Genomic DNA, 144,179 nt, shown 5'->3' with positions numbered 1-144,179 from the left:
AGTAGCAAAACCACTGAAAGCATCTGTGTCTGTGTGGAGATATATACAGCAGGAGGAGATCACCCACCAGATCTAGCACTGCAGACTGTTTCTCATCATGTAGTCCAATATAATAAGCATTTGAGAGTCCCTGTTGCGAGCAAGTATTTAAAGACTAACATTAAAGGAAGCCTAAACCTTCCCAATCAATTGTGAAAGTAAAATCAGCAGTGAGGCAACAACAGAAATTGAAGCACAGCTAGAAGGAAATTAAAACCAGCTACCCCAGAATACCTGCCTTAATTAAACGTTAGCTGGGAATAGGTGAATTAAAATAGGAATATCTGAATTCAAAAAAGAGCAGGAAAATGATTCAGACTTTTTTCTTGGAATTCTAGTATAATTTACTGAGATTCAAGGCATTTTGCTGTCTAGACAGACGAGCTTTACATGGCTACTTTGGGAGAAAGGGTCTGATTGTAGCTGTGGCTGATGCAGCATCATCTGTGAGCTGACTTAAGCAAGGAAGCTCAGGTTAGATCTAAGGCAGAAGCTGTTCCCTGGGAGGGTGCTGAGGCGCTGGCACAGGGTGCCCAGAGAAGCTGTGGCTGCCCCATCCCTGGCAGTGCTCAAGGCCAGGTTGGACACAGGGGCTTGTAGCAGCTGCTCCAGTGGAAGGGGTCCCTGCCCGTGGAAGGGGTTGGAGCTGGAGGAGCTTGAAGGTCCTTTCCAACACAAACCAGGCTGTGTTGCCCAGGGAGGTTGTGAATGCTCCATCCCTGGCAGTGTTCAAGGCCAGGTTGGATGAAGCCTTGGGTGATATGGTTTAGTGTGAGGTGTCCCTACCCATGGCAGGGGGTTGGAACTGGATGATCTTAAGGTCCTTTCCAACCCTAACTATTCTATGATTCTGTGACTTAGCTCATGGATGCAGAGTGTCAACCAAGCTACCAGCCACCTGTATGGTTTGGGTTCTATAAAAGGAATGCATGGGTCTTCTTCTTTTAGGCTGTGAACAAATGTGCAACATTTGCTGTACAACACTGTTGTACATGAACAAATATACCCCATGAATTGTAATAATGTCTCAGTACCTGGAAAGGCAAATGAAGGTGCTGAAGTGTTTGTGGTAGTCAGGAGGAAAGAGAACCTCAAGACTCAGCCACAACATTTCTGTGCTGGGGAATTTTCCTCATGCTTTCTCTGGTTCCAAACATGCACAAATTGAACAGCACAACCCAGCCCCACAAGCCAACAAGATACAGTGAGATTAAACACATGTAAGAGCTATTTAAAATTATTAGAAAAACTAAAAGGGACTTAAAGTCATAGAATCACATTTATGTCAACCATATCTTTTGCTATGAGCTAAAGTTTTCACCAGAGAAGTGCTGTAAAGCACTGATCTGGGCAACAAGTACTGTATCTCACATGCTGTTGCTGGACTGAATCGGTTTCCATTGCCATAGCACCTGAGATCTTTGGCTGCAACGTGATCACACAAACTTGTATTTCTGTCCACATACCTGTCCACAGTTAAGTGCCAATCACTGATATGCCATGTAAGAATAATGTAGCCCTTCTGGAACCACTTATGAGCCGATATTTCTGCCTCTGCCCTCACAACCCCTGCACAAAGCTTCACGACAGGCCCCTCTATGGAGACTCCAGCTCACCAGCTCCAGCATAAACACAGTATTCCCTTTTGAAAGCCTGATTTTCCTGTGCTGTGTCACTGCCAACTCCTTCAGGCTGTTCTCTGAATACACAGTGGGGTTTTTAAGCACTGGTTTTTCCATACTTTGCTCCACTGGTCCCACAGACTTCTTTCTCTAAGTGGCTGTATTGGCTCTTGAGTGTCCCCCTGGGCAAGACCATGTTAGCAGCACTGCAAGAGCAGAAATGCAGCCTGAGCCTCATTAAAAGTCTGTTGATGGTCTCAGGCTCTCCTGGTATTGAAGATTCATCAGTTTCCTTTTCAGTGAGAATGTATTTGAATGCAGGATTGTAAAAGTGGAGCAATATGAACCAATTATATCCCAGTAAAGCCTGTGTCTGCATGCTAAATCTCTGTTGTGCTGGGATGGTATTAGATTTCCTGGTATGTTGCCAGAATTTGCAGGTATTGACTATAAATTCTGACACAGTGACAAAACTATGGTTTTGCAGTGTGATGGAGTTTCAGAAGTGGGTGTTTGCACTCTCTTCTCCTTCACTGGCACAAGGAAAGCACAGCCTGCTCCACAGAGCTGCACTGATGGGGACAGCTTGGGAACCTCAGGAAACAACAAGCAAAACACAGTATATCAAAGAATTCCTCTTTAGGGCTGGCAATCACTATGGCAATGCTGTCCTGAGTTCAGCAGTAGCAGTCATTTTTCTCCTTCTTAGTAGCTGGTACAATGCTGTGGTTTTGACTTTCAGCCTGGAAACATTGGTGTTATCAGTGGTGTTATCAGCTGAACCCAGGACAAATGTGGCACACCAAAACAAGCTGGATACCTTGGACTCCCTCTGCTCTGTTTAGGTGCTTGGACCTGCAGCTTTGTTTCCACTTCCTCAGTTTCTATGCTGTTGATGTGAAAAGCCCTAATCAGGGAATGCATTCAGGTTTATATCAGCTCCTTCAAATGTAGATCATGAGTCTCTGGTCTTGTCTAATTCTAAAGAATAACCAAGTACAAGCAAGAAAGCACATAAATAATATAAACAATTGAAAGAATTGAGGTTCCCAAATACTTCTGAACACAGACATGAACTGGTATATTAACTCACATGGGCACTTTCAGAAAGCTTCTTAGTCATCTTGTTTATGTATAAAGATGCCCTTGGTATTCTTCTGCCTTATATCAACCACCAGTATCCAACTGTTTTCCATGAGGCATGGTTTGCCCTGCACTTGCAACTCAGTCACCATCTGGAGTGTTGAGAAACAGCATACAGAGGTAATAAACCAGCAAGAGAGAAGAGCTGGGGTGGGTGTGCAGTACACCAAAACCTGTCTATCAAAACAATAACAAGACACAAGTCAATAAATGAGCACTGATCTGTAACACAGTCCCCAACTTCCAAGTGTAAAGATGTGTAAAATGAATTGCCTGGAGGTGAAGGTTGTGGGGAGCAGAGGAAAAGGCGAGAGAACTTTCATTCTGTATGAGGCAGCTGGAGCCTGCAGCCAGCAGATCTGAACTCAAAGAGGAGGATTATGGAACTTGGTAAGGTCAGTGCAATGGAGGATGGTGGGTGACATAAAATTACTCTGATAAAGAACAACTAAAGAAAGTACTAATATTAAATGAAGGCTGGAGAAGTTGGAGAGGATAAATACATCCAAAAGAAGTTTGTAAGGAAGAGGCAGTATGGAACATGGCAAGGAGAGCAAGTCCATGCTGGTGCTGTTTCTGCATTCATCATACAGGAAAAAAACTGGAAGCAAGCCTGAAGTAAAGCAAGAAAAAATACTACATACAAGAAACAAAGCAATAAACTCCACATTTAGTTCATTTTAGCATCTTTCGCTCTAAAAAGTAAAATGCCTGTTCCTGTTAAAGCAACACCAGAGGGTAAAGCAATAGCAGCAGCAGGAAATCAAACAATAACTATTACAGCAACGAAAGAGCCCATGTGATTTTGTCCTCTGACCACTGTGGTCTTGGATGCTCTCCTTCACATGCTAAATATTGCATCCCTTTCAGTATCAGCAATGGGACCTTTTTCATCACTTGTAGCACTCCCACCGGATATCCACAAGCTGGAGAATCTGTCCTTGGCTATTCTTCTAAGCAGCTTTGGGGAGAAGGTCATAGCTGGAGAACCAAGTACACTGCCCAGAGAAGAAAAACAAAAGGGCTTAGTTTTGGCATTTCAAAGAGAAATATTCAAAGCTCCTGCATATGAAAAATTAATAAGCTGACCAAATATTTGAAAGCTGAATAAGTAACACTTCCATAGCACAACTAAAGCTGAAGGATCTGAAACAAAACAAGGGCATCCATCCAGCAAGAAGGAAAAGATAAGCTGGTTTCTTCTCTAAACTCCCCCAGCTTTCCTCAGAGGTCACACAGTTCAAAGAGGATTGAGTTCAAACAGTTCTTCAGCATTTGAGTCCAACCTTGATGACAGTGTGTTTTCTTGGGAGCCAGAAAGTAGGAAATGATCAGTTACATTCCAAGATGAGGCAATGCATTAGAAAGCATAGGCCTCACCTGCACCTGGTGGAGAAGCTCTGTGCTATTTCCCTGTCCCCTCTGAAGAGTACCACTCTCCATCCATGGCAGCTGTGCTGGCAGCTTGTCCTTTCCAGCCATCTCCATAACGTTCTGTGTGACAACAAAAATATACATAATCCCCATCCATCAATGGGAAATTTCGCCATTCCTTATGAAATGGGCCTTGCTACTACCTGCACCTAGCAGCAATATCCCATCGTCTTGCTCACTTTTGAGCAAGTTCCATAACTCTCCAAGGGAAGGTCTCCCTCTCCTACCATAAGGTCCCACCTCACCTCTGCTTCAACATGTAGCAAAACAACAGTCTCTCCCATGGTTAAGTTAAACTTATCACATTGCTTTCCATGCAGGAAGGAAGTAGAATGCTCAGAGGAGATGGAAAGACACATCCCACATAGAGAGATTCAGGCAGCTGCAAGTCCTGCCTTAGTGCTTGATAGTGCTTAATCAGGCAGCAACTTTGGAGTTTTTTGTTCAAATTATTCCTTTAATTTGAATTACAGTTGAATCTTTCAGCTGAGCTCAACCTGTGCTTTTAATGCTTGAACATTCAAACTGAGGCAGGTGGGTCTATGAAAACAGTGAACTGAATATTCCCATTAGGTTCTTGGGATGCTTTCTTTCTCCTGAGTTCAAAATGTGGCAGCTTCTTAAGCAGCAGCGTCTCTCCTGAGCCGCTGGAACAGTCAGCCTCTTGTCAGCACGCGGTACCACCAGCACACGTTCATTCCCTACAACACTCCCTGGCTTCAAAACACCAGCTTGACTCACGATTGCAGGCTCGATCTGGAGCTGCTTGTACAGCGAGGGCAACGAGCATCCAATGTGTGCATGGCAGCAAACAGCTGATGAGTCATTCCCAAATTTGTCACACATTAACAGCACAGCCAGGCTCTGCTGGGGAAGGTGGTGCTTTAAAAGGCTTTAAAAGTCAGGGAACACGCTGAACTTTCAGCTTGTTCACCAAAAGGTGTAATTTGGCAGCATCAACAATGTTCAGAAAGCATCAGGTTCATGCATTTCATTGCTTCAGGTTTTCTTTGCCACAAGTCAGAAAACACACAGTGCTACCCAGAATTAGAAATCAAATAATAGCTCAGCTATGGTCATGTAAAGCTGCCTGCAAAATTACCACAGGAAGTGAATAAGCTACAGAAGAGACTTTCTCAGCTTTACTGTGGTATCTGATGGCAATAGCACAAATCAATTCTCTTATCCTTCCACTTAAAACACCCCTTAAGCCTCAGCAAGCTGGCAACATGAGAGTGAAACAACGTGAGCGTCAGTCTCTTCTCCCAAGGAACGAGGGATTGGACAAGCAGAAATGGCCTCAAGCTGCACCAGGGCAGGTTTAGACTGGAAATTAGGGCAAATTTCTTCACTTAGAAGGTGGTCAGGCATTGGAACAGGCTCCCCAGGGCAACACTGGAGTCACCATCCCTGGAGGGACGTGAAAGCTTCCTAGTGATGCTCCTGGGACTGAGCCTGTGCAGGTTCTCTCATGGAATGCCTGTTGAAAACCACACTCACACCTTCTACTACAGCATTTTCACTTTGCAGTTTGGTGTTGGCCAATACAGAATCATAGAATAGTTAGGATACAGACCATTCTTTTCCAAACCTTATTCATACCATGTGGCTTCTACCAGCCAAAGACTGTTGCTCTGTACCACATGAAGAAACAGGCCAGGCACTGCCTCTTGGACAGTACTTTAGGGAACAAGAACAGGTCTCTTAAGCAGGTCCATTTTCAACCAGTGGAGCTGCTGCTATCTCTGTCTCCCTCACAGGCTTTTGTTTGTCTAATGCCCTAGGATTAGAATTGCTTTACAGAAATAAAGGCTTTTCTTCTTGAACAATACAAATTAAGATCTATGTTGGAGCACGTAATTATCCTACATGTGTCTGAAATCAAGGAGAGCCAGTCAGATGCTGATCTGTAATGCTATGTTATTTTCACAGCATATAATTTTCAGATCACGCACATCAATATTGTAATTGGGTTATGGAAGCAGAGGGTATCTTTATTTACATACATTTCTCTTAACCCTGAGAAGTGCTGTAATTTCCCTTCTTGGTAAATGTTTTCCTCTCAAAACCCACATCACCTTATAATGACTGTATGGCTGCAGGTTGGGATGGATGGTCCGTGGCTGGGAAAGCCCTGCTTGCTACAGAGATGATTTCATTCGGGATATTCATTCTAATTGCAGGCATATTTCCTGTAAAGGTTGTTGGAGACTGAAATCAGAAAACATTCCAAACCCAAACATTCACAATTCCCAGAAGTGTAATGAGATTATCTAAAAAAAAAAAGAGGAAAAAAATAGGGAAAAAAGCCACAAGACTGCAAACCAGCCATACAGTTTTGGGACCACACTGTTTCAAGCCCCAGTAAAGTTTTGTTTCATACTGATCTGTGTCTTGTGGCAGTTCTGGTGTCCTCAACATCAGAAGGACATGGAGCTGCTGGAACAAGTCCAGAGGAGGACATGAGGATGCTCAGGGGCTGGAGCACCTCCTGTATGGAGACTGGCTGAGAAAGCTGGAGCTGTTCAGCCTGGAGAAGCTGTATGGAGACCTCAGAGCAGCTTCCAGTATCTGAAGGGGGCTAGAAGGATGCTGGAGAGGGGTTCTTCATCAGGGACTGTAGTGATAGGACAAGGGGTGATGGGTTCAAACTGAAACAGGGGAAGTTCAGGTTGGAGATAAGGAAGAAATTCTTTACTGTGAGGGTGCCCAGAGAAGTTGTGAATGCTCCACCCCTGGCAGTGTTCAAGGCCTAGCTGGGCTTGTGTGAAGGATCCCTGTCCATGGCAGGGGGGTTGGAACTGTATGATCTTAAGGTTCTTTCCAATCCTAACTATTCCATGATTCTGTGATTGACAGAGATACCAGTGGAGCCTTTCCCCCAGTTACACTGATCGAGGTTGCCAGAAGAGGATTGTCATTCCTAGGAAAAATCCTTGCTCAAGTCTTGTATTTGGGTTGGACTTTTCAAGTGGGTTACTTCCATCTGCTTAGTTCCATGAAATTTGTATCAACATAATTCACCTGTGAGACTTCTGCTCTTCTTCCTTCTGAACTTTGGTTGGAATTGAGCAATGAATTTAAAGTTATAAGCCTATAGAGGAGCAGGAGAAATGCAAAAAGTGTTTTCTTTAGAGAAAAGGTGACTAAGATGAACGTGCACTGTGACTTCTTTGTCCTCCCGTTTCAGAGTGGTTGGAAAACACTCAGGTCGTGTTAGCAATTTGCTCTCAACACGAAGACTGGTGATATTCTTTTCCTTGTGAAAAATGCTTTCTCGGATTTAAAAGCCTCTGGAGCACGATTTCAAGTAAAACCCAGAAGCTGCTGCAAAATGTTTGAGCTTATTCTTAACACTAAAACCAGTGTCACATCGGTAGGAGTTGTACACACTTCACCACACGCTCACTTAGCTAAGAGGAATGTTTTAGTTCTGGTGTTGTTCTTGTCTTAGAGGCTGAGATTGTTCGTGTCAGTGTCAGCTGAAGTCATGTGCAGGTTTGGAACAATGAACAGTCATTTACTGGCAATTGGTTTAAAACAAGAAACAAGGAAGCAAAAGTAATACCAAAAAAAAGGACAAAAAGTACAGATGAGCAGAATGGGATTGTGATTTCCTTGGCTAACCAGTTATACTGAGATTTCCATGTGATTACATATGGAGGGGTTTATGGGCTTCTCTGTTTTCATTCCAGCACCTATGAAAACCACATGTGCAAAGAAAACATAAGCACTATGAAGTTGGGGGTTCTTCTCCTGAGTACCAGAATGATGCACCAGTCACAATTCCAGATTAAACCATTATGGAAGATTTCCCAATTCATTATGTTGCTTTTCAGCTGTTCCACTGATGTTTCACTGATGTTTGCCTGTGACTCTTCCGTGACACATTCCTTGCCTAAGGAGCTTTCAGCTCAAAGGGTTTTCTAGCCTGACCTTACTGCTGTTCTTGCTCTAATGTGCATCTCTCTGAGGAGCCCATTGCCCTGATAATGCCATTAAGGAGATCTCTGGGCTCAGCAAATACACGTCCCTTGCGGGTGGGTAATTCTATGGAAACTCTGTCCAAACAAGTCCTTCAGGATTCAACCTATGCACAGCATCTACCTGCTCACAAATGCAACTGTTTCCTTTCAAGGAATAATAACTGTTAGTAAAAAAGTGCATCAGTGATCTCTGTTGGGCTTCAGGAAACATCATCTTTGGGAAACAAAGTATTTGGGATGTTGTCTGGTTTGTAAAGAAGAAAGGAACTTCAAATCATGTCACAGAACTGTGCCCACAGCATCAAGACCCATGCTGAAAATAAAGTAAAAACCTCCTGAGTAATCTAAACACCTCTACCAATGTTCTTAAATAAAGCTTTGGATCTGTCTTTCAATTTTTGTGGCTTTTCACTTAGAAATAGCCATTTTCTTGTATTTTTTAAATGTTCCTGCAATCAAACTGAGACTTTTCCATTCTAGTTTGACTTGAAGCTATTTTTGCCAATTTTTTAAATCATTATTGTGACATTCATAACTGCCAGTGAGCTGAAAAATAAGTTTCCAAGCTCTGATTCACTTACTGTGATTCTGCAAGTCTGGCTATTACAGGTGTTTCAGACTTTTCCACTGGGAGACTCTGATCACCAGAATGAAATGATCAATTGCTCTAATTCAGCTTTTAAAGTGAATTGAATCAGATTCTCTGTGATGTCCTTGTTCACAGGTTTTCAAACCCCAGCCTCTTAGCAGAGGAGGGGAAAGGAACTTCTAATAAGAGGTGGCTGCAACACAGCAGGCCAATTCACTGCCATTTAACACCACAACAGTGGAGTCACTGTTAACAAATTCCATTTATAAAGCCATTAAAACAACAAAACAGCCTGATTTGTTATATAAAAAGTAATGGTTTTGTCCTAGAAGAAAAGATGTTTGTTTCAACAAGACAGGCAAGAAAGCTGTTCTTGTGACTACTGCCCTTTCTGCCCCCTCTGCTTATACAATACGTAAGATTTGTCAATGTTCTTATTTCCAGCAGCTTTCCAGGGCCAGTTTCTGCCCTCAGCTGTTCTCATGAAAACCTGCTTAAAGCAAGAACTGAACCGACATCTAATTGAGGGCAGAAGCTGACCCAGATGTGTTCAAGCAAAAAGACTGAGAGGCTCAGCAGGAATTCAAGCAAAAAATGGGAATAAGTAGCAATGGACGGACCCCAAGTTGCTGTAGGCTTTGTGCTCCCCCCTTGCTTTGCCCAAAATCATAGAATTATAGAATAGTTAGGGTTAGAAAGGACCTTAACATCATCCAATTCCAATCCATCTGCATGGGCAGGGACACCTCACACTAAGCCATGTCAGCAAAAAATCAGTGGGGTTTTGCCCCATATGAGTTGCCAATGCCACAGGCTGCAGACAGCACTGGACACACAGCTCCTGAAGCTATCTCCCCACCAGACTGTGTTTATGGTGCTAACACAGTACTCCACATAGGCAGGGAATGTAAATGTTTCTGTAATGCTGACAGTGGTACTGTTGCAGCTATAGATTTAGACTGCAGAGATTCTGTATTCAAAACATCACAGTAAAGATTTCTGAAGGCAAGGATCAAAACCTTAGCTCACTTTACATGTATTTCAGCAGAAATCTTTCAGCCTAGCAAACCAAGTTACAGGAATGAGTGATGCAGACATCTGATAGTGTAATTAATTAGATTTTGACACAATCTTTGCGAGACAGGCATTCAAGTCATATGAGGAGATATTCTTGGATCACACTTCACAAAAATGGCAATTATTGTGTTGAAAAGCCAAATATAGCAGTGTCGTGCTAAGAGAGATGATTCCATGTAAGAAGCGAGGAGTTCTGAAGCTACCTCACCTCTTTCCATCCTTGGAAGCCTCTCCTGGCCCCCAAAAGGGTGCGTGTCCAGTGCAGCAGCAGTGCTGCCTTGCAGACCTCTCCTTCAATCCCCTCTGCTAAATACCCTATGGATGTTTCAGAGACACATTCCCACTTTTGTCACAATCCCATTTCCTGCTATCTGCCCTTCACATCACAGTTTTCATGTCAGTCTGTACCTTATCCCACCTTAAAACTGGTCACATGTCCTGACACCTGCAATAAACTAATCCAAGCACTCAGTAACAAAGATGGAAAGAAGAAATGAGCTCCCTAGTTATTCCATGTGGGTACCATTTCCTGTGCTGCCTGTCCCACAAGCTGTCTGCTAGAAGGGCAATTTCCACCATTCCTTACAAACACTAGAGAAAAAACACTGTTAGCCTATAACAAAAAGCCAATAGGTACTAATTTCTTAGACATGGACAGGACAGAGACTGGGAAAACCAGAGGAAAAAGGTGGATTTAGTCAGAAAATGAGAGGAGAGAAAGGTCTGAGCTTTCCTTCACCCCTGCCTTATGGTTAAGGAGGACTTTATCACTTTTCCTTCTGCTAAACAGAACCATAATTTTATGGACGCTAAAAATAGATTTGACCTGTTCCTTGCTCTTTACAACTGCAAATTCTCATTTCCAGTTGCCTTTCTGCCTTCTGCTTGAATAAATTCCATAGAGTGCTTGGTGTAATGCATAGCATGGAGATGTTTTCCCTCCTTCATAAAGATCCCTCCTCAGGGAATACAGCCTCCTCATCTATTGCTTTTTCTGCTTTGAATAGCTGAGAGCCACATTAGCATCCCCTTGACTGGAGCGTGGACTGGGGCGTTGCTCTGCTGGTTCTCACTCTCTTTCATCTGCCTCCTGAACAGCCTTTGGTAATCCTCCTATTTGAAACTTCCTTTTCAAGTGGTTGAATTTCCCTTAACTCATTTACAGTATGTGAGGAAGATCAGCATTAAGGAATCATTCTTTTTCTCCTGTCTCTCCTTAGCACACCTAAGCCTTAAATACGTATCACTGATTTGTTTTACTTCTAAGTATCCCAATGATGTCCACCAGCCTCCTTCCACTTTCTGCACTAAGGGTACCTCATAAAACAGCATTTGTGCCATGTATTTTACTCCAGTAAATGTGGTTCAACCAGACCAGAAGCACCAAGTTGTAACCCCATGGTAAAAGCAGCTCTAATTTAAAGTCTCCTTCATGCTGGAGAAGACCTGCAGGCAACACACAAGTCCAAAGCTGGGTTTCCTCCAGATCTGAAAGCAATACAGCTGTATTGTAAGCCAGTTAAGTCATGGTGCAATTGCTTAGCCCTTCATTTAATGCCAACGTATCTATATGTGTGTGTGTGTATATGTATACACACAACACACACAGATTGGTACCTAATAATTCTCTAGTGACTCCTGTGAGGGTCAAGGGCACCAGACACAGAAACAGGAAAGACAAAAGCAGATCCCTTTGCTCAGCACTTGGTGTATAACAGAGCAAGCAAAATAGTTATTTGGAATCTAGACCTTCACCAAACCAGCCCCTCCAAGGCCTCCTCTGTTCCAGACTGGAGATGCTTCCCTGAACCACCTTCAGACCTCTACCATGCTGCAGGGGCAAACATCCAGCTTGCAGGAAGCATCTGTGAAATAAAGTATGACCCATACACATAAACTTAAGCCCTGAAATAAACAAGCCAGACATCGTTACATGTCCTGCAGTGAAACAGGAGAAATTTTATCTCCTGTGATTAAATTAGTCCTTGGGCTGCAAACCAGTTGTGGTGTACAGTTTCCCTGCATTAGTTCTGTGCAAAACATTTCTTATTTTCTCTCCAATTCCTCAGTTGCAACCAGACTCCCACGCTGGGAGATGACCATTTACTCTTACACATTTTGCTCTGCAGATTACATCTTTTTAATTCATTGCAGCTCTTACCTGTATTTATTTTCCCTCATACATTTTGCTGCTGCTTCCCAAATACATCAGGAACCAGATCCAGATGTGTGCATTATCTCATTTCACAGCAGGAGGTCCAATAGATGCACACATACATTTTTCAAGAGATCAATAATCCTATTTTTGTTTGCCTGCATCCTCAGTACAGTATTTCCATCTTATCCCCATAGCATACAAAAGGCTCAAGTCTTACTTGGGTACCAGAGAGCAACAGGTAAATCTATGCACAGGCTTCACGGGAGTTTAAGCACAGGCTTCAAAGGGGTTTAAAATAAGACAAAACAAACTCTTCTCTGACAGTAAACATGGAAACAATAAATTGTCTTAACACAGACCAGTGGTCATGGCCAGTGGAAAATAATGAGCACTCCTGTCTGGTTTTGAGGGATTCCCTAAGGATGCTGTGTAACCAGCAAGTGGTTTTTTGTCTAACCAAGAAAAATCAAGCTGCAACCCTGTCAGCCTTCCTTCTTTGTAGAATAAATGAGACAGAGATACTGAAATGGCAATTATCAGTAGAGCCATGAATTATTAGGAAAGCTGAATGTTGGCAAGTGCCCCACTCATTGATATGGGCTGTTTTGAATGTACTAACTACCATAGATACTCCTGCATGTAACGTACAGGATGAGCACCTTGATAGAATCAGCCTAACCTGCACCCTCCACTGTGGCAAATCCCCCCAATCCACTGTACCTGATGGCAGCAGCAGGAAATCCAGTCTGTTGTATTGAATGGGATTCCACAGCTCTGACTGAGAAGACGCACTGCTATGTTCCAATGCTAGCCAGGAGAAATGGCAAATTTAATGGAGAGCTAGAAAAATCAGACTGATTATTTGGTGTGGTCTTCAAAACTCTGAAACTGCTCAGTTTTGCATGAGCCTGTCAGAAAGGGGCAGGATTTAGCTCTGACCCATGTGTACCTGCTTAAGTCATGGAATCAACTAGGTTGGAAAAGAACTTTAAGCAAATCAAGTCCAGCCTTTTCATACCAGAACTGTCAAGTTGAGCACTAATCCATGTCACTGAGGGCCTCATCTCCACAGTGTGTGAACCCTTGCAGGGCCGGTGCCTGCAGCCCTGCCCTGGGCAGCCTGTTCCAATGCCTGAGCACCCTGTGGGGCAGGAATTGTTCCTCAGCTCCATCTAAACCTGCCCTGGTGCAGCTTGAGGCCGGTTCCTCTTGTCCCATCCCTTGTTCCTTGGGAGCAGAGCCCAGCTCCTCCTGGCTCCATCCTCCTGCAGGCACTTGGAAGGAGCCATCAGGTCCCCCCTGAGCCTTCTCTTCTCCATCTGAACCCCCCAGGTCCCTCAGCCGTTCCCCATCTCTCTTGTGCTCAAGGCCTTGCACCAGCTCCATTGCCCTTCTCTGGACCCAAAGTCAATGCAAGTTCATTAAGAGGAGTTTGAGAGCAGAACAGTATCTTGAGTAAATGGGACTGGGAAGAACCATCCTGCTCCTTATTTACATAGACCATTCCAGAGCCTTTAGCTGAGAGCACCACTGAAGCAGGGGCAATGCAAGCCTGAACAGGATGCTTGCTGAGCCTGCTCCAAAACCAGCTCACTCTTCTTACAAAGCTCAGTCACTGCTTTATTCTGATGAGTTTCATAAACAAAAAACAAACCCAAACTCAGCAACATTTTCCCTCTTTGTCATCATGAAAGGACAGATTCCAAATACAACGAATTCAGACCTAACAAACAGGTACAGGGCTGTCAACATGATATATGGTAAGTGTGGCTGCAACTACGTATTTAGATACAAGCTTTGCCCCATTTCTATGTCCCAAAACTTAGTGCTATGTCTTTCCGACCCTGCTGGTAACCCCCAGCATGGTACATGCTGCCAGCAGCTGCCTTTTTGTTGCATGATTGTCAGTTCAAAGGTGCTGTTTCTGCTCTAACCTGATTTGGGGCTGGGATGAATTCTGTAACGTCTGCAGATAGATATTCATCAGTGCAGGCTGTCAACATGTGATCTAGCAGAATTCCCTAGCAGAAACTAATGAGAAATTTAAGAAAGAAGATGAAAAAGAAGAGGAGATAAAAGAGAAATGTATTGTTCCCTTAAAAAATACCAACAAACAATAAGCAGCAGAACTAGAAAGTAAAAGAATATTCTTCTGAACCCTTTGGCTTTTTTCTTCCTGAGGTGTATGTGCTGGTGTTTGTGTCTCCCCTGAGTTTTCTTACCCTTCTCACTAACTCTCCATTATCAATTCCTCAAACTGCAAAGAGCGAAAAAACCAGAGTGCGTTAAATCTGATTTCTGCTTTTAGTCCATTTTCCCACTGTACCTTTGCAGACTGTATTCCTTACCATTACACAATCTTATATTCAACACGTCAGGAGACACTTTCTTCAATAACAGTTCTGTTTGTCACTCTAAGATGCAGCTGCTGACTTTAAAGCAGAGGGGATTTTAACAGCAGTCAGCAGAAATGTCAGTAGGTGTAAGTAACTCTTCCATAATAAATACAGAAGTCTATTTAGTTGGCATAGCTGTGGTAGAATCGAATAGATGGCAGCTAAGTCCTGTCCTCTGTGTATTAACACAGGGACAGGGGACAAGTGGCAGCCAGTGGGAAGTGAAGGAGGCTGTAAAGTACCTGTCCTGTTAATCTGTTACCCTACAGAACCTGGGTCAGAGATAGGGAGTAAAGGGCTTTACTGAATTGCTTTTCCTGTATGTCCTGAACCCATTGTTGACCAGGGAAGAGAAAGGAGCCATGAGGTTTTTCAGGTATATTTCTTATTGTTAAAGCTCAAGTTAATGATGTCAAATAGCAACACTTCAATAACATCTGCAAACACATCTCCCATACTCCTGGCTCAATCAGTTCTGCCTTCAGTAACCTTCTCTCAGGCTGGCTTTCAGACGCTGCACAGTTTTGGGTCCCAGAGGACCAGAGTGATAACAGTACTGTAGAAAGGAAAGCAGGAAGAGATCCCACAAGGTCAGTTACTCCCTTCTCTTCCGCAAGGCAGGATCAGCTCTGCTAAATTAATCCTGACATTATTTGTCCAAAGAAAAACCAAACAGAACATTAGGACTTACAATTTGCACTCTGTAATTGTCTTCCCACACTTTCAGAATGTTCTTATCATTTCTCTGCAAAACAAGGAAATGCTTAATTCCTGTGTTAACCTTCTTTTGATATTCCAGGATTCTCCTTCATTTTGGTCCTTCACAGCTTCAAGGCAACAGTGAATGAAAGCCCCATAGAATACTCTTAATGAAAGGCTAAGGAATTTAAACCAGCTTCCATCCTACAAACACAACATCAACCACAGAAGTCATTTAAAATACCATCAGGTATTCATACCAACAAACTGGTTTACTTTGTGCAACACTTCCACACTACAGCAAACCATCTTCACACTGCAGAGCTGAAGGCAGGGGCTGGGATTGCAGGTAGTGAGAAGAGCATGCGCCAACTGCTCCCTTTCCCACTTCCTGGTTTTCCCATCATAGCTACTAACTTCATTTGGGTAAAAGGGAAAACCTCATGTATCCACCACACCAGAGCAATGACTGCACACATGGAAGGTTTTCAGAGATCCTTAGATCCCAAGAAGACTTAAAGCTATAGTAAAACCTAAGAAGGGTTCAAGTAAAGTTGTATTTACCATCACTGTGTTATGGCAGTAATAACTACATGTCTTCAAGGCTGCTAAAACACCAGCAATGCTTTTTCTTGAGAAAGTGATGTTGGAATTTCATTTAAAATCACCCAAATCACAGTCAGGGGTGATAAGAACATTAAAAGTTAAGGCAGGAAGAAAAACCTGATGAGAAATGGAAAATCTGACTGATGAAACAAATCAGTCATGGTATACCCATGGGCTGAGGAGGAACGTGTGTGCTTTGAGAGAAATCAGTGTCCCAACATTTGTGGACCATTTCAAGGCTTCCCATTGCCCCTTTTCAAAGTGACTTTGCACTGCTGCCTGTCACAGAACAGGGTCAAACACGCTCCTTTTGCTCAACAGGAGGAAAAAGCAAGCACCAAACAGATTTTCACTCCTAAGTGCTTACACATGAAGCCCTTCAGTCACCTAACATTCACAAATGTGTTATCCCGCTCTTCTGGAACAATATCTGCTACATTATCCTGCCTGTCCCTGTAAAGGAAAACACTTGGCCAGAGGCCAGGCACCAGCTGAGAGCTCTCCTTGCCAAGTCTGTCAAGTAAATTGATTTTTCTCCAAGACCTTTGGGTCCCTTTGAGCAATAAGAAGCCATATTTCATCTCCTTGTTGTTCAAAGGTCTTGGAGCCAAAAATCTCCGATCTGAACAGAAGGACACGAAGTACCACCCAGGGATCACTGGTCACCTACAAAATGTGGCCTAACTTTGGGCTATCTTGACAGTACAAGCCACTTAACCAGACAGTTGCACTGTCCTCTGCAGCTGTGCTATGTTGTCTGGTCACTCAGGGGACCAGAGACATCAATCAAAGCCTTGAACCCAACCCCATTCCTCACAAATATAGTAAAAATCCAAAGGGCAGCATATTACATGGTGGCAAGCCAGGAGCAAGATGAGTTCCCAAGTATACACCTCCTCATGCCGAAGATGAGCTTTGCTATACAGTCCCCATTTCTGTTGTCCCAGATGCTTTTGAGCCCATCACAAGCAGTATTTCAGGAGTGTCCAGGGCACATCTTTGCTCCTGAAGCCAAAAACCTGCAAAGACAGCAATGCTGTTTAGTACCAAAGGCAGCTCATGAAGGATCAGCTGTGAAATATCTCACTTCTAACGTAAGAGGTGAGTGGAGACATCAGAGCAGCTTCCAGTATCTGAAGAGGGCTACAAGGATGCTGGAGAGGGGCTCTTCATTAGGAACTGTAGTGATAGGACAAGGGGTGATGGGTTCAAACTGAAACAGGGGAAGTTCAGGTTAGATATAAAGATGTTCTTTCCTGGGAGGGTGCTAAGGCACTGGCACAGGGTACCCAGAGAAGTGGTGAATGCTCCATCCCTGGCAGTGTTCAAGGCCAGGCTGGATGGAGCCTTGGGTGACACAGTCTAGGTTGAGGCATTCCCTTCCCATGATAGGGGGTTGGAACTGGATGATACTAAGGTCCTTTCCAACCCAAACCATTCTATGATACAAACACAGTGGTCTTTCTGCTTGTTCACTGCAGATATTTTTAAGTTACCATGTTTCGGGGGAGCGTTATTTTCCCTTTCCATCATACAGATGTTCCTCGGTCCATAAACAGTTCTGGAAATCCATAAAAATTAGTAGGCTTGTAAAAAAGTAAACTGAAGATATTTGTTGCACCAGGGTAAGCTATAACATCTGACTCTGGCGCATCATTGCCTCCAGTGAAAATAACCACAGAAGATTTATTGTGTACCCTCAAGAGGAGTGGAGGAAATAAAATCTGAAGCCAAAGGTTTTCCACTGAAAATCCTCACACTTCTGCCTCTGTCCAGGCAGCTCTTATGACTTCTGAGTTCTGCAAGAAGGGAAGCATAATAAACACAACAGCTTTCCTAACACCAGACATAGCACATTCCTGGTTCGAGGACATGCTACACACCAGCACTTCCATAAGGCTGTTGGGGGCTAATTCAGGTAACCTCCTTCCTGCTATGGCATCAGTCCCATGTCTGCAGTCACCCCTTGCCCTGGCCAGGGAGCCACTCAATTCCCCAGCACAATCCTCACCCCAGCTCAGCACCATCAAACAGGTAAATAAACAAACTAGAAGCTCCCTTGTAGCTATCCAATTATTTTACCATTTCAAAAGGTGTTGTGTGCCTACTCCTGGTGTTGCTCAAGCACTGGAATAACCTTTTTAGCCCCAGCATTCCACATACAGCTCTTCTTAGTGATTTATTGCTAGGGGAAAAAAAAAACCCTCCTATAGTCCTAATGCTGTTTTTTCTAATGGAAGTCAATGCTAAACACATAACCTTTCAGCAGAGATATATCTGCAGTGTAAGAAAGGAAGAAAAGGAACGTCTGTGAACTGTGGTCAGACTCTAAATGGTTTTATTTAAAACCTAAATGGTTTTGGTTTAATTAAAATTACTGTCACCAATTTCATTAGGACAATCCCACTGCCTTCCCTGTCATCTACATTGCCACAAATTGAAGGAATAAAGATATATTCCAGTAAACCACAGCATTTCTTCATTGTACTGAGTTCTGTCTGAGAGCTTCACTCACACATTCATGCCAGAATGGAGAGTAAGCTCTGATATCATTTTCTGCACTTTGAACACTGCCAAGCTCTGGATCCAAGACTTTGGTTTAGTTTATGCTAAAAACCAGCTGTGAAATCTAGGTTTGTATCTGGGCTTAAATGTACATCATCTATAGGGAGAGAGAGAGGAAAGTCATACCATCTCAGCATTTTATCTTGGATTTCTTATCCCCTCAGCTGGAACAACAACCTGTTAGGTGTGATCAGAACCCTGTTTGGAAGCTCTCAGATAAGAACAACCCATCACTGTTTATGTTACAGACTTAAAATATGATAAAGTACATTGTACCTTAACTCTCTAAGGCTTACTATAAGCTGTAGTATTTCCTGTAGTGACTGTAAATCTAATCCCTCTGATTCTGCCTTGCCAGGAACAGTTCAGAGTGTGCCAGGTCAGTGTACTCCAGTGTCAATCAGTTACATGGCTGCTGCTGAACTCCACCAAGTCCCTCCAAAGGGACACTGGCAGTGGTCAAGGCAGATACAGGAGGACACACACGTGGCTCTGCCCTTGCACAAGGACTAGGGAGATCTGGTCAAGCTTTGCTCACATGTAATGTAGTGCATCAGCTCCCCAGGATGCACCCTCTAAAAACACAGTTTCCAGCCTTTCTAGTAAGAGCCAGCCCCTTCAAATTTACATGTCTGTCCATGGTGAGCATTGGGGAGAGGAGGAATTGGGAAGGGAGAGGAATGAAGATCTTTTTCTCAACCACAGGAGGGAAGAATTCCACCAGAAAGGACAGACATGAGGCTTCTCACAGGTAGCCAGCAAGAGCTCACACAAACAGCCCTGCTCATCCTTTCCATACAGGCACACAGCTCCACCCAGAAACTCACCAGTGGCCTTGGACAGGGAATGTCCTAACCTTCCTCAAAGCCCTGTTCTGTTTCTTGGCCCAGGACAGACCCTGGCACTGAGCAGAGGAGCCAACAGCTCCAATGGATCCATTCATTGCAATTTTGTATGTTGTACCTCTTCTGTTTTCAAAAGCTTTCAGCAGAAAGGCTTGTTAACAATATGAAAATACAAGGGTGAAGGCAAGGAGGTTGTTGATGCAGAGTAACACTGTCTGCTGCCTGTAGAAGCTCTCCTTGGAGATGATGCAGCAGGATATGAATTTGTGATCCTCAGTCACCACATACAGGCTAAGCACAGCCATGAAAACAAAACTGCATCACGATCACTTGGTGAAGGACATATCTCTGAGGCTTCCTCCCACACTTGGACACAACTGTCACTGTTCCCAGTCATCTGCAGACACTCAGATCATTGAAGACAGTCTAAATCTATTGCAATGTAGGAAAAAAAGGCTGCTAATAAAACCAGCAAAGTGCTTTGAGCTTTGTGTGTCTGCAAGCAAGAGGCACTGCAAGTGCAGTGCATCCAAGAGGAACGAGAAGAAAGAAAACTTATTACAAATGGCCAAAAATGCATGGGCTGGATCTGCAGTTAGCCAATGTGGACAAGGCTTGTTTCCACCTGCCTATTTCAATACACTACTACAACCTAACCATGACACAGGATGCACAACGGGGTCATCTCAGTTTAGGGAAACTAGCTGTGGACATTAAGAAAAGCCATCACAGATGGAGCTCAGTCATGACTGAGTTCTGCAAAAGTGCCTTTGGGCAGAATCATTGTGGCTTTCTGCAATCCAATGGGGCAGGGATTGCACTGGGGGGTTGTGGCTGCTGCTGGCCCCATGTGGTGAGCAGGTCACCTCTATGATGAGCTGGCCAGTGTCCCACGCATTAAGGCAGCCCTGGGGAGCAGCAGTGCAGGTCACACTCCAGCCTCCTGGTTTGGATTTCCTGGCACGAGTCTGCTCTGCTGCTAAAGCCACCCAGAGCTCTGCCTCCAGCGTGTGAGCTGCCAAGTGTGGGGAGATCAAACTGTTTTTGTGATGTGCTTTGTGAAATTAGGCTACCTCATCGAGTGCATTTGATCAGCTCCCACTTGAAAACAGCCTTTCACAAACTGTGAAAGCTGTGGCCTGGGAATCACCAGCTTTCTGTGCTCTTCTCGGGTAGAAAGTGCTATTTCCATAATGACAGGCATGACAGAGCAGCAGGAAAAACAGAGCACTTACACCTAAATTACAACACCTGCAGGAAAAACAAGTATCAATGGGTCTATTGAGTGATTTCAGCCACAAAGGTTATGCTCTTTGCTGTCCTGCATGGCCCTTCCCTCACAGCAGCAAGTGTCTAGTCCCCTCCAAGACAATCACTTCAAAGCCATGTATCTTGTGCAAGCACCACATTATTTCCTAAATCCCACCACATTGCCTGCCAGCAGCTCCAGAGGGTTAAAATCCATGTACAAAAGGTGCTTTTTTGTATGCAGTGCCCTAAAGGACTTACCAGGTCAGACAGCTTGTATGTGGAGAGAGCTGACTCTTCCCACCTGAAGACTGGACAAGTCCCAGAACCACCACTGATCTCATCTTCCTGTTGCACCGACTGTATCTGATTGAGCACATACATTCAGTTAATGCAAGGCTGATGGCATTGGTTTGCCTTAAAGAATGAGAAGTGCTATAACAAGTCTTACAAAAACATTATCTGAACCACAAGTTGGCAGAAAGCTTGGCAGAGCACATTTGCACTTCCCACAGCTGGAACTGGGTGTGCTGCTAGCCCCAAACCCACTGGGAGTGCAGGTCAGAGCACTGCAAATAGATTTCCTTGTGACATCCTCTTTCCACTTGCAAAAGGGGGACATTCCTGCTGAGAAATAGGAGTGAGTAATCCAGCTGGTCAGGAATAAGCAGCATCCCTGTCCCTTTGCCCCTTGCAGACACAGATCCAAGCAGAAAGGTGGTATGCACTTTCAGCAAAGGCCACTTCCTTGACACAGCAATGTGAGCACTGTATATAACTCCAGTACAAAGATCCCCTTACATACACATTGCCCCGGTACCTGCTGTTTGCAGTCCCCAAATCCTGCAAGCTGTGCTGATGACAGCAAGAGTCACAGCAGACAAATGGCGAGAGAACAGGAGCAGAGGATGATCCAAAGGCACAGAAAACTGTGGAAAAAAAACCCTGCTTCCTTCAGGGAATGTTGGGTACTCCAAAGTTACACCCTGGCATAATCCAGCCAGTCCCTCTACAGCACCTTCTCTCTAAAAACACAACTTCTAACAGATACAAATGTGTCTGACATTTTAATAAGCAATCCATAGCAGGAAGCATTGAGGCAGACTGACCTATTTTATGCCTACTTTTGAATAAACATGCACAGTTTTAAAAGCATCCACTTGCTGTTCTTTAGTGCAGATGTTATTTAGCCATTTGGTGGAATATCATACAGATTTCCTTTGCTCTCCGTCTTAAGCAGCACCCTACAGCATACAAAGATGGAGGTATTTATAAATCACCATCAATTTAACACTATCCAACAGGGAATCCATGTTTGATTTGATGCAGTTCATAGTTTACTTCATGCTTATTAAATATGGATACAAAACGTTCTTATTTTCTGTTACATAACAGTCTCTCTAGGGAGAATCTTCATAAATCAAGGTGTAGTTTAATGTGTCTGACACTTCAGTAAAGATTTTGTGGCTGTTCACGTTGATGGCTGTGTTTGCACTGTCAGGAGAGCTGGAGCCAGCCTGTACCCAACACCACCCCACCAACAACCACAGCAGACCCGTGTCTGCCTGGTGCTGGTTTACAAAGCAAAGCAAAACTCCATCCAAGTTCACCAGCATGAAACACCAACACATGGAGAATTCAGACCAGCCAAGAGACAACTCTTCTTTCTCCACAGAACCTCACTGACCTCTGAAAATCAACTCCACAAGACAGCAGAGGTTAGCAGCTGGTGCAAGCAAGAAGTCATTTTATCCAATAGCAGCATTACACCATGGACCAAAGCTGCTGCCCCACAGCACAGCACTTCTCCCCTGAAGATAAATAATGAATGTATTCAACAACTGGCCTCAGCCTGAGGTTCAAGGTGCCTGCTCACTGCTATCCAGAGAGGCTGCTAGCAGCACTTCCACAGCACTTGGAGCCAAAAGGCATATAAGGAATTCCCTCATTGAGCTGTAGAGCAGGATATAGTGATATTTGCCTGTCTACTGTGAACCTGTGGGTTGGCCTCAGGTCTCACACACACCTCCATCTCAATGTTTTTTAGCCTTTTGGGAATTATACAGCCCCATTGGCAGTATGAGGTACAGTACAGAAAAGGATTAAGCCCAGCTACCTGCTACACTGCCTGATGGTACTTCTCATGCTGGCGAGCTGCAACATGAACGTGTACAGCCAAGTTCTACAGAGCTTTCTCTAAAGTGACAGCTATGGCTCCTTCTGGATGGACAGACACACCAGTCTGAAATAGGAGGAGGAAGAGTAGGTGGAAAGCCATTAGGACTGCAGCCCTTCTTACCCATGTTCAGAAACCAGCCCATCCTTTAGGCCACTCACTCGCTAGGAAGAGGCAGCCCAGCTGCAGGCAGCATTGCTTGCAATGCACATTATTCAACTGGACACCACAAAGGGCAGATGTTCAAATCCCAGTGCTCTTTGCCCAGCACCTGTTAACAGAAGGGAATTCAGGCTGGGGTAAAACGAGACAACTCCTGTGCTTCCCAGGCAATGACAAAAATCACATGTAAGTATAGGAGGGGAATGGGAATTGCGGACAGAAGTTAGAGCCCAGGCACTGCAGAGTGAATGTCTAATGAGGAGTAGGGGGGAAGAAGAAGAAGAAATCACTGTACAGTATTTTTCTTTGTGCCTCTTCCAAGTGTCAAGACCTTTCTTCCCCTAAGTATTCTCCAAGAGTCTTTTGTTTCCACAAAACAAGACAATTCCATCTCACCAGCAGAACTGACTGCATATGTAATTAGGATTTTTTCCCTTCTTTAGTGACTGCAAGCTGACTTTCATTCAAGTCTCATACCCTATCCATGGCTGTGCTGACGCCCACAGTCAGCTACTGAGCATATTTTTGGGTGACATGGCTCAGTGTGAGGTGTCCCTGCCCATGGCAGGGGGATTGGAACTGGATGATCTTCAGGTCCTTTCCAACCCTAACTGTTCTATGGTTGTGTGATTCTGTAAGTCCATGAGCAGTCAGGCTTTGTTACTTCCTGGTTCTGGTATCTGCTCCTCATTCAGCTGCCATTACAAAGCCAAGCAGCGCCCAGTCCAGTTGAAGCTGTCTTTTCAAGGTCCCAAAGCTTCCCTGATCTGCCATCCTGACAGCCCAGCATATTGTTCCCACTGGGGCACTCAGTGATGCAGTTTCTGGCATAGGCTGTCATTATAAAGGAAAAATGCTGTGCTGGGTTGACCTTGGTTGGACACCAGGCGCCCACCAAGCTGCTCTGTCAATCCCCTCCCCAGCAGGACATGGGAGGGTGTGGGGAGGAGAAAACAGTATGGACAAAAGCTTGTGGTTCAGGATAAAGGCAGTTTAATAAAGCACAAGCAAAGGCCATAGATGGAAGCAAAGGAAAATGAAAGATTTATTCTTTACATTCCATCAACAGGTAACAACCAGCTCACATTCCCAAATGCAGGGCTTAAGTATGGATAGCAGTTGCACCGGAAGACAAACACTGTAACAACAAATGCCCTTTCCCCATCCTTTCTCTCTGCTTTTATTGCTGAGCAGACATCATAGGGTAGGAATATCCCTTTGGTCTGTTTGTGTCAGCTGTCCTGGCTGTGTCCCCTCCCAACATCTTGCTCACCCCCAGCCAACTGCTGAGGGGCAATGTTGGAGAGACACCCCTAATGCTGTGAGCACTGCTCAGCAGTAGCCAGAATGCTGGTGTGTTATCAACACCTTTTTAGTTACCAGTAAGAACCATAGCACTATGCAGGCTGCTATAGGGAGAATTAACTCCATCTCAGTCAGATCCAAGTGCCAGAAACTCAACAGATTTTGAAAAGGCATATATCTGGCTCAGAATTACTGTTTTATTAATGCATTTAATTTTGCATCTGTGCGTGCCTGATGCATGTAACCTTTTGCTTTGAGCAATGAGAAAATAAAGAGCATAATACCCTGAGCTTTGAGAATGCACTAAAAAAGTCAACTGTCAAAACTCTACTCGTAGAGAAAGGTTTATTTTCATAGTCTGTCACTATAATCGGATCAGTGTCTTCATCTCTCTGCACTATCCCTACATTTCGCCTTGACAGTAACATTAGTCATAATAACACCACCAGTCAAAGACATCAAAGACAACAATACAGCACAGTCCATCCCCAGCACGTGGCTGTGCCCATCTGCTGCAGCTCCAGACAAACTTCCCTTGGAACTCCCTGCGGAGGGTTGTCTGTGCTAGTGAGACACACACATGCATCTTAAAAACCTGAGCTTCATTGCGAAGTCCAAAATCTCTGCCTTGTGTGGGTTTAGGCTACTGATGTTAATGCACTTACTAGCCTTGAAAATGTGTGAGCACCTTCTGAGAGTACACTGCAGCATTGGCATTTGGTGGTTGATAATAAGTTAGTTACTGCCAGGCCTGAAGTACCACAATGCAAGAAAACCAACACAAAGCCAACATGCTGCTTAATGTTTCCATTAATGGCCCTTCAGCAAGGACTACAAGAGAAGGCAATGCAAGAGAACAGGGCACTGACTGCAGCCAAGGCACAAGCAGTACTGAAAGAGACCCCAAAGTGGTGGCTGAGGGCATATTTCAGGGTGTTTGTATATGACAGGGAATGACAAAGTCCCCCTGAGAAGAAGAAAAACCAGAATATGCTCCTTATCCTAAAATGCTTGAGCTCCAGCAAGGATACGAGAAATAAATACATCAAGATTAGTCCCTTAAGAGTGGTGACCTGCAGCTCCTCTTCCCTGCTGAAAGCTTCACCAAGGAAATCGGCTTCCTGAGACCAACACAAACTCATTTTACTGAAAAGGCCCATGCCAGTTAAAGCCTTTGGTCCAAGGCCTGAGTGCTCCTCAGTTGCAGCAGTGCAAAACAGGTCAGCTCAGAACCAGATCCCATCTAACAAATAGCAAATATACTTGAAAAGAGCTAAAAGAGGAGGTCACCTTCAGTTGAGTATTTGGTTTTACTTATGGAAGACTCTTAAAAGAGCCATTTCTGTACACTTTCATCATACTCTGATTATCTTTTGTACTCCAGGACAGCCAGGACACCCAGCTCTTGCTCATACACCCTAGGGCAGTTGCAGCATGTGAGTCAACAACAGTCCATTTCTATGAGGACTTCCTGAGATAAACCCATCCACTCTGTTTTCTTATAACCCCCCCACCATTACAGTAGCTGCTGGCATCCATCTGTTCCTGTAGCATGCCTTCAAGAGGTGAAATCCCTATGGACAAATCTGGGGACACGCTGAGAGTCCAGCCCAGAGGAACAGTGAATTCCCGCAGCACAGGATGACTCTACCTGCCAGCTGTAGGAGCCCATGTATTCCAGCAAGGTTTGTCCTTTGCAGTAGAAGCATTAGGGTTATTGTTCACACTGCACTGCTATTTTTTAGTGCTCTGAGATACGTCTTTCTCTAGAAAGCATCTTCTTTTAACAAAGACAATTCTTTAGCAGAGCATTCCTCCGATTCATCATCTTCACCACCACTTGTGTGTTTATAAAGCTCCTGCCACCCTTTAAACAATCCTTTTGCCACCAGATCCTGAGAGCCTCAATCAATAGTGCTCTCAGACACTTACACAACTCTACTTGTTTTAAGTGCAAACCTCCAAAAAAGATTTTCACTTAATGACAAAATGGCTTGAACCTGCCTCTAGCCTGGAGCCAGCTGATTCCCAGCTGCAGGAAGCTAGGGAGGAGATCTGCTATCCCTGCACTGAAATGAAGCTGCCTAGGTGCAACTCTCCTTTAATCCAGTCTCCTTTCAATCAGGGGTATTAAGGATTCATCTCCAAGCACTTATGCTCTTCCCTTTAATCTTCCCTTATCTCCCAAGTGGTTCTGGAGCATCTCCTTTGAATTAAGAGGCTCACTGCTAATAAGCTCAGGAACAGCTCTGGAGCACAGTGTTCTGTAAAGGCCATACAAGATGCTCCTCAGCTCTCTCTCAGAGCACCTAATGCAATTCCTTCCCTTTGCAAAGCAACATCCAGAGTCACCTGCTACACACTCAATCACACTCCGATAACCAGCTGAAAGCAGAGAACAAACTAGCCTTCAGAGGTTGCAAATCAGGGACCACTTGTCCCATGGCTGGCCACTGCACTCACTGTATGGGAGTGAGGGCAACACAGTCCAGTACCAGAGGCTTGCAGAGTAAAGAGGCTGCGTGATGACCTGAAAGCTGTTGCCTTAAATGACAGTTACTGGACAGACCTGACTGGTGGTTTTACCTCCTTCTGTGGGGGTGGAGATGGGGTTGTTAGGCTGCAATGTTCTCTGCACTCACACTGGGGCTCTGAAGATTTCCTGGAGACAAATCTCTAGTCAAACGAGTAAATCTCATGCAGGTTTCTTGCCTCTGTTATTACAAACTGCCTCTTCCAGCTTGAGCAGGGGATCCTTTCAAAATTACTAAAGCAATAAAGAGATGAAGGACAAAGACAAGAAAGGACAATGTGCATTTTGCAGGAGGAGAGGACAGGAAGGCAGTGCTGCCCTGGCATCCAGTGAGACACAGGAGAGTCTCAGAAGAGCCACTGAGGGACAGTTTGGGTATGTCCGCACCAGGCAGCTAGCCAAGGCTGTGAGCCAGGTTCTGTGCCAGTCCTTCTCCCATCCATCTGGATGCTCCTTGCCGTGGTTTTGGAAGTGCTTAATGAATGTAAAAGATTAGAGCTGGGTCTGAAACTCTCCTTTTGCTCAGGAAGGGTGAGCTCACTGGTTTTGCAAGCTAATGAAGATGAACTGGTCAGGGCACAGGATTTTTCCCCAGTGAGACATCATTGTACCCTCCATCAATACAACTGAACAAAAACCTGTAGATCACAAACAATCATGCTGTATATCACCAAAACTCTCAAATAGCTGCAGAAATAGTGAGCACATGATAATTCAGGAAGGGTCTAAGCACATCTACATTCATACCCAGGCTACTTTCAGCAGTTGATCAGAGTGCATCATATAACTGGAAGAGGACCCTCCCCACAAACAGTACAATACATTTATTCTTAGTTCAGGTTGTACACAGCCTAGCACAAGAGAGTTGTGTTTCATGGTGAGGGCTATTCTATACTATTGCAAAAGAAATACTTTAAAAATAGATTTAAAAAAATCACTACCTGCAAATCAAAGGTGTGTCAAAGGTGCAGAGCTGAGATTCCCAAGCAACATGGCCTCATGCTCTTAGACAGCCCTGTTACTCCCCTGAATGTAAATGATAAAGACATCATGTAACATGGAAAAGAAAGAAAGATTCCCTTCAGAATACAAAATAACTTCCAGTGACTTACTGGCAGGCTCAAAAGGTAAGAAGCAGAAGAGAAGGCAAGCACTCCAATAGTGTTTTCAAGCATCAAATGCTACACCCAGACTCAAAGAAGAAAATCTATTACTCTTCTTAGGAGAAAGTCACAGACTCTCGATTCTCCCCAGGCATGAAAACAATGAACAATCTTCCAAGACAGAGGAGACAGAGAGATGTTTTGTTACTTTTTGTTGAACTTTCCTCAGCAAACTCACTATTTTACCAATAATTCACTTTTTCCCTGGCATTTGTGCTCTGACCTAGTACAGAAAAGGGATCTGTAGACAATGTGAGAACACACGGTTCTTTCAGGAGCAATCACACATCATTTGACTGGACAATGCATCTCTGCAAAGACTGCAGGAATAAAAATGAACATACCCAACGCTTTCTTCAATGCCTTCCAAGTACGTTCCTACCCATAGTCCACATGAACATCCCACTGAAGACAAGGTAGAATTGTTTTAGAAAGCAAAGGTCTAGGTCATTGGGAAGAGTGTCTGAATTCACCGCTAACCTGCACCACTCAGAAGTGGGGCTGTTCCCAAGCCAATCCATCAGGGAAAGGACAGAAAGAGCCATCCAACTCCATGTTTCCAGACAAAAGCAGTAAATCCTGTGGCAGAAATCCACAGGCTGGGGTGGAACAGACTGAACATAAAAAAATACAATTTTACTAAACGAAACCTTCTTTAGAAACATGTTATACTACACAGCATGTTGACTTTCTTAAGTAGAAATTGAAATACACAGTTGGCTAACCCCAGATTTTTTATATCTTTGATGAGGACCCCAAAACAAATGTCAGAAAAGCAATGGAAAAACTCCCATTACACTGGAAGGTCTTTAGATGTGGGCCATCTACCATGCCCTCTTGACAGAGCTATTCATATTTACACCACGAAAATCATCCACAATTTGGGAAATACTCTTTTTGTGCTTGTCATACAGTTACCTTATTCCAGACACACTGCAGTAGCACCCCCCCTTCACCACAAAGCGTGTCACTGAAAAAAGGCATTTAGGCAAGTTATGCCACCCGTAGGACATCTGGAGTCCGGAATAACTTCCTATCTACTCAATGAAGTAATCTACTCTCCACCAAGTCCATTATCACCTGCATTTCCACACGCACTCCTGGGTACTTGAACAGAAACCAGTGGCATTCCATGATTTATTCATCTACCATACTGCTCATAAAATGGTTGTTAATTTTACAAGTACTCAGAATACAAGCACCTAACATGTACTAACAAAGATATTACAGGCAACAAAAGTAAGCCCTACTCTCTCCACACAAACCCTCTGAAAGCTGGTTCCTTTCATTGTTCCCAAATTTCTGACAACCCAATTTTATTACCAAGCCATTAAAACCATTGTCCTTACTTGTATTTATCTTCAAAGGGGAGCCACCAGTTCAGCCCATGGCCAGCTCATGCACTTGGAACTTTACCTGCGGCCAGGAGTAAAAGCTGGTCTCACACTAGTAAATATAAGCAAGGTCTTGAGCTTTGGGAAAGGTATTTTCAAATCTGACTAGGCTGAGGCACTTCTAAATGAGAGGCAACAGTAGAACAGGGAAAGAAATGCAACTGTGCTGAAGGAGGAATTCAAGCAGAGGGTTATGAAAAGCTGCATTTTCAATCTACAAAAGGGAATTTATTTCACAAGCTAGTTGCTAGTTATGGCCAAACTGGCACTTCAAACTTTGAAGAGATGGTGGGAGAGGAAATGGAGCAACAGTTAATTTTTAGTACATTTTACCCCCTTTTTTTGTTAGCTTTCAAAATACTGATGGCAATGTCTATGCATTTGATTGTAAGTATGGGAGTAGCCCAACGTAGTTCAATCTCAGGCAAGTTAAGCACATACATGCAGGATCACTGTACCTTTATTTAGGAACAGTGCAATTGTCCATTTTTCAACCCAACACTAGATCTTCTCAGATGTTTTATGTTCACCGTCAGAAAGCATAATAAAGCTCTTTTTTTTTCCTTTTCCCTAAAGAGATTAAATGCCTTAACAGGTGAAATTTGTCCTACTTCTCTGCCAAACTGTTACAGGAAACAAATAACATTTTCACTAGACTTAATTAAAACACAGTTAACAGCCAAAGTGCAGTGAACCAAATACAGCCAATATTTTACTGTAAGAAAAGATGTTATATAGTGTATTGTACTGGCTATATTATATACTCACTATATATGTTCATATTAAATATGAACAGGAATGTATGGTTATTGAATATGTTAAGAGTATACATACTTTTTTACTTATATATGTTGAAACATAAGGAAATTGAACATCAATACTTTAGCTTCCATTGCTTTCCCTTATGGTAAGTAAAGAAATTACTCACCATGTTACTGTATGGCTAAAACTGATGCGTTCAAACTCTGAGCTTGCACATACGTACTTCTGAAGTCCCTGTGTTACCCCTGCATGTCCAGTGCAGCACTCTGCCCAACCACTGATTATACCTGTAGTCCTTAGAAGGCAATTAGTCCAATTTATTTGAACCTCCTGAAATGAAAGGTCATTAAAAATACAAACTACTAAAAGGACAGCAAATTATTCTTGCCAAGTGATATCCCTGGTTTGATAAAAAGGACATGGAACTGTTGGAACAAGTCCAGAGGAGGCCACAAAGATGATCAGGGGATTGGAGCACTTCCCGTATGAAGACAGGCTGAGAAAGTCGGGGCTGTTCAGCCTGGAGAAGAGAAGCTGCGTGGAGACCTCACAGCAGCTTCCAGTATCTGAAGGGGGCTACAGGGATGCTGGGGAGGGACTCTTCACTAGGGACTGCAGTGATAGGACAAGCGGTAAAGGGTTAAAACTTAAACAGGAGAAGTTTAGATTGGATATAAGGAAGAAGTTCTTTACTGTGAGGGTGCTGAGGCACTGGAATGGGTTGCCCAAGGAAGTTGTCAATACTCCATCCCTGGCACTGTTCAAGCCTGCATTTGACAGAGCCTTGGGTGACATGGTTTAGTGTGAGGTGTCCCTGTCCATGGCAGGGGGGTTGGAAATGGATGATTTTAAGGTCCTTTCCAGCCCAAACTATTCTATGATTCCATACACGGAATCACTGCCTTCTCACAATTTGGACCAGTTTTCATCATGTGTACAGCAAACACATTGACAGCTGGTAAAACTCTGCTCGGGTGGCAAACATGTTGTTTCTGAAGTCCATACTTGATGCACATACCATCTGCTCTGCAGTGACGAGTAAGCAGCACAAAGTAATAAACAGGTCTGGGATAACCAGCCAAGCTCCTTTCTTGTGCCGATTAGCTATGGCTTGAATTACTCCTACAAGCAACATTATTCCTGGCTTTATAACCCAGTTTTAGGAGGTATTGGGGTGGCAGAAGGAGCAATCACTCCTTGGTCTGGTTTGTCAGCTCACCTTTCTCTTCTCACATGGGCAGAGAACTGCACATGACTTTCATTCAACTGCATTCATCCTCTTTGTGTTTCTCCAGTCTTTCTACAATATAAAGCTGCAGTTTCCCCAACAGTAAAGGAAAAAAGGTACAAAACTTCATTTGCAGCATAAATCTATTTTCCTGGTCAAGCACAAGCCACAGGAAGCCAGTTTAGACCTCAGTCCAGTTAAACACCTCAAAACTATGGATTACATGTTTTCTACCATTTTGTTGATGTGGTGTCACTATCCACCAAATTTTTAAACCTCATTCCAACTTCTGCCCATCACACGGACCAGTGAAACAAGCTAAAGGAAAGAGAACCCTGTGGTATCCTGGTTTGAAGGACTATATTTGAGGTATATATTACATGCTATGACAGAGGTGTATTGTCAAGAACGTCTGTATTATTTTATTGGACATAAAGGAGAGAATGTGCTGTAATAAATTGTAGAACTTATGCCTTTTAGCATCTGGATGGCCACTTCAGAAATTTAAGAGCTCACCTTTGAAAAGCAGAACAACTAAGCTATAATTCACATCTATTTCACTCTTCCACTTCCCTATCAAAGATCTGCACTCCACACACAACTTTTTTTTCCCAAAAGCTGTCAAGAATGTAAGAAATTCTGCCCTGAAGGAAAACACACACAACCCATTTCTTGGTGTCCCAAGGTATAAAAGCAAATGCTTCAATCCAGCCAGGCCTGCAGCAATTATATTTATGCAGATTACCTTTCATGGGATTTTATCAAGGTGGAGAATGACTGCTTTCAGAGAAGAAGACTAAAGGATTCTGGAAGCCTACATTCCAGGAAGGACCCAAAGAGCCATCTCACACTTTAGACTCGTCTCTTCCATGAGGCTGAAGCAGCCTTTCCCGAAGTGTAGTTTCACTGTTACAGAGTGCAAACATATCTTGTTTTGCTCAACTAATTTCTGAGCACGCTGCACTTTGGTCCAATGTCATAGTTATTTTGCTGTTTTTACGGTTATGTTTTTGGTTCACTAAGCAGAGGAGCACCTGAATCAGGGACACCTCAAACAGGAAATATCATCTCTTTTAGACCACCCCCAGTGCTTTACATTTCTGCAACAGCCTACTTCCATTGCCAGTTGGATGAAAGGTGTTTTCTCACAACCCCCATTTCTCTACAGGGCTTATACACATATTTTTACTAACACAAAGCAAAATAAAGCAAAGGCAAGAGTACAGGTCCTTCACTCTTCCTTCTTTTAGGAAAGCAGAACATTGCAGCTCCTTCACTTCAGATGCTGCCATGAATGTTTCTCCTGTTCCACCCTGCAGAAGCTTATTGTGGTGTACATCACAAGTTCACTCCTGTGAGCCTGCAAATGCCTGTGAAATGCTGAGTAGGACCTATTTTTCCTGACTTCAAATTAATCCAATGTCATACATATCTTTATAAGGGAATTAAAGGTTTTTAGGACCCCAGCTCTTTGGGTCCAGTTTTGCCTTGGGTAATGCAACTGCCAAAGAGAATATGGGTTTATGCAGTATTTTATGCTCCCTTTACCAATCAATACACTATAAAACACATGCTGAGGTATAAGCTAAGAGCCAAAGTTAACAAGTTACACTTCCACAGCCCCACCAGCCTTGTGGCATCAAAGCAGAGGTTTTCAACAGTACTTCAGCTTCCTTCATGCCTTTTGCCTGCAGAGTCAGTTCCTGTCGTGCCCTCAGCTGGAGGACAAAGCTAAGTCATTGCAGAGGGTTGCAAACAAGCAACTGATTACAGTGCACAATTAAGAGGCAGCGTGCAGGTCCTTGCAGACTGGTGCATCGTATAACTTTCCATACTAAAAGGTCAAAGAAAGGGAACAAGTCGGGAAGTTGGATTCCTTTCACCTGGGAAGCTCTCTGCAAGCAGACTGGTGTCTTATGGGGAATGCATGCATGCAAATTTAGCTTTAATTGCAAATGTCAAACCAGGAAGCCAATGAGGTGACAGCAAGTTAGTCTACTGCAAGTCACCAGCTCAACCCAGAAAATAAACCCCACAAACTTCAAAGCCTGGAAAGATGATAAACTTTTCTACAAGGGTATAAGGATGTTCCTCAGCTGCAAGTGTAACTTGAATTTATTCACTGTCTTTGAGACATCAGTCTCATAAACACAGCCTTTATACCACAAATCTGATGTGCCTTTCAGTTACATTTGCAGCACTTTTCTGCTGAGTTTAATGATACGCCTGTTTGGAGAAGCAAAGCTCTGTGTGAGTTTTCAGATCTATGCAATTTAGGCATGTCCTTCCATACTTTAGATTACTACCTGAAATAGAGGCTTACCAGATTACAGGCCTACCTGAACAAACACAACTGAAGAGAATAAAAGCCAAATGGTGAACACAGTTCTCCCTAACACAAGCCCAAGTGTATTTTCATCCTGCCTGCATCCCCTGGCTCCAGCTGTTACCATAGTTATGAAAACTAAGGCTGATGCTACAAACCTCACAGGCTCTTTTTGTCTCTGTAAATAAAACCAGCAGTATTTTGCTCTGAACAACCTTTAGCAGCTTGATCCTGCCTCTGGGAATGGTACTTCCCTCCCAGAAACCATCTGAAGGATAATTCACAGAGAAGCACTAAATGCTGAGGAAAACTATCGGAGAGAGCAGACCCTCTTGTGCCAAGTCTGCCCCAGGAGGTGAGCACCACTCACTTTGAGCTGCACATCCTTTAGCTACTGGTGAGATTCAGTATAACCTAACATGTTTGCTCCATGTCTGTAAATTTCTCTTGGCAGGATCCAACCTTTGCTAGATTCATTGTATGTTCACACTGACTATTCAATGAATAAAGTTATATACAATTTCTATTCTTCCCTATGTCTTCAAAGGGTGATTTTTCCAGGTTTGGTAGCATCTGTGCTGAGATTTGGATCACCTCTTACCAGATGCTTTAAATTGCAGAGTAACCCACAAATCAACCTAGAAGCAGTGGGTTTGCACAGTGTGACCAGAGAAACAATGACTGACACTCTTAAAAACATTTATTCTCTTTCTTTTCTGTCTAAGAGGAATAAAGCATTTTTCAATGAGGTTGAATCTGCCTTTTCATGATGCTTTCTCTGGTGAAGGAGAAACCTCTCAGGCTTCAGAGACAAAAGATTAAAAAGATCTTTCATGTCTAATTTCAGTTTAACTCCTGTTATAACTCCCTGTCTCTGGCTCTATAGCAGGATTTCCTTTGCCTTCTGAAGCAACAGTGAGGTCAAGTATTAAACAATTGCATTCTGTAAGAATCATAGCAATGCACTCCTGACATGCATTTCAAAAACCTCAAAACTCTCTTATAACACCCAGGACCAGAGGTATATAGGAAGAAGTTTAAGAAGCAGATGATTGGTGAAACCTGCCCTGTTTGCTCTTGCCAGAATGCTCCAAATCCCCCAAGAAATGTATTTCCTTATAAAGCATAAGTGTTATTTTTAAATGAGCTCAGAATTCCACCTGGACTCAGCAGAGTATGCTCACAGCCACAGATCAGGGGAAACTCCAGAAAGATTTCCAGTATAGTTTTCCTCCCAGCATTGTACACAAAGCCTACAGTGCATTTCCAATGGCACTTGTAGAAGTGTGGAACCCCACTCTCACATCCTCATCAACTTAAACGGGGGAAGTTCAGGTTAGATATATGGAAGAAGTGTGAGGGTGGTGAGACACTGGAACAGGTTGCCCAGGGAAGAGGTGAATACTCCACCCCTGGCAGTGCTCAAGGCCAGGTTGGATGGGGCTGGGAGCAACCTGCTCTAGTGGAAGGTATCCCTGCCCATGGCAGGGGATTGAAACTGGATGACATTAATGTCCTTTCCAATCCAAACCATTCTGTGATTCTCATGTGGCAGGTTTGTTTTTAACGAGGTATTTAAGTTACTGCAGAAATAAAAAGTCCAACACCCCTGACACATTTCTTTCCAAGATACAAATCTGGTGTTATTTCATAAACCACCTTATTTGTTTAGGTAACAACAGTCCAGAGTCAAGCCTCTACCACTGCACAGCCCCAAGAGCAAGGGGTGTTTTGGGTTCTCAACACAGGTATATGGCATAAAAAAGCAGTAACTTATGGCTGTGTAATTATAAGCTGCATCATTATGCATGTGCACGACAGAAGGAGAGGACAAACTGAGGTCACCCAGGAAACTTTGATGCTGGCATTCCTTCACCTCCAAGTGTCTGACTTTGCAGCTTTAATAATATTCTTGTCATGAAGGGGTTTTGTTTAATTTATATATAGATTATGGGTTGCTGTCTATTGGCAGGCACCCGCAGCATTGGCTGAACAAGGTTTAAAGCAGCAAACCTTCCCTCTGTTGCAAACACCTACTTTAGCAAGAAGACCATTGCACTGCAGGTGCACACACTGAATAAAACAGGAGCCTAATTTTGATTCAATGAGATGCCCAGGGATGACAGCATCATTTAATGTATCCATCAAAAGTTACTAACTTGATCATAATTGAATGGGGAATGGTGCATCTGACCTTTCTTTCAAATTACCATCACAGACTTTTAATGGGTTTCCCAAAAGTTATTGTTATTAACATGAATATTACAGGAATTAAACCAGCCCTAAACCCAGTAATCACTATGCTTAAACAAAGCCAATAACTGCAAATAGTCTGCTGAGGTATCACAAACTGTCTTGCCCCTAAAGAAAGACTAGATTGATGCAAATATATTGACTGGTAGGGATAATGATAATGGTATCAACTGAGTTAATCAATTTTTTTACTGAAAGTAATAGAGAATTAAATGGGAATATGAAGTTACTTTACAGCATGTGTCCTGTGGTTAACAAGCATATGCTGAACTTCTGCATCTTCCACAGTTGGTTTGTTCATGACTGGTATAAGCTGTATGGTGCAGGGTACTGACCTCTTGCATATGCTGTGAACCTGCAGCTATTACCATGTCAGATTCTGCAGCCACATGTTATTATTTGTAGGCAAGGTTAAGTGAGCAACACAAGGAAACAAATTCCTAAGCCACTGTTAACCTCAATGGCAAACTAAACCTTTCTGAAGATGCCCCTTTTTTTATTCTTATTTCTAAATCAGGATTGAACAAACTGTTCAGTCATTCAGGAGGAAGGCAAGAGACTTCAGTCACAGTTTCGTTCATTTTGTTAGTTATTAAACTCTCCCCTCTATAGTGCTCCTAACCACTAGGATCAGTGCTTCAATGGGTCTTCATCTCTGTTGTTTAACATCACTTTTCCTCACTGAATAAACAACTATAGTAGTGGGTCTGGAAGATGTCTACCTATCCATGGAAGAAGTGCAATATACACAGCAGTGATAAACACTCCCCTAACAACCTTCCCTTGAAGCATGTCTTGGTCCCAGGCTGAAGGGACCATCTCTAGGTTCAAGACAAATGTTTGTGCTAAGAAAGATGCTAGGTTTTATGTGTGCAAATTCTTTTGTAACAGCCTCCTCCCATTTCTCATGGTCCCAATGAAGAGTTACCTCACTCCCAGGAATGCCTAAGTGAGAACAGAATCCTGACTGTCCTGTATGGTCCAACAGCCCTTTGTCCAGTATTCCTCTTTACTTGATTCAATATGCTAAATGCAATCTTGTGAGCTAAAGTACCATTTACAGAAATCAGTGTGTAACTAAGTTACTATGCATGTGAAACTGGCTACAAATAGCAAATGCATTCTTCCAGTGAGGATTCATATTTTTTCTACCATGCCATAGTTTCCAGTTATTGCCATTTCTCCAGTATAATTATATACAGTTGGTGCTAAACTGAGGTTACAACCTTTGTAATTCCCTGTTCTCAGTAGTTTTTCTGCCCCAACAAGCCTAACTGCCTTAACAGGAAATATCCTCCCCATTAACAAAGAGAAAACCATTATACTTAATACCACTGATATATCAACTTAAATACCTTCAATTTTAAAACTTGGCATTGGAAAAGACACCTAGCTACATACTCTGCTATCTAGACTGACTCAATATATGTAATGGCTGTGTAATACAAGTCACTAAAGACACCAAAAGCTATTGGAAATGGAGCATATCCGGACCTGTGAAGCACCATGCCAATAGCTCTGTATTACTTGGCCTGTTAGCTGGCATTTGGCCAAACCCAATAAAACTAATTACCATGAGATGTTTTTTACAACTGGAAACACTGCAGTTAGCTCCAGCCCGAGTGCTCCACACTGAGCACTGTGCATCAGGCAATCAAATCACTGCCAGCTTTTCTTCCTGTGGAGAAAGCTACTATTTGCTCCTGCTCACTCCAGCAGAGAAAGCCACAGCTCTGTTCTCTGGATCTGCCATTCCTCGGAGACAGCAGCAGAGGATATATCTTTACCATGACAAAACAGATGATTCTCACAGTGGTCTTCATTGAAACACCTACCTTCAGATCCCCTTTCATTATAAGCCATTCTGATTGCTTTTTGCAGATCAGATTTTCACACATCCTTCATAATGTTACTGCTGCTGAGTTTGATCTAGTCAGGTCCAACACAGAGACACACAATTTCCTGTTACGGAGAATCCCACAGACTCCTTTAAACCATCATTTATAGAAAAGCTTTCTGATAATCATCCATCCTTTGCAAGAGCCATCAGATTTCACATCATAACTGATCATACAGCTTACGGTCTCACTGCAACTTGCTTTTGGCATGTGGCAAGAGGCCACTGGCATGACACTGGGCTCCTGCTGGAGCAGAGGCACAGACAAAGCTGCTAAGCATCTCTGGTGCCTCCAGCCCTCACTCAAGATGGTCTGCAGCCACCACAGGACTGCACTGGCACCAAAAAGCAGTGTTGATACTGACCCTCTGAAAAAAGAAATTAAACACAGTTTATTGTGTTCTTTAAATTATTTGGGAACATTTACTGGAAGGTGCCAACAAAAGAAATTTTAGTTGTATTATCAGCATTATCCTTAGTCAGCCCACATCTGAAGGATCCTGCACTGAGCCCTCCTGGAATCCAGATGCACCCTCTCCTGTCAACAGTACCCCAGGAAACAGTGCCTAGTAAAAGTCAAAAGCCATCACAAAAAGCAAATAGCAAATGAATAGCAGTGTTTAGCATAGGAAAAAATATCAGAAGTTCCTTCTCCTTGAATGTGAGGTTTGCATCTGAGAACATGTATTCTGTACAGAGAAAAAAATGGTGTAGTATAAGGATAGAGACAGAAAGGATCTTGGGAATGTTTCTGCCTGAGAAGGAGTCTACAAAAAGCATTTCTGCCTTGCCTGCTGCCCTATTTACTAGGCTGCTGTATAGGTCAAGAGAAGTCAGCTCAGAGTGTTCAGGTACAATTGAACACATTTTTCAATCACCAGTCTCCAAAGGAGTTCAGACCCAGGGGCTCAGACCAGGATCTGTTTCTTCTGCAAAGTTTCAAGGGCATTCCCTTCCTGTCCTGCACAGTACGAACCAGGTTGCCTGAGCAGATGACTGCACCATTTTGGACACTTCTTCCACTGCTGCGGGCATCTCTGCAGGCTGTGAGTACTTGGTCCAGAGTTTTCACCAAAGTCATATGAATTTTCAAACACAGTGACTCTGCAGCCTTGGCCAAGGATTTCAACTGCATTCCCCAAGCATTATGCTCACTGTGCTAAAAAGCACCTGCAAAGCATCTCTTTGTGATATTTGCTTTATAAAATTAAAGCACGGGGAGAAAAAAACCCTGTTTCTTGCTGCTGTTCCTTGGTTTGCATAAGCAGCGGATTGTAAATGTCAAACACCAGTGGTGCATCAGAAAATGATCACACTAAAAATTCTCTCTTGAAGCCCAGAGCCCAAACTCCTCACCAGCCCCAAGACTGATCTAGTTTCACATTCAACATCCTACATTTGGACTGTGTACAGTAATACCTGATTTAGCCATGACAACTCCAGTAATGTGGGCGTTAGAGAGATTCCAACAGCATGCGTGCAGAGGGTTCACCCTACGCTGAATTTTAGGTATTGCCCCTCTGTTTCAGACAGTTCTGTCCAAGTTCGAAGGGGTGAACAGGGAATACTGTGAGATCTGAGCTCATTAGAGGAGCAGGTGGGGATGAGTGCAGCTGAATAAGCAGGTTGCTTTGGGAATAACATGAAACAGATGTCCTGTCTTTGCACTCCCTGAACGTTTGCTTCAAATAAATTGCAAGTGCAGGGTTTAAGGCTGAGTCTGTCATCTATCTCTTCAGCAACTCCTCTTCTGTTGTTTTCTGCCTGTTTTCTTTCAGAGTAGCAAATCTTTCCTGTAAAAAAATTACTTTAGAAGCTAGAGAGCAAGAAAAACAATTGCTTTTTGATGGAGCAAGGGAAGTGAAACATTCCCTGCTAAATGAGTTTACTCAAGTTTCAGGTACAGAATACTGGGAGGTACTATGCAGAGGTATATATTCAAACACTGTCAAAGCTCAATGACAACCTGGGCTTTACTGAGGGGATCTCCCTTCAAGAGACATCAATTTAATAGGTGGAGCACTCGGTGGATAAAGAACTGGCTGGATGGTCGCACTCAAAGAGTTGTGGTGTCAATGGCTCAATGTCCACCTGGAGACCAGTAATGAGTGGTGTCCCTCAGGGATCGGTGTTGGGACCGGTCTTGTTCAACATCTTTGTCACTGACATGGACAGTGGGATTGAGTGTGCCCTCAGCAAGTTTGCTGATGACACCAAGCTGTGTGATTCTGTTGATCTGCTGGAGGGAAGGAATGACATTCAGAGGGACCTAGACACACTTGTGAGGTGGGCTGATGCCAACCTCATGAAGTTTAACCATGACAAGTGCAAGGTCCTACACCTGGGTCGGAGCAATCCCAGGCACAGCTACAGGTTGGGCAGGGAAGAGATTCAGAGCAGACCAAGGAGAAGGACTTTGGGGTGTTGGTCAATGACAAAATGAACATGAGTCGGCTTCAGTGTGCGCTTACAGCCCAGAAAGCAACCGTATCCTGGGCTGCATCAAAAGGAGCGTGACCAGCAGGTCAAAGGAGGTGATCCTGAGACCTCACTTGGAGCATTGTGCGCAGTTCTGGTGTCCTCAACATACGAAGGACATGGAACTGTTGGAACAAGTCCAGAAGAGGCCACGAGGATGATCAGGGGACTGGAGCACACCCCATATGAAGACAGGCTGAGAAAGTTGGGGCTGTTCAGCCTGGAGAAGGCCACGTGGAGACCTCATAGCAGCCTTCCAGTATCTGAAGGGGGCCTATAGGGATGTTAGGGTGGTGACGTACTAGAATGGGTTGCCCAGGGAAGCTGTGAATGCTCCATCCCTGGCAGTGTTCAAGACCAGGTTGGATGAAGACTTGGGTGATATGGTTTAGTGTGAGGTGTCCCTGCCCATGGCAGGGGGGTTGGAACTGGATGATCTTGAGGTCCTTTCCAATCCTAACTATTCTATGATTCTATGATGCTGAGGAGGGACTCTTCATTAGGGACTGTAGTGACAGGACAAGGGGTAACGGGTTGAAACTTAAACAGGGGAAGTTTAGATTGGACATAAGGAAGAAATTCTTTACTGTAAGGGTGCTGAGGCACTGGAATGGGTTGCCCAGGGAGGTTGTGAATGCTCCATCCCTGGCAGTGTTCAAGGCCAGGTTGGACAAAGCCTTGCGTGGCACTCTTTAGTGTGAGGTGTCCCTGCCCATGGCAGGAGTGTTGAAGCTCTATGATCTTAAGGTCTTTTCCAACCCTAACTATTCTGTGATTCTAAGATATTTCCCAGCAATCATTATTGCTCAGGTTGGGGAAAACTGAGTTGGGTTTTTATATATACTAAGTATAGCTTATGGTCTGTTATTTCAGCACAACAATGCACTTATTCATATCAAGTGTCTGAAACAGATGAAGGGACCCTAATTCTGATTACATACCCAAGTCCTGAGAAATAAACAGGCAGGTCTAGAACCATTCATAGTTACTGATAATGTGTTATCTTTAAGTAAGAGATGTACTTACTTTGGTTGTGTATATGCTTACTTAGAGCACATGCAAAAGCAGAGGAAACTTGATCCTTCTTCATGCATGAAGACTTTACTACCAAACACCAAAGCAGCCAGACTTCTACAAATAGACAATGTTCTGGAATGTCTTCTTTTTGGAGACATCATCCCATCCTCTACCAGAAGGCAGCTACTGATCATCAGGAAGTCCCTACCATTCACCATCTACAAGTGTTTCAACAAGGTTCCTTCAGGTCAGGAACAGTCAAGTTCCAGAATTTACATTTAAAAACACATTGCACAGGTAACGTGAGGCGCTGGCACAGGGTGCCCAGAGAAGCTGTGGCTGTCCCAACCCTGGCAGTGTTTAGGGCCAGGTTGGAGCAACCTGGTCTAGTGGATGGTGTCCCTGCTCATAGCAGGGGGTTGGAACTGGATGATCTTTAAGGTCCCTTCCAACCCAAACCAGTCTGTGGTTCTATGGCTAAAATGAGCAATGAACATTTAAGACTTATTAGTGGAAAAAATGGGACCAGAAAAAAAGGTCCACAGTCTTTGCTTACAACTGACAACCCACAGTGACACAGGAATGCAATTTACTGCCTGTTCACCTGCCTCTGCTGCTGGGATAAACTTTCCAATGTGCAATTCTCTTAACAATGTGAATAACTCAGAATTGTGCAAAAGAAACTTGTACAAATCTGCCCAGAGAATTAGCTCCAGTCGCAAGACAGAGGTACTAAGTCACCAACTCCATAGCACTGCCAGAAGTTAATGCAAAATAAATTCCATTGGAGTTTGCAAAAATGACAGATGACAATAATACCTTAGTGAGGCTGAGCATATTTTATGCATCCTGTTCATTAGCTGTAAAGCCTGTCCTCATGACTGGTTTTTCTCATTTGAATTAATCACACTGTACATTATGAAGAGACCCACTGAGCCCTTCAGTACATAAAGCATTAAAAAAATGTTATTAAAAGTAAGTTATTCTGGAGATTTGCAATTACACATTTATTTGTACACTTGTATTTATTGCTTCTCCTACTGGCAGTCTGCATCAAGCTAAAGACCTAAGAGCCTATTTGCACAGATAGACATTTGAGCCATTATAAGCATGCTTACAAGAAAGTAATGGTATTGCTCTTCTGAAAGTCTGTAAGTTTTTAAACACAGGTTACAAAGCAGCTGCTCAGCCTAAGTAGATTTGTCAAACCATTTTGCATGAAGTTTATACAGCATCTCAACTTTGATATACATCCCAGTTCCAAAACCAGGAATCTGGAAAATCCATGTTCAATCTAGGCCATGAGTAGTGCCAACAACTTTGAAAAGATGCTGAGTACTGAAGCTCCTCTATGTACAGTACATTGGTTAGTTTGGAGTTTAAAACATTTAGGGCACAAAAAAACCCTTTGCATGTCAATGAACCCAACCACCTGTCTATTGATGTACAGCCCCTCACATGAACTAAGTATCAACATTAAGAAGAAACTCAGCCTTTTGCTTCTTCAGCCTTTATAGAAAGACACTTTTGCTAGCTTGACATTCTCTTCCAATTGATAATGATAAATGGTTTATCCCCAGTTGTTCCTGCACAGAAAGTTCTTGTCTCTCTCTAGTGTTCACCCTCAACCTGTTTATAGACAACAGCATAAAATATCCAGCCAGCCCTTAGAGTAAGGCTTGAGAACTGATTTTGGGGCTACAGCCTTGGTTTTGTGTACAAGTCACACAAGAATAATTTCTGCCCCCAGGGGTTTTCCCTCTGCTAACATTATGAAAAGCAGGTGAATAAGAGTATGACTTTCACAGCCCTGACACTCTCATGGAACTTGTGAAATACAACAACTAGATTTCACTGAGGCACCCACAGACCATGTTGGTAAAGGTTGACACAAGGACAGCAGACCCAAGCACTAAGTGGATAAAATGGCATTCCCAGCAGATTTTTTCCCCCTTCATTCATTATAAGTGCATTTTTAGAGTCACCACATAACCCTGCCCACCCTTCCCCACAGGGATCTCTGTATCAAGCCTTTTGTCAGCAGAATATTGTCACATTTTACAATATCACCCTTAAATACAAGAGCCCTCAACAGGACAGTGCTGGAGGTTATTGATTTTGAACCACTGACAAGCACACAGCATCCCCCAGCAGGAGAGATGCCCAAGGTCAAATGCCTTCTTAAAATACACACTTTGGCTACCAGGAGTTTCATTAAGCTCAATAAAGCATCAGGTATTGACTGGCAGCACTATTTATAAATAATCAGCCTGCTGACCCCCTTTTTATTTAATGAAATTTGTTTTCTCTTGTCAGTGTCAGGTATTTTGAGTTAGCGCAATGCTGTGACCTCTCCCACGCTGAAAATGAAACTGTGTATAAAGACTGTCATAAAAACCCAGCAGTAGCAACAGCTCCCGGAAATAGCATGTATCTATTTAGGTACTACAAACAAGATGTCAAGTCTTTAAAAGCCTGAGCTATTAAACTAAGCACCAAACCATCCATAAACGTTCACATACCACACAGAGAATGCTCTCTCCTTCATTCAGCCTCTGTAAAGTGAATAATATTATGCACGAGCAAAATATGTGTTATTGCAGCAGTGACAAGTCATCCTGAATTAAGAGGTTCAAGGATTAAAGCTCTCCCTCTTTATACGTTTCCTAGAGTTTTCTGAAAGTAGTACTTCTTGCACAAGAGCTATAACACCCCAAAGCACTGCTGGCCCAGCCAGAGTGGGCTCCATGCTGCAGTGGCAGAGGCAGGGATCCCTCTTCTTCCTGAGCTCATTTGCTCACCTGACCTTTAAATCCTCCTGCTCTATCCATAAGGGGGTAGGGTGCGGAGAATCGCAACAGAAAAATCCAGGAAACATAAGCTGTAACTTCAGGCCATACTATATTTAGCAGATCCCTGGTGTGCTGCTATGGTTTTAATTGCTGTTGTCAGAATATATGCAGGAGAGGGAGCTGCTATTTTATGAAATAAGAGCCCTTTACACCCAGGTGTTAATTTTGTGACTGTCATCCAGCCAGCTAACAGCAGCATGAACTGTCAGGGTCAAAACACATCACCTAGACACTCTCCTTTGCTCAAATCACTGCTCTGCCATACCTGCCATAGAAGTTGGTTGGGTTTGTTTCTCTGCAGGAACACAGTCATTCACAAAGGAGGCATTTCCTACGTGTACATACATATTCATACATATTATATTGCATCACAGTATTTTGATTTGCAAGTGAGCAGTGTTCAATGATGCAACAATTGTAATATATATGGGGGATGGTCAGATGCAGAGTTATTACAAGGCAAGATTTAAACTCTTTAGTTGATCTGTATTGATTTTATTTTTGCAGTCCTATTGGCCTGATAACACCTCTACCCATTTCCACCCCCCCGCTGGGCAGGAGGGGGTGCACGACTCAGCTGAGGCTGAGCATGGTGCATATCTGCAGAGCACAGAAAAAGCCACCGGCATCCTTGAGTGGCTGCAAATTACAGACCTCTCACCAGGGGCCCAGACGGGAGCCAGGTTCCAGCTTTTAGGATGCCAAAAGCAAATACAGCTAAATTATCCTCTCATCTGCTTTACCAAACAGCCACTGACAGATGCAGTCTCCAGCACCCTTGGCTGGCCCACCTTGTGTGGCCATCCTTACTGCCACATGCACAGAGTGCGGACTGGCCATGCTGCAGGAAGGAGATCCTGTTCAGTCTGTCATGCTCAAATTGAGGTTAACACCTGTACAAGTCCATCCACACGTCTGACAGCCAAGATCACTTTAGGAAGCAACAAGTGCTGCACAATGCAAGTGCTGGGTGAGAGAACCAACACTTCCATACTCAGCAGCCACCACTGCTGCAGTGGTGCCTTTGCAACCGCACCAGCACTAAAGTCTCTTCCTTTGAAATCAAGTAAAACTGATCCAGGAGCATCTTCTGCATGACCAATCAGATCCCACCCCTCCTTACTGATGGAAAAACAGCAGATTCTTTGAAAGCAGGAAGCAAACACATTCACACTGCCTGTTCAACCTCGTTAGCATTTGGCAAACATCATTTCAACCCTACCATTATAGAGGTTTAAGAGGTCCATACTGAAAGCCTTTGAACCTTGCAATCAATACAACTGAGCCACTGCACAAAATTCACCATTGATTTGTGTTTCACTTCATTAAACGTTAGTTTTACATGGCTCAAAACATGTCTGCTCAAATTGGTTAACAACCTGTGGCTGCATCATCAGCTCTAAATGGCTACGCAAGACGGACTGCAAGGCACCCCCCCAGCTATTTCCTGCCCTACAATATCAATTTGGCCAACTCACTTTCAAAAGTCTGCAATGTGTTAAAGCTCAAATAAGCTGACAATATTGCTTAACGCTAACCCTTTGGGATTCAAGACAAAGCAACATCACATCCAGCTATCCCCAGTGGACACTCACCCACAGGTGCTGCAAAAGGGCAATGCTGCAAATGCAGGTTAATTACCTCCCTGAGAATACCATACCAACCGCCTTTCAGCTAGCTCTCCCATGTTAAGGAACAAAGACAGTACAAATAGGGGAACAGGTTGGTCCCAATGGGTGGAAAATAGCTGGAGGTGTGTGTGCATTGCAACGCACCACAGGTGATGCAAGCTTCAAGGCAGTGGCACCGAGAAAAAGAGAGCATGAACAATAAAACTTGAACCTTCTTCTTTGCACACTGCTGCTGCTTGAGCTCAGCCCTGGACAAGCTGCCCACCCCAAGGAGGCACTTGAAAATTCTTCAAACTTCAAATATAGATTATTTTAGAACATAAGCAGCTCCTCTGGGGCAAGCAGGCACATGTGCTGCAGCAAGTGCCATTGATTATTTAAAGACGTTAAGATACTGTAGTGGACTAAGTCATATAGATCTATAGCAGTATTAACATGCACGCTCAGCAAATCAATAGTCAATTCTGCTTTTTGGCTTCTCTTTCTTGATACACAAAAGTTCAGTGTGAAACAAAACCTTGATTCCTGCTACACCAGGATGGCTAAGATCATCTATCGTGACTTACTCCACAGGCAACGCTCTGCATGGGATAAACTATGAGGACTGATAGCAAACCATCACTTTCTTACCACTACTAACAAACACAGTTACTCATCTTCTGGACAAGTTCAGTTTCAGTGAAAACAGGTTAATGTACTAGTATTGACTCTTTTCTACAGCCTTGAGTCACCAAACTCTACATTTTCACTCCTCCAGCTAGTAATCAAGAAAAATACTGTACACTCATAACCGAGGGGAAAAAAAGTTTCATATCAACATGATTCCTTTGTGTTCTGGTAAAACGCTGGACTCTTCTCTTTATTGTCATCTCCTGTAATTCATTAAACCCTCTGCCACAATAAAAATAGTAAGTCCTGGAGTAGTAAAAACCTCTTTATACAAACAACTGATGTGCTGCACAAACCATCAGATAAGAATCAGCATTCTTTAAAATTAAAATACATGCATTTCTAATGCATATCAGTTGCTGAGGGACTTCATCACCTTCCACTTGCACTTGTCAGCCTCAGGCCAGGCCTGCTTGCTGCTCCCCAGCTGGGAACTGCTTTTGCAAATAGAAAGCTACTCAAGCGTTTGGAATTGCTACTCACTTTTGCTTCTGCCAAGAGATGAGGTGACAATCCAGCAAACTGGAGCGGTGACAACACCTGGGTGCAGCACTCCAGTCCTGGGTGTACTTCTCTCCAGGCAGCACTGTGGCTTTCATCAGAGGAAGCATTCCTATGTAAGAATCGGTGTCAGAGAATTAGGCCAGATTTACAGCAGCTTTCCTGTTCACAGGGTAAATAATTAGACCCTGCAAAAAACCACACAGAAGTGTTTGGTTTACATTGGTACTACAAATTATAGCTGTGAACTGCCCAATGCCAAAGGTGCCATTTCTGAGGTGTTACACTTCAGCTGCAATTAATTCCCCCACAAATTCACATTGCCAAGTTTCAGCAACCTTTTCTGGTTGCTACAAACTCCATGGCCAGGAGGGGGACACACGAAAAGGGGTTCAGGTTCAGAGGGCTGCACTGCACACAGTGGTCAAAACCTCCTATGCAATTACATCACAAGGAGTTTCACAGCACCCACTGAACTGGCATGACAAAGGCCTTCAGAGAACTCTCCTTTGTGCATTATTTCTCTCCATATCCCAGTTTTGCTTTGAGCTGACAGCAGAGCCTGGGAAGTGGTCCCTTTGTTTTACAGCTGAAGCAAACACAACACTTTTCTTGTCACCGTCTGCAGGAAAAATGGCATTTCTCTGACAGCCTCAAATTCATACAGAAAATAAACAGATGCTCCTACAGAATAAAAGGAGTGGAGAGCTGCTCTGGCCACAGGTCAGCACCACTCTGCTCTGTCAATTTGCTTGGCACAGCCACAAAACCAACTCCAGCATGGAGGCAGGAAAGGAAAAGGTCTGAAATCAGCTCTCATCTGCAAACTTTTACTCCTCTGAGCATCAAGAAAATGCAGATGCTCTTTTCTCTGAGTGAAGACCATTCCACACCTGGAAAACTCAAGTCGGGAACAGAGACCAGAGGGCAAAGGGGAGAAATCTGTCTGCGCAATAAAGTGCTGCTCTTTGCAAACTGAGCCATACACCTTTAATCAGCAGTAATACATGCAAACCAAATATGTCTCTCAAATAGATGAAGGCATTTCTTCATGTAAGTAAATATTTCTCACTGACTTAAGCCTCACAACAAAACAAAGCCCAGGCATCTAGTAGAATTTTTAATATACATCAGAAAATCACAGAATGGTTTGGGTTGGAAAGGACCTTAAAATCATCCAGTTTCAACCCCCTATCATGGGGAGTGAACGCATCACCCTAGACCATGTCACCCAAGGCTCTGTCCAACTTGGCCTTGAACACTAGCGGGGATGGAGCATTTACCACTTCTCTGGGTACCCTGTGCCAGTGCCTTAGCACCCTCCCAGGAAAGAACATCTTCTTTATATCTAACCTGAACTTCCCCTGTTTCAGTTGAATCCATCACCCCTTGTCCTGTCACTACAGTCCCTGATGAAGAATCCCTCTCCAGCATCCTTGTAGCCCCCTTCAGATACTGGAAGCTGCTCTGAGGTCTCCATGCAGCTTCTTTTCGCCAGGCTGGATAGCCCCAGTGTTCTCAGCCTGTCTCCATATACTTGTTAATAATGGTATTAATAAGGCTGCTTGGGATCAGCCTTTCTTTTCAGAAATTATTTTTGAAGGACAATGAATGAAGTCAGAAGCAAGTTGCAGGGATCTCTGCTAAGGAGGAGAGTTCAAAAAGCAGTATTTTGTCAAGCAGCAATCCCAACGAAAGGCCATCAGGCACTTGCACATATCTCCCAATGACACCATAGAAAATTACACCATGTAACATACTAAGACAAACACTAAGCTAAGACCAAATAACAAAGTGTGCATTTTAGCACCAGGCTCCACAAACCTGGAGTAAACCCCATGCAGACTTGCCTGTCTCTACTATCATTTTACAAAGCGCCACCACAGAGCATGTTCATAGGTTTGTCCTTCAAGGCACACACCTGAAGATGACACACTCAAGTCTGCCAGAATCAGAGAATCACCCAGCAAGAAGCTTCAGCAAAGCATCCAGTGAATCACAGGCCAATCTGAAATTAAGTTCTCATGAGCAGAACACCTTGCCCAGACTGGTAACTGTCAAACCATTCCCTCTGTCAAATAAAACTATCCCTGTTCTGTCTCCACTCCCTCACTGAGCTGTTCTGAGCTGTATTAATTAGTTACACTGGAGGTAACAGAAATGGGAGATACCCGATAGATCTTGTAAATTCCCTGAAGCCTTTTGAAAATCTAACCTTCAAAATGAGGGAAACCTCTTTTTAAACTCCTTTAACCTGATTTTTAATTGCAAAGTGTACATCACTGCACTCCACCATAGACTTTTTTGTTACAACATAGCTGTATTTTGTTGAAATTCAACTAAAATAGTACAGTTTGTCAAGTACCATAGCTATATCCCTTTGATAAATACCTAATTGTTCTACTAAGCTCTACTATTGTCACTTACGAGCAAGAGCACCTGCAAAACACAACCGGTTTTAATCACAACAATTAGATTTCTACTGTTTACAGACCAATTTTCCTAGGAGAGACACAGGGGAAAACTCCTCTTACAGCTGAGGTACATCAAATGGCATTAGTTCAGAAGCTTACCTAGCGCATTTATCTTCTCTTGGAACAGCTTTGTCAACTCCTTTCAACACACATTATCATTTCTACCACAGTTTCAGGTTTACAATCCCTGGTTCCCTTCCCAACCCTTAGGCCAGTCCCAACAGCTGCTAAGGATGGGGTGATCCATCACAATCACCAGTGATGGACAGGTTGTTTCCACCAACTGTAGTAAATGTGGCTTCAAGGTAAAATGAGCTTCAGGTGTTTTCCCCACAAGAAAAAACTTGCAAGGTGAAATCGAGTTTTAAACCTTTTTAATTACTAAATTTGACAGTTCCCATGTAATTTACTTACTCCCCAGCAAATCGCAACAGACACCAAAAGGAGAATAGAAAATGCATCACTGAGATAATTTTACAGTCATCTATGCCCATGAAATCTCAGATAACAGGACTGTGTCTGTAAAGCAGCAATAGAAGCGTGAACAGAACCGGGTCCTGCTTTCTAAATGAGTGTCTGCCCAGCTAAGCCAGCACTGCCTTTGGTCATGGGCACAAACACTGTATGGATCTCTCAGGTAGCTGAATAGAATAAACCCCAGGTTCTGTGGGCAGTTACAGTTCAGCTGAGCCTCCAGCATTGCAGTTACATTTCTCCTGCCCTCTGGTCACCGTTATTTCCCTGTAAAGAATGGAAACTCACAGGGCACATCTGAAGAGACACCAAACCATTGCACTATTCTGCATGGGTTATACAGCTCACTCCTAACACCAGACCTTAGTTTATGTCCTTTTAGCCCCTCCTGTTCAGGCCACCAGAATTCAGAGCCTAATAACATGTAAAATAGGAATTACAGAAGTGATTAATAGCAGTTGTCAGAAACGTTTTCGGGAATATATTTAATTACTCCTAGGAACAAATCCCAACAGTCTGCCTAATAATTCCTCCCCATCCAAACGAATAGCACGGGATGATCAGCCTAAATATCCTCCTCTCTTGCAATCCTTCTGATTCATGGATTTTGCTGCTTATATAGTTTCTGAAAAAGGCAAAGACCTAAACTGAAGCGAATCTGACCAAAAAGACATTATTTTATAAATGTGCACTTACGAAGTTCTCCTCAGTCTTTGGCACCAGCTGCACACACACACACACGGTAAGCAGAGAAACAAGTTAGATATGTAGACACCATTTTACCTGAGGAAAGCCTTTTCCCTCTATGACACAAAATAAGTGGAAACCCCCAAATTCAAACCCTCCATGCCTGCCCTTATATATAAAATAATACATAACTATACACAATATATCTACTTATATATATTATATACTTATAGATATGTTAAGAAGTACCTACATTGGTTGTTGGCGTCCAGGCGCCTTCTGCTCTATGAGGAGAGGCGGGGCTGACCCCAGCCGGTTCCAGCCGGTTCCAGCTGGTTCCAGCTGGTTCCAGCAGCCCCGCCCCTCAGCCTCATCATGGGCACCTGAGGGGAGCCCGGGTGAGCACAGACAAAATGGCGGCCGTCGGTGAGGGTAGGGACTCGTGTGAGAGACACCGCTGGGAGACCGGAGGGGAGAGGAGCCATGGCAGCCGTGCTGTCCTCACCAGTGCATGTACAGAGCACAGGAGGACACGGAGTGTGACCAGATCGGAGCTGGAATATGGAATCATGTTATGGTTTGGGTTGGAGGGACCTTAAAGCTCCTCCAGCTCCAACCCCTGCCATGGGCAGGGACACCTTCCACTGCAGCAGCTGCTCCAAGCCCCTGTGTCCAACCTGGCCTTGAGCACTGCCAGGGATGGGGCAGCCACAGCTTCTCTGGGCACCCTGTGCCAGCGCCTCAGCACCCTCCCAGGGAACAGCTTCTGCCTCAGAGCTCAGCTCAGTCTCCCCTGTTCTGGCAGGTTCAAGCCATTCCCCTTGGCCTGTCCCTACATCCCTTGTCCCAAGCCCCTCTCCAGCTTTCCTGCAGCCCCTTTAGGCACTGGAGCTGCTCTCAGGTCTCCCCTTCTCTTGTCCAGGCTGCCCCAGCCCAGCTCTCTCAGCCTGGCTCCAGAGCAGAGCTGCTCCAGCCCTCGCAGCAGCTCCATGGCCTCCTCTGGCCACAAAACCTCCACCCCACAGCACCGACTGGGCAAGCAAGAGGCCTCAGGACCTGCTGACATCTCCCTGGCATGGAGACATGGGCAGGAACGAGGCCTTCAGTCTCTCCATCGACAGCACAGAACCGAAACAGAGGAGCAAATGTTCACCCGACACATGAGCAGTGCTGACGGATGCTGAGCATCGATTATTTCATCAAGATCAAAGATAAAACCTTATCTGCTGTAGTCTCAGCAGGGCTCAGGAGCAGATCAGATCACTGCCTGAATGCTATCAAAAGCTATCTTCTCTCTATTGTTCCTTCTTCCTGCTAGGGCAGGGATATTAGCAGGGAAAAAGACGAGTATAGAGTCACATGGACCTATCATCTGAGACAAGGAAGAGCTTCAAAGGGCCGAGGGGAGCTGCGTGGTCTGAAGTAGTCCTATTCCTTTTTTAATGTGACTATGCCTCCAGAACGAGTTCAGAGCAGCAGGTTTATTGCACAGTGCTGGCACATGCCTGCCTTTACATCCATCTCAGTTCTCCATTAGCACCTGCAGAGACATTTTGCTGGACACAGTAAAGTTATTACTTAACATAAGCACATATGGATTATGGATGCTATATATGAATATTCCTGTAGTTTCCATGGATGCTATAGATGAATATTCCTGTCATTTCCATTCTGTCAGGGTACCAACATAGTCTTTGTCTCCATGGCATTATAAGGCTTATCAAATAGGGCTAAGGGAGGTGGTGCTTCCAGTGTACTTAGCATTGGTGAGACATCTGGAGTGCTGGGTCCAGTTGTGGGCTCCCCAGGTGGAGATGGATACACTGGAATGAGTCCGTGGAGGGGGCTGGAGCACAAGGCATGTGCATCTCCCTACATGTGCCCAGTGAAAGGACAAGCGACAAGCAGGAACACTGGGCAGATATAAGGAAAGCCTTTTCATCATGAGGATGATCCAAGAGGATCAAACACAGGGCAAGGGGTGCCCAGCACACAGATACAAGCCTTGCACATCTGCAGACCCAAGAGGTTGGTCCACACAGCTCCTTGCTGGCACTCAGCCACAGGCACATGCCAGGAGCAGAGGAACAGCTTCCCCTGCAGATGATTGCAGGCCACTCCTATCCTGTTGACTTGTTATGAATTGTTTTCCAAAGCCTGATTGAACTGTGGGAACAGCTCATCTGTTCACAAGAGGCCTGTCAAAGTCCTCAGGTGCCTGACCCCTTTCCCCTGCCATCACATGCAGTCAGGCCCCGATGTGTAATCACCAGCCAGACCCGCTCTGTTGGACAGCTTAATTACAGCCACATGCAATCAGGGTCAGTGCAGGATTTATAGAGCCTGAACTCCAGGTAACATGCAGCATAATTTACACGTACAGAAATACACCATTGCCTTCCTGCTTTTCTCCCTGCCCATGGCTACCAAATATGTGCAGCGCATCAAGCCCAAAGAGCCCTTTCCAAGCAGGCAAAGGATGCTGCTTGGGGGCAGCTCTGCTTTGCCATATTAAGCCCTGGGTCTGGGGACAAGCTGGCCGGGTGCTTCCCATGGGGCTCACCTGAACAATGAGGTCTGCTGGCCCTTCTTGATGGTTTGTGGCTATTTTCCTGTACAGAAACAAACAGTAATTTGCCCATTATGTAGCTTTGCCCTTTTACTGAAGCCATCTGAGAGCACACTGCCTTCAACATCTATTTCATTCTTCCCCAAATGCAATTAATGGGATTTATGGAGACAAGGTTTAATCATTCATCATTATTTTACCTTTTCCCCCCTTTTAAGGCCATTAGCAAACCAAGATGAACATTTTAACAATGATTTCTAGCTAGAATTAATCACTGGGGGCAAAGTCTTTTGTTTTGTTTAATAGGTACACATAATTGATTTGCTGTGATTAAATCAGGAAGCTTTGGAGTCCTCTTAGCTACAGGTTACCTCATCTGGACACAGTGTGCTCTACCTGTCTATGGGGAGCAGACTGTCCCAAAGGAGAATGTTGTACTTTGGAATCACTCATTCAGATACCACTGAATGCAAAGATAGAGATAACCAACTTGGTCACAGACCTTTTTGCTCGTGATTTTACTTGGGTCTCTCCTTTTAAGTGTTTGGTTCCATTACTTTGATCAGGAAAGTGAGAAACTGTGTTGGGAGCCTTATGAAGAGAAATACACTGCATTATAGCACAGAACGGACTTTGCTCAGAAGAGCACCAGACCCAACCCACAACACCCTGTAACTACACCACACACCAGAGCATCACCTAACCTAAGGCCTGTTTCTGTCAGTGACCTTCAAATAAAGCCTGGTGTGTGCAGGTGTGCGCCTGCACACAGACCCATAGAGCACATGGGAGCACCTCAGCAAAGGGGAGGCTGTACCAAGCTAAGTATTGATCCTGGCAACTAGGAAACTAATAGTACATATTCTCTTACTATGCTGCATGTAACCTCAGTAGCACCTCTTAATTCATGCATCAGATGAAGCCTTGGGTGATATGGTTTAGTGTGAGGTGTCCCTGCCCATGGCAGGGGGGTTGGAACTGGATGATCTTAAGGTCCTTTCCAAGCCTAACTATTCTATGATTCTACAATTCTATGACATGTGATGTGCTTTTTTTCCCCTCACAAGTGTTTTCAGCATTAAAAGGCATCTAACATACGCTGTCCTTCCAGCCCTAGAGACCTATGACCATCTAAAGCTGCCTGCAGTCCTGCCAGTGAGGCACAGTACCCTGATGCAGCAGGGTGACACTGTGTGCACCAACAAACTAACATCTCTGCAGGGATCTGATGGACAGTGGTGCAGCTAAGCAAGGGCAGAGGGGATCAGCATGGTTCAGCGAGGCAGAAACTGAACCATGAACCCTGTGATTTAGAGGTCCTCACGCTATTTGTGATCTTCTAGATGTCCTTCTAGATAGCACCACCCAGTGCAGAAGGCCTTCAAGAAGCAGTTTTTGCAGCTAGGCATATTCAAAGCTTATGCAAAAGAAAGCTAAACCTAAGAGAGTGATCACTATGAGCCATTATACAATGGTAAGAAGCAGCCTTCAACCTCAGCCAATTCCTACTCCTATCTTCCTACAAGCTTATCTGCACATACTTACAAGTCCATCATTGCTCCCCTTTTCTGTTGTGGCCCACAGCCACACAGCCTGAACATCAGTGACCTCATTCCTGCTGCCCAAGTGTGGCAGGTGGTTAACCTTGCCTCTGGCATTCAGTATCACAGCTTCTTCCCTGCCCCTGTGGTTTCATTTGTCTATGGCTACAAATGCTAATATTCAGCTAAGCTGCTCTGAGACACCACTTGCATGCAGCAGGAGGAAAGCACAGGAGGAAAATAAACCCTGCAGTTAGTGTTTGGTAGGCTGTTGGCAGCACAAAGTGAGCACAAAGTGCCCGAATGCCACATTCAAGCCCCAAAATACCTTGTGCAAAATCTTTAGTGAGAAGCCAAATCTTTAGTGAGGAGCAAAATGACCATAACAACAGGCTTAAAACAGAAATACTAAGAGGAGATGTGAAAGCCATAACAGAAAGAACTTACTCCTTTAACATCCGTGTAAGTGAGAACACACAAGAATGCTTATAAAGAGGCTTTAAAATGAGTTTCATAATCTGCTGTGATTGAAGGAAAGGCCTTATTCAAAACCTCCCTCATCTTGTACTTAATTGCAAGCACATGTTGGGGTTCCAGCCTGGAGCAAGGTGTTAATTCTGCAATTATTTCACAGGATTAGAGCTTCATTTTTGTTTCCCCAGGAAAGGCAGTGTTATTGAGAGCCCATCCAGACATGCTATTTCATAATTAATACTAAAGAAAAAGTGAATTCTCTCCTTTGTCTAAATAGTTTGCTTTGGCTCAGCTAGGAGCAGCAATTAGCAAGACAGCTTCCCTGAACGTATTTGATCTGCTACAGGCTTTCCTGCTGCGTATCAGAAGAACAAACCTGGTTTCACACAATCCATGGGGTTTATGTTGGCTGGATGTGCTATAATCAAGATGATCTTCCCCCCACCTCCCAAGGGCTTTGTTTATGTGCTTGTGGGGTTTTTGTGGAGAGACACGCACCTCATTTAGCAGTTCTGTTGATTTACACTCCTGCTCTTTACTGCTTCCCTTTGTAGCATTCGCTGTTTGTAGTTTGGTGCAGAAATTGGGTCCTGTTATCATTCCTGCTATAGATTTTAGTAGCAGGAGTAGAGGAACAGTTCCCATGGAAACGTTGCCGTGTTGCAGGGTGAGCTTTTCCTGGGATTCTCAAGGTTGTGCAGGGTGGGCTCTGGGGTGCTCGGGGCCTTTCTAAATGGGCACCTGCAGCCGTCTGCGAGCGGCCGGAGGAAGAGAATGTATTTTTAGACTGTGTGTTTCCTCTCTGATGAACTCTAATGCCTGTGAAAACAGAGCAGCTCAAGGGCCCTCTGCCACAGACTGATGTTCTGGCCAATTCCCACCACTCCGACAACAAACCGGAGCCTATGTTGAAAGGCCACCTCAAACCCCCAGAGAGTGTTTTCCTTTCACGCTGTGATCTTTGTGCTTAAGCCATTGGTGATGCTACAGCTCAACAGGGCTCAGTGCACTTGCCTGTGCCAGGATGTCCTTGTGTCACCAGGGGCTTCCAAAGCTTGCTGAAAAAAACATGATATCAACCTCCTCCTGCTTCACAGTTAAGGTGTTCAGACCCAAGGGCCACCACTGCCCATGGCCAACCCTGTCCCTTGGCATTTGTATAGTGCAATGCTAAACAAACCCAACCCACAAACATAAGATCACATGTGAAAGCATTAAAGCACCTTCTTTCTCACACAGCCTTTCTCTCAGCCCTCTGTGATTGCCACATACAGGTGGATTGCATAAAAAAGGAGTTGTATCCATTAGTCACCTAAACACTGCAAGAAGGTGCACCTGCAGCTGGGATCCTGGCAAGACAGGTCCTCATCCCCCTTCCCTTTGTCCTCTTCCTTTCCAGAGCCTGGAGATGGGTTCCCAGGGTTATTTTTTCCTTTACTTTTTCATGTGAAGGCTTATAAATAAATGACATTAAAGTTTACTTCAACCTATTCACAGTAGTTGGGAAAAACCCACCAAAGAAACTTCAAACTTCAGGCCCATGACTGCTGCATTGAAGGGATAATTCTAACAGATTCTGATGCAAGTGGAGGGTAATTATCATGTTCTAACAAACACATTAAATAATTCATTGGTATTATTTTGGCACTTCTTTGTCAGCCAGGTGTTCAGGAAGCTGTTTCAGATGGAAGCAGCAATGAAGTCCCTGAGGTCCTTCCCCACCAGTCAGTAGCATGAAGAGAACCTCTCACTAATGCCTGAGCTGGAGTCCCCCATAGCCTGGCTCCAGCACAGCAAGCAATGACCTCCTATTAATATCAGAAGATATTGTTTTATTTAATACAATCTAGTTTTATTGTATTTTCAGCTATAGTTTTATTTCATCATTCCCCATGAATATGTCTGTTTTCTAATTACCCCCATGGAACTGTCTGAGCTTTCTCAGTCAAGAAAGATTCAGGTCAGGTTCATGTCTCTGGTCCATGTTATCTCTTAAGTTTTTGAAACTTGATAATACTATTTTTTAATTTATTTATTTATAAAACTATTTAAAATTACTTATTATTTATTTATAAGACTATTTAAAAGTTTATTTCCATTCACACTACCCATTTTGGGTTGCCTGACCTTCCACCAAAGTCAGCAGGAGTGCTCAAGAGCATCCCATGTAGTCTTAGTAAGCTTTTCTCTCCTCTCTGATCCTTTTGAAAAGCCAAAAGCATTTGGCTTTTCATAACAACTGAAGCTTCTTTCCCACATATTGGAAACCTCAGTCACACCATGCTATTTCTGGGATAAATCAAAACCATGAAGAATCTGGAGTCAGCAAAGGAGGAGGGGAGAGAGGTTCTTTCTAAACAAAGTAAAATGGAAAGAGGAAAGACAAAAGAGAGGATAAAGTCATTACTAGCAAGAAGGTTACTTGTCCTTTCTTCCTTTTGCAGTTTCTCTTTCCCACTTACCCCCAATACTGTGGATATCAGAGGTAATATGCCAACTCTGGCAAATGCTGTCCCATTATTCACCTCTGGGCATTATTACCTATGCTAGAAAGTACCGTAACTATGAGGCAGCCCAGCAAATATTGGGTGATTAAATAACACAGAAACTCTTCCTTCATCCCAGGCAGAGCTGCTATTGAGTCAGCTCTTCTTACCTTCAGGTCTGGATGACCAGAGTCACAGAGCTAGTATCTGGCTGGGGATGTGCATGGCTGGGGTCCCTGTGTACATGGTTCACCAAGCCTGGAAAACACAAGTGTGGGGTTATAAGGAGGTCTTGGCATTATATACTTGGCAGCTGCATTTGCAGGTTTGTTCTGCAGCAACTCAAAATGAAGGACAGTATCAAGATTTTTTCCCTTCCCTGAAAGTAGGGGGAAAAAAGAGGCTGAGCCACTTTCTTCTGCATCACACTGGTGAGATCAGTATAAAGAATTCACCCCACAGACTTATTCCCAAACCATATAGAGAATTAACTGGAGCAGTGCCCTGGGAAGAGTGGGGTTCATTGGGGAGGTACCTGCCAGTGACACAGAAAGCTTGAGGGGCATCTGGTGTTTGAGAGGTTCAGGCAGCACAAAGGAGCATGGGGCCGGGTGCTGCAGGGGCTGTTTGGGGTGGCTGTGCTCAGTGCGTTCCAAAGGGCTTTGTGCTGTGTTCATAAACACGTCCATCAACTGCAACCTTTGGGGAACAGGCTCCACTGGAACCTTTCACTTGCTGGAAAACAAACTGCTATTCTTTACCTCCTAATCCTTCAGCAAAGCAGCTTTTCTTCGCTCCAGAATGTGAAATCCACCACTACATCTGCTGTGCAAGAGCTATTTAAAATTCACTCGCATCGTGAACTTTAGAGCTCATTGATGCTCAGTTCAGAAGCTGGGAATGGCCCTGTAACAACATGTGGAGATTTTCAACTGGAACACAATTATGCTAAAAACAACTGAACAAGAAGTTCATGAGGCCTGGCAAGAGTATGTGTTCCTGAAGAACACCTAACCATGTGGGAAGAGAGCAATTCAGATGAGATGACGGTCCATAACTACTACAGCAGTTTTTACTCATTAGCACAGAGACGTATCAGCAGGCTACAGGACCCTAAAGAGCACTGCACCTCCTTCTCTCCATGCCACCCACTTTCTCCTCTTAGTAAGCCACATTTTCAGGACCCCCCACAGGATTTAATCATAGAGGAACAGAATGGTTTGGGTTGGAAGGGTGCTTAAAGCTCATCTAGCTCCAACCCCTGCCACAGGTAGGGACCCCTTCCACTGGAGCAGCTGCTCCAAGCCCCTGTGTCCAACCTGGCCTTGAGCACTGCCAGGGATGGGGCAGCCACAGCTTCTCTGGGCAACAAAGAACAATTTATCAGCTTCAAGATCCTGATTGTACAGAGTTTGGGTTTCTTCCAGAAAATTTCCTTTTCTGCTCTCCAGCATGAGCAGTAATAGGCAGCCCTTTCACAGCACCTTCCCTTCACCCCTACAGCCCATGGAGCGGGATGAAGGGGGCTGTTTCAGGGGCATCCAGAGATGCATTGGGCACAGGAGACACACAGCAGGACACAACCAGTCTCCCCAGGACCCCAATATGCCTGTGTGTCTTACCTGAGCAAAACAGCTGTGGGAGCTCCATGCTGCCTCATCGTGCCTCAAAGCCATGCTGTGCAAGAAGCAGGGAGGAAAACCCAGCACACGTGTCCTGGGGCTGCCCTTGCAGCAGAGCTGGGAACTTAACACCTTACCTGGCCGCTTGGAGCTGTTGCACAGAGTCAGAATCAGTGAGGTTGGAAAAGATCTCTCAGTTCATCAAGTCCAACCTTTACCCCAGCACTGCCAAGGCCACCACTAACCCATGTCCCTGGCTCCCGCTGTCCATATATCATACATACAGCACCTACCTCCTTTAGCATAAAAAACAGCAGCAAGTCCACGATGGTTTTAAAGACACCTGGAGAGAAAGTGAACAAAACCCCACAACGTGCAGCTCATTCCTCAACCGAGCAGGGAACATTTCAAATGGCTCCTTCCAAGCAAACCTCATGGGAGGCCAAGCACCTCATGGCTTCAGTCATTAAAGGAGAGCAAACAGTGTGAGATGGTACAATTTATTACCATTGCTAACTGAACACAGATACTTGATACCCACTCGTATGCAGAACTGTAAAAAAATAGTTTTAATACAGTATCAAAATTTACACAAGTGTCGTGTCAAAAGACCAGTGTCCCTCAGGTTAGCCCCTGCACATCCATCCTGCAGGCACAAGTACGGGTTTTACATCGTTTCATACACGCATATAGATAGATATAGGAATACAACAATTGTAGTTTAACTATGCAAACAATATGCATGGGAGAAAACAACATGTCAAGATAACAGATAGCTGTTTGGGCTGGGTTATATATATAGGAGAACCGATGCAAGGTTTCAGAATGGAAGGCCAGATTCTGCATTTCCAACTCAAGGAGAAGGAGTGAAGAGGAGTTTTGCCTGAGAAAGCAATGCTGGATCAGAGGCCTTACATTGAATGGTACCAAGTAAAACTAACAACAGAAACCAGTAGAATTACTGCTGCAAATTAACACACTGTTTTTCTGAAGACAATTAGCAGATTTACATCATAGTCCTAGATAACAAAAGATTGTACAGCAACCCAGCTACATTCCACTGCAGATAGCCCACAAATACAGCATGTTGCAAGCTCAGAGAAAACAGAGGTTCTGCCTTTGGCTCAAATCTTTGTAACCAAGAACAAACCAGAAACCCAGGAATTGTTGCATTCCTATTTTTTTATGTTTATTAGTCTTTTTTTGATGCTCAGCTATAGTAAAAAGTTAAGCAACAGCATTCAGTCACAAGCCTGTTGCACATTCATACATGAAACTATCGCTGCTTTTAGATATACACAAAATACCTATTCGTTGCAATTCATTACACACAACTAGTATCATACACATAGATAAAAATAAACTAAGCACATCTAGGGCGCCGTCTGGTCAAATCTCTGGCAATCTCAACAAGAGCTTTCTGCCTCATAGGAATGAAAGACATGCTCTGAGTATAATAAAACCTTTTTCTTTGAAAGAACGCTACAGTTGGCAAGGAAAGCTTTTGTTTTCTATATAATGCAGTGCAATCTTTTAGATCCTTATAGGCTCTTGTTAAATAAACCAGCGTGTCTCGAAATTAAACAGTAGAAATTAGCATCCTGACAATCGGAAAATACTCTCCAGAAAACCGCTCTGATTGGAGACCTGTAATAGCAAACCCTAAGTCTTCTGTTCATTAGAGGGCTGTGAACATCCTACACGTCTTCAGAAGATGTGCATCAAAGTGAATCGAAAAGAAAGCTATCGGTACTTTCACTTAGAAAGAGATTGTGTTTCACTACAAGGACTGTAGTTATGCTACACTACTGGCTGGTTAGGAGACTTGATGGTCTTTTAGCACCTCCAAAGGCAGGTATTCTACCAAAGCAAGAAATGAAAAATCACTTGGAAATTGCCTAAGCACCATTAACTGATACTCTACAGACTGAAGGGTGAGTTACTAAGAGTTGACTTTCTCATAACTGCGGTGACCAAAGGCACAGTTTATCAACGTCTCTCCAGTCCGGTGAAAAACCTCCATTAAATCCAGTGGCAAAGTCGTTCAGATTTGACTAAAGATTCACTGTAACTAAGCAAAAGAAAACTTATATCATGTAACTCCTGCAGAATCCCAATTCTCTTCGAGTTAGGGTGGGAATGCCTCAGTGCTCCTACATGTGGTGTGTTGGCAGACAATGCGGCGGCAGCGTTGCAGTAGCCAGTATACCCAGAGAGCAGCACTCAGGGGATGCAGACAACAGCACAGCTCCTCAGGGAGAATCCCAACCAGTTTCTAATGGAGTCTCTTGCAGTGCATACAGACACCCTGTCATCAGCTGGAAGTTGCTGTGGACACAGCCAGTCCTTTCGCTCTCCTCAGCAGTTCAAACTCTTTCTCTTCAGTGAGAGGATTTCCTCAGAGCCTTTTACATAGGTCCTTTATACTGATTTCCTGACAAATGTTGTCTAATTCCAGGGCACGACCCTGCAGCATCTCCAAGTTTCCTCCACACAACCTAAAGGGAGGGATGGAAGAGATGTTGTTATCACCAGCTCAGAGGTACCATTGTCAATACAGACATGCATCTGGAAACACCACGCATTGCGCAGACCATGCAGCACAGGTAAGGACACAGGGAAGGGGCACACAACAGAAGAGGGTATTTCTCAAGGGGTACAACATTGCTTCTGAACACAGAAAGCACATGCTTCTAGGAAAAAATGGTTATAAACAGAGACAGATGAACTGGCACGTGCATCACCAGGCTGGTTTATGCTTCAGGTACAAGACTGAGGGCATTTCCAGGCCTCAACTGAAACTCTGTTCAATACACCTCTTGCAGAATGCAGTTCAGAAGCACGAAGCTCAGTCCAAAGGAGCCTAAACATTTCCAGTTTCAAATGCACAGAGCAGTTCTCCTCTTTTCCAAAGAATTTCCTTGTTCTCTTACAATCAAGGAAGGCATTAAAAGTGTTGATTTCATTTGTTCTCCCCTGAGCTCAGCGGAAGTGTGTCTGTAGTCACTGTTCTACACATGCCTGTGTGTTTTGCTGAACCAGAGCAAAATCTGCAATTCAGTAGAAGTGAGTGATTTATTTCTTTGTGTGGACCATACATTATAAAGGTTCCCTTCCTCAGGCTCACATCTACTCCCATTCATGACTGCATAGCACTCACGTTACAATTAAGGGATTAGAAATGCAGGGAAGTTATACCCCCCAAAATTAGGCAAGTCCAAAAAGGTGGACTGATTATAAGCAGGAGAATCAGCAGCTTGTGTTGTATCACTGAGCATCTCTCTCAGGGACCACCAAAACCAAGAGAGGTGATCACCACACTGTGTATAGCAACTTAGGATTATTTCTGTTTAATAGGTATCAACTAGCAAGCAGCAAAAGCAGGACTGCTGCTAAACCCTCATTAATCTCTGAACCAACAGCCATATGACTGTCAAGGAAGGGGAAAATTGTTTTCCATTGTCATTATCTATTATTTGTATTTTAACAGTGCTTAAAGCCCAGGAGCAAAGAGATGGCATTAGCTGGAACTGAATAAAAACAAAGCAGCTGGATCCTGGGAAGCTGACATCCTGAAAAGGCAGTTCCTACAGCTGATGAGCAAAGGCAGAACAACCCCAAGGTTCTGCTGTGATTCTGTGCAGGAGAGGGGAAAATAACCCAGTTCCTCTGAGCCTTTGCTGAAGAAAACCTGAGTATAAGACTGGAGGCAATGACAACCGTCTCACTACACAGGACCAAACAAGTTAAGGTCCTTTAAAGGGAAATGTCTTTAGTACTAATGGATGGGCACAACCCAAACCCTGCAAACTTTCCATATGACCAGCATCTTGTAGCCTAAAATCAGAAGTTACCATTACAAAAATATCTTTTATCCACGTCTGATGTATTGTGAAACATTTTGCCATGGTGAAAGCATGAAAATGGGTTATCACTGAAGCCTCCTGCATCAGCTGCCTATGGCAGACCCATTGGAAATGGTGGAGGGCTGGATCTGATGAGATTCCAACCTCTGGTTGCTGATGTTCCTAAGTCAATATTCTCAAAAGGAAAGTCTCTTGGATAGCTCTGTGAGGAGGCACATTGTACCTACACGTTGTCTTTCAACAGCTTTCCTGGTCAATAAACATTAGGCAATATTTACCAAGCAGCTAATGCTGACACAATAATAAACTAAAAGGTGACACTTGCCAAAGTCCTTTATCTCCAGCTGAACAAATGAGCCTGATGGCAAGGAGGGGACAAACACACACCAGACAGACAGCCTTGGAAAGCCAGCAGCCTCAGCAGAATTGCCCAGGTGGGTGAGAAGCAATACTCATGCCTTTTTTATGGGGGGGCAATGGAGAAGTCTGTTATCAGCAACCACTTCTGCTTGTGCACACAGTGCAACAGGTACCTGGGTCTCGAAGGCATCACAGGAATTTTGCCTCCTTTTCAGAAACACAGGATGATACAGGCTATATTTATCATCAAGCTCCTTTTGTGCTGGCATAGGTACAGTTCTTTGCACAATCATGGTAGCTGTACATGTTATCAGTTCACTAGTTCAACACTGACCTGTCACAAGCAGCACTAATGGAATAGCTTTGTGTTTACAAGCACTGAAAAGAAAATGTAATGCTTAAGCATTCCTGAATGTATTTTAAATAGTTCTGACAAATAGCCCCGTACCACAAATTTCATTCAGATTTTCAGCCAAAACCTTGACTGAATGAAGGACAGTTGTAAGGTTCATGATACAGTCATGGCAATACATTTCTAGCTCACTTCCAACACACCAAAGTAAAAGGATGGGGAAATCTGATAGAATCATAGGATAGTTAGGGTTGGAAAGGACCTTATAAATAAATCTCCCTGGAAGCCAGGCAGAAAGCTGTACCCCAACTGCAGGGGAGAGCAGCTACATCACCTGTTGGATGGGGCAGCACTCGAAGCCCATGGTACTTCATCAAATACTCATGGAGATCTCTGGATTCCCTCTTTCCCAACTACCCATCAATCATATAGGGCATAAACCATCTTCCCTTTGGCTTCCAGCCCAAGTGAGATTGCTGCAGCCCTGTGAACAAAACTTACCAGTAATCTGAGGAGAGTAATGAAGAGCACCCCTCCAGACTTGATCCAAATGTTCCTGGGCTTTGAAATTACTTCCATGCTCACTAAGACATGGGATGGATTGTGTTGGAATGGACCTTAAAGCTCCTCCAGCTCCAACCCCTGCCACGGGCAGGGGCATCTTCCACTGGAGCAGCTGCTCCAAGCCCCTGTGTCCAACCTGGCCTTGAACACTGCCAGGGATGGGGCAGCCACAGCTTCTCTGGGCACCCTGTGCCAGCGCCTCAGCACCCTCACAGGGAAGAGCTTCTGCCTAAGAGCTCAGCTCAGTCTCCCCTGTTCTGGCAGGTTCAAGCCATTCCCCTTGTCCTCTCCCTACAGGCCCTTGTCCCAAGCCCCTCTCCAGCTTTCCTGCAGCCCCTTTAGGCACTGGAGCTGCTCTCAGCTCTCCCCTTCAGGAGCCTTCTCCAGGCTGCCCCAGCCCAGCTCTCTCAGCCTGGCTCCAGAGCAGAGCTGCTCCAGCCCTTGCAGCAGCTCCATGGCCTCCTCTGGCCTCACTCCATGACACAATAAACTACCTCTAAACCTGCTACTTCACATTCCTACATTTTCATAAGACAAGTATATAAATACAATGCAAAAACATTCCCAAATATGTTGATGCTGTAGTGCCAATACCATATGCACATCCTGAAGAGAGAATTCCCACATCCATTATCTTAATGAAATATCAACATGATCATATAACTCCATAAAGTTTCTATAATATGAATTATACATCCAAATTGCATTTTCGTACAAATCAAAACGATGCACCAAAATTATGCAGGGATTATTATAGAGCCCAAAATGAAATCTGTCATCTTTCTGCTGTTTTTACAGGAAAATGATGCTGTGGAAAATGTTTCATGTAAAACACCCACACTGCATAAAGCTGCAGCAAAACAGTGAACTACAAACAGGAAGGAACTGCAATGAGAATGTGAAAGAAAAGAAACATAATAATTAGTTTAGCACAGATCCACATTTAACATTGACTAGATGAACATAAGAAAAAGTAAAACCAGAGAGGAAATAACCAAGTGTTTTCAAAGTATAATATATCAATAGCCAAATCAGACATAGATTATAGAAGTCAAAATGAAAAGGAGCATTTCAGTGCCAGCAGCAGAGCTTTGAATCCCTGGGAAACAAAGGGACAAGGCAGAATGCAGGTGTATCTTTGGGGTTTACAAAACGGAATTGATCATGTCCAAGTTAGCATTTTAGAAGTGGCATCACTTACATACACTTTTATGGATTACTATTACATATGTATTAGTTAGAAACTGCTTTTGTATCCATCATTTGCAAAGGAATAGAGAAGGCAGGGAAGTTCACAGGTGCCATTGCTCAGGTGGGGAAACTGAGGCTGCCAGACTGCAGCAGACTTATCCTTTCAAAGGATGAATTCAGGCCAGCTGAGCCATACAGTCCATCCCAGGTACATGAGCACATACAGGCTTTTGTGATCAATACTAACCGACATGTTAAAATGACACTATTCCAAATAAGCCAGTAATTGCATTACAGAAACAGTCACTGACTTAATTTCCATGTAACATCTTTAAGGGCTTATTGTCAGCATTTAAACAGAAGTACTTTGCATTTTCAGGTGTTTCCAGGCTCATTGTGGAATAGAAAATGAAACACCTTAAACTTATACAGCACATTGCTCCAGCCACAGCTTTTTCTGTCTCATGTAGGTAGTAGTAAGAGTTTTAGGAGTCTTTAATAACAATAACCTGCTGATTTATATTTTCCTGAGCTTCCAAGGCAAGGGTATGCTTAATAAAAGGAGGTTTTACTTTATAAATCTCTTTTGTAGCCACAGCTAAGAGCAATGGTATAGTTAAGCTTTCATGGGACCTCCTGAGTATGGGCATACATATGCAACTGAGCAAAAAAATGCATTTAGATAAATTAGAGTGATTACAGTGCTCTGGATTGCAGGGCAGGGGGGATCAGTACATCTTCTTGCCTGGGTACCACAGAAGCTCCTATACTTACCCTCAGACCTTTGATTAAAGCATACCTCAATTCCATTTGTAGCTGGCACAGTGGAGATTCCGGTAGGTGACACTGAACTCAGGATAGGAAAACCCAATGGAAGTTTCACAGGTAAGGCTGTGCCCATGGTTATTCAGGAAGCCAGACTAGATAACCATCATCATTCCTTAAATATAAACCCTGGTCTGCAAAGCAAACTGTGTGGGACGTGTGCACCTCCATGCACAAGCAGGCAGGATGGTCATATACAACTTGCAAGAGGAAACAAACCCATCCTGCCATATGAAACACTTACTTATATATCCCTAGGGATACTACTTGCACATAGGGAATAATCCCATAACCACTGGCAGGCTGGGGAAGATCACCAAGGCGCTGGCATGAGGATGCACAAGGCAATTTCTCCTTTCAACCACCCTGAATGATGGATCAGGTCATAGAAGAGCCTGTATCAGACCAGCCACATGGCAAAGCCTTTCCTTTCACCACTGTCTCCACGAGTGGAAGAGTCACAGGTAGATAGGGTTGTTTATTACAGTCTCTTCATTACTCAGGAGAAAACAACACTATTTTTAGCAACAACCTCCCTCTGTTTTCTTCTGGATCTGCCCCTTTACAACACATTCCTGCTCTTCAGATTTCTTGCTGCGCAGAAGGGGATTGCCCCAACAATGAGGTTTTGCAACAACAACTATTTCTTTCTTGCAGGAATTCCAAATGGCCAAATGAGTAAGGAAAAGCAGGCTCCTGAGGCTGGCTTGTTCTTCCTCCTGCATCTGATTCTGCTGAGCGATGCAACTGGGAGGGCTGCCTTCCCCAGACAGGCAGGATCAAACCCATCTGCTCCACTCTGGGAACCAGCAGGGTCTCCTCCCTGGCTGGGAATGGGGAAGGTAGGCAGTCTGTTTAGCTGACAGCTCACTTTCCTTTTTGAATATACCAGTATCATTTATATCTACCTCTGCCTGCTGCAATACCTCCTAGCAAACTCGAGGCTGAGCTTTCACATCATATTGAACTATATTCTGTGTATTTCTTACCAGTCCATTTCAGCATCCAATGTATCAACCATTGATCAAATATTTCACTTACACCAACCAGCCATTACAGGTTGTACAAGAGCACGTTGTTAAAGGTTCCACTCAGGGAAGTGTCTTTGCCAATGGGAATTTTAAGAACTACAAAAGGCTTTTCCTGATAATTATGCATGATCACTTGACAGAATTACTTGGCATAGCTTTATTTTCTGGGCAACAGCAGGTGAAATATATGGGAGATGTGCACAGGAAGTTGAGCACTGCTGAAGTGAACTCCTCACCAGCCAGGAATGGTGCTGGTTCATCCCATGTCCTCTCCTGTACAAGACCAGTGCACTCATAGGCAGAGTGCTGCTGACTGGGGACATGGGCTGTAGTGGTCACTATAGAAGGGACTTGTGTGCACATGGAGATAAGTCAAGCTCTCTGCTGCTGCTGCTTCCCCTTTGGATGCCAAGAAACCAGGCGAGGTGGCTGCAGTGAAGCGCTGCTGTAGCCAGGTTTTATGTTACAGGAAGGGATCTGATTACTGTAATTTGTGCACAGTTCACTTGTAGAAACCTATTTCCTCAGGCTTCATGGAGGAGAAGTCAATGTCACCCAGCCATGTGGAAGATAATCACCCTGTGCATAAACTCAGCAAGTCAACAGCACTCCAGAGCTCTTCCTGTGCACTGAGCATCTCCATGAAGCCCCAAACCAGAGTAAATGTCTACAGAATCCCTTCCAGCTCTCCCCTGAAGGAGTGCAGACCTGCCCCCTCCAAGGAACCAGTATGTCCCTGCAGTGTGTGTACAGGTGAGGAGCAACACCCACTTATCCAAATGAACATTAAAGTAGTTTAGCTAATGAGTAAAGTCCAGGAGAAGATGTGCACAAAGCACCAGGAAACAGTCACGTCAGAGCCAGCACCAGGAGGCAGGAACAGTGAGTCCCTGCTCTATGCTCAGTTTGCCATCAGGTTTTGATCCTCTCTGGAGAAGCACAGAGTCAGCTGATGCCCCTGCTGTGGTGGGACAGGGAACTCAGCCACTGATTGACTCGGATCAGCTGATAAACCATCACATCTTTAACAGCTTTCTATGTTTCATTAATTGCAGTAGTTTCACTGTTAACATAGGTACAAAGTTGCAGATTTCCCCCTCTGATTGCTTGTGGCAATTGCTGGTCATCAATACAACACAGGTCTGTGCAATCCAACCCTGACTTCAGAGTAAAGCACATCTGCTCTCAAAGATGTTCCAACACTGACCTTGATGCATGGTCATGATGCATTGTCTTCAGCCCAAAGTCCTGCTAGTTTTATTATCAATAGACCATGAACATTGGCTTTATCTTTGCATTAAAGTATTTCTCTCTGCATGGGTTACAGGAATCCATCATATTCCACTGGAGAACAAGCAGGCATCCTAGGTGAAGTAGAAAGACTTCCTCGTTTGGAAACCCACCAGTTTCAGGTGCAAAATAAAACTGTACACGTGTAAGTAGTTTGGAGAGCAGCTACAACTGGCATTGACCCCATTGTAAGAGTCAGATTCCTGCCCCAAGAAACACACAGTCCACAGATGCAATGGGTGACAAACAGAACACCAATCTCACTCATGACAGTAACATCCCAGTGGTGTCCACAGGAATGTTGCCAAGACAAATACGACACGTGTTGGGGAACAGACAGGACGTTTGGCATGGACTGTACCGGAGGAGCGTTACCTTCAGAGCATTTACCACTGAGTCAGACTGCTGGGAGGCTGAGCCATGTCCACTGACGCTAGCTGGCTCGTTTGCAGAGCAGTAGCTCCCCTCCGCCCCTCCTGGCATCCTAATGGGATCCTTCACAAGAAATTAAACACTATTTAATAAAGAAAAGGGTTGGCAACTAATTACAACAGATGTCAGTTAGTTACTGTTCTGTTTTAAAAGGCCGAACAGCACTGAAGGCATGTTTTACTCTGAATTGCCCCTCTTTCTGTGCCACAGTAACCAAGATCCACATGAGGCAGCTCAAGTGCCACTGCTGAGTGTCACCCAAACACTCTCAAAAGGCCCTCAAAGGCAACTATAGCTGGAAAATCAGGATATAGTGGTAAAATTTCTTATCACAGAGTGGGCTGGAAAGAACCTTAGAGCTCATCCAGTTCCAACACCTTCCACTGGAGCAGCTGCTCCAACCTGGCCTTGAACACTGCCAGGGATGGGGCAGCCACAGCTTCTCTGGGCACCCTGTGCCAGCGCCTCAGCACCCTCACAGGGAAGAGCTTCTTCCTTATATCTAACCTAAATCTCCCCTTTTTAAGTCTGAATCTCCCCTGTTTAAGCTTGAGATGTCACTTTATACCCAACAGAGACAATCTCATGAGGCTCCTCCTCCCAGTGAACACCTGAAGGGTTCTTCAGGACACTGCCAAACAAACACAAGCTACATAAACTCTTACAGCTCAGTCACCTCAAACTTTGCAGGATGTAAAGCACCTCCTGAAGCGACTGCAGTGCCGAGGTAACCTGAGCAAGCAGCCTGCTTCAGAGGAGTGCTAAAAATACCCCTGCTGCGTGCATGGACAGCAATGTGATAGCTGCAGTGGGAGGGATCCTTCTGAGGTGCCTTCAGCCTGACCTGCTCTTCACTGCCATTCTTCATGTAGAACTTTGTTTTGTCACAAGGGGAAATAAAGAAGACAAACGTTTCAAAGGTTGAGAGATGAAAAGTTCCTTTCTTACAAAGTAAAGAACCACTGTAGGAAACATTAAGAAATAATGTAGCAGTAATTCCTGCTGGAATGTGTGGGAAATGCATTTCTGAAGGGAAAATAATGACAGTGGGAAGAGCCTCTGAACAGGATCAGTGCCCCAATGTGCACTAATGTGTCCCGCTGAGCAAGCACGAAGCACGTTGCAGTCTTTGGGAGGAGGTCTATAATCTAAACAATAGGAAAGATGAAGGTGGCTGTGGGAGAAGAAGGGCACAGAGAGATGGCATGAGCTGAGCTGCACAGATCCAGTCTGCCTGAAGATGTGTAACTGGAAAGAACCCAGTCCAAAGCAGGTCTATCTGCTGTGCATGGCTTCCTCAAGATATACCCAGGCTTTTGTAACGAATGCTGCCAATGGGGCATAGCACAGGGAGAACCCTTGCAGCTGCTGCCATAGAATCATGGAATCAAAGAGGTTGGACAAGACCTTTAAGCTCCTCAAATCCAACCATTCCCAGCACTGCCCAGGCCACCCCATACCCATGGCACTGAGGCCTCGTCTCCACGGGCTGTGAACCCTTGCAGGGCCGGTGCCTGCAGCCCTGCCCTGGGCAGCCTGTTCCAATGCCTGAGCACCCTGTGGGGCAGGAATTGTTCCTCAGCTCCATCTAAACCTGCCCTGGTGCAGCTTGAGGCCGGTTCCTCTTGTCCCATCCCTTGTTCCTTGGGAGCAGAGCCCAGCCCCTCCTGGCTCCATCCTCCTGGCAGGCAGCTGTAGAGACACGTTAGACTAATGCTCAGCAAGTGTCTGCAGGACTGAATCTCACTTTGTCAAGAAAAACCCTAGAAAATGTAATAAAATGAGACTGCTGCATGTGTTAAGCCCATGGAAAAGGTACCTTACGTCTGCATTTAATATAGAAACTCATCTTCCTATGCTGCCCTCCTGCCAAGCTATGGATGCTTGTGTGAACCACAAGAGTGGGGACTAATGGGTCTCATAACCAGACTGACAATAGCAGCACACACTTAGGGCAGTGTGCAGTGTATCATCCTTCACTTCTCCCCAACAACGACTATTATCAATTTGCTGTGATATATGGAGGGAAGTTTAGGACTTATTTTTCTTTGGGCAGGATTTATAGATCTGTTAGTGACTGGGCAGACTTAATGCTATGCTTTGGGAAAGGAAATGAAAGGGGGAAGGAAAAGGGGTAATAAAGCAGATTGGAGCAATTCTGGTTTAGGATAAATTCCTTCAGTCAGCTTTGGGGTTTTTATAAGTCAAAGTATCCTGTTCCTTTTACTGACTCCAGAGCCAGCAAAGATTTCTAGTCAGTTTTGAATGGTAAAATACAACTATTGCTATGAAAAGGCTGGGAATATTAGTGCAGATTGTACATCTAAAGCCTCTTGAATATGAGCAAATGCAAAACTCCTGTGAATTGTGCTGCTCTCAGAGTTCAGGCCTCCTTCCCTCCAGGCATCCTCACAGCCTCTTCTGTGCCATCTGCATCTCATGAGAATGAGAAACTTGTTGTGAACACAGTGCTTACAGCAGGCAGCATTTCAACACATGTTGGTAGGACACTGAAAGTTAGTATTTCCCCCCTGGGCATCCTTCTCCCTCTGTCCTTGGTAAGAGACATCAGCTTTTCCTTAATAATAAGGCAGGTTTCGCAGCCCTGAAGTCGCATCCTTCAGCTCACACATTTCTCATCTCAGGGGATGTGACTCCACAAAGGCAAGACAGCTTCTGCCTGCTTCGAAGGAAGCTTATTGCAGCAGGGGATGGGGATGGGACCAGCCTGAACGTGGGTCTCTTGTTCTTCAAGTCCTGTGAGCCTGAAGGCACTTCAGTGCTGCTGACAGTGTTATGAGTTTCTGAGGCAGCGAAGCAAAACAAGAGGAAAAGGCACTTTGCCAAAGTGGATCTGTCTGAAAACAAGGTGCCTTAGGAGGCCAGAAGTGTGCTTTGCAGACCTATCATCACAGCTGCTGCTTGCCAGTGGAGAGCACGGAGATGTTTAACCTTCTACCAAAACTCAACCTGAACTTCCTTGCACTGAATCCTTTCTCTGCTGCTGCCCAACCCAGATTTCAACTGGATCCTGAGCAGGACCTTGAGGATGGGAGGTGAAATCCTGTTCCCTTCCTCTTCTTCTCTGGCTCCACACACAGCACTTGCATTCAGCCACTCAAAGTAGGCATCCCATGTGTACACATGTGAACCTTCCACTTATTACCTAGTAACAAAGCTGTGCAAGAGGAACCAAATCAGACAGAAGGGATGAAGTCATAGCACTGAAATCACAGATTCATAGAATCACAGCATGGTTTGGGTTGAAGGGACCTTAAAGCTCATCCAGCTCCAACCCCTGCCACGGGCAGGGACCCCTTCCACTGGAGCAGCTGCTCCAAGCCCCTGTGTCCAACCTGGCCTTGAGCACTGCCAGGGATGGGGCAGCCACAGCTTCTCTGGGCACCCTGTGCCAGCGCCTCAGCACCCTCACAGGGAACAGCTTCTGCCTAAGAGCTCAGCTCAGTCTCCCCTCAGAGAGTTATTAACTCCTATTAACTTCATGCCTTAGTTATTAAATAAAGTCATTAAATAAATTTAAGAACTTATTTACATAATTTTGTGAAATAAACCATTGTCTGATCCTGCATTAATTTCTTAACACTTGCAGGACACATCACCTGACACTGAGAATCTGATCTGCAAGCTGGTAGGCTGTCTCCAGGTCTATATTCTTCCCAATAGCTCTAAAATCCTAATGCAGAATTTCACATTTGCTGTCATTTGCTGGCTGCCTGGCTAGCAAATCTGCATTAACAGTGCATGTTAATCTGTATTAACTTTAATATATTGAGTAATTGTGAAAAAACAGTGCTGCAAACATCAACAGCTGAGAAATAATGTACTCATCCTACACTGGCAACCATCCCCTCTGCCCTGCCAGCCCTTGTGCCCAAGCTACAGCAGGGTTTGGATGTTGCCTCCTCCGAAGTGTTCTCTATGTGGATTATGCTGCTGCAGAAAGCACATTACCTGAGGCAGGCAGAACCCACATAATATCCCATGTACAGCTTCTCAATAAGAGAGGGCAATCTCTGAATGTGTAGATCCATTTTCTGTTGGAACTAAATCTACCCAGTATCTGATGCCAGCACGTGCCTGCAGTGAATATAAGGCACAGGAAATCTGACTCAGCCCCACAATATCACGTAACAAAAATGAGATGAATGGAAATGTAGCACCTCCCTCACACTGCCCACAAAATGTGAGGGATACTCAGGCCATTCTCCCATACAGGCAGAAGCAAACCCTGCACTGTGCCCTGGTCACAGACAGAATTAAGACCCCTGTGTAGAACAGGGTATTTGATGGACAGAACTAATCATGAGCTCTTCTACTCGAGCCACTAAACCCCACCATTCTCCAGTCCTTACTGTCGACAAGGGCAGTCATGAATGAAAACCACATAGTGCAGAGCACACTGTGCAGCTCCAGTCGTGGTGGTTCATCTGCCAGCCCTGCCAGAGGAAACATTCCACTTGCTGCCTGACTCAGGGAGAGCTGAGGAGGGAGAACCACAGTTCCTTGTGCCCCAAGGCCACTTGAGTCACCTCCCCAAAGCTTGTGACAGAACATGGTTTTCCTGTCCACTGGACACTGCTCTGTTCACTTACCATTGGAGACCTACTTCAAACGCCCCAGACCTCATCCTCCAGCAGCCTTTTATCCCAGAGGCAAGTGGTTTACTTGGAAGTATATCCTTCCTGCTGGGTAACTGCCACACCAGTTCAATCACTATCTGATGCTGGAAGCTCGCTTCTGATTTCCTCAGCCCTTGCTTTCCCAGTTAGCTCAAAGAAAACACAGGCTGTGTTTGTCGCCTTGTTTCAAGCAGCAGGAGAAAGGAAAGCAGAAAACACCAAACCACAGCATGTTGCTGTGCTGGATTAATACTGCACAAAACTGCAACAATTCCTGTCCATTAAAATACAGTTTTACAATGCTGCAGTTACTCACCACCTAACTCCTGTTCTCAAAGACCTCAGGAGAAACCTTTACTTATGCATATTGCTGCCACAATCCACACAGCATCATGACTCATTTGAAGCACACTCAGATTTCTGAATGGCCAAAACCATTGTTGGCTACACACCTTCATAGAATCACAGAGGAGTTTGGATTGGAAGGGACCTTAAAGCTCACCCAGTTCCAACTCGCTGCCACCTTCCAATGGACCAAGCTGCTTCAGAAACAACCATTTTCAGCTGGTCCTTCATAAACCACTTTTGCTGATGAATGCGTAAGAGGAAAAGGTCTTGGGCTGTAGCAAGTCCAAATCTTGGAGGCCACAGATATAAAGACCACCACTATTTAAGATCTGGAAGGTTCAGGCTCTTCTAGACTCCACTCTACTAGGACTCTACTAGAAAATCATGAGTGTGAAGCAACTCCAGACCTTGGGGATTACTCTGGGAACAAAAACCCTAAACCAAATCTGTTCTTCCATCTGAACTGCAACTCTTGTTGTAAGTGGGTTTTCCTTGAATTTGTATCTGGATTAACACCAAGCCCATAAGCTCTTCCCATTCAGTTATCCCAAGGTGAAAGCACTGTGCTTGGTGCACCCACAAAGACCTCAGGCAGAACCTCAGCTGTTGTAAGTCACTACATTGATGACCTATTAAGTTAAACAGAGGAGGAGAGCACATGAAAAGAACCTGGTGGGTGGATGCAGTTGATTTACTCTCAGCAAATATTTGATGACATGATGAGATAACGTGGGTTTGTTCAATGGGCTTTAATTACATTTTGGTTGAAGGATTCCCTATTCTCCTACATGCAATGGAAGGGAGGAGACAAACAGTATTGGGCTGTGAATAACACAGATTGCACAAGAAAAAATGCTAACCAAACAGTTCCCATCTTCTAATTAGATTTATAAGTAAACCCATGCCATGCACAGGGAAAACAGAACACACAGAGCTCAGCAAAAAGGGGTTTGAAAGAATTGGAAAGGGGTTGAAATAAAATGTGACAGTCTAAAGGAAGGGTGAAAAAAGAGGGAAATGCAAATGTTAAAAGGGCTTAAAAATAAACTACTGTGTGCCCAAGGATCACGCCTGCCGTTTCCCACTGAAACATACTGCAAAAGGCAAACTTCTTGGGTCAACCCCCACCCCAAAAAAGTGCCTGAAACAACAATGGAAATGAAAGGGATACAACAGGAAGAGATGGAAAAGGACTGAAAGACTGGTAAAGGAAAGAGGCAGGAAAGCCCTGAAGGAGAGCAGAAGGTTCAGCCTCGTGGCGTTGGTGCTCTACACTGTGGAAGCTGGAGCTCAGCTCTGTGCATCCAGCCCCACTGTCCCATGCAGTCTGCTCACTCAGAAAGCAGCATCCTGGCAACACTTCCTTTCCCCTTCATTAAAGGTAAAGCTAAATTACAAGGAGTTAGAAGGGGGAAATCTCTGACAATTCTCCATCTCTGCCTCTTGCTCCCTCCTCTGATGAAACCAGCACTGAAGCAATTTAAATTGGGTGGTTTGCCAAGTAGATCTTTTGCAAATGCATTTGCTGTCATTACATGACAGATGTCCACATTTCCATAACTTTCCAGCTGAGCTTATCAGCCCTGAAATACAACCCCTATGAAAACACAGGGAGATCTGCAGTTAATTGCTATGGGGATGCCAGATCCTGATCTCACTTCCCGCAGCCAGAGGCACGGATAGTGGTTACACACCGCACCAGGGCTGGGAGGACTCTCCTGTTCCCAGTTATGTGAAGTTGCTCGCTGACATGACGGATCTGTCACGTCCAGGATGCTCCCACTGGGATCTGAATCCAATTTCTTGATTATTGCCCAGTGGTTTTCATTACTATATGCATAGACTCTTATGTTCTGGTGTATTGGGTTTGTGTGGCAATGTTTTGGTGGGGGGGACTAAAGGGGTGGCTTCTATGAGAAAGTGGCTTGAAGCTTCCCCTATGTCCAATGGAGCCAACGCAGCCAACTCCATGACAGACCTGCCAGTGGCCAAGTCTGAGCCCATCAGTGACAGTGATAGCACCTCTGGGATCACAGATTGAAGAAGGGGAGGGGAAAACCCTGAAGAGAAAAGAGAGGAATGAGAATATGTGAGAGAAAGAGCCCTGCAGACACCAAGGTCAGTGCAGAAGAGGTGCTGCAGCCCATGGTGTAGACCACGGTGAGGCAGGCTGTCCCCCTGCAGCCCATGGAGGTCCATGGTGGGTCAGATTCCACCTGCATCCCATAGAAGGGCCCACACTGGAGCAGGGGGATGCCTGAAGGAGGCTGAGATCTTGTGGGAAGCCTGTGTTAGAGCAGGCTCTGGGCAGGACCTATGGAGAGGAGCCCGTGCTGGAGCAGGTTTGCTGGCAGGACTTGGGAGCCTGTGCTGGAGCAGAGGAAGAGTGTGAGGAGTCCTCTTCTGAGGAGGAAGGAGTAGCAGAGATGAACTGACCACAGCCCCATTCCCCATCCTCCTGTGTCACTGGGGGGAAAGGCAGAGAAAATGAGGAGTGAAGGTGAGCCCAGGAGGAAGGGAGGGGTGGGCAGAAGGTGTTTCATGATTTGGTTTTAGTTGTCATTATCCTATTCTGATTTGATTGTTAATAAACTCATTTCCCCAGGCTGAGCCTGTTTGGCCCCTGTCAGTAAGCAGTGAGTGTTATCTCCCTGTCTTTATCTTGACCCATGAGCCTCTCCTTATATTTTCTCCCTGAAGCAGTTGAGGAGGGGTGTGACAGAACAGCTTTGGGGGGCACATGGCATCCAGCCAGTGGATAGTGGTTAGAGCACTACCTTGTGTTTTGGGGGTTTTTAGTGTTAGCAGCAAAACTCAATCCACAGCGATGCTGTAGTCCTAGGTACATTCTGAGGCAGCAGAAGGCACTGCCAGAGCCAAATGCCACAGGGACTTCCCTGCCCCAGCCCCATGGGGGAACTATGGTCTGAAATCCAAACCAGAAATGCTCTTGCTCAGATCCTTTTGCCTCCACCACTGCTGTCACAGTCCCTCACCTCCACAAGGGTTTGAGAAGCACCAGTGCACACACAGCCCCTGTCTCGGGCACAGCCGGCACCATTTGGCATTCCCAACACAAGACCCAGCTGCACACCATAAATCTTGGAAAGCATCTGCTTTCTTGCACAAAAACCCTGTTTGTGGCCAGGAACTGAAAGGGTCTGGATCCTGTTATGTGCTCTTTGAGAGAAGGCAAAAAAGAGAACAACATAAAAAGAACAGCTAATTACAGCTCTCACCAGCACAGCAAACCTACAACCCATCTATGGCTCCTCATAACTCTTAAACCCTGTACTATGCTATAAACTGCCACCAGAACAACCGTGCACAGCACAGGAAGAGACTTTAACAGCCTGAAGTGAATGTGTGCATTTTTATACCTTTGCTATTACCTGATCAAACTAAAATAGTGACTCAGTGGTGGTACTGCGTTTCCTCTGCCACAGGAGCCCTTCAGCAGAGCAGAGTGAACTAAAACTCACATTCCATTTGAGCAGTGATGGCAGCACTTAAACCCATTTTCTGTGGAAATGTTCTTGCTACTAAATATCAATAAAGCCTTTACATTAGAGGGCTGTGGGCTTTTGAAAAGAACAAAACAGTGTGGAGGGAGACAAGCAAAGCAAAAGCAATTGGAAAAGAACCACACCTAAGTGATAGATGGAAGGGGATGATTTAGCTCAAGAGGGAGTCAATGAAGGTGCCAGTGCATTTTCATGAGTGACACATAAGCAGAAAAGGGGTAAAAGAAAGGATATTGAAAGGAAAAAGAAGGAGAGTGTGGAGGGAGGAGAGAAAAAAGCCTCAGAAAGCAAGGCAAGCGCTCCTCAGTAAACACCTATCAGAGGCTTCATCCAAGTGTGAGTTGTCACCTCTCTTGTACCAAGCGCAGTCCTGCAACTCCCAAAGCCTCCCACTGCTGCAGTGCCATCAAAGAGATGCTGTGCACAAAGCAAAAGGCACTTTCTTACTGAAACATTGGTGAAATTTTAAGGCAAAACACTCTCAGAGCTGTGCCAAAAACCTTCATCAGTTGTGCAGCTCATCCTGTATTTGCAGCTGATTTGTCAAAAGCGCTTGGTCTGGCTTAATGCCCAACAAACTCCCATTCCTGCCATTAAACTGAATCAAAGCAGTGCTTGGAACTGATGCATTTCCATCCTGCATCCTTGTGTTTGTGACAGGGCCTGATCACTGCTCACAGCACGTTCAAGGTGTCACTCAAAGGAACAACAAACCCCCAAAATGAACTCATGCAAATGTGATGGAGAGGTAATTGAATGCAAAGTCATCAAACTGAACATCAGTGTCTACATTTCCTTCCTCTCTTCTTCAGGAGGAAAGGTGAGATATGTCAGGGAACACAAACCTGCTCATTCCTTTTCCTTAGCATCAACATCCAGAGATTTTACAGAACTCTCCTACAGATCCTCATGCCAACAAAACCAAACATAAGGCAAACTCTGGCCTGTGTATTGAAAATCAAAACTCAGTTTGCAGGTTTGCCCACCTGGTTCTTCCCCTTCAAATGCCCACAGTCAGCATATTTCGTTCCAATTGCTCTTGCCACAGCTACAGGTTTAAGTGCTATAGTCACAAGCACTATGTTCTGGTTTTGGCACATACTTTCAATGAACTCGATGCTTACAATGTGGGTGTTCCAGTCTTTGGCAAGCTCTGGAATGCATTTCATGGGTCCCCACCTGAAAGCCTCAAGCCCCAGACAAAAAACCACATGAGCACTTGCCCACAAAGAATGTTCTGCACAACTCATCCCCCAGTGCTGTTCCAGACCCAACACAAACCTCAATGGTATTTTGCAGGCCCTGGACACAGTTTTTGGCAAGAAACTCATATTCTTTATCAGTGAAGATCAACTTTTGCCTTTCCTGTTGAAGCCTGTGAGCATGTTGTTGGATATTTAACCACTCTGGTTGTGCTTCTTTTCCAGATCAAAAGATTAGGGTATAAAGATGCTACATAAACTGCTCAGTGTCACCAAGAGCTACAGGGGCTCTTCCAACTGTCATATGATGGGTGAGGAAAAAACCCACCACACTTGACTTAAAATCTACCTGAAGGCAATGGTTAATCCAGGGCTGAGATCTTCTGGCTGATCTCAGTTTATACAAATGAATAAATCTCAGCCAGTGGATTTTAGTTCTTATACATTTCACTGTTCTCTTGAATGTCCCATTCAAATAACAGTGCTGAGCATTTTTCTTAAAAGCAATGTCTTTGTTTAAACTAGGGTGATTTAAGCCAAATGCAACTTCTTTTTTCTGCCAATGGGCAACTTCATTCGGAGACCTGATGGATTTTTCTAAGGATTACTTCATAAAATGTAATAGAAAGGTGCTGGTTTGCATGTATATATATAAAAATGAACAAGTGTCTTTGATCCATTCTTAATGAACTTCAAAACTTTTCATTCTTAAAAACATATTTGAAAACCCCTTAACTTCCTATTTTCTTATTCAATCACAGTTTTGCATTTATGTATTTAATATATTCCTCAAAATATTAAACTAATATAACCCAATTATTATCACTTAAAACATTTGCATTTCCACAGCAAAATATTTTGGCTCATTATAAATAGCATTTGGTCTGTTAATAAGAAGAAGCTCTTGGAATACAACCAGGATGTAAAGGGTCAGTTCTCTGTGATTTCCAACCCTTACATTAATTAATTATAAGCAGCTTCCAGTGAATTTTTCTTAGCAAGGTACCAACACCTGCAAAGGAGAGAAATGAATGAAAGCATCGTCATAGCCTTAAAGAAATACCCCACTCAACCACGAGCAAGATGAACAAGCAGATGTGAGTGCCTTTGGTCATCCAAGTGATGAGCTCGAGCGTTCAAACGCGGTAGGAACAATGTCAGATGAGAAGTGACACTGATTTATCTCACACACGAGGACCCGAGCGCTGCTGTCTAGCTGCTGGCTACTGTTCCCACCAAGAGAAGTCACCCACCTGGGGCAGCATGCGATTTTCCTCCTCCAGCTGTCTTACTCTTGCCTCCAGCTGCCTAACATAGGACAAGGTTGATTCTAAAAAATCAAACAGAAAAAAAGAACTCGTATTATCCACAGAGATCTGCTCGTGTTTGCTCACGTCAGAGCCTGCACCACATTCTGACTTGGACTCACAGCAGATGGCCTCTCTCAAATGTCCATAAAACAGCTCTGCTCCTCTCAAAGGCACTGCAAGTAACACTGGTGCTAGAATTAACCTCCTTCTTTGTTGCTTGGGGTTCTAAACTGCTGCTCTTTGAGGTGGTCCCTACTCAGACACCAGGTATTTCACAGACTTGAGTTCTTCAAACCCATCCCTTGAGCCCTATGAGCTTGTGCTGTATTTTGGAAATACCCCACAGGAATAATGCATGATCCCACTGAAAAGCCCAGAAAGAGAAGACAGACTTGTGAAGGAAGATGCAGTGGAAGAAACACCTCCACACAGTCCCATGTAGGTCTGGTGGTGCACATGCAGTCTCCCCCTGCACACCATGCTCTTGCCTGTAGGGAACAGAGCAGCTCACCAGCACGGAGGCTCAAGCCTTGTCCTCTGCTAGGGACATGCTGTCATGCTCAGGCCTGTGCTACAAACCAGATGTGTGTCTCCAGGGCCCTGAGAGGGTTTTAATCCTGGCTGATAGCACAACAGCCCAGGGCACAGCATTGCTCACAGTGTGTACGCATCCCATGCACACCAGGGCAGTGCCATACCAGGACATGCCCTCACAGCATTGCTATGCTTGGTGGAGGAGCGGAATCCTGCCTGCTCTATCCACAAGCAACCTCACTGACGTTCATAGGGCAATTCAGAACCATGGAGTCACAGAAAGGTTTGGGTTGGAAGAGATTTAAAGTTCCAACCCCTGCCACAGGCAGTGACCCCTTCCACTGGAGCAGCTGCTCCAAGCCCCTGTATCCAACCTGGCCTTGAGCACTGCCAGGGATGGGGCAGCCACAGCTTCTCTGGGCACCCTGTGCCAGCGCCTCAGCACCCTCACAGGGAACAGCTTCTGCCTCATATCTAACATAAATCTCCCCTGTTTAAGTTTGAACCCAATAATAAATGAAATAAATAATAAATGAATGCCATAAAATTGCATTTTTCCCATCCTCTCTTCTTCCACAGAGTAGCATCAATGAGGAAAAAAAAAGTCACTCCTAGCTTGCTTGGTTCCCAAGAACTTCATGCAAGAAGAGTAGATCCATGATCCATCCCTAAATGCATCCAAGAGCTTAATTATCCCACATTTCTTGGGCGACAAAGAACTTCTGCTATTAAAGCCCTGTATCTAAGAGAAGCACATGCCTGATAAAGCAGCACCTGACTGTAAGAGAAAAGATACCTTCTCAGTGCATAAACACTGTTGTGACTCTTGGACCTACTTGTACGTAGATGGAAATCCACCATGTACTTACTCCTGACCTAATGATCCACTCACCTTTCTCTGCAATGTCAACTCCACTAACTTACCTGCACTGTTACTATCATGTAACTAGTAGAAGTATCTCTCTGATGGCTAATGGTACAGAGTCCATGGGTATTGGAGCAGTACTATCAGTTGACACAACCCTGCAAAGCTGCATTGACCACAGAGCTCTTCACTGTTTTAAACTGGCAGATGAATTTGTGCACCGGTTTCCTCTGGCACCTCATCACCTTGCCAGCCCACCCATAAAATATAGGTGTCACTGCTCTTATGAGGCTGCAATAGGCTAAAATATGCCTGCACAGTGTGTGGGAATTTACACAACATGAAGACAACACACAGTCATTTGTCCAAAATGATTAATACACAGTGAGGCACTGGGTTAAAAATAGAATTGTACAATGAAAGAGGTAATGTGAGGTTCTGTGTGCTCTGCTGTGTAAGGATTTCCATAGCCAGTGATGAGTGCATCTCTGGAGAGCCACTAAGCCAAGCTCAGATGAGCACTTAGGAGATGAGCAGCTTATTCAATTAAGTGCATACAACAGGGTCCCTCCCACCACATCAGCTCCTTCCCAGCAGCAGCACTGCTGGGAGGAGCAGCAGAAGCTCCCTCACCATTATGGCCATTAGCACAGGCAATAGCTCCCAGCACATCTCATCTCTTCTCCTTGTTGTTTTCTACATAAAATGCTTCCTGTCCCTTTTTAAAGTAGGGGCTTTCTTTGGCACTTGCCATCTCTGAATTCACTGGTTACAAGCCCATTCTTAGGTTGGCTTGGGTTTGGACTTGATTCTCAAGTCCAGCTTCCCAGCTGTGCCCACCAGTCTGCTTTATGCAGGCTCCCTTCTGGATCCTCTTCAACTCTGGGTCTTTTGTAATTGTCTGGTTTACTGTTTAATAGCTCCTCATAGGATGTGCACCTCTTGGCAAAGTCTGCCTCTCAGTTTTACTTCTTCACTTGTATGCTGGGAGTCCAGAGCCAAGATCTGTTCTGCTTCAAATCACACAACTCTGCTCCGGTGCCAGGTCAGACCTGCTTTGGTCTGAAATCTCCATGCCTGTTAACTCTTCAAAAGTGTGAAACTTATTTAAATCCCCTTTTGTAATCTGATTAAAACAGAAAATTAGGTCATCTACCGCAGTTTTCATCTAGCAAATCCTTATTTATGTGAGTCTTCTTGACACGTAGACTAGATGCATATATATTTCAGTATCTCTTAATATATTTATGCTGTGATGCTATGAGCTTAGAGGAAAAAATAAGAAAAGCCAGTCAAGGACATAAGAGACAGAGGAACTGAAAAGACGTAAGTGAAACACTGTCACCAAACTTCAAACAAAGTTGTGTCTTGAAAGTATTTGTGAGAAGGTCTGTATGATCCATCTATTCCCAAATAGCCTGGAGAGCAGGAATGAGCTCTAAACAAAAAGCAAAGCTTAAAATGCCATCAGCAAACAGTTACCTGCTATTACTACCCTTGTCACTTCAGGCAAATTGCCACAAGACAATTAAGCACTTTAAAACTGAAGCAGAACGAACTGATGATAATAATGCTTCAGCTTCAATATCTGAGCTGCAAACAGATGTATCCCAAAGGGGAAGCAGTACAGAAGCTTAGCATCACTTCCCTATCATTACTGTTATCTGATAATCAGGCATTTAGTGAGATGGTACAATGGGTCAGGCAACCACTGCTCTAAAACACAACCTGTGCAAACAAGCTGATCCCAAGCTGATGTCATTAGTCATGAAACCTTTTTGTGTTTTATCCTTCCCCAAACAGATATCTCTCACATTGCTCAGAGCTGTGGGTACACAGAGAAGCCCTCTCTTATTTGCAGGACCTTAAACTTCAGTTGTAGATTGCTTGTAGATAAACTTCTAAACACAAATGTGCAGAGAACACAACCAGGGGGAAAGAGCGTTTGTATTAACACCATAAAGGCTCAGCTACTGTGTTCTGGGTAATAGCTCAGAAACTGTTAACTATGTGCAGCTCAAACACAGCCTCAAACATAAGCACACAAACAATTAATTTGAGCCCATAATTAAACTAGATCTGACCACAGGGACATGACGCAAAAGTAGCCACACATCATCACCCTGCGGGCTTCTTGGTTACGTTATTCCTGCTTCATCTCGTTTTCCTTCACCAGGCACTTCTATGGGAGTGACAATTCTGAACAATTCCCATTCTCAGGAATGGGTTCCTACCAAATGAGCTTCCTACTTGAGCCTCCCGTGCTCTTAGCATCATTGAAAATAGGATCACTGTATGGTGCTTTATTCCATGGCTGAAACTAAAACTCTTCCAAATCATTAGAGAGACAGCAGTACACTAGTTGTAGGGAAATGAAGAGACAGCACACCCTTTCTCCACATCCATCACTCTAACATGTTATTAGAGAACATCAATATTTATAGCTGATCCCTTTTTCTTTTGACATCCACACTCGAAGCCAGTGGATATTTTGAGGTTATGTCAAACTTTATCAGACTCTCCTGCTGCTCCAAAGGCGTATTTGTGCCTTGGCTTTATCCATTTTTATGTGACTGCGCCTGATCTCAGGCTATCAAGTAACTCATCATGTTCTTTAAGTCAGATTATCCTCTGCTATTTTAGAATGGCTGAAGATGTCACATTACATTCTGATAGTTCCCTTGTTTCTGGGTTTGCAGAGGATGGAGGGGTACAGCTTGCAGGCAATGGTGGCACTGCACTGGAGAACTTCTAAAAGACTGAGGTCCTCTACTACCTATTAGCTCCTTGCAAAGCAAATAGATCAGAACCCCACAGAAAGCAAAACCTCAAAGGTTCAATCTACACTTCTACTGTTCAAATGAGCCTGAGTAACAAGCCAGTGGAAAGGGTTTTATCTAATGACTAGAGCAGTACTTGGGGTAAAGAAAGAGTAGGAGATGCAACACCTCTAGGACTGATATGTACTCAGAAAGTAACGCACAAGCGCACGCAGTAACTAAAATCCCAACTTTCTGTATTTTTAAAGAACACTGATTACAAATTATAATAATTGTCTGCAAAAACTGAGCACGGGGACCCCACAGAGCTCCCTTTGATTGACTTTAAAGGACAAACCCATCAATGCAAAAGATGCTACTCACCTCATGGAAGTTACAAAAGATTTACAGTATCTTTTAACTTTGGAAACACCTGATAATACAGGGGATAAACAAAGCAGAGGAGGAAGTACAACAAAACCCTCCAAGCTGAAAATACTTAGAAGGAGAAACAAGCAATACTGTCTGCCTTGATTTGCCTAGCTGGTAAGTTATGGCCAGCATGAAAAGAAGATGCTACGATGGACTAAAGGCTGCTCTGAAGCAGCAGCAGCTGCTCCTCACATCCTCACGGCCAGAAAATGGAGAAACATGGTTTATAACAATGCAAACATCACCCCAGTTCTCTTAACATCAACATTTTCTGCTTCCATTAGCTCAGCTCTTTAGGTTCCTAAAGCAGGTCACCAGAACCTGGAGAGCTGTCACTTCCCAATGCAATATTTTAGTCACTTACGGTATAAATGAGGGAAACTGCCAACAATTTATTTCAGCAAAGACTTTAGCATGTTATGTGCAGTGATACTGTGATGTATGGCACTGAAGGTTCAGTGAAGGTATTTCCACTTCAATGGGGAAAGTCATTTGTTACGCTGCTTCTCCTGCACTGTGTTGGCAGGGATATAATATTTGCATATCAAATCACATTTTGGTCATTCAAATCCATACCCAGCATCCTGCAATGAAAGCTAAATCATCTTTCAAGGAACGGAAGATGAAAACCAAGGCTGTGCAAGGGATACTTTAAACCCTCCTGCAATTAACTGACAGCTCCATATGGTTATTGAAGGGTTTCTATGCTAACTAGGGAGCAGATTCAATGACACGCAAAGTATCTCCATGTCCTATAATTCCTAAGTATCTGATTTAATTACTTCAGTATTAATATTCATGACTAAACCATGTTATTACTGCAATTCATCTCCTTTAAGCTGCCTTGCTTGAATATAAGCAAAAAGCTCACACTGTTGACTTTACATGAAGGCAGATTCCCACCTCCTGCATCTCTGAACCAGTGGAGCTGCCCAGTGCTTACACTGGCAGCATCCAGCCGCCCGGCAGCAGGATTCAATGACCTCTGAAGGTCATTTTTAGCCCTGCCTTCTGATCTTCTATTATGGTTGCACATCTTATGCAACACTGCTATTAAGTAAGTGCTGGAGAAGTTATTACAGTGCAGCTGAATTCCCCTCTAACACAGGATTAGTGATACCATGGGGACAGACAGACGTTTGCCTAAGGCCACATTTTAGGAAGCTCACCAGAATGTTTAGGAGCTATTTACCACTTAGGCACATGCTCTTGGGAAGTTCTGGGGCAGCAACCAGCCAAGCGTTAGCATTAAGATAGGGTCTGCATTGCTCAGGGTTGCTGCTGTCTGACATTCTCCCACCCAAGCTGAGATTTCTAGTGATTACGGATCCAGCACTTCTTGACTTCTCCCTGTAATTAAAAATAGACTTACCCAAGCTTAGCTAGTTCACTAAGTGCCTCAATACTGAATGCTAGCAAAGGGAAAAGCTTACATATGCTAATTCAAACATCCAGAATGCAACGTTACCCCTGCCACTTAGTTTTATATCTCAGACAGCATGTGCCACGTTTCCCTTTTTCAGCACACGCTGCACACAGATATGTGCCAATTATGGTATTTCTGTAATCACACATTTGCACACAGATTTCATTCAGAAATAGTGTCCTCTCAGTTGTAGCAGCTTCTAATCAGAAATCATCTCTTCATTACAGGGAAACACACTTGCAATGTCTTGAGGCAGCCCGAGCCATGCCATTAACAATCCATCTCGGGGGGACCTTATCACTCTCTACCAAAGGAGGATGGAGCCAGGATGGGACTGGGTTCTGCTCCCAAGGAACAAGGGATGGGACAAGAGGAACCGGCCTCAAGCTGCACCAGGGCAGGTTTAGATGGAGCTGAGGAACAATTCCTGCCCCACAGGGTGCTCAGGCATTGGAACAGGCTGCCCAGGGCAGGGCTGCAGGCATCGGCCCTGCAAGGGTTCACACCGCGTGGAGACGAGGCCTCAGTGCCATGGGTTAGGGGTGGCCTTGGCAGGGCTGGGAATGGTTGGACTGGATGAGCTTAAAGGGCTTTTCCAACCTGGTTGAATCTATGGTTCCATGATTGTATGTTAGTGATTTAGGCTGGCACTGGTTGGAGGTTTTGTTGCAGTTTTAGAGTACAACAAGATTTCCAGCTGAATTCACCTACATAAAAAAAAAAGCTTAAAAAATAAGTTAAAAAAACTCTCATAGAGAAAAAGGATTCAACTTCAGGAGCACCAAAAATGACATCAGATGTCAGACGAGGTCAGCTTTGGCATCCTGCTTCTCTGAAGCTATCAGTAACACTTTTGCTAACAGCTGGGTAACACTGTCACGTTAATGGTCTGCTGTAACACTAACCTCTGTTTGTTGGGGGTTTTGTGGAGCTACAGGTGACAAAGGCAAAGCTTTTCTTCCTGGCCTGCTTGATCTCCTGTTAGCTCCACTTCAGGCTGTGCTAAATGCACTGGCCACGTTATCGACGAAAACTGAGAAAATCAAACCCATTATGGTATTGCTTAAAGCTTGCCCACTGGCTGCTAGCTTGTTCTGGTATTGATTCTGTGTGGTTTATTATTGGTAAAACCCTTATCAGCTTCACTTACTTAACTGCCTGGGTTTGTCCCTGCGCCACTGCTCTCTCATTTGCTCATTAGGAGCATCCCCCAAGTGCAGGAACATCCCCCTAGACTGGAAATGCAGCAGCAGGAGAGGAGAGGGGTTCAGTGGGCTCCTGTGGGAAATCAAATGGAAGACGAGCTTGAGTACAGCTTTCCTTAAGGGAAGTAAGGTACATGAAGGTAGTGCCTTGGAGGGATAAATAAAGGACTGTTTTACTACTGGTGCCTAGAAAACAAGCTACAGAATCTCCTGATCATGTTGATTTGCATCTTTTAAGTGGTCCCTTGCTGAAGAGGACCTGGGTCTTCTTCAAAGACATGGCCAGTGTGAAGCCATGCATGCCTACATGGTCCCATGATCCACAGAGCCACCACAGACCCAGTGTCTCCCAGTTCTCCTGCGCCCATGTTAACCATTTGCAGTACAACAAAATGAAACACAAAACAATGAATGCAAATTAAAGCTTCCCAGCACCAGCAGTATTAGTGCAGAAAACAGAGGAGCAGAGGGTCAAACTGACTGAGGTGCTGAATACATGCACTGAGGGTCTCTCATCATCCCTGCAACTCCCCACAGATGCTCAAAGCCATCTTTCCTAGCACATACAACAGTGTTTCACAAGCTCCAACCATCAGATGTTGAAGAAACACAGTATAGCAAAGTTAGTATTGGTACAGCAAGTTCTAGTTAATAATTATATTGGCTTCTACTTGGAAGACTGCAATGTAGGCCAAAACTGAAAACTACATCTCCAGGAATTCTGAATCAGATCAAACCTGTGAATCAGTCTCATGCTAATCCATTGCCTTGTTAGGAGGCAGTTATTCACCCTGTACAATCCCTTTTCATGGGTTATGATTTGTGTGACTCAGAACCAAATTCAAATGATGCTCCTGGGAGAGCAGAAATAGACGCTTTCACATTGCTGAAGCCATTGAACAGCTCACTTCTGGGTACAACTACAAATTAGATGCCAAAACTCACAACAAAGATTGATAGCCACGTGGTATGTGGAGGAACAGCCAAGCCACATTCCTCTTCTTTGTTAAGGCATCTCCTTGTGTGACTGAAACCAACAGTTCACATTCTGGGTTTATGTGGGGCAAGTTTGGATGGAGAGGCAAAGGCTGGGAAGGACCCTGTAGTGGAACAACATGGACTGCAGGTGTAGGGGCAGCAGAGTGCATCCTATTGTCTATAGGCTGCAGACCGTGGTACCCAGCGAGCTGTGTCAGCAAGTTCTTTCCTCACCCTTTACTTCTCTCCTTGCTCAGAGAACCTGTACAACATCCGATCATGGCTTCAAGATATCTGGGCAGCAGGCAGAGCCAGGAATGCAAGAGGAGCAGTAAAGTCATCATCTTAGGCTCTGCTTCTAGCTCCTTGGCTCCCTTCTGATCCTGTTGCTGTTCCACTTCCTGCAATAGATACATCCTGCAGTGAACTGCAGTGTGCAGACAGTGGCACAATGCCTGCAGGGGAGCCTGCATGGAGGCAGCATCTCTCTTGTGCAGAGCAATGCAGCAACACCCCTTCCTCAGGGGAAAAGTACCACCTAATAATAACCCAGGATGATAGCAGGATTTAACCCAGCTATTATCCATGAGACTGCTGTCACAGAGGCACAGGAAAAGATGCTGATAAGTCAGAGTCTTTTATGTTCACTCCTAAACTGAAGCCATCTTTACTAGGTGTGCTAAAAGCTCTGCCAATATACAATTTTGTCTGGGAATAATGAGTCCTACTTTCTAAGGAGCTGAATTTCAGACCTGTCCATCAGTCTCCCTGCATCTGCTTGTCACTGCCTCCTGCCCAAGGCATGCCAGGTAGCCTGCAGCTACACACAGCCCTGCCACGGGGAGGGACAGACTTCATTGCCAAGTGGGAAGAGAGGGCAAAGGGGATATCCACACCTCTAGAAACAAAGGCATCAAAATGTCCAGCCTTTCCACATGGCTGCAGGCATCCTCTGGCCTGGGCAGGCTGTCTGCATGGCAGAGGTATCCCTCCAAGCAGTCTCTCCCTGCAGCAGTGTGGCATCTCCTCCCAGAGGCAGAGCATCAGCAGGAGGCACCAACCACAGCAGGTCACCACTGACACTCCATCTACCAGAAAGAAGAGGGGGAATGTCCTCCCCCAGATCCTGTCTTATTACAGATGGATACTTACTGGGAAACACAGCAGGGAAAACCACAAAACCAGCAAGTCTCCAAGGGAAAGAGAAGCTAGATTTATACTATTATCCATCTCTATGGATGAGCAATGAGGAACGCTCCTGTAATCAGGCAAGAGCAGCAGCTGAGGAACTGCAAGAAGACAAGCTAATGTGAGCAAACACAGTGAAGATTTAAAATCATCAGCATGAAAGGGGGCTTTGGATTAATTTCCCTACACAGAGTGATTAAGATGTAGGACAGGCTATTAAATGTAGTAAAAGATGTTGCAAGATTAAATATGTCCTCAAGACTGAAACCACCCTCTTGCTTCCCACAGCCCATTAAAGAGCCATCATATAATAGTGCTTTCCTGCCCCTACTGAGCCTGGTCACATTTGGAGCTGGAAAGATGACCATTCTGTGAAATTACTCCACTGGCAATCTCAGCACAGAACCTAATTCTGAGGAGTAATGAACTACCCATATCATGCTGGCAGCGACATGATAGCAGAGGAGAAGGCTCCATCTCTTCTGTAAGACTTTTTTGGCTGAATGTGGAAGACAGTAGTAGAAAGAAGTATTTAAACGACATGGCTTTTAAGCCAACAATCTGTCAGTGCAAGTATGTCTCTATCTATAGGTACTCACATCTTCAATAGTCTGTCTGCCAGGCAATGTAGCACAAGCGCCTGAGCTCCTCTTCAGTGGAGCAGCCATGTCTCCAGACAAACTCCCTGGGAGGGGAAAGCTCCCAGAGGGATCTCAGAGGTCAGGAATCAGACTAAATACCCAGCTCTGGCTGAATCAGCACCTTGCTAAACTACTTCAGCACTTTGGAACTCTGCAGATGTCTCCTGAATGTTCTTGATACCTCAAACGAGCCTGACCTTGGGGGCATAGGGATGCCTGTGCCAGAACAGACCAAGCACACACCTAACACAGGATCTTGCCATTTCCTGCATTTCTGGAGATGTGACCCAGCTTCTCTGTGGTGCTGGTACAGTGCTGAGATTGTGTGATTATTCCAGTGAGACTGTGAGCAGCCACTGCTTCCTCAGAGCCACAGGCAGGGCAGGGCCTAACAGGCAGAGGGGACTCAGGTGCTGCACACCAAACCCCACCACACTGCATTTTAAGGCACCCAAATTCTCCCAGGGTTTATGGGTTTTATGTATTTCCCTATTCACACTGTTAGACACATATAGAATCCCAGACTGGTTTGGGTTGGAAGGGACCTTAAAGCCCATCCAGCCCCAACCCCTTCCACTGGAGCAGCTGCTCCAAGCCCCTGTGTCCAACCTGGCCTTGAGCACTGCCAGGGATGGGGCAGCCACAGCTTCTCTGGGCACCCTGTGCCAGCACCTCAGCACCCTCATAGTGTAGAATTACTGACAGACTATACACGTCTGCTTCAAAGCTGTCAACAACTGTATAACAATGTATGTACCTCCCAGACCCAGCTCAGGTGGCTGAACCCCTTGTGCTCTCCTTCTCTTTCTGCTAGTCATGTATCTGCAACGTCTTTGTAGCAAAACCAGCTGAGATTTCCTACAACAGCATGCTCAATAACCACCTGCCCATTTCCTGGTCAGCATAAAGGATTTCTTGAGTGATTCTATATGGACAGCATATGTCCTGGGACAGCAGGTGTGGCAGCTCCCTCAGGATGCTACTGCCTGCTCTCTTGGTAGCCCCTCCAATGATGTGACTTTTGCCAGTATTAGTGAAGCTAATCCAGGGGCTTTGGTATGATGAGATCATCCTCCTCATCAAAGAGGTTAATGAAGTGCTTTCACTTCACTGCACTTCCAAAACATTTAGGAGAAAGATTCAAATACATCTCCAAGGAGCTCTAAGTAAAGGACGGTCTTCTGCAGAATGGCCTTTGTATATCTCGTCCAGCTCTGGGGCAGCAGCACCAGAGGGACATGGAGCTGTTTGAGCAAGGCCAAAGGAGGCCATGGAGCTGCTGCGAGGGCTGGAGCAGCTCTGCTCTGGAGCCAGGCTGAGAGAGCTGGTCTGGGGCAGCCTGGACAAGAGAAGGCTCCTGAAGGGGAGACCTGAGAGCAGCTCCAGTACCTAAAGGGGCTGCAGGAAAGCTGGAGAGGGGCTTGGGACAAGGGATGTAGGGACAGGCCAAGGGGAATGGCTTGAACCTGCCAGAACAGGGGAGACTGAGCTGAGCTCTGAGGCAGAAGCTGTTCCCTGGGAGGGTGCTGAGGCGCTGGCACAGGGTGCCCAGAGAAGCTGTGGCTGCCCCATCCCTGGCAGTGCTTAAGGCCAGGTTGGACACAGGGGCTTGGAGCAGCTGCTCCAGTGGAAGGGGCCCCTGCCTGTGGCAGGGGTTGGAGCTGGAGGAGCTTTAAGGTCCAGTCCAACCCAAACCAATTTGCGACCTTTGTTGCCAGCATGGCCATCAGCCACCCAGCAAGGTGAATCTGTGCATCTCTGAGCTACCTCTTAATGATGCTACTGCTGTTGGCTGCCCTAGCACCTTCTCTTATGTTTCATATACCATTTAATTCAACAGGGATTAAATCAGTCCAACACTGGAAGTACCCTAGAACCTGAAAATGGTAAATAAGCAGTTGCAATAGTTGTGCAAGTTTCTAAAGCATCGGCAGGGGTATGGTACTTTGTGTGGTTGCACAAGGGGCTATGACATCCAGACAGAGCTTAGAATGACTCATGAGCCGTCAAACTTGAGAGCTCTCACAGCTGCTTATCTGCAGCATCGGAACAAAACAAGTATTTTAAACAAGGTCTCCTGTTTATTTCCTGGTTACTTCACTAATGGCAAAGCCATTTACGTATTTCCTCTCCCTAAACATACAAATAATGGAAAAAGGGTTTTGTGTAGGTTTATAAGGACTAAAAATGTGTGCCTTCAGAAAGACAGAGGGAGATTTTTGGTGCTTAGCTGAGCATTTCCTGGGCAGGCTGTGCAGTACAGTCACAGCTATCCTGTCTATCTGATTAATACTAATAATGAAATAGAAATACAGCAGTGTTCTGCAATATAATAAATTCTAGAGGAATAAAAAAGACCAACGTCTTCCTCTGCCAGTAGCTGCAAACTAGGACTGTATCCCCTGAGAGTGGCTAGAATGAAGACAAAAAGACATAACTATTCCCAGAGTTCTGGGCAATAAAAGGCAGACGTGACTCTAAGTACAAACTGAAGGAAAGCTCCAAGTAAACCAGTTACAAATCAGATTATATTACGCACATATGACCACTGCGAGTCCTGTTAAAAAGACAACAGAACCATACTACCTACTATTTCATTACACAGGATGAGCTCAGCTACTACAGTGCTGAGGGCAAGGAAGGTAGAATAAGGCTATAAATGAGCTGTCAGAGTAGCTGCTGTACCAAAATGCAGACAGCATCCTGAAATTTCTGGAGAAAATTGAGAAATATAGAGAGCCTCAGAGGTTTAAGGCTAGAGAAATGCCATTAAAACAATGCAGCCTGGCTTCCTGCCCTGTGGAGACAAAGGAATCCTGATAATAATTCCAGGAATGCCTGGTTTCCTTTTCACTGCTGGAAGTGGACACGATCTGAAGAAGTCTGTGGGGTTTTTAGCTCCAGAGAAAACTTTGGCAAAAACAACTGGACCAAAATGAAGTTTATGAACAATGTTTTTCATGTGATTTAGGAGATAAACAGAAGATCTGTAGTAATAAATTATCACAAAGGGTTCTATAGTCTCCATTTCTATGTTTTTTCTGAAGCCTGACAAGCAGTTCCAATGCCTCTTTGTTACCTCCTCCCATTCATCAGGACAACCCTGCTCTGATGTTCATGTATGGAAAGAGTAGGATAAAGCCTGTATCACTTACCCTCCATCCCTTTGTTCACATCACGTTGCACACAAGAAGGAAACCCATCTGCCCCAGCTGGGAAACCTCCCACCAGAGGACATCCCATGATGCTTCCTCCATCCACCTGGGGTATTTGAATAGGAATGGCAGCACACAATCTGTCATTCTACAGTTAAAGGTTAACAAAGTCCTTATATAGGGTGAGAAATCTTACACAGATTATGACCCCCAGCAAGCCACTGGTATTCCCTAGATGAGAACAACTCCACAGGCTTTACCAGAGCATTACCTTGATCATTCTTCACAAACTCAACAGACACTTCCAACCTTAATAAAGACTAACAGAAAGATGTCAAAGCACAGGTTTGGAGAGTAAAAGGAATCTCTTTTCCTCCCATTCTTCTAATAGCAGCAATTACAACACACTGACTCCAGCAACAGTTGACACACAACACAACTTCTTCCTGGAAACATGCCAGGAGCTCAGGGAAATTATAAGCTTGTCTTTCCTGTAGCATAAACACGTTTCAATGAGGCTCTGCAGCAACAACAGCAGCAGAATTATCAGGCAGAGCAGCCTCTACATGTTACTTGCCCCTGTGCCAAAAGCCACCAGTGCCGCTGGGGCAGGCTCCATGGGCCAGGAACATGGCATGTTCTCAGGCATGTGAGATAACCTCTTCTTGAGCACTCAGGATCCAGTGCTGGCAGGAACTGAACTCTTCAGCTAAGTGGCAAGTTCCATCATTTCCTATCAGACAAGTAGAGTTTGGGAGACAAAGTGCTTGGGAAGCAAATGGAGCAGTAACGGGAAGTGCCTGCTTTGTTTGCTGGGGATTGGATTTGGGCTTTTTGGAGGGTGGTGGGATTGTCCTACTGTTGTCCCACTGTTACAAACAGGCAGAGGAGAAAAAAGCATTTAACACCTCCCTAAACCACTTTGTAGGCTGGGAAGTGGTAGTGAGCTGATATTTTTCCTACCTCAGTCTCCTCCAAGCAGGTCTGTGGACAAAGTTTTTCCCCTCCAATGACTCAGGATATTCCCAGGTTTCCTTTTCACTCTCTATTAAGGGAATGCTTGCAGGGGCAGCTGCGTTTTGCTAAGTTATTTCTTACATCATTACACATTTAGATTAAACACTACTCAGAAGCTGTTCCCTGGGAGGGTGCTGAGGCGCTGGCACAGGGTGCCCAGAGAAGCTGTGGCTGCCCCATCCCTGGCAGTGCTCAAGGCCAGGTTGGACACAGGGGCTTGGAGCAGCTGCTCCAGTGGAAGGGGTCCCTGCCTGTGGCAGGGGATGGAGCTGGAGGAGCTTTAAGGTCCCTTCCAACCCAAACCAGTCTGGGATTCTAGGATTCCTTGACCAGAGGCCTGGCTTCATGGACAGCAGGAAGGAACAACTTACACCGTACAAAAGAAGTGCTATGGTGGCACAGAATACATGTGGTGCCTAGAGGACGTTATTAACTGTCCATGGGATTTTTCTGGTTTGAAGTGCTCTTTTAGGGAACCATAAGGGCATGCTATGGAGGATTAACTTTACTGAACAGAGCACCAAGCTGGCTTCTGATACTGGAGACAGGCAGAACGATTTGGTTTCTGTATTCCCCTCAAAGGGAATTATTACCTGCTCTTACCACACACAGAGTGCACTCCTGATATCACAGGTCTGGTATCACAGGTCTGATATCCTTGGTCTGGTTTTCTATAAACTAACTTGAATTACTCTAAGAGGCAAACCATAGACCTCTCAGTAAGACCCATATTCCCAGGATCCCTCCAAGGGCTGCTTCCCATCATCAGAGAGAAAGGAAAAGCCCAAGATTCAATAACAGTGTTAGGACAGGCTTACCCAAGTGTAGAACTTTGTCTGCAAGTAAAACAGAATTAGAGCTGCCTGGCCAACATTTTAATGAAACATTTATCATTGTCACCTACACATCAAGAGTGTTATCTAAAACCCATCTGAACATGACTGATGCTGTTGTAGTTGAGGACAACACTTTCAGCTGAACAGAGAAGAGGCCCAATTGCAACACCATCATTTCCTCTAAGCCTGATCTGCCTTGGAGCTCCCCCTGGTTTTGACCTCACACATGAACTTCAGCCATGGACAGCAAATACAGCAATGGTCTTGTGGCCAGGGCACTGCCTTTTAGTTCAGACTGGCCATTGAATGGACACCAGCTCTCTTTGAGAAAATACCAGTAAGAAGCCTCTTGTCAACTTCCACTTTTGCTTGTTGAAAACCATCCTCACCACTTTATATTTTGATGATAATGCTTAGACTTGCTTATATGTTTGTTGCATGATTCTGATACATGTTTGTTAAGCACAAACATGCAAGTCATTGCTCTGCTTTAGAACAATACGGGATTAAAAGGTCAAGTCTTGAAAGGGCTGGGCCTTTTGGGTAGGAAAAGGTTACAGAACAGACCCACACTTGGGTCTGCAGCTTTCAGAGTGGAAAAGAGAAAGAGAGGGAAGCAGAGTAGGAGGAAGGAAACCTGACCTCAGTTTGAACTACTGAGTGAGACAGATCTCTCATTGTGGCAGGCAGAGGAATGCAGACCTGGTTGGTAAAGTAAAATCAGAGGAAGCAAGTAATCATCAGCAACCTTATATTCAGAAAATCGCCTTATCTTTACTGCCTCATTCTTGCCATGAGCACAATGCTTCTTACGTTATGGTAAAGAACTCCCTGTAAACATAAAAAGCAGTGATTTCTTTCTTAGACAGTTTTCTGACAGTCACCCATTGCCTCCAAAGCAAGTCTACAATCCCTTGAGACTCAAAGTATTTCCCACTGACCCTGTGAAATGCTGGCAATAGCCAGTTTGTTTCAGAAACTCTCTCTATGCAATATCAATTCCTGCTTTTCCCTATCAGCTCTTGTGTAAGCCCACATCTGCACTGCTGGTCCCACCTAACCAGTTCCTTCCCTCAGCTGGCAACTGAGTACATTTCAGAACTGTAAAATAAATACATGAATGGCTGCTAACTGAAAGCTCTTGTGGCTGCACAGTTTTTAAGGACCACACTTAGTGCAACGATAGTTGCAGTGCTGCCAATAGTGATATTTTAATCTGTTTTAGTAAAAGTATTTGTCTTATCACATAGATATTGAACAACTCACGTCAACAGTGTCAAAAGCAGAAGTTGGTGACACTTCTTCCATAACTCACTTCTCAAGGTAACACATAGAAAGCTGGAAATAAAAGGGCATACTCTGCAACTACATAATGTGTTTAGAGTAAGCACCAGCCAGATCTTAGCTCTGGCATTCTGAGCAATACAGAACCTTCACCTGCTAAACATTTCCCCTCACTTCTATACAAATGCTCACACATGTAAGTGAAACTACCAGCAGAACCGGCTGTTCTAACTGAAACCAAACCCCAAAGCACACTGCAAATATTCTTGCTCAACACTATAGTAATATAGTAGCTACAAGGGAATATGCCCTAAGGCTTCCTGGAGCAACTGTGCCTAGAGCTGACATATGGATACATACAAATGTCCATTTCTATGAATTCTAGAAAGATGCCTCAGTCCGTAATCCACAGATGTTCAGATCCTGCCTATGGGATTTGGACTGAGAGCAGCCCCGAGGAGAAGGACTTAGGGGTGCTGGCTGAGGAGAAGCTTTCCATGACCCAGCTTCAGTGTGTGCTTGAGCCCAGAGCCCCCCCGTGTGCTGGGCTGCACCCCAGAGCATGAGCAGCAGCTCAGGGAGGGGATTCTGCTCCTCTGCTACATGAAAGGCAGACCTGAGAGCAACTCCCAGTGCTTAAAGGGAGTACAAAAAGCCTGGAGAGGGGCTTGGACAAGGGGAATGGCTTTAACCTGACAGAACAGGGGAGACTGAGCTGAGCTCTGAGGCAGAAGCTGTTCCCTAGGAGGGTGCTGAGGCGCTGGCACAGGGTGCCCAGAGAAGCTGTGGCTGCCCCATCCCTGGCAGTGCTCAAGGCCAGGTTGGACACAGGGGCTTGGAGCAGCTGCTCCAGTGGAAGGGGTCCCTGTCCGTGGCAGGGGTTGGAGCTGGAGGAGCTTTGAGATCCCTTCCAACACAAACCAGGCTGGGGTGCTATAAACATCCACTCAGGTCTGCAGGTTCGAATGAATATCTTTACAGGGAAAAGAGTATTTGTTCTTTGGAGTCAGGATTGGAAAATATCACAGAAAACATAAATTGTGCAATCAGTGCTAATATTCTGGGGAAATGTCTTTGCAAGTTACTTGCTGCTCGGGGCTCAGATCTGAGGAAATCTCACAAGTCACAGAAGAGCTTTCCCACACTGTAAGAAAACCATTTCCCATAGTGCATATTGCAACTCTTCTCAAAGTAAGTTAATTTCCCTCTTGAAATAATGCATCAAAACCAGCCAGCCTCCAGTTCATTTGGTGCACCGAATAGACCACACGTCAAGCCAAAGTCACTTTGATCCTGTAAAACAAGAGACTGCTGAATCAGCAGTGTCATACACTAGATTAAATTTGCCACTAATCCAATCAGATACACCACTTTGTCCTACATGTTAAGCACACCCCCAACCTATTAAAGACCACGTATTTCATTAAATAGTTCTGGTTCATAATTCACAGTTAATGTCTCAGCACAAATTAAAAGGGAGTTTAAAGTCTACTTCCCTTTGCTGATGCATATCTTTGTGAGCAGCCACTTTGCCACCCCTGGCAGGGTGCACTGCCACTAATCACTTCCCCTCTCACCGTGCTGTAAAATGGGTCATTTCACTCTGGAGATGACTGATACTGGAGCAAGCACAAACTAAGACAACGCAGCCCAGTGCTGCTTCACTGGACAGAGATGGTGCCAGGGCAAGAAGGAAGGAAAGAGCTACCCTGTGCTGCAACACACAACCAGGTGAACACAGTGTGATGGACAAAAGGGGGTGACCTGTTTGAATTCTGGGTGTGCTCCTGGGCAGAGGTAGATGGATAAAGCACAGAATCATGGAATGGTTTGAGTTGGAAGAGACCTCAAAGTTCATCTGGTTTCAACTCCTTGCCATGGGCAGGGACACCTTCCACTAGGGCAGCTTGCTCCAAGCCCCATCCAGCCTGGCCTTGAACACTGCCAGGGATGGGGTGGCTGCAGCTTCTCTGCAGCTTGGCAGGGCAGCTCTCCCAGGACAATTTGCTTCCCTCCACCAGCAGCCTGGAATCAATATTATTGGATTGGTAGATACTTTCACCATGCTGAGAGTCATTTCCCAAACCACAAGCCTTTACCTGCTAATTGTCAAGTTTACATTTGCACCAGTAATTGGCTTTTACCTCCTGCTCTTGCTGCTACAGATTTAAGAGCCCTTAAACACTTCTTGCCAAGAACTGGGTCTAACAGAGCATGGCGAGTCGCTTCACACTGTAATTAAGTCTTCCTGGCCCTGTGAACCATGATAGAGAAGTTAATCAAGCATAAAAGAAATTAGGGATGTTGTTACTCAAAACACCTCAATTTTACAAGTCGTGTTTCTTAACTGGGAGGTTATTCACGTCTGCCATTGGTTTGTTCTAGCTCCTCTGTGGAAAGGCTGCACAAAATATGATGTTTATTTGAAATGTCACCTTTAGCAATCTTCAGACCAAGCTTAAGCTCAATAAGCTCATATAGCACATGAAATTGAAAATCTGCTGAATGAAAGATGAGCTTGCCTGAACTGCAGTTTTCATAATGTAATTGCACACAATCAAAGGTAAGATTGCTATCCCCAGCAGAACCCTCTCTAGTAAAGTACCTGGGCTGTGGCAACAGGATGGGTTAATTGCTGTTTCCCCCCAAGTAAAATCACTTCTATACAGTTTTTACTTATTACATTAGAGCAAATGATGTATGCACATTGTGCAGTAGGATTTCTCTCTTCATGAAGCCAATCATCATTAGCAGACTCCTGAGTCCTTGTTCAGTCTTTACTCTGTGGTTAGTGAAGAAACTCTCACTGAGGATCACAACAAAGGCTTCAGATTTTATCCCATTCTCACTGCCATTGTCTGACAGTGACTGAGAATGAATAAATAAGTAATTCCTTACACTGCAACTTCTTTCTCTATGGCCTCGAAATGTTGCTTCTATCTTCTTGTCAAACACGCCTCTTACATTTGACATGTTTATCAGGGGGATAAATATGCACATTGTCAAATTTCACACTCAGAAGCATTACTTTGACCCTGAGACAGACATTGTATATTTTTGCAGCTGGAGAACCCATAGAAGACAAATATACTTTAAAAAAGGCAGCAAGATCGAGGCCATATGAATGAAGATTGAAGATTAGGATATAAGGGAAAGAGATTTTTAAATAGTAATACCCCCAAAATACCATTCAAATGCAGAGGACAAGTTTCAAGAGTGAAAAAAGTCCATTTTCAGGAGTGCCACTTAGGACCCTTTCCAAAGCATTATCATACACACACACTTCTGGAATGCTTAGCTAGCTATATTTAACCTCTAAAAATGTACCATTTAATATTAGTATGCTGCAGGTCTTGTATTTGCTCTGAGAATAGCTCTACTGTCAACTGCCATGAATTAATTCAGCTCTTTATGAAAGTATTGGAAGATGAAATATCTGACATTGAATAAAGAGATCTCATCAGAGCCTCCTGGAGATGTGCACAAGATGTTCTTTTGTGCCAAGCCCAGGCCCTCACCCTGCAGCTCACCAAGCAGGACAGGGTGTACGAGCACACTAACAGATACAGGACACCCCTCAGCACACGGGTATTTCCATCCCTGGGTTCTCATAGCACTTTCCAACCAATACAGATCTTCTACATAGCTGCAAAGTTAGGACAGTCAAGGGTGGATATTAATGATTTTAATAAAACTAACATAACTTGAGCCAGGATTGATTTAAAGATCTCTTGTGCATGGCTTTTAATTCTGATGGCCTAATTTTGCTGCTGTTCTATCAGATTAATACTAGTCTGAGGCTGAGAGAACTGGGCTGGGGCAGCCTGGACAAGAGAAGGCTCCTGAAGGGGAGAGCTGAGAGCAGCTCCAGTGCCTAAAGGGGCTGCAGGAAAGCTGGAGAGGGGCTTGGGACAAGGGATGTAGGGACAGGCCAAGGGGAATGGCTTGAACCTGCCAGAACAGGGGAGACTGAGCTGAGCTCTGAGGCAGAAGCTGTTCCCTGTGAGGATGCTGAGGCGCTGGCACAGGGTGCCCAGAGAAGCTGTGGCTGCCCCATCCCTGGCAGTGCTCAAGGCCAGGTTGGACACAGGGGCTTGGAGCAGCTGCTCCAGTGGAAGGGGTCCCTGCCCATGGCAGGGGGTTGCGGCTGGATGAACTTTAAGGTCCCCTCCAACCCAAATCAGGCTGTGATCCTATGAGAAGGGGCTGTATTTGGCCATGGTTTGTCACTTCTAACATGTCTGAAATTTTGTTTGTACTTTTGCCATTCTGTTTCTCTGTATCCCCCTTTGCAGCCAGCCATGGATTCAAGAATTGCTTCTCAGAGACAGAAATTCTGCCCAACATGCAAGTTTTAGCTTGAGTGTGGGACATGTGCACTGTTAAAACAGCCATGTCCATGAGCTTCACAGGGGTGTTTTCAGTGACTGTCCTCACATGTCTCTGCTCCCACCATGCCTGCTTTGTTACAGGGGCAAGTAATAACCCTGCCAAATGGGAGTTACAAGAACTCCTGTTATATAGTGGGGAAGGAATAAAAGGAGAATGAAGTCATGAGGGGCCTCATTTACTGCAGGTCAAGGAGCTGGTAATGTCTGCCCAGCCCCATCACATGTCCCTGTGTCCCACACACATCATGTAGGTGGGCTGAGCTGACCCAGAACAGACCCTCTCCTTTATGTAAATGCTCTTTTCAAAAGGGGAATTGCCCATATTTCTTCCTGGGCTCTCTTCCCATCTCCAGAGAGGAAATGTCTAGTTACTCAGCTCATTTCAAAGGCTATTCACTCACTGACTTATCTCCATGGGAAGAAAGTACTTATGACATTTTCTTTTAAAGGCTTCTAAAAGATTCGTCAGTGTAATGAACATGATGATATATATGTCCATGACATCTATTTCCTGTAATAAACCTGTTCAAACCACGTCCCAATTGGAATCTGTATGGATGAGATTATTAATGTGCAGGGACTGAGTGAAAAGCTGCTCCTAATTTGTTTACTTGCACTATTCAATGCATGCAGGTGTGAAGAGAAGCAATTTTCCCTACAAATACAAGACAAGCTCCATGTTCTTTCTCTGGCTTCTGTGTCAGAAACTCATAAACACCAGCTTCCCTTTTAGGGAAAGAAAAGGTTAAAGGTTCTTTAAATGACAGCATGATGCAATGATGGCAGCCTGTCCACACAGCTGGCCCCTAGGACATGCTGTCAGTTAAGGATTTGGTTGTAGCCACACTGAAGCTGTCAACAGCTTGAAAACAAAGTATCTTGCCCATAGCCATGGGGCCTCCGACTGACAGGAACACCAGGAACCACAGCTCTGTCCCAGGGGCTGGACCTGACACATGTGCCCTTGAAGTGCCAAGTGATGTGTTCTAAGTGTGCTTACCACACTGTGCCTCTACCACATACACATGTCTATGGTTTGAGGTCAGATTTAAACCAGGTTTAGATTCCTGTAGCAGGATCTAGGTGGAACTCAGGCTACCATATCCAAAACTACTTTTTTCTCTACACGCACTGGCTTGGACTCCTCAAATAAGCAGAATGCCAAGAAGTGAATTCCACAAGCACAGCACAATAACTGTTGTACATGGCAGCACTTCATGTAGCCCTACTGCAGCACATCCACTGCACTCTCTGTGGTTCTTTCCGTTATCAGAATACTGCACTCAGCTCACTGGAAGCGTAACAATTTGATTTTCATTGCAAGTTATATAAGTACCATACAAAATATATACATGTGGTTGCATTTTCCTATACAACTACTGTATTAGTAACTGCTCCAGGCACTGCAAGAGGAACTCAGGCTTGTGTCAAGAGCCCAAGTGTGATGGGGAATGGCTGAGGGAGCTGGGGGGTTCAGATGGAGAAGAGAAGGCTCAGGGGGGACCTGATGGCTCCTCCAAGTGCCTGCAGGAGGATGGAGCCAGGAGGGGCTGGGCTCTGCTCCCAAGGAACAAGGGATGGGACAAGAGGAACCGGCCTCAAGCTGCACCAGGGCAGGTTTAGATGGAGCTGAGGAACAATTCCTGCCCCACAGGGTGCTCAGGCATTGGAACAGGCTGCCCAGGGCAGAGCTGCAGGCACCAGCCCTGCAAGGGTTCACACCCTGTGGAGATGAGGTGCTCAGTGCCATGGGTTAGGGGTGGCCTTGGCAGGGCTGAGGAAAGCTGGACTTGATGATCTTGAAGGTCTTTTCCAACCTAAATGATGCTATGATTCTAAGAAGCACAGCCTCACTGGTGTGATGGGAGAGGCAGCCCCAAGAACAGACCATAAACATCAGGAAACACAGGTGTGAACCACAGGTTGAGCCACTGCTTTCCATGTAAACCACAGGACATCTCCACTGCTCTCTTTCAGAGGAACCACTCCAGCAACAGGGACAGCTTTGTAACCTGCCTGCTCCAGCAGAGCCACAACAGTGTCTGGGCTGATATACAGATGGAGAACAAGCCCCATGCCACTGAGACAACTTCCCTAAGAGTTATCCCACTGCAAGGAGCCCCAGCTGAACAGCCTGGCCTTGGCTGGCAGCCCAGCAGCATACCCTAAGCTAACAGTAACTCTTCTATCACAATTAATCTAATGGGTACATTTATAGTGTAAATGCTGCATATACCCACTGTAAATGCTGACATCCACTGTAAATCCACTGTAAGTGCTGACAGTGATTTGTTGTTTAATGGATTATGGGTCTGATTTCCAAAGGCAGCCAGGTGCCTGTTCCCACTGAAGCCACTAGGAATAATCTCTCCTGATTTCAGCAGAATCACATAAAAATCTCAAGACTTCTGAAATTTCTTAATTTTCAATCGAAAAATGAGATGTAAAAGCTCAGCAAGATAAAATGTGTATAAAGACATAAACCTCTGAAACAATTCATTAGATTTACATCAGACCACACTTTGCAGTTTGCAGGTATTTCACATCAAAGCCAGAACACATGTGAGAGCCAAAAGGAGCAAAAGGGAGAGAACTGAGATTGATGACTCTTCTGTTTCTTAAACCCAGATAGAACCCAGAATGGCTGAATCTTAACCTTGCCCTGAAGTATCAGACATGGCAGTACAATGTTTCTTACAGAAAGGTAGCTATATCTTGTGGCAGTAACATGCAAAATTTACATGGCATGAATAATTAAGATATTAATAGGTACTGTAAATAAGTAATAAGTTTTATGAAAATAGCATCACATACATGTTTTAAAACCCTTAACTGCAAGTGTAGTAAACAATGAAGTACTTGCAGGCACTCATTTTTTCCTTTCACAAAACAGCCTGCTGGTTTAGAGTGGGATTATGGCAGAAATCACCATATAGCCAGTGCTTTCTTGAGGGCAACTTAAAGTAGCTGTTTTGTCAAACACTGGTATGTATCAGATCTGTTACCTTCACTCAGGACCTGATCCTGCACTGCCTTTTGTAGTTGGCATTAAGAGTACAAAGGTTTAGCTGGGTACCAGAGCTCCCAAGACAAAGCCCATATCCTCAGGAATCATCTCCCATCCAATCGGTAGCTTACATAATCCTCAGTACCTAGATATTTAGGTACATCCCAAAAGCTAAATCCAAAGGTATCCAAGCTATATCCAAGGTATTTCCAAAGGCAGGTGAGAAGAGCAGCCTCTGTCAGGCTCCCAAGCCCTTTCACCACCTAGAAAAGCAGAAACCAGCAGCTGCAATTCACACAAAACTAAGAGGACTTCCTTGGCCTCAAGGCAAAGGCAACACCTCTAAGAATCTAATACATAATTACTACAAGAACTTCCTGCATGAGGTTCTACAAAGGTATTAGGTAAATGAGGGGCCCCTAAAATGCAGTGACACTTGCTGAGTCAGAGTTATTTGGGTGCAACTGTTGTCTGCTGTGAAACACAACAGGCTACATTACAAAATACAGCAGGGAAGGGACATCAGAAACCAGCCACAGCTTTAATACATGGACAGATATCCCTCCATATCAGCAATGGTTCTTCAGACCAGAATACTGAGCCCTCAACAGAAAGAGCATTTCCCACTTATAACTGTATTTAAGCTGAGATCCCAATGGTGAACAGCATGAGAAGCAGAAGTATTGCTGTATAACATTCCACTGGCCTCCTCTCCTGCTGCCCTGCACACTGATAGCTTCAGAAAAGCCACCTCTGAGGAGCTCATGCAACCCAAAGAGCAGGCAGTGGCACAGCAAAACGTCCCTGCCAGGACACCAGAGACCTCACACAGCAGCTTCCACCTCAGAGTAAATGCTTCAGTGTTTGAGTTATAAACCTGCAGAAATAGGACTTGGAGATGATCGTTTGCACATTCCCCTGGCTAAGATGTTACCCTAAAAAGAAACTGCTAAAGAGAGATCTATTACCTGAGGTAAGATTAAAAAGAAGGTTTCAGGGCAAGTCAGTTCAATGCACAGTGGATCCATTTATTCCATGCAGCTGTATTTCTCCCTGCTCTTCCTTTCCATTACATTATATTCAGAATTGTATTTAGAATTACACAGGCAAACCTGTAGAGCTGTGTCTGTCGTTTTAAGATGCTTTCTAAACCAATTTTCTCTGGGATTTCTCAGCCAGCTGAACTAAAATTTCCCCCATTTTGTAATTTTACAGGTCTTTGGATTTCAAAGAAGTGCTTAAACAAAATCAAGCTTAAAAAAGTACCTGCTAATAACAACCATTTGCTTAATGGCAGTTGTACCGACAGTGCAGCAGGAGACTGCTTACATCTGCAAACAGAACCCATTTATAAAAATGAGCCTTAGGAACCACTACACAGAAATCTATGGGAAATCAATGCCCATGGTTTCTATCAGGAAGTGGCAATGAATTATTATTTATCCAAGAAGTAAAATAAGCTTTTCCCCCACTGTAAAATAGGAAGACCAGGTCCAAAGCCTTCAGTCAGTGAAGCTCCTCCCTGGCTTCTGTGGGCTTTGGATGACACCCTTCGCTTGTCCTTAATCTTGTCAACAAATTCTATCATACACTTCAGAGAAAATCCTGTAGTTGTTTTAAGTATGTCTAATCCATAAGGACAAAGCTTTAATGAGTTTCTAAATTTGTATCTTAAGAAGTAAAATGAAATAAAATTAAAAAACCCCTGTGACCTAGAATCTATTCAAAGCATGGCTCATCTTTCTGCAGCCTGCATGTGCTCTCCTGCTGGGAAACCTCTAGATCGCATTTCATAGCATCCCAGCCTGGTTTGGGTTGAAGGGACCTTAAAGCTCCTCCAGCTCCAACCCCTGCCATGGACAGGGACCCCTTCCACTGCAGCAGCTGCTCCAAGCCCCTGTGTCCAACCTGGCCTTGAGCACTGCCAGGGATGGGGCAGCCACAGCTTCTCTGGGCACCCTGTGCCAGCGCCTCAGCACCCTCCCAGGGAACAGCTTCTGCCTCAGAGCTCAGCTCAGTCTCCCCTGTTCTGGCAGGTTCAAGCCATTCCCCTTGGCCTGTCCCTACAGGTCCTTGTCCCAAGCCCCTCTCCAGCTTTCCTGCAGCCCCTTTAGGCACTGGAGCTGCTCTAAGGTCTCCCCTTAAGGAACCTTCTCTTCTCCAGGCTGAACCAGGCCAGCTCTCAGCCTGTATTTCACATCCATGAGCTAACAGGCGAAAATGGGAAACAGCTCTTGTGCTACACAGAATTACAGTTTTTACCATGTCCCTCAGAAAACAGCAAAGGGCCTATGGTTTGTGTACCCACTTTCACCCCAGAGCAGCTACCACCTCATCTCCTTGCAGGTGTGTGTCTGACAGCATGGCACCATTCCTAGATGAGAAGTGCTGGTTTTAGTAAAAATGAGAAGTCAAATAAACGAGGGCTGGAGCAGCCCCCTGGGAACTGTAACAGCCTCTCCTCCATTCTCACTGTCCATCCCTTAGGTGGTTTAATAAAGGGCAGGATATTGTGTATCATAAAATGAAAAAGATAAAATTCATAAGAACTTCTTGTGTTCCACTGAGTTTGTAATTTGGCAGCTGTGTAATTTAAAAGAAGTGAACAGTACTGCCCATGCAGACTCTATCAACCTGAGAACAATAACACCCCAGCTCCTTATCCAGAGTTTATTACACTGTCAGCAAAATGACAAATGAAAGCAAACACCGACCTCTCACTTGTTTCTAGTCAAGATTTACATTCCTTCCAACGACCCCATTCTGTACCCTACAGGAAGCTGCAAGTCAAAATCGCTTCCTTAGTCCCTTTTTATTTCATTTCTCAGTTAAATGTATTCACTGTAAGGTAAATGAAATAAACCAAAGCTGGTGAGGAACTAGGGGAATGGAAGAAGGGGGGGTTGAATCCAGGAGGAAAGGACGGGAATTCCCTCTGCTCAGTCCTGCATGCAGAATGTACAGAAAAATATATGACAATATGTGAACAAGAAACAGTGTATTGATCAGCATCCTGCCTGGCAATCATCACAGTGCCTTTGCATCTCTTCATTCTCTTCTTGTTTTTCTAGTGTATGCAGTCTTTGTGAAAAGGACAATAATTCTTTGGTTTTCCCACTGCTGGGCATGTTCAGGATGCTGCTGCAATCCAGCCCAGTGGCTCTATCAGCCTAATGGAGGATACAGCAGGGAGGACCAAGAGAGAAAGCAGCACAAGGGCAGCAACCACCAGCCACTGAGGAAGATCAAAGTATAAACCAACTTACTGAGTGTTCTCTGTCCTTGAACAGCTTTGGGTAGTGCTCTTAAGGCTTGACTCGGAATAAGTTGTGACCACATCAGAAACAGAGGGCCAGGACAGCAGATGGCACAGGTCAAGAAGATGTAACACGAAGTTATCGCACCTTCTGACTCCCAGTGGTGATAAAACCATCCCTATTGACATTTTGACCTTCTCTCATCTGGTGTCAGACAAAATCCTAGAGAAAAACCTACCTTTAGTCAAAATCAATGGGGTTGTAGACATGCTATAGAGGGTAGCTGCCAGAAACACAGCAATGCAGAGTGCTCCCCATCACATCGCTGGTGAACAGGACTGAGGGGTACAACCCCACACCAAACACCTCTTATACTGCCCACCACTTCCTTTTTGGTCCTGTGGCTTCTTCCCTCCTTAGTTCTGCTGAATATGTAATAAGTAATGCCTTTGCTCTCATTTATGGATGCTGTGGGAAGGCTTCTTTCTTGTTTCATACTTGTATCTATTCAACCTCTTTCCTAACTGTTCAGCCACATTTTTATAGAACCATAGAATGGTTTGTATTGGGTTGATGGGAACTTAAAGCTCATCCAGTTCCAACCCCTGCCATGGACAGGAACCCCTTCCACTGGAGCAGCTGCTCCAAGCCCCTGTGTCCAACCTGGCCTTGAGCACTGCCAGGGATGGGGCAGCCACAGCTTCTCTGGGCACCCTGTGCCAGCGCCTCAGCACCCTCCCAGAGAACAGCTTCTGCCTCAGAGCTCAGCTCAGTCTCCCCTGTTCTGACAGGTTAAAGCCATTCCCCCTTGCCTTATCACTACATAGAGATATACAGATAGTTTCATATAGAAGTTTGCATGTATCTTTAGAATTCAATCCATATGGCATTACTTCTGCACATATAGCCTAAACAAAGTTTCTACTTGCAGATTCTCTTAATTATAACCATCCACTTGCACTAAAATAAGCTACAGTGTTTAATGCACATAGACTTCAAAATCAGAGCACCCTCAGGATGAGCTCACTTCAAGTAAGCCAAAGGCTGCACAAGGGCTGTCTAATACTGCATATAACAAGCAGACTCTTCACAGAACAATCCCCAACAACCAAGCATGTCTCTGTGCACTGAAGTGATCTATTACAAAAATAAGTAATTGATGGAATAGGACTCAAATGTGGTGAGAAGTGAGGGGTATTTATGGGTATCTAACCACAGAAGGGTAACTACAGCCTTTAAGGGGACAAGTTAGTTTGCAGTTTCAGCAGCATTGCTCTGAGGTCAGACTGCTCTGTCAGGGACTAGTTCAAGATGCTGCAGAACAACAAGCAAACACCCAGCACAGGCTGACGCAGGTTACTTTGTCCCTCTCAGCAGGGAACACATCCTGTTCTTCAGGAGCCAGGAGTAAACAGTCTTGAAATGTAATTATCGTGGGACACGGCTTGTTCCAAGCAGTTATGATAACGCTGAACATTCCCAATGTCCACATTTCACTCTTTTTTCCAATTATAAATTCCCTCTAAGTATCATTCTGAATTTCTTTTATATATTTGAATAACATGTTTGTTTCTCTCACTGGTTTTGAATTCTCTGCTATTATATTTCAGAATATCTATGAAGTATATCACAGAGTAGCTACAAACAACATAAAGTTTCAATCTGCCTTCTGCAGCTACTCACTTTTTATCCATTTTCAGTTATTTTTCTCCTCCTCCTCAGACATTAAGAGTCTTTTCCAGTTGTCCTTCACCAATTACTTCTCTTTTGTCCCCAAGATAGAGATGACCAGAACTTCACTTATTAGTCACAATAAAGCTTATACAAAATACACACACAATATCATGTTCCCTGTAGCATTCACAACCCCATGTCATCTATCACCATCTTTGCTTCTTCTAACCACCACTGCACATGTACAGGGTTTCCTTCCTGCTATACACCCAGATTTAACACCCATACTGATAATGCCATCAGTTTAGCACTAGGAAAAGTGAATTAGTTATTTTACAACTCTATTAAAGTTATCCCTATCCTAGCTGGACACCACAGTGGTCATATTTAGGCCACTAACAGTGATGTTAAGTGATGACTTCAAGTTGATCTTGAATCAGTTTGGTTTGCTATGGACCACATCTTGCCTAAGTTTGTTTTCCTAGGCATGACTCAAATGTTAAGCAAACACTATCCACAGTGCGGTTTTACTCCCAAACACATTGAATCTTTCTCTAAAAGACTGATGGAAGGACAAATATTTGAGAGCTCCTCTGGAGAAAAGCTCTGTTCAATTGCCACCTTAAGTGGGATTTTCCTCCTGTACCTGCTCACACCCTGGTTGTGAATTCTGGAGATGCTCCCTTTGTTCTCTTTTAAATGTCACTCTCTTTTCATGTCCCAGCCATGTATTTAAAGGCAGTTTTTCTTAGTTGCTAAAAGGGCACTTGCAGGCATAGCAGTAGTGTAACATTTCCATTTCCAGCCATGTACTGTGTCAATTTTTATCTCATCACTTGCCTGAAAGTCCCTTTATTCTTCTTGTTTAGGAACCTACAGACATATGGTAGCAGTCATGTAGAGGCAGAAAGAAGTGATGTGGCATGAGCTTAAAGCAAACTAAGATTAACAAGCAAAAGGAAAGGTTTTTCACTGGAGGTAAATGTTACATATCATAGTACAGTGTCCCAAATACAACAGCAGCACTTTCTGCATGGGTGCATACGCTACAGATTCCTGCTTTTCAGCTGGCAGACTATGGTTGACTCCAGGTGAGGAGTAGCATCCCTCCTCAGTTGCAATGCCAGTGATATCTGTAGCTTCAAAGTGAAGTTCACAAGAGGCAACTGATCCCTAGGAGCACACACCAGCAAGGAGCCAAGCAGCTCCCATTCACCTTCATGGTCAATACTTCGGTGATAGCAAAAAGCATTTCTGTGTGAATTTGGAGGTATTTATTTCCGTGGTTGCTCCTGCTATAATACGGCAAGAGCCAGTGAGCCCAAGGAACAGATGCCAGCATGAAGGCCTGCCCTTGCAGTTCACAGGCCAGCCTTAAGTTAGTGCATAGCAAAACTTGGAATGAAATTAAAGGTAATTTAGTCTATATAGATAAGAAAATATTTGCCTCCTTTTCTTTAATGTAACATGTTCCAAATGGGAGCAAAGACTACCCTGCCAGCAAGGGTATAGAAAAGTTTGTGTACTCATAGCTTAGACATATTTTCAAGTGCAAATCAAATGCAGAGTAATGTTATAAGAGACGGGTCCTACCGTTTAACCCCATTATGGCATCTGCATCATGCCCTCACCTGGTTGGAAGTTAAGGGATAACTGCTCTTCCCATTCAGACTCCTATGAAGTCCAAGGGGCTGTTGAGAGAAAGGCTCAAATAGAAGCAACACACGAAGCCCACCAGCTGTAAAATGCTGGATATTCTATTTTAACCCAGTACTGATGCCTTTCTGATGGAAATTTCCCTTTATCATTCCCAGGAAATATTGAAAAATCTGTCATCTTTTAATAAGCTTTAGTTCTAAACCTTTAAGGAACAAACCTGAAAATTAATGGTGTTAATGTAGAAGCACAATAAACCCAGCAGCTGATAAAAATCCCTGTAAAAATGAAATACAGTTTATTCTTCTTGCAGCTTTACATTCAGCTTGCATTTCTTCCTAAGGCTTCAGAAAGGACAGGAGGCAACCTATTTATCAGAAACCCATCAAGCTGGAATTTCAAGTCAGACTAAAAAGATCCCAGGTGAGCTGCTTATGTATAAGTAAAAGAACCTGTGAGTACAGTATGGAGCTTGATTTCCTCAGCTCTGAACCCCAAAGCTGAATGGTCAAACCCAGAAAACCCTTGCTACAGTTTAATTCATCTCAGCTTTAAAGTTCTTCTGCAGCATCAATCACCTTTGGGTTTGTTATCAGGCCTTCCCCATGCATCAGGCTATAAACTACACACTTGGCCCTGCTTAAGCTGTCAGCTCATTAAAGAGAGTGCATTCATAGCTCCAGCACCACTGAGACACATACAAAAACACACTTTTTGCATAGATTTCTACAGAGAAGGCAGAAAAGCAGGAGTCTGGGGCACACCAGGTGCCAATGTAATACAATGAAGCAGTTAATAAACCCAAAACACATTGGGGATTTACCAAGATCCATGTACGTGGGCTTCGTTAACAAACATCAGTGCTGCTCTGCTTTCAGATGGAGGTCAAGGCATTGATGCTTCTGACTACAGTGACAGAAGAGTTATGGATTCATAATGCCTCCCCTTGCAACCAGTTCTACTGTGTAGAACACAGCTTTAGTGAAGTCTACATCCTGAGTTACACAGAATACTGGCTGAGCTTACCAGTTTAAACTGACTTTTATTTCATTAAGCAGGTAAGTCAGGGTATGGAAGGAGGATGTGAAAGAAAAGCTTATGCATCACTGGGATGGCCACTATCCAAATCATTGCAGCTTTCACAGGAGCTGTCATCATTTGACGTAATGTATGAAATGGTTTGAAGATCTGAAAATCAAAGCCAAACTCCCAGTCAGACAGAAGACAGTTGCACTTCTATGCCACTTCACATTAGCTAAGGATACATTAAGGATAAGCATCTCATTCCTTAAAATGTTAAACTTTGGTGGTTTGGCTCACCAACACAAACTGGTGCATGTTCCCTATATGGCTGCAGGGGGCTGGTTGGATGGGGTCATGTTCACAAGGTCCTTTTCCTACTACTAAGGGAAATGAGAGGTTTAGTTTTTCACAGCTCTTCAGCCAGGAATCATTTTCTTCCCTCCTCATTACTGTGTCTTTGCATGTGTTATAACTCTTTTGAGAAGAAAAAGAGAGATCAGGAAGATATATTAAGATATATATATGAGTAAACAAGAGATCTGTTTTCCAACTATTGCTAACTAAGATTAAAATAACTCCCATAAACAGACCAACCTCTTATTGGAGAAAGAAGTGAAGAAATGGCTGTGAGATAAGAATTGGCCTCAAGAAAAGCATCATCATTATTCTCTTTCCACTCCAAAACCTCAGACATATTCAGTCTCACTTGATTTCATCAAGATACTGCCTAGACAAGGGAAAGGATTCCAAAAATAGTGTCAGCACCAAGACTACTTGCACTGCAACTATTCCTGGACACTTCCCTTCTGATCTATCCCTTCTACATGACATCCAGAACATCACTAAAGCTTAGTATCACACTGTGACATCCAGCATCTGATGGTGCAGCAATTACCAAGCTCCTGTGATTGAATGTCTCTCCCTGAATAATCCCTGCAGACCAGTGCTCTGCATGAGAATTTGACTTCTGGAGAGAATACTGATGATCTACACTCTGACACAGGATGTGTTTCCAGGTCCTGCACATTCAGCATAACTCAAAGCAGCCCTGACAGGTATTGCAAACAGCAGGTTAAAGTTCTGGTGTTCTGCAGCCTTTGAAACAGCTACTATTTATGTCTTCCAGCTCAATAAAAATTGCCCTTGGCACATCCCTGTGCTTCCTGGCTTGCTCCCCTTGTCTTGGCTCTAGTGCATCTTCAAAACATGACACCAAATCTGCTTATTGTTTTAACCACCCATTGCATTATGTGTAAGCAATACTGCCTAAAAACTGTACCTTGTACTTCTTCACTCTCCTTCTGCCCTTCAGAGGCTTCTCCGCTTCCTGCTGATGCTGCCTACCTGGGAAACCTCAGCTCTGGCAAAGGCTTTTGGTTTGGTTTCTCTAAGGAAAAGAATGTGAAAGAAGAAAACCCCAACAACTCCATCCAATTGCTTGCCTTGCTCATTAGTCAGGCAAAGGACTTTGGGGGCCTTGGGGGCTTTTGCATGTGCTCTATTTCTGTTCCCTCCAGATGAAGAGCCAAAACTTCCACTGCAGCATGTGCGAGTCTCAGTGCGTGCAGAAGCAGTCTGACTTGAACACATGGATGGAGTTGTTCCAGATTTGGTTTGGATTTCCAACACAAGACAGACATCTATTCCTTCTTTACTACATTTTTGCCATTCCTTTGTTATCCAACTGAGAAAAGCTAAACAGAGGCATTCAGTGTAAAGTGGCCACATGATACAAAGTGCTATATATCCTCAGGTAGGCATCAGATCCAAATTCTGCCTAGGGAGGCAGGCATAAAGCTTCTGCAAGTATCTAAGAGAGGGAGAGCTTTATCAAGGTTTAATCAAGATCACAAAGCAGAAATGTAATGCTGAAGCAGTCTGAATGACCAAGAGCTGGAACGATACCTATGTCTTTTGGAAATACAGCAGTCTATATGGTCAATGCATGGCTCCAGCCAACCTCCTTTACCTGCTCCCACAGGCATCTCAAGGCCAGGCTATTGGGCCTTCATTGTTTTCTGCCCTGAAGTTTTATCCTGTTTCAAGATCATCTCTCACTCCTTGCTGCCTGACAACACTTCCAGCTTTTGGGAAGTTTTACTTCTACTAATTATTTATATTCCCAAAGGAACATTGTTGATACATGTGCTGCTCTCAGCCAAAGGCTTTTTTTACCCCTTTTTCTCCCAGTGTGACCCACGGAACCACTTTTATTTTGCTAAAATGTCCAAAGAGGGGACAGTCTCACCAGCACTGAAATACACAGCATCTTCCTTGTCTTATAGCAAAATTAAGCCCAAGCTACCATCTGTTCCATCTGTCACATCCAACACTTGCTGCAAGAGCAAGCTCATTTGATCATCACCCATCTAGACTTTGATAGTGTGATCATAGGACCCTGCCTAAAGGATAGTAACAAATTGTAGTGTTCTGTTTGTAACCATAAGGTATTTTTAACCTTATTGTGATGAGATACATGCAAATTTTCCCTTATTATTCATAAAATTAATAAATAAAAACATTGTATTATTTTTATTATTATTAAGTTGTAAAGAAAGTTACAAGTACACCATGGAGCAAGAGGAGAAACTGAAGCAATGTTTGTAAAAGGAAACAGTAAAACATACTCTGCCATTAAAAGTGGTTCTGAAAGGAGCTTATGCCTTAAGTATACTGAACAACAAGACATGTGGGAAGCCAGTACCAGGGGGACAACAAACAGATCTAAGATTTCATAGAATCCCAGACTAGTTTGTGTGGGAAAGGACCTTAAAGCTCATCCAGTTCCAACCCCTTGCCACGGGCAGGGACACCTTCCACTAGAGCAGCTTGCTCCAAGTCCCGTCCAACCTAGTCAGGTCTGTTCTGCTGTGTCCAGACAGCACCATACAGTACAAACAAGTTAGGATCATTTCTGAGAGCTAGTGAAGAGCCCACAGAGGTTTGGCTGCTGAGGAAGACAAATAAAACTATTTTCAACCTGAGATAAATTTCTCTAATATAAAAAGATTTTTCCATTACAGAAGTTTGATGACTTCACATTCCCGAAGTCAATAATTTGAAATCATTGCTTTATGGCTACACTGAGCACAAAGCTTAGTCCTTGGAAACAAACCCATATCTAGTGCAGCACCAACATTCATCCACCTTTTACAAGTTTCCCATGGGTGAAGACTGAGATGCCAAGATCCCTTGAAGGTAACTCTTCCTATCTACAGTTGTTCATCAGTCAAGCCAATGTGCAAGTCCAACCACTGATCATTGTGATAAATCCAAGCTGACAGATACCAAAACACGGAGATGGAGAGAGAATAACCAGGACTGATTTTTACCAAACAGTATTCAGTGCCTTGTTGCACTGCAGGCATGTGTCATGCACAGCCACCAGCCACTCCCAGTTGGAGGGCACCACAGTTGTTCTCATGTAATCCAAGTATGGGCCATTGCAGTCACCTGACAGTTACTGCACCAGCCACAAAAGGCAGAAATCTGGCTTATAGATGTTAAGACTTCAGTATTTGATTTTCTGAAGATGTGGAGGGAAACAGCATTTCCAAGAGAGAAAACAGGTCAGAGAAGGGAGGTTTTACCCCAGAATGGGAATGATCTCTTCTTGACATAGTACTGGACCATGTCCATCCTCAGTAGGCATTTTTGCTTATAATTATATTTATCTTCCAAAAATATAACACTGAAGAGTGGCAGGGACAAGGGACAAAGAGAAGACAAGAGAAGGCTTCAGGGTGACCTGATAACAGCTTTGTAATAGCTAAAGGGGCTACAAGAAGCCTGGAGAGGGGCTTGGGACAAGGGCCTGTAGGGACAGGACAAGGGGAATGGCTTGAACCTGCCAGAACAGGGGAGACTGAGCTGAGCTCTGAGGCAGAAGCTGTTCCCTGGGAGGGTGCTGAGGCACTGGCACAGGGTGCCCAGAGAAGCTGTGGCTGCCCCATCCCTGGCAGTGCTCAAGGCCAGGTTGGACACAGGGGCTTGGAGCAGCTGCTCCAGTGGAAGGGGTCCCTGCCCGTGGCAGGGGTTGGAGCTGGAGGAGCTTTAAGGTCCCTTCCAACACAAACCAGGCTGGGATTCTATGACAGCTGTGATAAAGGGAATCAATAGGTGCTGTGATGCCAGAAGAGAAAGTGAATCTACTTCTGCAGTCCTCAAAGCAGACAGGGCTGTGTCTGGTGAGAAGCACATTGCAGCATCATACAGAGGCTTCTGACAAGAAGTGAACGGTAACACTGCACACAATGCTTTCTGCAAACACCACCTATGTTTGCAGAGAGCCTTGGAAGAACTTTAAAGCTCTTGGTCTTCGGGACTTCAAATAACAAGCAGAAAGGATCTTAGTCGAATATTTCAACCTTTACCTTTACAGTATTTATGACTGACTCAAAAGATAATGTTTTTTTCCATCACTAACACCCCTGTGTTCTTTCCAGAGCTTAAAAAGCCAGGTAAGGACCCAGGCTGACCCTGCTCAGCTTACAGATGCTGAGAAGAGCCTTGTTTGCAAAAGTACAGCTTCTTTTCTTTTAAATAAAGAATTTATTTGTTAGCTCAGACACTGCTGAGCCCCCTTCTGTCACTCTGAACTACACAGGAGACAATGTATAAAGGATTATGAACCAGCTTCTGAACAGAGCAGAGTCATGGGCTCACCCATGTAGGGCAAGAACCAAAGCCATGAAGCACCTGAAGAATTTCACCTCAGTCCAACATGTTCAGCCCTAAGGCCTGATGTTGCTGAGCTGTCCAGCACCTGAGCTGCCATTTACTCCTCCAGAAGACTCTTCCATGTGCTGCTCACCTACAGGATCCAAGGCACACCACCACCAGCTCCTTTTATGTATTCAAGACCACCAAAATGAGACTTCCAGTACAGGTTAGCTGTGTACATTTATGTAGCTCTGAGTTTAAGGAAGCAGCATCAGTGTTTTCAAATCCCCACAGTTCAAGAGTCAACCCCAAGTCTCGTTTGCACCAGAAGAAACCCCAAGGCTCTATGGCACTGGGTGCCTGCCCTTCAGAGAGTTAACACCACACCACATCTGATCATTCTCTGTAAGACATGATGCCTCTACCATACCCCTCCACTCTCCACCTTCTCCTGCATGGATTCTCCTCTCAGTTTTCCAGTCCTTCCCTAACCAGGTTATTGTCCCCAGAACTTAAAGGCTGAAAACAGGAACATAACTTGGAGCTGAAATTGCTGCAGTAGAGCAAGGCCCATGTTGGCATTTCACTTTGACTGCCTGGGGTTTTCAACCTGAGGTCTGTCATCTGAGAGCAGCCAAAAACTGCCATGGGCAACAAAGGACTCTGCAGAGAGGGGTGATCTATACACCTAAGCCTAAATGTAAAACAGTCTCCTGAGAGCTTTAAAGAATAAGAGCAGTGATTTGATAAGGAACAAGAATAGTGTGAGCTATAAACATCTTCTGCAGCATAAGCTGCTGCTAGATTAGGTTTGTAAAACATCTCATGGGGAAAAGGGGGAAAATTGTGAAAAGCACAATTTAAATATCTCTCAGATTTTATTTCTGAGTTTGTTCTTTAAAAGTTATGTTTAATCCTATAAGATTCCAGGGGGGCACAAACAAGTGATAACATGAAGAATCCACTGAAAAGTAATTCTGCATGTAGGGTTCCACAGTTTAAAAGGTAATAAATCATCAATCACCAGCACAGGACCACAGCATCTATTTCATGCATGAAGCAGCACTTCATCATGGTAGATTTAGCTCTGTCTTATTAAACTGAGAGCAGTCTCTGGCCAGCAAGTAGAACCTCAATAGGCTTGCACATGATATTCCTCAGAGCTCAAAATAAATCAAAGTCTCAGCTTCATGTACCTGTGTGATGCTCAGAAAATGACTCAACCATTTCAGGTCCTGAGCCACTCACCAAGTGTGGGGTTGGTCTCAGGACTAAAAGCCAGAGGAAAATCTCTCCTTACCCCCATGGCTGTGGCACAACAATCATGGTACAGATTAAGGAGTTAATTTAGTGCCATGCACTCAAGTAGATTTTGCTTGTTCACTTGTAATGAGCTGGTTTTGGGTTGTGTTGGGGTTTGTGTCAGTGATTTAGTCTACACCAACAGGGCAGCAGAGGCACAGGCAAACCATGCGGCTGCATCCTGTTCTTCTAGAAATCAATGGCAATATTTCTCCAAGAGGATTCAAACCATGTTTGATCAATTTCTCATTCGAATCCATCTATTCTTTCCTTATTCTTTTCAACAAAAATGAAATTAAAGCAATTTAAGCATTCTCCAAACCCCTCTGCCCCTTCTCCCTATGGTTTATTGGCATTCAGTTTTTGAGAAGAGGAAATTTTCTCCTCTCTGTCCTAAAGGATGTATTATGTGCCAGGTTGGACAGAGCCTTGGGTGCCATGGTTTAGCGGGAGGTGTCCCTGCCCATGGCAGGGGGGTTGGAACTGGATGATTTTAATGCCCTTTCCAACCCAAGTTATTCTACGATTCTATGTGTGTCCAACTGTACAAGGTTTTATTCCAACCCCACCTATTTCCTTCACTATATACACACTGATTTTTCATACTTAATTCACTGTAGGAAGCAATGATTCAGGGTAAGAGTTGACTGAAGTATGAAACATATGTTTATATATAAAATAGAGAATTCTTGTGTGACCAGTTCTTTGCAGCAATATGAACTTCCTCCTTCCTTAGAATCAACCTTAGGAGACCTTTAAGATCAAGCCCAACCTTTAAACATTCTGATATTTCATTTTCCCTAAAAATCAAACTGGGCTTGAACAGGCTGGAAATGGAACTTTGACCTCCCCATGGCATCTGCTAACCCACAACACCCCAAGTGTGGCCAAGTCAATTGCTGCTCCTGGCTATCTTAGTTCTTATTCCTGCTTCAAGGACTCTGTGTTCAGCAAGAGAACAAGCCCAGCAATCCCCAGTCACTATTTCCTTGATTCCACTTTAAATCTCTCTCCTGTGTGCATATGAAATAACACAGGATATACTCATGTATGGATTTATCTTCTATTTTTTTTACAGCTTCAGCAAAGGGGATGACTGAAAAGCATATTCTGCTGTTTTCATTCAAGATAACACTGGATATTCTGGTCCTTAGGTAAGATACATGCAACAAATTCACAGAGTGCTGCCAATTCACCCTCAAGATTCAGGGCTTATCGTTTCAACACGTCTGTTCCTGTGATGAACACAGGGTCACAGCACTGGGATCTGAAATGCTCATCACGCTGACAGCCAGAGGCTTCCAGAGCAGCCTCAAGGCAACTCTCTTGGCTTTTTATGATCTGAGAGATGAGGAAAAACAACGTTTTCAAAAGAAAAGTCTCTGATAAATTTCAAGAGACCTTTTTCCTCCATGTGGAGCTGTAAAGCTTTGCACCCACCACAGATTCCTGTTTGCCTGTGCACTGCCTCTGCACTGCGAGGTAAGTCCTGCTCCTAGGGCTTGCTTCATATGCCTGTTCACAGGCCAGCTGTCAGAGACAGGAGTCAATAGCAATCTCCACAGACATTAACCTCGCCTAAAGTGATGACAGTAATGGCAGGACACCAGAACCCCATCCAAGGTAGCACAATCCTGTGCTTCTCTCCCCCCACAACTTCAACAACCGTCACAATGGCATTTCCCCATCTAGCTCTAGTTTCCTAAAAAGCAGTTAAATGCTTCATGCCAAGAGCTCCAAACCCCAGTCAAAATCACATTCCCACTAATTGTGGCTTTTAATATATCAGTAACCAAAATCTGCCTTTCTTCCATGAGAACAGCTTACAGCCAAACATCATCCATCCAGCAAGCAAACACTGCTGGCCCTGAGCTGTCACCAAAGCAACGTCAATAGGAAAGAGGCAAAGATTATTCCAACCTCCAGAAACGCCACCAGAGTTGAAGACATAACAGCTCCAGCACTACTCACTTGCAGTTGTGCTTCTGAAGCATCAGCTATAGCCTGCACACAGCAAGGATGCCTCACAGACTTTCATAATATTAAGTTATTGCAGAAACAGGTCTCATTTCCTGCCCTCAGCACAGAAATAGATTGGCAACACTGGTATTAATTCTGCTTTCTCTCTTACTGCTGAATCTCAGACTGCCTGCAGGTTTGACTATTGAGAGCATTTGTATAGCTACAATACAACCTATAGGTTACCACACTGTGCACCTTCCTCTGCTTCCCTCTCCTTTTGAAAGAGATCTAGAATTTCCCACAAATAGGTTCAGGTCCTGCCTGGAGTTTAGCACTAAAGCATATATACAGCATATACAGTGGAGGCTATGCTTGTCTGAAACAGAAAGGCAATTTCATGTTAGCCCTGTGCAATCAGAGAAATAAGTATCTATTTCTCCTCTCAGTGACCTTCCAGGGAAGTTTGCATCCCGAGGTACCTTTAGATCATGTGAAGTGTATCAGAATTACCACTCAAACCGAGAGATTAAAGGTGCTTAAGGCTATAGTTTGAAATAGTCATAAGGCTAAAATGAAACATTACAAATGATTCAAGAAAGCTTTCAAAGCTACTGCTTCTGTAGGAGCATTTAGCTGAGTTTCTTGATAAACCTGAAAACAAAACGTAAGAAAACCCTGATAATGACTAAAAGTTTGTAGTTTAACATGTTAGTTGTGTGGTGCCTTCTATCTATGTAGTAGATGTCTACAGTAGATATCTACAGTAGATATCTACAGTAGATATGTAGTTCTATCTATGTACTCTCCCCTAAAGGAGTATCAAGCCATGCATGGCAGCCCTTGTAACTGAAGAGGAACAGGCTTCTCAAAGAAGTGGTGAACGCTCCATCCCTGGCAGTGTTCAAGCCCAGGTTGGACAGAGCCTTGGGCAACATGGCCTAGTGTGAGATGTCCCTGCCCCTGGCAGGGGGTTGGAACCAGATGATCTTAAGGTCCTTTCCAATCCAAACAAATCTGGAATTCTATGATTCTATGAAGTTAATTCACTGCTTTTACTTTAATCAGTCTGATAATAGATGTAGTCCTAGTTATGTACTTGAGTGAGCATTTTCTATTTGATTTAAAACAAGACAAGCATCCCCTAAATTAATAAATGCTACTAGGTACAGATGCACATAAAATGAGCAATCAGATTCCTTCCCCGCTCAGTTAATCTGGGATTTTCCTCTACATCCTGAAGCCCGGGCATCTATAGGAACTTCATGCGGCCATATCAATCAGACAGTGTTCTGCCACTTAAACCACTGCTCAACATGGGCTAACAAGAGGAACCAGGAGGAATTCCTGCATCCCTGTCTCCCTGTGAATAATCCATCACCCACCATCAAAAATAAACCAAGGAAAACCAAACATTTGAGAAGAGTCTGATCTCAGTCCCTGGTAGATCTGCAGTGATACATCTCAGTGTTGGTACAGGTAAAAATCAGCCTTCATGGCTGTTAAACCACAACTGTGACAGGTCTGGATATGATCCCACATTTAACTGACAGGCTGTTATTATACAGAGGTAGAAGACACATGCACTAATTTCTTACCAATATGCAGAAGAAATTAAACTTACTTCTCACTACACTGCACCCAATGTAAACAAAACATAACCTAAATAGACAACAGTAATCAAGTGCTGCATCAAAGCAGCCCTCAGAGGATGACACTGTATTAGCAGCACTCAGAGAACAGACAATCCCCTCACAACTGACTCTCAGCTGGGCTTGTGTTGTATAAGAAACAGGGACAAACCACTCTTCATTTTGAGAATTCTGGCCAATAATATCTATGACTTTGATCTACATAAAACTTCTTCTGCAATGCCCAAAACATAGTTTCCAACCCTACATTTAATTGAAGTTTACTTATCAACATGGTCTGAACTTTAAGTGTGCATCAGGCTCCATAAGCCACATGATTTCTGGTACTGCCAACTTTAAAGAAGACTTTACCCTTTAAAAACCAAGTCCTCATATCAGCAAATGCTCCTTTTACACTTAAAATGAGGAACACAGTGAAGCTTACAGAAGACAACAGCATCACTTCAGCACGTTACCTTAGAGCTGATTGTAAATGGACACAATTCAGGGCCAAAGATACAAGGATGTTCACAATGAAACTGAAATGTCGATGCGTTAAGACTGCAATCAAATCTACCTGCTAAGCTATTTAGCTTTTTTTAGTTCAGAGTAACATGCAATGTCCCTGGCCTGGTGGATCATTCTGATTACGCTTGCACATCACTATGCTTTTAGCAGCTCTATAATGCTGCAATGTACTGCAAGCCATCTGGATCTCCCATGGATAGTCTTCGTGGGATCCTTCTGCACTGCTGGACTTGTTTGCCACATTGTTGAATCTGTCCAATTTCACCTCAAATCCCACCAGACTGGAAAGGTGCAACGGATTTTGCACTTTGAAGAGCAATGGCTGACTAATACTTAAGAATACAGTGTCACCTAATGAGAGATCTCTGCCTTCCAGTGTACAGGAGGAGAATTGTGCTTTACACAAAACTCGGGTAGAAGAGTAAAGGGTGTATAAGAAGAAATTCACATTTCTACGCTATCAACTGCTGGGATTGCCAAAGTAGCTGCAGTTGTAGTTCTCCATCCTCAGCCAAAGGGAAGACCTGCAGTAGGCACCTTGAGGTGCTCAAGACACCAAAAGCCCCAGGGAGCTCAGAGATGCTATGGAAGTAAAATTCCTGAGTACCCACCATGAGTCAGTCAGGATCAGCATTACCACATCAGCAGCTGCACCACAGCTGGCAGATAATGTAATAGCTGCCCTATTTTTCATCTGACAGAACAAGGGGGTAGGATATCAACTGATACCTGTGATTGACTAAAACCTGTACAGTCATTAACAAACCCCTCCAATTACTGTATTTATCACTCACAAAGAAGTGAATGTAAGTGGTTGTTACCTGCATCATTCCCAACAATTTCAAGTTCAGAAATGCTAGAGCTCTGCTTGCCCCTATAATCTAATTCTGCTGTCCCACACCTCCATTTTCTAGAAGCAGGGATACTGTTAAAAACAGTGCAAGTTCATCTAATCCAACTTTGGGTAACTGGATGATGACATTTCCCCTTCTTCAGTCCTTTACCACATATACACTCCTGTGTCTGTTCAACCTCATCCAGTTTCTTTTTCTCCAGGAAAACCCCTCAGAAACTACAAATTCTTTTATAAGCAACTTCATTGTCTGTGCTCACGAGGGTGCAACTCAAACCTTCCACATCAAACACAGCTTGCTCCCATTACAGCTACAAAACTACCTCCTGGGTGATCTGTCCTAGAAATGGCAGTCAGCTTCTGGACCCAGTTTCAGGAGTGAGGAGAAAGGAGATCCTGTCCAGTGCATCCTTCTCTTTCCTTTCCACTTCCAGCTATTGTGCACTCGCTGCTCCACCTGTAACCCTTCTGGGGAAAAGTGGGCTCTGCCTCCGTGCTCCAGCCCCCCAAGCATGACTGGGGGAGCTGTTCACTCTCCCTTCCTGCATACTGAAGATGCTTCATCCCTTGTAGCATTTTACAAGGGATATGGATGGTCAAGAGCTTTACAAGGCAGCACAGAGCGAGTCTAAAATGCTTCCCTGCTACTAAAAGCTGTACTCATATTGTGCCTTCAGGAAGGGCCAGCCCTGAGATGAGTGATCCATGAAGGCAGCACCCCAGGGACAGAAAGGCCATCATCATTTTTTGACTGTCTTCAAACCTGGATTAAAAGTCTTGATGCCAAATATCAATCTGTTGAAGGCAGGAAAGAAAAGCTGCAAGATTCCCTTCAGATCAGAACATTATGGGCAAGAGGGATTCCTGCCTGCTTCCTTTGGAATACATTTCTAAGTCCCAGCTCAGATTTTCATGATATCACTTAAAAAACACAAACAAGTGCTTCCAGAAGCCTGTGACCTCCATGGGGACATGCAAGTGTATGAAGTCAGCCACCTGCATAAACAAAAGCAGTATCAAACCCTAAATGATTTCATTAGTTCCACCATGATCTCCAACATGACAACACGGTGGGCCATTCTGTTTGTTGAAGCAGCAAGGTTCCAGCACACACATCCTCACACACGCGCATTCCTAGAGCACAGTACTCAGGAGTCTGGAACAGGCAAGCAGTCATTTACGCCAAGTAGCCAGAAGTGCTTCAGGTGTTGGTTTAACACAACCTGCCCATACTCCCAGAAAGGACACAACAATGTTTTCTGGCAGCTTGTCTTTCCAAGTCTGCCCAATCCCACCCTCATGCTCCTGGATAACAGCCGCTGGGAAGCAACAGGGCAGAACTGTCCTTTCTCGTTTCTAAAGGTTATTAACAGGCCACTTAGCCTCCTACTCATCATCTCTCATGCTGGACAAGAGTCTAGCAATGTAGGCAAAAGGATACAAAAGTATTCTGGTTATTCTACTAACTTTTCCAGCTATATCAAACTCTTCAAACATTTCCAGTTTCCCTTCATTGTATCATGTGTTGCTATTGCACATCTTCAATGCATGCTCCTGACTTCACATTTCTCAGACAGAAGAAACACTATCACTTGGAAAGTGAACACAAAGCATGAGATGTAACCAGTTACCATGTGAGGAGTCTGGACACTGTGTTACAGGATTCCATGTCTACTGAGAATGATATCCCAAGAGTTCAGCTTAAGAAGAAATGCACTATTTTGACACTTCCAAAATATCTGGAAGTGTTCTCATAAACTATTTTATTTCAATGAATTATCACTATTCCATTTCCTGCTGGTCCCTCTGCGTTTCTAACTGCATCATGGTAGTTTTTCTTCTTCAGACTTCACAGTTCAGTATCTTGACCTACATCCAGTAAATGTTTACAATGACCAGAATGTGATAATCCCATGCTGGAGTTATAAAACTGCTTAAATACATTAGGAATGTTTTTACAGGAGAAAATTATATGGCTCTGCAGAAAATCTTACAAGCAAAGATATTTAGACAAGTGCTACATCAGAAGTAGCACCATATGTTTCCATACTTCAGCATGAAAGACAAAATGCCTGTGAAATGAAAAGCTACTGCCCTGCAAACTTAAAAATACACCATTACTTCAAGCACCAAATAATCAGAGCAATCTAATTAGGAAGGGGATAATTAAAAGCCTAACAGATTGCTAAATCATGCTTAGGACACACAACCTGGTGTTTGCTCCAGTTTGTAAGATTAAAATAGTAACAGAGCCAATGTCTCTTTAATCTCCGCCCAGGTTTGAAACACTAAATTGCACTCAGACCACATCTCATGGTAAGAAGTGCCATTAAAAACTCACTTCTTCCCATGCCAGGAAGCTGCTGTGATTGCAGTAACTTTCGACTCATAACAAGAATTGTTACTATAGTCCTGTCATCACATTTCATGGGCTGGAAATGTTTAGGCTGTCATTTCTGAACGTCAAAGCCCGATTCCCCACTGAGCTCACATTACTATGGAGCCTGAAAATCCTGGCCTGAATTCTGATGGGTGCCATTCATAAACACTTTTAGCAATGACTCTGCTACAGTTACTTTGTGCAGGAAACCTCCATCTTTTTGGCAGAGAGTGAGAGCCTTTCCCCAGTCTTCCCTCAAACACAGCCACTGCTTCACAGACTTGAAGTAAACACTTCAGAGTGCAGTGTTTGATAGATAGCAGCAGCAGCCACCTACCTGCTAGAAATGAGTGTACAGGCTTTTAGCCAAAACATCTCAAATTACACCAGCTCTCTGGTTCCTATCCACATCTGCCAAGTCACACAGATGTGCGGACTGGGGCTTGTCATAGACATTTATATCTGCCAAGCACCACTGGCATATTCACAAGATAACACACCACTGATGAATAAGGACCAAATCACCATCTTGCCAAAATACTGTACTCTCCTCCTTTGTAGCACATAACAGCTTCCATTTTCAAACTTTATACTGATAAAAGATGAATTCTCCTTTTGATTGCCAGTCAGCAACTCGAAATCCTCAGCTGATAGCTGACCATGGCTCTGATTCGTCTCAGCATCTTCATCTCCCAAATGAAGGCACCTACAGCTACACAACTACACTGCAACGGTAAAAACAGGCCATAAGAAACAAGACAGACAAATATAACTTCCTCTAATAAGCTGCCACAGCACTTCATGTATGGATTCACTGTAAATCACTTTATGGGCAGGGATGCTTTTAAGCATCCTGTAAATGCAAAAGGTACATTAACATCTTCTAATATGCCTGCTGCATTACACACACAAAATAGCTTTGTTCCCCACTGGCCTGGTTAGCATACTTCAGGAAGCTCAGGAAGGAAGGAAGCAGAGCCTTAAAAGTTGCTTTTGAAAGGAAACACATTGAAAATGTTTGCTTCAAGCTAAGTGTTCATAAAGGTGTTTTCTAGGCATGGGAGCAACCTCAGCCCCAGTTTTTACACCACACTCAGAACCAGACTAATGTAAGAAAAAAAACTGTTGGAAAAGTGGGATGATGCAATGGAATAATCAGTGGCTAAAGCTCAGGAAACCCGGATTTAAGGTTTAGTTGGTGGCTGATTCATCCTGTCTCTTCATTTGTTTAGCTCGTGGTTCTTCATACACCAGATGATGATCAGTGTTTGTTTCATTGGTAACCTGTTTTGAGAACTACAGATAAAAAGCTGTAAGTAATAAACAGGAACTACGAAAACATGTAAGTGTTTACTCAGGTTAACAGCACATCCTTTAGCTCTTTATACACATCAACTTCACACAGCCATTTTCAGTGACTTTGTACAACCATTATCTTGGCTACAAACATTCATGTGTGTAAACTGATGCTAGTTCCACACTCTGATGCTATCCTGGTCAACACACCAGTGATCTCCAGGGCTAGGACTACCACTGGTTAATCCATCTCCAGCTAAAAAGCCAAAGCTCTTTAGTAAAGAGCTGCTTTATCTCCTAACAGCTACCCAAAAGTGGCTCACAATTGCCTTCAGGCTCAAACACTAGGGTTAGAATCTGGAGGAAGGAATTTCTCATGGCTTTCCACAGCAAGTGAGCAAAACAAACCAGCAGTGTTCTCCTCTCCTCCTGCTCCCTGGCTGGTACCACAGTCCCCACCTCTGAGATCACACACTTGCTCTGGACCTTTCAGAAGCTCACAGGGCTGACTGAAACACAGAAGCAGGCTTATACAGCACAAACCAGAGCAAAAGGGGTTGGCCCAAAAGATTTGGCCTGAACAGAACTATTGCAATAGCAACTCCCAGAACATGCAAAAATATCATTAATTTGATGGCCAAGATGGCACAGATTTTGAGTCTTTCCCTGTGCCAGATGTTCATGAATTCAGCAAAATTGAAGCACATCACAGACACACAAAAATCATAGAAACGTAGAGTGGTTTGGGTTGGAAAGGACCTTAACGTCATCCAGTTCCAACCCCCTGCCATGGGCAGGGACACCTCACACTAGACCAAGTCACCCAAGGCTCTGCCCAACCTGGCCTAGAACACTGCCAGGTATGGCAACCTGTTAGTGTCTCATCACCCTCCTGGTAGAGAACTTCCCCTGTTTTAGTTTGAACCCATCACTCCTTGTCCTACTGCTACAATCCCTGATGAAGAGTCCCTCTCTAAAATAGATAACATCAAACATTTACTTTGGTGGCTTTCAGATCTGATATATATTTGGGTTCAGTTTTTTCAGAGTTAGTGGTTTTTGAGGGTTAAGTTTTCTGCACAATACCCCATTAAAAACATGTGTCCACAAAAACAGAGTGAAGTGACATTATACAGGATCCGGTGATGCCATACAGAAGGAAAAGAGAATCAACTCACAGCAGTGAGAAGCACACCTTAGTGGATGCCCATATCTCTGAGAATGCTTCTCACCCTATGGGAACAGGTATTGGCAGCCCACACAATGAAGTGGATACCAAGCTCTATCTGACTGGCTGTCACTAAACCCTCACCTCCACAGTCAGCCTCTAACCCAGCTTACTAGTTTGGAACTACCAGGCCGCATCATGCATGGTGTGGAGGATAAACATCACTGGAAGTGAAAGCAGGCAGGTACCCCACCTTAGTCAGCATCACACCAAGCCAAGATCTACAAACTCATCCACCCCTGGGCCACCACAGATTTGCAGCTGGCTTGAGACCTGAATTAGATGCACAACTGGATTGCTAAAGGGATGGTGTTGACATGCAGAAGAGAACTGGGCCTGCAACCTGCAGGTCAAAGAGGTGCTTCTAATTTACACTATTAAAATTGAGAAATCTGTTTGTGAAAATGTGTGCAACTCATGTCTCTGGATGTGGCTAAAACAGGGTATTCTCAGCTTTATCCTGTCCAGATTCCTAATCGGACTTCTGCAGCAGTGAAGAAACTGTCTCTTACTATCACTTTCCCACTGTTTCCCCAGATATGATGGGACACAAGTACTCAGTACTTAGTAAGCTCTGTATTGACAGTCATGGCAGGTAAGGAGCAAATCAACCAGCTGGTTTATTCACCACCTCACTAGTCTGACTATGCACATTCCTGAAATACCTAAATATCACACTGATGATAGACCAGTGAGGCTCAGGGTTTGGAATTAAGATGCTGCTGGTTCCCTGAGAAACACCATTTCCTGCTGCACACAACATAAACCTTGTTTTTCTCACTCCAAGCAGTGAACATCTACTGATCACTTTTATCTCCCATTACATATCTTTCCCCATGAGTTTCAAGAGCCTGTGCATGAAGATGTACTGCTGAGCAGCACTGCAAGAACAAATAAATCAGAAATAACAAAATTTGGGGGGTATTCAAAGCACTTCATTAAAAATGTTAAATGCACCTTCACAGTCAGCACTGTCTCTCCTGTCACAAGGACAGTGGGCATCAAAGCATCTCACATGAGGTTTAAGTGACATGTGGGGTTAATACCCAACATCAGTTTATTGAGAAATACAGCTGGCAAGTGCACCTCTACCAAACACAAAGCAGAGCCAAGGTTTGTTACGTTTAAGGTATAGATTTTTCCATGTTGATAAACTCAAGATATTTCAATCTCAAACAACAGAAATGGCTTCTCATTCAAACAGTCTTCACTAATCCTTCAAATACCCATTTTTGAAACTGATATCAGGACCAATACTGTTGGTTTTGTTAAAGAACTAAAACACCATCAAGCAACAGAGATGGAGTTGAAAATGTTGCCAAGAAATCTAACTGCAAAGTACACATTTCCAGGTATAGGTTGATAAATGTTGACTTGTCTTTTAAGTACAAACCACTTGGCTTCATCTGGATTGTTGCAGAGTTATCACAAAGCAGGCTCAAGCAAGTCCTTTTGTGGTATGCCTCTTTTTGAGCTTCCCCTTTTCAGTATTCCATTGGTCAACAACTGGATGTACTTGCAGTAGTGTGATCAATACAAAGAGCTAGCACCTATGCAACTCATTCTTGACAAAAAAAAAGGATGATGAAGCGACTTAAGAGGATAAAACTCTGAGATCCAAGCTTCCAAGAGAGTCTGATCAGTCACTTCCATGCTGTCATGCAATCCAGCAACTCCTTTTTATCAGTCTGGAGAGGTTATAAGGTTATGAGATCTTTCCATTTTCTCACATTCATAGAGAAGGTAAAATACACAAATACCAGGACCTTAATGCTGAAATTTGGATTTATTTTGATATGCTCAGGATGCTTTAGTTCTCCAAAATATATGCAGCACGTGCTATGGTTGCAAGTGATCAAAATGTAGCATTCAGCATCACTGACTGCATTGTAGTAGACCAGGTGGCAAGTTCCAATAACAAGGAGCAAATCAAGTTCTCAGCACCCGTACCTGGAGTCAAGACTGCAGAGCCTTTGGTCTTGGTAGTTGGAGAGCTGGTTAGGAAAAAGCACTATTGTTGCTTTCACGGTTTCTTTATGGACTTCCTGATATTGCAAAAACCTAAAATTCAAAATTCAACTTCAGGTTACAAAAAAAGCTGAAATGGAACAGGCAAAAAAGATGAATGACAACAGACAAGTGACTGCAGAGCACTGCAAGCACATGGATATTGAAGCTCCTTGCTTCTGTCTGGGCATCCAATCTCAGTAGAAGTCAGGTGCCAACAAGGAGTGAAGTGCTCAAATACGTCCATGGCCCTAAGGCAGTTTTCAGGTTCTAGCTCACAGCATTCATACACTGCTTGATGGATGCATCTGCCTTCAGTGAAACCTTCCTTTCTCTCTCATAAGCAACCACTATTTTTAGAGACCCATCCTAATGTCACTGGTAATGTTTTCAGACCACAAAACCCCTAAGATGGATTTTGAACATCATTAAGATTCATTCACTGTAAAACAAAAATAGACTCAGAAACCAAGAGGGGATGTGGGTCACCTCCCAGTGCTTTTCTCCATGCTTCTCTGAACTTCACATCAATGTGAGCTACATAGTGATGAATCAGCCCTGAAGCCTCTGTAAAAAGGAGATATATATATATATATATATATATATATATATATATATATTGTTTGAATCCAAGTTTCAAGTACATGCTCCAGGAGCCTACAGCAAGGGTTGAGCAAGGCAAACGTTCACAATTCACAGGAACATAAAGGGATGCCGTGGAAGAAATCTAGTGAGTTTTGAGGTCAAGCATCTGAAGCAGGTGCCTCTCTACTGATCAAATCACAAGTTTGGTATTACAAGTATAAAAGCTCTGGAACAATTTAAGGCAGCGTTGAGAAAGTACCTGTCCTGTCTTTAGATGATATCTGAAGGGCTACAAGGATGCTAGGGAGGGACTCTTCATTAGGGACTGTAGTGATAGGACAAGGGGTAAACTTAAACAGGGGAGGTTTAGATTGGATAAAAGGAAGAAGTTCTTTACTGTAAGGGTGCTGAGGCACTGGAATGGGTTGCCCAGGGAGGTTGTGAATGCTCCATCCCTGGAGGTGTTCAAGACCAGGTTTGACAGAGCCTTGGGTGCCATGGTTTAGTGTGAGGTGTCCCTGCCCATGGCAGGGGGTTGGAACTGGATGAACTCAAGCTCCTTTCCAACCCTAACTATTCTATGATTCTATATTCAGTACTGCTGCATACCACGTGGCTCAGGATGCTTTCAGCTACAATGTGCATTTACTCATGACACTACTGTGTTTGACTAGTCTAAATAATCACATTCTTATATGGACTTCTACTAGTCAGTATTACAAACCTTGTCACCATTTTACCCACTCTAACTTGACATAATAATTGTAATAATTTGTTGCAAAGTTCACAGAAATCATGCAAATGAAAACTGAAGGCTTGAAGAAACCTGTACTTGCTGACATGTAGAGGTACAAAGCTGCTGGTTCCTTCCTCTCCCTAAAGATACAGAGAAACCATGCAAATATGCCCAAAGTTTTCTTAGTAGAACTGACAAGTTGAATTAAGATTGTTTGTTATTCACAGTCTTCACATGAGCGTTCATCTTTGGAGACAGCAGAGCTCAAGATAGCAGCTTTCCATTCACAATCAATCCATCTGAAAACATTTTCCTGCTGCGTACCAAATGCTCACAGATACATCCCAAATCAGGATCTGACTCCCTTCTGTGTATCTTACAGAATTAACAGCACTTTAAAAAGACTTACACACTAAATGTGCACTAGTGTCATTAACGTACTTATATTTTAAAGACAATTCAGTAGAGATCCTTCTCCCCATGTTACACTTGTAGAACTTACCTCCTCTGAAATGGATTAGTGTTGTTACTAGTGTATCCTGCTGGCTTTTAGTCCCACTGTCAGAGGCTTCTCCCAGTCTAATCCTTCCCTTTGCTCATTTCATTTGGTATCTTTCTATTATGACACTGTCTGAAAATCCCATCATAAGCATTCAGATTTCAAAAGAAGAACTGGGAATAGTACAAAGAGGGGAAAGAAGGGGGGATTTTTTTTTTCCTCCTCATTTACCTAAAGGTGCTTTCAGATTTCTTCACTGTCAATACCCCAAAGACTACAGGAGATTCTTAATTCATGCTTATGAAGGAATCAAAGAACGTAACTAGGACCTTTCACAGTACTTTAGTTTGCACTAAGATTGCAGATTCTATTATTAAGTTCTTGAGGAATATTACAGGCCACAGCTGGAGAATGAGTGTGTGGAAAAATTGCCTCCACATACAAATGAATAAGGACCAAAAGAACCACCTTACAGTAATCAGAAATTACTACACTGGATCAGACTAGTGCAATTAGTATTTTATAATATATTTAGTATTTTATTATATACATATATAGGCACACACACACACACACTCAACAAGGACCAGGACCAGCTCTTTTAGACAGAGGCACACAAAAACTTTTGCCATTAACAGCAGTGGAATGACACACCGGAGTGAAATTCACCCTTAGCTTCTATTACTTAGAAGCTGATGTTCACCTTAGAACAAATGAATCAGATCTCCCAAACACCAAGGATTCCCATTTTACCTTGCATTACCAGCACAAGCACTGTATAACCTGGTTTCAATCTTTTCATGAGTATAGATGTGGTGTATTAAGATGCACTTCTTTCTGCAATAAGCCAAATTCAAAGCTCGGTGTACCAGTCCTAATAGATTCTCTTAACTATTCAAGCAGCATACACAGACAAGATTCATATCAAGATCATGACTTGAAGATAATTCCCAATGCTCTCTCAGAAGCTATATAGATATATACACATATATCTGTGTATATAACAAGACCTAAGCTGTGCTTCAGTTTACTAATTAAAGTATGACTTACTAGCTCAGAAGACAATGAATTTTCATTGCTAGAGTCATTTTTATATGTACACAAAGCTTTATTTACCTCATTATAGCCCCTATAATGTGGAACGCTTCACTGTCCTTCACTGCTCTCGGCGTCTGTGCACTCTGGGTGGGTGAATGGCACAAAGTTTTGAGCCAACACTATATAACTGCTACCTTCTTCCCTATTAACCAGTTCAGCTCCAATCCTTGCATAACCTGCAGCAACTCCCCATTGGTAACTTCCTAATAAGATAATACATTAAAGATCCCACTGCTAACTAGAAGAGAAGAGACGGGACACTCTTTGGCTAACACACATAATATACCCTACAGGGTTGAAGACCTTAAACAAGCAGCATTTACCAAGAGTTATTATGATGTTCTAACTCTGCATTATAACTGACAAGAGTTCAGAGAATTTGACAATTTAATCACTGTAATATTTCTAAGCCCATATTTTACTATTATAAAACCACTTTTAACTCAAAGCTCTGCAAAGGACTGTGTTAAATGAGGTCCTGGCTTCAGGTTAAAGGTGCTCTCTCCAAGCACAGACTCAGACACGGCTTTCATGTGAGGACTCTCCATTCTGGCACTAATGAAATAAAATAGAATCAAAATGTGCCCACAGATTTCAGGCAGCCAATACTCACAGCCTGAGAGCTCCTGATGAGCCCTCACAGGCAAAAGCAAGTATCTTGCATCTTCAAGAGAACTAAATGATCTTCTCTACATACCGAAATAAACTGCCACTCACTGCTCAGAAAACACGTTATTGATCACAACAGGCAATGAAATAAGCAGTAGTACAATTATGTCAGCTCTATCTCAACAAAGTGAGGGGATGCCACAGGGCTGGCTTGCAGTTTGTCAAGACACTGTGATAACAGCACTGTGATCTATGTCAACCTTTCACTTCTGGAGGTCTGTGGACAAACATCAGTGTAGTTCCAGCAGAGACCCAGAGCAAGAGCTATGGCCACACACCTCAAATTCATCAGCCAGCAGAGCTGCTGGTTAAATGCTTGGGAGATAAGGGCACAGCTCACAGGTCTGAAGGGAGAGCTGCTGAATGGGCTCTATCAACACTTTGGTGAAACTATGGTACATCACAGGAGCTGAGGGATGAGTAACCAATTCACTGCAGCGTCTATACAGTTAGCGCCAACTCCCTCCCACCTTACTAACACACACTCATCACTGCCTAACATAGACCTTGCTCTCAAAGATACATGGTGTCCTGGGTTCATCTGTAACAGTTCTTTTTCTCCTTCCTTTCTATACTGGTGTTCATTTAAAGATATGTCTACATTCCCTACACTGATTCTTGCTTCCATCAAAGACTGAACTAGCATGAAGTCCTTACTGCCAAAGTCATCTATGGTGCAGGGTATGCAACCTAAGGGGAAGAAAGAAGGATGAGACTTGAAAGTAGTGACTCCACAGAAAGGGCAGTGTCTCACACCTGGCTGGGGTGTACTCAGTCCTGTGAGGAGAGAGGTTGCTCAGCTGAGCTCTTTTCCCACTGTAAGGTGTAGTGCCAATGCCTATCTAGCATCAGCTAGACAGGGATAGGAGCAAACCTCTGCCAGCAGCATAAGTCTCATTGTCATTTTGATTAGCCACTGAACTTCCCAGTCAGAGCACTGGAACACCCATGTAACTGTTTGAAATTAGGTGTTTTTGTAAGGAGAGGCACCACTCTTCCCACTAACACATCAGCAGTTTGGCTGGAAGGATGATCCACCTCATACTGAAATGTTCAAACCACTACTGGTTTTGTCAGTGAAGGATCTGTAAATGCAAACTTCTTCCCAAAGCCCTACAATATGAGTTTGTAGTAGGCTCATTGTTTGGATACTGCAAGACACATTTTCAGCTTGATAAATTACTCCACAAAAAATGAGTTGGGTAATAAAAGCCACACACTCCAGTCACATACATATTCACATATACACCCCAGTTCTCTTACGGTGTGTAATAGCTAAAACTAATTTACAAGCATGACATAAACCCAATGGAATTCAATTGAAAGACTGTGATTGACACAGTTTCAGAGCTCTACACTTCAAATAATAAGCTTTTGGAATAAATAGTAGATTATTTCATAATGGAAAGCAAATGGAATTTGCTTTGGAATTTCATAATGGAAATCAATCCTGTAGCCTCTGCTTACACAACAGGTTCCTCTCAGGAGTCAGGAAAGCTGTATCAGGCTCCCAACAGCAGATGCAGAGTGGTGGGTGACATCAGGAGAGCTCAAGTCACACACAAGGTATCATATACTACTATTAATGACAGGCAAATGATTTCCATTATAACTTTAAGGAACATAACACATAAACAACCTACACCATAACATGTCATCATTTCACTCTTTGGCCAGCAGGATGTAAGCTGTTTCTACTGAGAGGCTACCAGTTAACTCAGTAACATTATTACATGTTTTCCCTCTCTGAAGTCATGCTGCAGTTTCCTCTTTTTACCCAATGCAGCATTTTCTGAGTTCATTTTTCTTATAAGCAGCATCTTTATAGCAGAAACTGCTCAGTAGTTAAGCCAAGTCTCCATTTAGCCTACAAATACCTTTGCTGAAGGAGAGGGGCTGTTGCATTTGTTCTGCAAGAACCCTCACACCTCCAGCAGCACACAGTGTTAGTCAGCAGTTTTACTTCTCCTCATTAATAACCTCACAAGGAAGCAAAATGCATGTATGAAAAGCCTTCTGATGCTTTCCTGTCACACAGAAGTCAAAGCCCAGAGTAAAACAAAGGGCTTCTTAAAATAGAAAGTTTACAATAAATTGCTTTGACTAAAACCCACCACTTAGACTGCAACTGCTGAAAGCACGATCATTTATATCAAGCACTTCTACCCCACACTCTGTCAGAGTCAAACCCCCATGCATTATTCTCAGTTGCAGAAATGTTCTCTTTGAAGTGTTTTTTACTGCTGGTATCTCCTAATTTCAGCAGTCTTTCTACCCCAAATAACCCTGTGCCCATTGCCCAGAACCTTTAGGTGTGAGCACAGCAGAAGTTTGTTGCTTAAAGCCTTTCAAATGAAATGCATGTTTTCAATTAACAAGCATAGGTCACATTTAGAGCTCTCATCCCAGTTTCTGTCACTCTAAAGGTTGAGGACATCCAGTGCAGAAAAATATGTAGGAGAACCCTGAGGTAAAGTCTTTAAAGCTTTATAAATCTTATAAATGAAAGCTGACATGTCATACACGAAAAAAAATACTCAGATCAAACCGTTGAGCATAGAAAATGAGAAGAATTAGGAAAGGAAATGTTATCACCTCATCCTTTATTACTTCAGCTGTGCCTATGGACCAAAAACAGCTCCAGACTGAAGTAACTTCCTGCATACCTCATGACAGCTTAAAATATGCATGAAGCCCAAAGAATTAATGCACATACCATATCCTGTAAAGCAGGCAACAGCTACACATCCTATTTCTGATGGCACAGTAATGTTAAATTGCAACTGCATTAACTTTATCTTAAGAGTTTGGCAGAGCCCTGCAAATACTCCATTCCTCATGTCTTTACATACAATCAGAGTTCTAGTATAGATTAATTGCATATTACTCAATACATTGCTTCCCTGTGGTCACACAAGTGCTGACAAGACAAGAGCTCCTCTCAGACCTGATTCAGGGTTCAGTTAAGAACAAGGAGGACAGGAGAGGCTTGTACTGAACCTACCACGTGCTGATTACTTTATTCCTGTAGTTACAGAGGAGTCAAAAACTGTTAGTATTTCTTTGCTATTTGTCACTCTTGCTGCTCAAATGACAGTCCACAAGAACTACAATAAGATTGGAAGTGCCCTGAAAAATGTATGTGCAATCATACTCCAAGTTGTAAAACAAAATAGGCTCCACCAACACAATATAGTACATTTACTACATGTTTTTCGGATAAGAATCAAAAATAGCATCCTTTTATATTACTGATGGGAATTTAAGGCCAGGTATACAGGCCACTTTCTAATTCCTGTTTTCAGAGTTCCACCAGTCCTTACAAGGGATGCAAAAGATCAGGATTTTCTCTACAAGTCACAGTTCCCATCTCTACTCAATTGGCAGGTTCATGTATATAGGCAGACTCAGAACAGGCACATTAAGATCTATACATTACTTTAGCAATAACAAGCAATAGCAGTCAGCACTTCTACTGCTTCCATATTAACTGTTCTTCACACCTTTACAGCAGCTGGCAAAAGCAAAACACAAAAACTCTAAAAGGATTCAGCCTTGCTGTGAAGATCAAGTATGTTCTTGAAGTTTAAGGCTTCTTCCTCAGAGTAAAGCTGTCAAGAGTTTTAGCACTGTCCAAGGTCAGACAGAAGTCAGAACTAAGCCTCATGCTTGCATCAAACTAGATAAATATGAAAGGAGAGAGGTTTGACATCCTACTGGTGAGAGAAGCTCTCTGCAAGAATGATTATATAAAGCACAGGACAGGCAAAGCTCTGATTAAAGTCAATAAACAGACTTGCAAATCACCAGCTGCCCTCTCCAGCATCTTGTGGCCCGGGTCCAAATTGCAGATAGCTCAAATACTCTGCGCAACGGACACCAGTCAACTCAGGTTTAAAGAAGGAACTGCTTTCCTTGCACTGTCAATAACATGGCTGAGCTCTTGACAAGAGTATTCGGACTAAGAAAATACCAGGAAGTCCACCCTGCTGGGAGCAGAAACCCCATCCCTTTGTGCATGAGCTTTAAAACCTCAGATCTCCTTTGTACATAACCAGGGATCAGATTGATGAACCTCTCAAATGTGACAAAGAAGCCACGTGGGGAAGTCTGGTCCCATACTTCATGTTACTTACAGCCAGGTCACTTTTAAACAGAAAGAACTGGATGGAGAAAGAAATACAGTATTTAACAGAAGTTCTTGTAAGACAGACCTGTAACTTGTGCATTGCATGGCTTCACAGTCATACACTCATCTCAATCATTTTAAAATCATTAAAAAGAGAAGTCTCTACATTTAACCACTTTGGGTTCCTCAGCCCTGTCAAGCATATGCATTTCCCTGAAAGTAATCTGGATTTACCCCAACAGAGCGAGTTATCTTAGCTGAAGGCATTTTGCAACACAACTTCTACAGCTGCTTATAGAGTACAAAGACATGAACTCCATTCCAGACAGTTCACTAAGACAAAATCATCACTTTCCACAGAGCTTGACTTCAAATCTAAGAGTAAAGGTCTGAGAAATGGGTTTGCAGCTACAATGCTATTTTCCTTTGTGAAAACAAACTGGAGCAGACTACAAAAATCCTGCCAAGTCTGTAAAAAGTTATTTCTACAGCATAAGAGGATGCTTGAACTCTGGTTTAATAATTTCCTTTGCTGTATTTCATTCATTTCAGTATGATTGCAACTGTTTGTCTTCAAAATAACAAAATGCTTCAGTGTGACTACTTTAAATCGTTTCAGAGGGAATACACAGCTCTTAAAGCTTGTGCTTAGAAGCATGTTTATTTGGTATCATTCTAAAATGCAGCGGTAACAACACAAACCCCCAACCTTAAGATCTGCCTTCATTTTTAATTTATTGTAATTAAACACACACAAGCTCAAGGCTTTGCAGATCTTTAGGAGCAGACTCATTTATATTGAGCCCAGATCTTCATCTGGGGTCTTGTCCAAATCTTATGGAAAAGGACAGAAGCAGCCTTCCAGCAACAAACAGGAAATTATTACATCTTTAAAGCTACAGAAAGAGGAGGTTGGGAAGGTGGAAATGAAACTGAAGACATTCACCTCCATTCTGCTGACTCAAACCCACGCAACTCCTCTCTGATGTAAACAGAGGTCTGCCTAGGGACAAAGTTTATGTCTACCAGCCACAGAACAGGATCACAGCCAAGAGCTGCTCCGTGGTACCTTACACCAACACTCAAGATGTACTTTTCCTCTGCTTTTGTAATCTACTCAACACCTACTGGAAGGACTCCGATTACATCACTTGCTAAAGGAATAATGCCAACACCAGACTTGGTACCTTTCACTTCACATAAAACATTATTCCTTTTCCAGAAATAGCTGAAATTAGCACTGAAACTACCTTAGTAATTTTCAAAATGAGTTTTCACTAAAGGTATTGACCCACCATTCATTCCATTGTATATACTCCTGTGGTGAGGTGACAGGTCATCTGTTACTTGTCTCCTGAGGGTACCTTCTCTGCTGCCTCCACTGAGATGTTTGAGATGCTCTGGACTCCCTCCATAGTGTTGTTTGAGATGCTCAGGGCTTGTACCCCTCACTTTGTGGAGATGTTCTGTACTTCCACTCAGCGTGTGCTTCTGAAGATGATCTGGGCTGCCACTGCTGTGCTTTTGATGCTCAGGACTACTACCCGGCCTCTGCTTTTGAAAATGTTCAGGGCTGCTACTCAAAACATGCTTTGGGATCGTTTCTGGGCTGCTGCTGCTGTGCTTTTGTTGTTCAGGTGCTTTGACAATGGTTTTGTGATGTTCTGGACTGGGTCCTTTCAGGTGATGGTCAGGACTGCCAGAGCTCCTTGGCTTCTGCAGGTGCTCTGGGCTTATGCTGCGGTGTTTCTGATGCTCAGGGCTTCCTTCACCCCGAGTTTTCTGGAGATGCTCTGGACTAGTACTTGGATGATGTTTATGATGGTCTGGACTATCTGTGCTTCCTGTGCTAGAAGTACTACTCCCATCACCAACATCTCTGATGTAAGCACTTGTTGCAGTTAACTGGCACAGGCTGATCTGGCTGTCGATAGAGCTCCGACTGCCTGCTCCACCACCCTTCTCCTCATCCAGCAACACACACAATTCCTTCAGCTCCAGGTTCTCCTTAACCACTTCTTCTTGTCTCACTTCCAGTTCTTTCAGCTTCTGTAAGTATAAGGCAACCTCTTTGTGCATAATACTAGCGCTGTACCTGCCCAGTCTCTGCCATTCTCGGGACACCTTCTTGCCCTTCTGCCTGTCATCATCCAGAAAGCAGCAAAGGTCTCGCAGTTCTTGGTTATCTTCTTGCAGCTTCTGGTTGATATCCTTCAAGAGAAAAATCATCGTGACAGAGAAGTGTCTAAAAGAATCACATTATACAAGCTAGTGAACAGCCCTGCTATAAACTCATCACCTAAGCATTCAAGTAAGGCACAAGCAGTTGTGTGTGTAGATCTGGCAATATTATAACAGCATCATGCTTCAAACAAGCAAAGCTGCTGGCCAGTAAAAAGCATTGATCACCTGGAGCTAATCTAGAAGGGCTCAAAGACAAACCTGTGATACAGCATAAAAGTTTTGGATGCTTAATTCATTTTCATGCTAATCATGTGAATAATTTAGTTTCTGACTTAGCAAAGACCATCTGCACTCTCATGATGATCTCACTCCCCTGAGGTATATTCACCTGCAAGTTAGAGCTGAACAGAACTGCAAAGTACATCAGAAACTGTAATCTTGCTTAAATAATTACTTATTAACATTTATGCTCTCTGTTCCCTAAAGCACATTCACATAGAAGGGTGAACATTTGAGAGATTTAGAAAAACAGCCTTTCTTTGGCTTTGTTTCAGATTTGCATGACAGAACCTTGTCAGGCATTACTTAACCAGGACTGCTCCAACCACTCTGCCATAAAATAATCGGCTGTCACAGGTTTTTGTTAGGAGTGAAAATGAAGTACATGATTCCATGCCCTTCTCTGAGGGAGGAACAGTGTGAAGCAAATGCTCTGAAGCAAAAACGTTCAAGCTATTGCTACAGGAGAATAATGTGCCAAAAAAAACATCTTCAGTATTTTAGCCTCCTAGTTTTACTAAAATGGCTTGTGACCATGTTTATCTTTCTCCCATCTAAATATCCATTCCTTCTTATGTAAGGCATGAGAAATAGAGACTAGCCACAACTGGTAACAAAATAGCCTTATGGAAAGACCAGTTTAACACTATTTCTTAAGAAAAGGAAGCTTTTGTAACTCTACTGCATGTGTTTATCTGATCTTTGCCTCCAAATAACTTTGAACTTGACCAATTTCAACCCATATTTGACAAAGGAAAAATTTCAGTGAGGTTACAAGGTACCCTTTAAAATCTGGGCTGTGAAAGGGATTTTAAACAACCCCACAGTGGAATAAAACAGTTGTGGAAGCCCACAGCCAGTCACTCAGAGGCAGGAAGCATCCATTCACTGAAACCAGGCACAGCTCATCCTGACTCATAGACCAGTTACTCCACACAGGACAAAGGAGGAGATGTTCAGACATCAAGCCAGGGCTCATACTCATTCTCCCTAATTCCTTTTCAAAGTTGCAGCTGAGGCATCTAAACAAAAGGTGGAAGTGAAACATCACTTAAGGAGTTCAGAATGGAGAGAGGAATTTGTCACTCCTTCCTACACATCTTGGTCTGTTTTGCTACTTATCTGGAAGTCGCATCGATCTCTATGATATCACCTTCGCACATAGCTGCAATTCAGCTTACATTTAACACTTTAAGCTCTATTTTTACTAAAGTACTATCATGGATGGGTCTTTTCTACCCCCAGATTGTCAAGAAGAGGCAGGAGAGACGTACACATACACTCCTACTTTGCACAACTTGGGAGATAGGAACAATCTTCCCCCACATGCTATTTATTTTATGCCACACTGTTATCAAAGATGCTTTCTCAATCTTTTAGCTGATTAAAGCCATTCTGCAAGTCAAGAACTGCCTTTTAATGTACTCTTACATAATAATAATTCTAAAGCCCAATCTACATCCCTGTTTCCCCTCTTTCCCTCCAACCTCACCTCACTGAAGGTACTTACTAAAGACAATGTCCTCTCCCAAAGCAACAAGGCATAAAAGGTTTTGTAGTCCTGCTTGCTTTAAGATAACTTTCTAGGTCTATAATACATGTGTGCATACTAAGGCAGGGAAACTATATATTATCTATTCCTTGGAATTGGGAAGGAAACATCGGGGACTATGCTCCTCATCCACCAAAAGAGCTCAGTTAAGAAGGGTTAAGTTATTAGAGACTTGGTCTGCCCCTGACTGTAGCAGAAGCTACAGTACAATGGAAAATGGCTCGATCAGAGACGAGTTACCAGACATCTTTTTCAGACAATAAACTTGGGATTGGTTCTGATCATCCCAAAACAGAACCCAAGGGTGTACCAGCACCTGCCTCATGCTGCTCTGCAGCCTGGAGGTGAGCAGCTCTCTCCAGCAGCCCATCATACGAGTAAGTCATCTTAAGACAGTGACAGAAAACAGACTAAGCTACATAAAACCTTTTGAAGGTCTACAGCTCTGCATGCTACTCTTTCATGTACACTTTAAGGCAGGGTAGTTTAATCTGCCCAAAAAGCATGAAGTCTAACACAAAGGTGACCAGACTTAAGGGGTTTTATCAACGCAAAGTACACGGAGGCAGTCATGAGAGCCATGCTCCACAGACTGCAGGAGAGCAGATTGTGCTCTCTTAACCAAACCCTTGCCTTTTAAGCGGTCTCAAAGGCTACTTATTCACTCCAGCCCTTGTTCACTTTCCAATGCACTCTCGGTACCGGCTCCTCCCAGGGCATCCACCTGCTGAGACGGCTCCCGACGGGACGCCGAGACACGGCAGCAACTTCGGGGCTCCCACCCTGCCCACCCCGCTACCTTCAAGCCGCGGATTTCGCCGAGGTGCAGCTGGAGGCGGCGGTTCACCTCGCGGATGAGGTTGCTGTGGTCCAGCATCGCGCTCATCTTCTCGGCTTCGGCTCGGCGGAGGCTGCGGATCAGCTCCTCCTTGCTCCACTTGAGCAGCTCCTCGTCCGACACCTTGGACAAGTCCTCGGCCGGCGCCGCCCCGCAACTTTCCGACGCCACTTTGGACATGGTGGCACCCGGGGAGGGGACACCCCCCGACCGGGGGCTACAACCCCTCTGGGGCAGCCCCACCGCCGCTCAGGGGAAAGGGCGAGCGCAGAGCCCGCCGGCCGCTCCCGAGGGGGCACCCCCGGCTCCAGCGCCCGGGGCGGCTGGGCCGGGCTGGGGGTTACGACGGGAACCACTCCCGGCTCCAGAGAGAGGATCCTGGAATACCGGAGGAAGAGGAGGAGGAAAGGGTGTGGAGGAAGCTGAGCCACAGGCTGGGGAGCAAACTTCCCCCGTCGAGAAGGAGGAAAAATACCAAATAAAGGGAAAAAGACAAGGGGCAGCGGGACAAGCCCGGCTCTTTCAACAGGTCAGCGGTGCTCCTACCCGCTGCCGGGGCGCGGTGCCGCTCACTGTAACCGCCGCCCCTGCGCTGCGGGATGCGGGCTCGCCGGGTGCGGAGCCTGCGGGGTCCAGAGCGAGCGCTCCATGGCGATGGTCGGGCTGGGTCGGTCTGGGCCGGTCTGGGTCGGTGTGGGTCGTTCTGGGTCGGTCTGTGTCCGTCGGTCGAGCGGTCCCCACCGCAGCGGGAGGAGCGGCAGTGCCGGGCGCGGGGCTGCTCGCGGCTTTTCACACGTGCGGGAGGGGGGGCGGCGCTGTCCCCACGCGGCTCACGGGCGCCACCTGCCGCTCACGGCCGGGACGGGGCTGCCCCGGTTGGCATCGCCGGTACCGGCCGCCCGCAGCACAGGGGCCGGGCTGAGCGCACCGCGGCCGCTGCTCGGGGCAGCCCCACGGGAGGGAGCCACAGACCGGCCCCCGGTGCTGCAGGGAGCAGCTTTACACCGGGAAACGGGGGTGCAGAGGCAGCCGCCGCCGTTCAGCCCGCACCGGGCAGGAGGGGAGGGCGCATTACATCACCGGCAGCCAGCGCCGCCTCGGCTGTACAGAGCTGTGAGCGGACAGAGCCAGACACAGCCCCTCAGTGCAACTTCCCTCGAGCTGAAGGTCGCCGGAGCTCCCCGCAGGAATCAGGACTGGGATGTTTGCATTTCCTCCTTCGGAACACGCAGTGGCGGTGCTGGGAGAGGTTTACATGTCCCAGTTTGCTCGGAGATACAAAGACTCGACATAAATCCGCCTTGCTGATGATTTGAGAATGGAACGTGATAATCCATTCATGCTGCTTACAAAGACAGATGATACGAGATAGTTCATAGTGGATGAACTGGAACTAGTAGGTGCATAATTGGTTGAATTCCCATTTTTAATCACTCTGAGCAATCTCCTGTGGGCAGAGGAGAGTGCTTCCCTCCATGGGCTCTTGCCACCTCCAATTTCAGTATTCCATAATTACTCAGCATGAAAGATTCCAGGCTCTGGAGGGGGAAAGTGTAAAGTGCTGGATATCCGGGGCTGCAGATACCGCCGCTGCAGTCCCACGAGTAGGGCTGGCTCTGCAGGAGCTGCACAGCGCCTGCCCTGTCAGTCCCTGTCCCTGTCACCATCCCAGGTGGCTCCTGTGGCATTGTGCTGCCTCAGGCACCTCTCTGCCCTGCCTGCTGGGAGAGCAGCACATGCCACTGGATCAGAGAGCCAAGGGTTATTTTCTACTCCAGTCCTATTTAAAAGTTGCAAGAATGGTCAAATCAAACACTATTTAGTCCTTTGTTCTTCTCCCTAAACTATCAGCTGTAATTTCATCACAATCAGAGTTCTGTTCCTATCCATCTCAGGCTACACTTTGCATTTCCACTATGCCAACAAGTCCAACACATTTTCCCTTCCCAAGCACATTCCGAGATGCTCTGCCCATTGATCTGCTTCCCATGTACCTCCAGTTTCCCAGCAAGGTGCCAGACCCTGCTCTGATTCGGCATGACCCAGCAAGGGCAGCCACAGACACCACCTTCCACCCCTACCAGTCACTTGCCAAAGGCACATTTTGGGTACATCCCACCATGGGTACAGGCTGCCACACAAGGAGAATCACCCCTACTACAAACAGAACCTGTGCCAAGCTGCAGTATGAACTCTGATGTCCATCACAGTCAACAAGGGTTCCAACAGAGCATGGAGCTCTGCCATCATGAAATCCCATTTCCCAACCAGCACTAAGTATTGTGTGAAATATTTATTTCCTCTGAAAACTCCATCACTCCCTTAAATCCTCTGAATACTTTTCCCCACTCAAAAGAACAAAGCTTTAGATAAAAGCATCTGACCAGTCACAACAAAAATACTGTAAAAGGCCATGAAAA

At 44.2% G+C, this 144,179-nt stretch overlaps 1 protein-coding gene across 2 annotated transcripts; it reads right to left on the bottom strand.

Moving 5' to 3' along the window:
- Nucleotides 1-59,639: 59,639 nt before the first annotated feature.
- CCDC85A (coiled-coil domain containing 85A) lies at nucleotides 59,640-142,384 on the bottom strand. Of its 2 annotated transcripts, XM_031044619.2 has the most exons (4): nucleotides 141,721-142,384; nucleotides 138,202-139,117; nucleotides 79,960-80,036; nucleotides 59,640-61,579 (listed from the first exon to the last, which is right to left on the bottom strand). In XM_031044619.2, the coding sequence occupies exons 1-4, from the start codon at nucleotides 141,937-141,939 to the stop codon at nucleotides 61,490-61,492; spliced, it is 1,302 nt and encodes a 433-aa protein (XP_030900479.1). In that variant the 5' UTR covers nucleotides 141,940-142,384; the 3' UTR covers nucleotides 59,640-61,489. The 2 variants fall into 2 exon arrangements, with proteins under 2 accessions (XP_030900479.1, XP_030900480.1); XM_031044620.2 differs by lacking the exon at nucleotides 79,960-80,036.
- Nucleotides 142,385-144,179: the final 1,795 nt, after the last annotated feature.

The sequence above is a fragment of the Melopsittacus undulatus genome, chromosome 3 (genome assembly GCF_012275295.1).
Source record: "Melopsittacus undulatus isolate bMelUnd1 chromosome 3, bMelUnd1.mat.Z, whole genome shotgun sequence".
NCBI classification, from domain to species: Eukaryota; Metazoa; Chordata; class Aves; order Psittaciformes; family Psittaculidae; genus Melopsittacus; species Melopsittacus undulatus.
Note: the sequence above shows the minus strand (reverse complement) of the source record. Positions and strands in the feature narration are given on the sequence as shown.

Bases quoted from the DNA above. Each gene is read 5' to 3' on its own strand.
- CCDC85A (XM_031044619.2), bottom strand. From the start codon at position 141,939: ATGTCCAAAGTGGCGTCGGAAAGTTGCGGGGCGGCGCCGGCCGAGGAC. The intron at 80,037-138,201 runs GTGGGTCAATAC...TTGATTTTTTAG, and splicing joins TATATACAATGGAATGAATG to AATCAACCTTGTCCTATGTT. The intron at 61,580-79,959 runs GTGGGTGACTTC...CCCTCCCTTTAG, and splicing joins AAAATCGCATGCTGCCCCAG to GTTGTGTGGAGGAAACTTGG.